Source organism: Uranotaenia lowii, chromosome 2, assembly GCF_029784155.1.
Source record: "Uranotaenia lowii strain MFRU-FL chromosome 2, ASM2978415v1, whole genome shotgun sequence".
NCBI classification, from domain to species: domain Eukaryota; kingdom Metazoa; phylum Arthropoda; class Insecta; order Diptera; family Culicidae; genus Uranotaenia; species Uranotaenia lowii.
Genome location: NC_073692.1, coordinates 50,641,715 through 50,746,996, shown reverse-complemented (window position 1 = coordinate 50,746,996; position 105,282 = coordinate 50,641,715). Strand labels below are relative to the sequence as shown.

Below are 105,282 nucleotides of genomic sequence, written 5' to 3'. Positions count from 1 at the left end.
GGTCAGTGACTCTCAGTCTGATTGAGAGCCTACCTCAAGCTAGCTAGACCGGATCAACAAAACAGGAAGCACGTGCTTTCGATCTCGATTTCAATCAGCAACGATAGGATGAGGAGAGAGAATGCAAAAAGCAAGGAAGCACGAGCGGGATGGAACTATACTCGATTGTGTCGATTGTGTGTCTACCGGTATAAGGTTCTCGACTCACTGTGTGCATTTGGATATAAAACAAGGTATGTGGGCTGCACTTTACGTGACATACGCACATGATAATAATGGAATTGCATTTGAACTTGAATGTTTCTGCTCCATGTAATATCCAGATCCAAATGAAGGACTGAGCAATAGAGAACTGAGTCAAGGCAAAATATTGTATCAATATTGATGTACTTGCAATAGGAATAGAAAATTTAAATAAACTGGATCAATTAAATATTAAAAAACTGGATTAATAAAATATTTCAGCTTGTTTGTTACAACCAATTGTTGAAGGCTTAATGTGATCTAGAAAAAAAAAATAAAAAAATTGGAACTCACTCGTTTTTTAGACCAGCGTTCCCTCCTCGAAGCACCTCGCTCGATGTGTGTCCTAGATCATAAGCCTCCAGCTTGTCATATGTCATCTTCTAACCGGCGACATGAAGTGTGATGCTCTGATAATAATGGGCAAAAGAAAGAGGGGAAGAAAAATCGTGACATTTTTAATTTGAAAGACATTATTAATTTAATTTAACAATTCACAGTTGTATAAAAAAATGTTCTTAAATCTGGTTTGTACATCGCATACCGCGAATCTGGGTGAACAGGTATTTTTTTCAGTCAGCTCTACTTTAATTGGCCCAAATGATACATTCTAAACTTCTTCCTAACTTTTAGAACATTTTTTATTCACTTGCCACGATCGGAACTTTTATGGGAATGTTAAAATAAGTTGTTAAGTGCCCTATTTTTGGCAAGTTAAACCAACATACACAAAATTACTTGCAAAAGCGTTCTATAATTGCTTAGCCCCCCTAATCATTTCCAGAAACTCGTTCGCCGGGAAACAAACGATGCACATCTTGGCGACTCACATCGATACCAGCGATTGCTTAAAAGAGCCTCTCCAATTAAAAGCCTTGATTCCGGTTTACAGTTTTTGTCTGTTCACTACTGTGCCATGTTATCAATTCAGTCACCGAAAATCGTCCTTGATTTGTTCTAATTAATAACGATAACGTTTATACATTTTCTTGAACTTAATGTTTCTTTTTCACAGTTCTGTCACCAAACAATGCTGTCATCAAAATTTCACAACGCCTGAGGTATTTCTGTTTTCAAGAAGTTTTTATTTCATCACTTCTTCTGTTTCAAAAGATAAACAAATAAAAAACGAAAAATAGCAATTATAATTAGATAAAGGAGTTTTCCATTGTTGTTGTTTTTTTTTTTTTTTTTGATTAAATGTAGAATAGTGTGTTGTTTTTTTTTTATCTCTTTCCCGTTCTGCTTTCGTTCTTCTATTTTTATTTGCTTGTAGCAGCTGCTGTTTGCGCTAGTGTTACTTCTCCCCGATATCGCCACTTGTTAAACAACATTATTTTTAATTTTGTTATTTTTCCTATTCCATCTGATACAAGTTCTTTGAGGATTAGTACTGTTTTCCCCCCAGTTCAACATAATCCTTTCTTTTATTGCGCTTTGTTGTTTTTGTTTCTGATACGCCTGCATTACGGTATGTTTGCCCTCGCTTTGTGAGTGTATTCAATGGTGTATTTTGTTTGTGTTTAAATGGTAAATGTAGCAATAGTAGCGAATTAGCCCTAAAGTAAATACAATTTTCTGTGTTTTTTTTGTTTATAATTTCCGATTTTCTTTCCTCCTCCTCTCCTGGTAATCGTCTCCGCCGCATTCATACGCTATTTAACGAATCTCTCTTCTAGCAACTTCTGGTCAAACCATCGAGCGCCGAACTTAGTTATTCTTTTTATCAATTTTAACTTCACATGCTTACGATTTTTTTTCTTTTTACGGCTCAATCGTGTCAACACCTTAAATTCATGCATACGTGGTTCGCAATAGTCAACAGTTGCGCATGCAATCGATTCGGAAACGAAACGTAATCAAGTAAAACTTTTTAATGACCTCTCTTTTAGGCGTATTCCACTTTGCAAGCGAAATTTTCCACTCCCCCCGAGGTCGGTATTGGTTTGTTGGTTGAGAACATTTTGGTAAAGTCCTTCAAAGATTTGATTTATGCTTGGTTTATCCTTCTTTTTTCGTGTAGTTGCGAGTACGCTTTCAGTATTTAATACAAATCGAATTCAAAAAAGTTCAGAACTTTGTCGTCATAAGCAGTTTTATGGAGAAAAAAGAACCCAAATTTAATAACCGGTTAAATTTTACTTTTCACGAAGACTTTTAGCTAATCATCAAAAATAATATACGCCAGAGAGAAGGGGTGGTGGCTGATAAAATTGTGTCGTGTATGCATGCTAGTCTTTTGTTTCGCCAGCAGCACGATCAGCCTGCTGAATAACTTATCACACTTGCGAGAAACCATCCACCCCCCGTGGCCACCTCTCTAATTCTGTCTCTATCTTCTAATGGTACACTTACGGTCTTTTTCAACGGTATAAGGACGACGCCCAACGGGTTCAATGTTTTGTTTCTTCCTTTTATACAATATCGCGTTATCATTAAGTTTATTGTTCCTGATGCGCATGTTTTTTTTTTTGTTTCATCTCGTTTATCATCGTTTGTTTTTTGTTGTGTTTACTGTGTAGTTTTCCTTATTGTATATAAGTTCAGTCCTCCGCTTCCGCGATTTGTTTTTAATAAATTTTTGTTTAAATTAGATTTTCCTTTACAAATGATTGTTATCATAAGCATTTGTCCAATTACAACTGCATCAAGTGTCGTGAGCCTATTTGCACGTAGGTGTAATCCGAGAAGCGAAAAATGCAAACGAAATGAAAACTACTGTTGTATTCATACTTGAAGAAATTGTAGGTGAAATTTTCCCGTGGTTTTAATCCTTTCCTTCCATAAAATTAAAACCGATAATCTCAGATCATCGGCCGATTCCTCGTCGGCTTCTCAAGCACTTTCAATAGAATTAGGAAAACAAACAAACATAACAAAGATGGGGACGTGTACCGTAACCCATGCTTCTTCTTAGAGTTCATACATTTTTTTTCTTCTGCTGCTGCACACATCCGAGAGCTGTTGTCTGTCGTCTGAATGGGATTTTATATCATTGTTCCTCACATGCTCATGCTGCTGCTGCTACTACTTTACCTACTAACATACTGCTACTTCTCCGGTGTAGTTTTTGTTCCGACGGGGACCCCGTTTCTTACGGCAGAGGATGAGATATAGCGTTGTTGATGATGTTACTTGCTGCTAATGGTTGTTGTTTCTGATTTTTGTGGATTTGCGTTACGGCATCACTGGTCGACCACTTCCATCAACTTACTCAATAACCTTTAGAACCTTACCGATGGCAATAGTTTTGTCTAAAAAAAATTAAACAGAAGAAGAATGTGATTAAACAATCGATAGGTTGAGAGTTTTTTTTTCCATTAATAACTCACTTTCATCTCGCAACGTGAAACGTCCCATCTGGGGGAATAGTTTAAATTGCTCGAGACAGATCATGCCGGAGCACTCAATTCGCATAATGGCTACCTGATCCTGTTTCACGAAACGTGGTCGAGTTTTTGACTTTTCGCCCGTTTTCTTATCGACTAAACATATGAGTGCCTGTGGGAAAGGGGAAGAGAGAGAAAAAATTCAGCTGATTAAAAATATTAGAAACACTGGTTTAATTTTGTTTATAGAGGATTTTAACCATCTTGGCCATTCTTCCACTTTTGAAAAAAGGATAGTTTTTTTTTTAAATTTAAATCTTACTGAGAAGGTTCACACTTTTTATGAACTTGTTCAGTTTATCCTCATTTGCTGTGTTCAATGCTGTTGCGATTTTATGGCTTATGCCACTGCTTTGCCACAGGAAGACTACTAGTAAATGGAAGGAAAAGCGTTCTACAAAGCTGGACGTAACAAGAGTCCTATCGAAGACGCTCGACAAAACACCACCAAGTGGGGGTTTGGGACAGAATACAGCAAATGTTCAGTTTTATATTTACTTGACGAACAGTTAAACAAGGAACAACATTTTTGTTGTTCGATATTTAGATGTATTATTTTTAGTGTAAGAATGCTTTAATGAAAATAAGTTCCACTATTCTAGAAACATTCAATAGAACAAAAACTGTTAGTTTACATTCTGTTTCATACGAGGTAATTAAAGCATTTCAACAAATTTCAACAAAACCTTTTAATCTCAATTTTTTGTATAGAACTCAAATTGAGGTGTGATAAAATTTAAAAATTGCTGATAGCAGTGCTATTCATCATTGGTGTTTAAGATTATCGATTAAGAAGAATTTCCACTCTTACCTTAACCGTCACTTCCTCCGCCGCACAGTGTATGTGCATCACCGCCGAGTAGCCCGCGCAGATGATGGATTTGTGTTCTAGGATAACTACTTGCGCATCGAATACCTTGCCGGTCTTGATCGGATTGGAAGCGTCGCACAGCACGAAACCGGGGGAAACATCTTCCTCTTCAATACCCTGTGAATTAGAAATGTCCAATGTTAGACAAATGCTAGGATGAAAATTGAATTGTGTACTTACTTTCACTTTGATTTTAACATTTTCGCCAGGCCCCACAGCGGTAACTTCCTCGTCGTCCGACCACAGCTGATCAACAGAAACTTGTGTCTGAGGTGAAATAAGAAAAATAAGGTTCCCTGTTTTCAACCGAATTCCAAGTCGAACTTACTCTATTAGGCATCACGAGGAGATTTGTGCCCTTCTTCGCAAGACCGGACTCCACCTTGCCCATCAACACCGTGCCCATGTCCTTGTACTTGTCCACGATTGGCATGATGAACGGACCGTCGGTCTTTCGGTTCAGCGAAGGCAGCTCGTCAATGAAGGGAATAAAGGCCGACCCTCGGTACCAGGGGCAGATCGATTCGTCAATTTGTTCCCGCAGTCCCATGCCGGTGAGACCCGATACAGGCATGAACGTCAGATCCTTGGCCGGATTGAAGCTGCAAGATATGAATAGGTTGAGTATGATTGCATTGTGTTAACATTTTATTCCATAGAACTTACCCCAGCTTTTTGAGGTATGGTAGAATTTTGTCTTTGCATTCGTTGTACCGATCCAGGTCCCAGTTCACCGTTGGATCATCCATTTTGTTGACAAGTACCACCAAATGCTTGACACCGGCCGTCTTTGCTAACATGGCGTGTTCCCGCGTTTGTCCTCCCCGGTCGAAGCCGGTTTCGAATTCGCCCTTTCGCGCCGAAATGACAAGCACTGCCAAATCGGCCTGCGCCGCGCCACCGATCATGTTCGGTACGAAGCTCTTGTGCCCCGGTGCATCTAGGATGGTGAAATGTTTCTTTTCAGTCTCAAAATAGGCGCGGCCCACTTCCACCGTTTTGCCTTTGTCTCGTTCTGCGTGCGGGAAGAAGAGTAGTAATGACAGCTTAGAAGTTGTGGTTCAACATCGAAAACACACGGATTACAACAAACCTTCCTGATTTGTGTCCAGCGCCCACGACAAGTACCAGCTTTCTCGGGACTTTTCACGTGCCTCTCGTTCGTACTTTTCCAACGTTCGCTTGTCCACCATGCCTGTGAGTGACATAATCTGACCACCAATCGTGGATTTGCCGGCATCTACGGAGAAAGTAGAGGATGTGTTAAATTATTCAAGATATGAAAGATTTGGGAGAAAGTTTAGGCTCGTATTGTAGATAAGTAACTAATTTTAATCAACGATGGCAGTATGTAAGAAGCTTGTTGGAAACTAATCTTTTCTATTTTTCTACCGTAAGGAACAAATCATACTTGTTTACAAATGACTCCCTGTCAAAGGGTAGTTGGAAAAGTGTACTAAAGAACGAACAAAGAGAAAACTAAATCTAACATACAAGTTAAGCCTTTTGCGGGTACTCACCTACGTGTCCAATAAATACTACATTCACATGCTCTTTCTTGCTCTTGTTTTCCTCTACCTTTGGGGGTTTCTTTTTGGATACCTTTGGAACACTTTCGCCGTCCCCCTCACCGTCGTCCAATTCCATTTCCTCATCCTCGGGCGTCAGTATCGAATCGTCCTCGGCGTCCCAACTGTCCAGTGGTTCACTTTCTGCAATCGAGAGAAAAACAAAGGAAAACAGATTAGATTTTTTTTTTGTTCTTTAATAAAATACATGTAAAATAGGACAACAATCTTGGAACTTGTTCCCTCGGAATCCCGAATCGAAAACAGCGTCATAAACAAAGGAGATACATGGACAGATATGTATTACGTAACGCAAACATTGTGCCAACTTTTGGCCCCACAGCGAGTGTCCTACTTTGAAAGGCATTAAATTTGCATCGGATTCTCTTCGAAAGCACCGTTCGTTGTTGCAGTGAAAAAGTCCAACGATGGACAAAGTTGTTGTCTTCATGGTACGTTGAAAAAAACATCTAATAATTTGAGTTCAACCGACGATTGTACGAAAGAAAAATTGATAGAAACAATTTAGAAATACCAAAAAAAAGTTAAAGAAAGTCCTGGAGCCAAATTTCGATGCACAATAACAATATATTTCAGAAGAGCCTAGAGGGCACATCAGCACCAGACAAGTTTCCCTGACCCGTTCGTTCGTTGTTCCAATCAAGGCTGGTTATCCTGGCCACGTGAGATTCCTTCAATGTGTTTTCCTCTATTCCAATCAGGGAAGAAAAAAAGTTCAAACACGTGTTATTCTACTCTTGCATGTTGCCCACACTTCTGCCGCCCACACTCTGGCACAAATATTTTAACGGAAAACTATCCAGGAAAAAAGACTGGTTGGTTGTTGCAAACAGCAGTGAAAAAAATCGAGACGAGAAATTGATTTTTTATCAATCAGCCTCAACCGAAAATGATTACGGTGCTTGTGTGAGGGATGATGGCGCCGCCACTGGAGGCCGTCTGTTTTTTTGCCGAAAACCATGCGGAGCGTCTCCTTGTTATGTTGTTGCCAACATATATGTATGGTGGATTGTACTTGGTTCCTGGTTTTGGAATGGAAACAATTTCTTGTTCTTCTCGATAGGGTCAACCGTTCATTGAGGAAATCCTAGCTAGCATAATAGACGGGATAAATGAAGCAATGCCGCTAGGATATATGGACTCACGTCGTGCGGGAGATTGCAAAACGGTTCGTTATGCAAATTTTTTCTTTTGGGTGAGACAGAAGATAGTGGATGTTTTTAAAGATTTTTTTTGTCTAAGACTACACGAGAACATACACCGATATTCGGCATTCTGTATCTCGGAAGTCTGAATTTCAGAAATTTGAGTATCTTTGAGTTACCGAAACTTTTGTGTTCAATTTTGTTGAAAATAGTTTCCTGAATAAATTTGTAACATTCGAGTTATACTTCTGGGTGTAGAATATTCGCGGCAAGCAAAAAAATCTCGTATTTGATCCGCAATGTGTTAAAAAGTTTAATTTGTCTGTATTTTTTTATCTGTAGATTATCCGAGTACTAAAAAACCGACCATGGTTTAGTGAAAGAGTATCCCCAATTCGTGCATGAAGAAGTACCTACATACTTATTCAACTTGTTCATGAGTCTTCTAACTGCTCCCGGCGGCTCTTCCTAAAGATGGGGGCTACTCCTCGTCAATGCGCGCATCGGATCTCAATCGTCGCCTTAATTTGCACGACGCACTCGCCCTTGTTGAAGCTTGATGCTTTTTCTTCTGGCTTCCGGCTCGACGATCTTCCAGTGGATCTGGCCCATCGAACTTCCGGCGAGCCTGTATCATGGAAGGTTTTCAAGTCAGGAACCAACTGGTGCTTCTTACTACAACATGTTATGGGCCCAATACTAGTAGTAAGAAGGGGCAGTTTGAAGGCTGCGTTATGCATGTGTTGAGGAAGAGTGTTGAGACACAGGATTCCAGCTAAGTAGAATACTAATCCGTTTAAGGAGCTTTTAGTAACCTGGAAAGTTACATTGGAAAATTGGCTGTGAAAATTTTGTTCTGTTCGAGTAGGCCGATCTCAGGTGAAACTAATCATAGCAGTCGAGATACTCCAATGTCATTTAGCTCTTAAATTTTTTCAATCATTCGCAAAATCAACTTCAATTTTCCAAAACGTGTCTTCTTGAACTCTGTTGAAACCCCATACTTTAAGAGGTTATGGGCTTAGTCAGGAAGATTTGAAGAACCGAAGATGTTTTCTGCAGTTGGAAGTTTTGGTGGCGATAATGGTCCGAGAGCTTCAATCTCTAGTCTACCCGGAAACCAAAGGCTGCTTCAAGAATGCAAGGATCGTTCTGCACTCGTTACCAAGAACTACCGAAAGGTCCAACACAATTCTCAAACTCAACCGAGAAGTTATCATGAATCGAAGTCCCACAATGAAGAGCCGAGGGGTCCGAGATGCCATGTGTGTTCAAACGTCGGACACATTGCCAGAAATTGCCCGAAGAGGAACCGGAAAGAAGTCAGAAAGAACAACGCGTTTTGCACGGTGCTGTCGACGGTCGGTGGATCAAGCCCGAAATGGTGAGTGGTACTTCGACTCAGCGGCCACATTTAACCAACGACGAAAATCTTCTCGAGAATCGGCGCCAAGGCTGTGGTACAATGGTTGCTGCCAATCAAGAAGCGATGGATGATGTGTCCATCGGAGAAGCTGAAGTCACGAGTCAACCACAGGGAAGCAAATCGAGCTGATCTGATAATGATAACTGGTTTATCCCTTGTTTAATACTTAGCGATAAATATGAGAACGCGATAACTTCTCATCCCTTTCCAATGCCGATCAAGATAACTCGTCCGAAATTATTTTCTCTGGGTCAGTTCTAGTTCTGAGAATATTCTCCGACAAACTTCAAGCGGTCGAAAGAACAAACGCACAGAGAGGGCTTTTTCTAGCTATTTACGTCCATTCTGACTCTCCGCGCCCTTAACTCCATCCAAAATAGTGAGAAATTTTCTCTCATCTGGTAGTGAGAACTTATCCTTAACGTTACAAGAGACGATAAATTTGAATCGGAATGCACAACTTATCAAGAGCAAAATTGGAGTTGATAAGCGCTAGTATAGTGTTCTTGCGGATGAAAATCTCTCTCACAGGTGTTTTGATCGGCAAATTCTATCGGAGGATAACGATTTTTGGATTCCCTGCTCTTGTAACGTTAAGGATAAGTTCTCACTACCAGATGAGAGAAAATTTCTCACTATTTTGGATGGAGTGAAGGGCGCGGAGAGTCAGAATGGACGTAAATAGCTAGAAAAAGCCCTCTCTGTGCGTTTGTTCTTTCGACCGCTTGAAGTTTGTCGGAGAATATTCTCAGAACTAGAACTGACCCAGAGAAAATAATTTCGGACGAGTTATCTTGATCGGCATTGGAAAGGGATGAGAAGTTATCGCGTTCTCATATTTATCGCTAAGTATTAAACAAGTGATAAACCAGTTATCATTATCAGATCAGCTCGATTTGCTTCCCTGTACAAGAGACGATAAATTTGAATCGGAATGCACAACTTATCAAGAGCAAAATTGGAGTTGATAAGCGCTAGTATAGTGTTCTTGCGGATGAAAATCTCTCTCACAGGTGTTTTGATCGGCAAATTCTATCGGAGGATAACGATTTTTGGATTCCCTGGTCAACCAAGATGAAATCAAAGTTCGAAATGTCCAATTCAAACTTACTATCCGTTAGCCAAATTGTCGAGAACGGAAACAAGGTCGGGTGCGCTGTTGTCAATTCCGACGGAGAGGTTTTCGCAACCGGAACGAAGGTGAATGGATTATTTAAATTAGTTTGATGGTCAGAAGTCCCATCAATCCTTGGCTTGCTTGTCCGGTGGAACTAAATTGATTTGGCACATCAGAACGGATCACCTATGGATCACCTACACATAAGTAGTCTGAAGCAACTCCTAAATGGCCTGGTATCCGGAGTCCAATTTCAGGATGATGATGGTGATACGTATAAGATTTGTCCCCTTGGTCCAGACGTTTACGGGCCGATGGAGTAACCTTCGATTGGGAAGAATCAATATTACCATCACGTTTGTGGACGACAAGGAAGATTTTCGTCTATTTTTTGGCGACGAAATCCGAGTCCGAGGTTCTGCAAGCGTTCAATTCCTTCCACAGTATGGCCGAAAGACAACAGGGTTGCAAGATCAAGACCATTCGAACGGACAATGGGAAGGAGTACTCAAATCGAGGTTTCCAAAGCTTTTTGGAACGACTTGGCATCAAACACAAAACAACCACCGATTACACCCCGAAGCAAACAGCTTGGCGGAGCGAGTCAACAGGTTTATCGTCGAACGAGCCCGGTGCTGGTCTTCCAAAGCGCTTATGGGCAGAAGCGGTGTCCACATCCGTTTAACCTGTTGAATCGGTCACCAACCAAGGGTCACGCTAAGACGCCTGAGGAAATCTGGTCAGGAAGAAAGACGGATTCACCGCATCTGAGAATTTCCGGAACTACGGTAAGGGCTCACGTTCCGGCTCAGACTCTAAGGCGTATAGAGTGTACAACATCAAGACCCGCTCTGTGACGAGGGTCCGGGATGTTACGTTTCTGGATGAAGGAAGACCAAAGTCACAATCCACAATCAGTATCGAGTGTCATCAGGGTTAAACATCCTCAGCCGGTGTACATACAGCTTGACTTTGAGGTGATCTAGCATCCTGCACGAAACGTTCCAGTTACCCCTGTGAGGATGGTTCCAACAACTTCACGAAAAGTTCCGGGATCCGAGGGTGCCAAATCGATAAAAGACATCCTTACCGATGACGAATCAGACGAAGAAGACCGACAACTACATCCTTTACGTGACGTGACTATTCCCACTGCGCTCCCCCGCACTCTACTTCAAATCCACCCGTGTCACAGGTGTTGAGGCAGTGAACGGGAGCGCGCAGTTCCAGGCAAGTTGCATGACTATTTGATTGGTTTCAAAGGTAGTACGCCTGCTCGTGATATTTCAGCTTCATCACACGAGTCAAGCAGACCTGGTCGCCACAAGCCAAGTGGGGGTAACGCTCAGGCATCCGAGTCCAGGGACTGGTGGTGACGTGTCGCAGTTCCATGAAATCCAAACGGTCAACAGGTGATCCCCAAACATCCCGAGAGGCCCTTGGCGGTGATGACGGCGATCGTTGATCGGCTGCAATGCAGGAAGAGTACGACGCGCTGATGAAAAACGGAACTTGGGATTTGGTCGATCCACCGAAAAGTCGAAAGGTCGTTGGCTGTAAGTGGACGTACAAGACGAAACAGGACGAACGAGGAACCATCATTCGCTACAAAGCAGTGATTGAATTTTGCTGAGCATGAGTTGATCAACCATCTCTCGCTCAACGCTTTACTCGGAAGCAAAGGTTGCTTTGAGGCAGCGAAAACGGCAAAACCGATGATGTATACGCTCTCAACATGGCCGCCTTCATGAAGCAATATACATTCGAGGCAGCGAATCCAAAAAACCAAACGAATGGCTCTCACTCATCTCCTGTCACAACCTTGAGGGAACCGAATTCAAAAGGCAGAGGAAACCCGAGTCTCCTCGTTTGTGCCTGGATCGAATGCGTGAGGTTTTTCTGCTATTGCTATTATTGCACAGCAACCGCACGCAGGCAGCTAGTTTTTTCATTTCTTTTTCTTCCCCCCTCTTTCACCATACGTTGCGGGCCGTGCAACGCAATAAGTTCGGTTGTTCTTGTTGTTGCCTCAACCTTTGCGGTCGGCTCGAGTTATTCAAATTCAACAACGTAAATGAGTATGTGTGCCTCGTCTTCTTCATGCATCATGTAGCAACCGAACGTTGAGAGAGTTCGTTCGGGGCAGCAAACGGATAGTGTCTCTCAGAGCAGATCCTCCTCATGGGGGGAGGTTTGAATGAATGTATATGTCGTCTCCTGTATAGCTATGCGAGGCCTCAAAGTGTGTATTTTGAATGCCTCTGATGAGAAAATTGGTGAGGATTTCAATCACTGCTACAAAGCCCGCCTGGTAGCCCAAGGATTCACACAAAAGTTTGGATGCGACTACGACGAATTATTCGCCCCGGTGGTGCGCCAGACTACCTTCCGCACGTTGTTGGCCGTCACTGCTAAGCGGAAAATGGAGGTTAAGCAGTACGATATCAAGACCGCATTTCTCCACGGCGATCTTGATGAGGAGATATACATGCGGCAACCACCCGGTTTCATCGCAGAAGGAGTAGAACACAAGGTGTGCAGATTAAGGAAGAGCCTCTACGGTCTGAAACAAGCTGCCAGTGCATGGAATTCCAAGCTGCATTCCGCGCTTTTCAAGCAGGGTTTCCAGCGCTACAAAGCGGATCCATGTTTCTTTCGGAAGGTGAAGGACGGAAAAACCTGTTACGTGCTAGTGCACGTTGACGACTTGGTAGTAGAAAGCGAGAAAATTGAGCTTTGCGAAACTTTGATTGCTGCTTTGAAGAAGCAATTCGAACTAAGTAAACTCGGAGACATCCACTACTATCTCGGAATGGAGGTTCAGCGAGACGAGAAAAGCCATTTTTTTGGTGAACCAGCAGCAGTACACCGATCAAATCATTCGAGATTCGAGCATGGCGGACTCAAAACTTCCGTTGGATCCGGGATATATCAAGCAGGAAAGGAAACAGGCCAGTGAAACAGGGAGTGTACCAGAAGGTAAATGGTCAACTTCTCTACCTTACAGTCAACACCCGACCGGACATATCAGCATCGGTGTCCATTCTGAGTCGCCGCTACCTGAAGGGAACCAGCCTCTATCGTCTTCGACTGAGCAGAGCTGGAGATAGGTCCGGACTGATAGGATATGCTGACTCGGATTGAGCGGAGAACATTGAAGACCGGAAATCCAACAGTGGCCGCAAGTCTTCAAGTACCATAAGTTGGAGCTGCAGGAAGCAAATGTGCGTTTCCGTATCCACAGCGGAGGCCAAATTTATCGCATTATCCGAGACGTCACAGGAAGCAATCTGGCTGACCCGCTTGTTGGCCGACATGGATGAGAATGGAGACGTTACAATCAATGAGGACAATCAGAGTTGTCTCAATATGCTGGATACCGAAAAGTTCCGCAATCGGACGAAGCACATCGTCACAAAATATCACTTTGTTCGAGACTTCAAACAGAAGAAGGAGATCGACGTCGTCTATTGTTCGACATGGTAGCCGATCTATTGATGGAACCCCTTGCTATGCGGATTCTTAAGATTGTTTACCGATTGGTATAACAAATCTGTAGAACCTCGCAAAGCCTAACATAAATTTGGAGATATCTTTTTTCTAGGAACACAAATGCATCACCAAAATCTTGTAAATACGCTATGCTCATGGCACAATAATCTTATCTCATTAAACACGAACGAGCTGATAGCATGTCATGTTATCAACACCCATGAAACGAGTTTCGGAAGTGAATTAGCATGATTATGCTTTCTTACCCATTATGCAATATAGAAGAGAAATAGATTTTTTCTAGGATTTTAACTTTTTCTAGTTATTTATCCTCGCAAAGAAGAGAAACAGAACTAACAGAACAACGATCTTGGGAAATTATATGGAATCGGGATTCTCAAAGCAAGGAGGGATTGATGGTGATAAAAAAGTATTAAGGGATTTGATTTTTCGAAATTCCTGGGAAAACCTTCAGAGGTTAAAATAACCAATATAATTCGAGGAAACTTCTTGGATTCTCTTAATCATAAAGATCCAGATGAAATCCTCTATTTATGAGCTGCCGGGAAATCTCGAATACCTACCTAAGAATTTGTTTGAATTTAAATTTTTTTTATCCGTTCTTGAATCGTTGACTTTAAGAAGTATGTAGTATATTTTATGTATTTGTTTAGTTCGTATCAGGGTCAATTTTAGTTTTAGCTAATTTTGAAAGGTGAGAGAAAGTTGTAAAGAGTGTATCGAAAATTAATTATAAACTAATTTGGGCCTTCTACTTACTAACGCGTGAACGCGCACAACTGTGCTCACCTGTATGTAGCATCTTGATCTGTCAAGATTGAACTAGCGCTTTGTTTACGTTTGAAACATTCGTTTCTCCCAAAATGTCACGAATTAAAAAAGAAGTTAAAATTCGTGTGTAGGACACTTGGATGCGAGAGAAGGGCATCTCGATGCATGAAGTGGCGAAACGTTTCGGAGTTCATCCGGCGAGCGTAAAATCCATCATCCACAAGTTCGAGAACGCTATACGTTCGATGATTTGCCAGAAAGAGGCAGAAAACCAGGACCATCTGACCCAAATCTGAACCGTAAGGTAATCAACCTCATCAACCGGAATCGGTCGATGTCCATACGAGATTTGGCGAAAAAAGTTGGGACATCGATCGGAATGGTACAGCGGATCAAGAAGCGTAACACCCTGTGTTCAAACAAACATACATGGCAAATATCACGAGCCAAAACCAGAGCCCGAAAGCTGTATCATCGGATTTTGCAGAAGCCAGATGCGTGCATTCCTATGGACGATAAAACTTATGTAAAAGAGGATTCCAGTACTCTTCCGGGACCACAATTCTACACTGCAACTATTGGGGAGGATGTGAGTGACCACGAGAAGTCGATTGAGGTGGAAAAATTTGGCCAGAAAGTTTCTTTACAAAAGGAACTATAAATGCCGATATCTACCAAAAGTAGTGTTTGCAGAAAAGGTTGCTGCCACTATATAAGAAACATACGACTCCAACATTGTCCTGGCCGGATTCGGCGTCAGCCCACTGCGCTAAATCCACTCTTAGATGGCTTGAGTATAACGATGTAGATTTCGATGAGAAAGATATTAACCCACCAAACTGGCCCCAGCTTCGTCCCATAGAACGATATCGGGCTATCGTCAAGAGAGTTTTCAAGAAGGATGGTAAGGCCAACAGGACCATGGCGGTTTCCAAGAAAAATTAATAGAGAATATTACCAATAATTACTTTTTCACTTGTATTTCTTTATAAACTGTAAGAATAAGCTTTTTAAAACACTTCCGAAGTGTTTTTTTGGTTTGAATTATCGATAAAATCAATACAATGAAAAAAATGTGTTGAAAACTTATTTTCGACACACTCCTTAAAACATATGATAAAAAGTCATGCATCTTCGATGCATTGACAAATCTTCAATCCAATTTTCAAACTCATGTTGCTACTGCTTATAATAACAACACTTTGTCTGAAAAAAAAATGATCAGCCCACGTTGGCCCAACAGCTTGATTTCTTACGCAAAACTGCGATTATTTTTAGAACACAAAAACATGATGATTGAAAAAGATCATAAAGATTAATCACGTCTGAAAACTATTCCTTTTCACTTCTGATTTGAATATCTTGCCTAGCGGCCAGATGGAACAAGCTTTCAAATTGCGACATTCACACAAAGGACACCAAAGAGCTAACCCCTCTAATCACGAGTCAAAGAAAGGGAAAAAAGCAAGACAAAAATTCCCCATTATCCTTTCCACATAACTGAACAATGACCCACCACCGCTTCTATTGATCCAATCCTTCAAGCAGTTTTCCGTTGCCTCGCACATTTCGCTCTCTTCATATTGCTTGGGTGCTTACAAACGGAACTATAGTAGTTTAATGGCCATCCATACACACAAACTAACTGACGACTGCAAGCCAGACAGTGCCCTAGTAGGTAGCAATGAACTAATTTTGCACCTCCGAGAGAGCATCCACCACCACTTGCGTCTAGCGTTCCTTCCACGTATTTAGCAGCATAAACATAAAACTTTGTTGCGTCAGCAGGATTCCCCTCACTCGGTTCTTCGAACGAAACGTGGCGCTTTTCCGAGGGAGCAACCCACTCAATACTCGACCGACCACCGCCCGACGACTATCCAATCCAACTGCTGCTTGGCTGAGCTTAAACGCGCGACTGGCGACAATTTTGTACTAGATTTTTAACCAGCATGTCGAGGAGCCACCACCAAGCCAAGCTATTGATACTAAACTGTGTCTTCTTAGGGTACGAACACAGTGAGCGCGAAGCGAACTGCGAAGCGGAAATTCATTCACCGGATGAATTTCGCAAGTTCGCTTTTGAAGGCCGGCCACAGTGCACGCGAATCGCGAAGCGGTTCAACACTGAAAAAAACCTTCGGTGTTGCAAAAATTAATCACACGTGAAAAAATCTTTGCAAATTAACAAAACTGTGAGCGAGGGATACGCACCGCGCAAAAAAAACTAATCCGCGTTAATTCCGAAAAACTCAATCAATTAGTAACAGTCGAATTTTGCAGTCTGACGCTATGAAACGCCATCTTAAAATCCAATACGGCGGCTTCCGTTCAACTTTAAAATAATTTAAATGACTGAAAATCGCAAAAAAAATCTACTAAAACTATGACATAAATATAACAAAATTTTGAAAAAAAAAAACAATATAATAATAACAAATATTACGAAACGCTGACAAAACTTTAATAAAAATATGTCAATGGTGATAAAAATATTACAAAAATATTAGAAAAATACACCAAATCTATGATAAATTTGACATTGAAATGGCAAAGCCATGACCAAATTTAAAAAAAAAAATTGACAAAAATTAATAAAAGTTGACTAAATAATAACAACAAATTAGTAATAATGCCAAAACTCGAAATTAAAAATTTTGACAAATATTTGACAACATTATGGAAAATTTGAAAAATGAAATAAAAATATGACAAATATAATAACTCATCAAAAATTACAAATACAGACCCCGTTCGTTTTGGCAACACGCCCGAAAATTTTATGTTGCCAAAATCGAATGTTGCCAAAATCGAACGATTTTTTTTTGTCACTTTTTTATTTTTGATTTTTAATTCAAATTAGTCAAAATTTATGTAAAACCTTATATTAGTACAATTTTTCAATTTGACTCAATTATATTAGTTATGTGCAATAAACATGGAAAAATTCATGTTTTTACTGTTTAAAACTATCATAATTAAGCCGAATGAAAAAATTTCATGCTAATATTACGTTTTACATTAATTTTTATTTGTTTGAAATGAAAATAAAAAAATAAAAAAAAGACAAAAAAAACGTCATTTTTGGATGTTGCCAAAAACGAACGGTTTTTGCTCGGATGTTGCCAAAATCAAGCGGGGTCTGTATGACAAAATTTTGAAATAAAATAACATAAATCTGGCAATACTATGACCAAAATCTTACAAATGTGATAAAAATATATGCAACAAAAGTATGAAAAAATGATACAAAACTATGATAAAACAAAACTATGACAATTGACAAAGGTTGTCATAGTACTGTAAGATTTTTGTCATTTTATTTTAATTTTTGTCATTTTTGTCATGTTTTCGTTTGTCATATTTTTGTCTATAGTTCTGTCAGATTTTTTGTTCATTTGATTGTAAGTTTTTTTTTATAGTTTTGTCTTTTTTCGTTCGATTATATTCGTTTTACCACCTTCTCTTCATACTGAAAGTCTTTTCCAGTACAAATGCGTTCGATGATTACTCTTGTATTTGAACTCACGGACATTGGCTTAGGAGGGAAATAACATGCCAACTGAGTAACACATATCACAAGCCCATAGATTTGTATAGATTGTGTCATTTTTTCGTCGTATTTGCGATATATTTTTTACATATTCATCATTAATAAATTATTATTATTATTATTATTATTATTATTATTATTATTATTATTATTATTATTATTATTATTATTATTATTATTATTATTATATGTTTGGATTTGTCTTTTTTTTTAAATGTTGTGATTTTTATGTCGTATTTGTCATCATTTTGTCACTTTTCTTACATATATTTGAAAGTATTTTGTTATATTTTTATCTCATTTTTCATAATTTTGTTAGATTATTGTCATTATTTTTGACAAATTTTTGTCATATTTTTTTCAGAACTTTGTCATATTCTAGCCATTTTGCCTTATTTTTTGTCAGATTTTTGTGATTTCATTGTAAATTTGTTGTTATTATTTTGTCATTTTTGTAAATTTATTGTCAAATATTGGTCCTTATATTAGTTGTGTCAGGTAATTTTATTATCAAATTTTGATTATAATTTTATCATAAATTTTTTTTCTCATTTGTCATAGTTTTGCCATTTCTGTGATTTTTTCTTATATTTTTGTCTAATTTTGTAATATTTGTCATATTTTTCGGCTTAATTATTTAACCACATTTGGCGTGTTTTATTCAAAGTTTTGTCATTTGTCACTATTTTTTTAGTCATATTTTTTAATTTTAGTAATAGTTATTCATATTTTCCCACAGTGTTGTATTATTTTTGTCAATATTACTTTAGTTTTATAACACTTGTTATATTTTTGTTTATTCTTTTCAGTACTTTTTTGCAGTTCTCTCAAAATTTTTGTTAAATTTTTGTCAGTAATTTTTCATCTACTTTTTTATCCCTTTTACTCATTTCTTATATTGTGGATGGACCTTACGATTTTCAGTTATTTATTGCATTTTGAATTAAGTGGAAACCGCCATCTTTTATTTCAAAATGGCGTCGGACAGCCAAATTCGACTTCGACTTATTGAGTACTTTCATCCAATACCCATATTGTGGGAGTTTCATGTGCTTTTCAGTCACTTCCAGCATTTTAAAGTTGAGTGAAAGGGGCCATATTGGATTTCAAGGTGGCGTCGGATAACAAATTCCAAATTCTATCCGTTCAGCCCCTTCACCCTATACACATATTGTGGGGCTTTCATGCCACCGGTCGTTTATTGCCAGTTATAATTTGTTTCAATAGAAAAAGACTGAAACCGCGTTTGTTTCGAAAATCCGCGCTAAAAAACCGTGCATTTTTCATTACCAAAACAGAAACGGCAATGATAATTAAATAAATAAACTTTTGAAAAATTTTTTTTTGATAAATCATTTTACGATAAAAAATATCCGAGAGAATATTTTCAGTGTATGTCCGGATGAACAGGATGAATTCGCGCGATCCAGCCGGGTCTTCGCACGAAAATTCGCTTGCACTGTGGCCGGTCCATGTTTTTTTCAACGTGTTTCAATGAGAAGCGGTTTTTCGCGCGAATTGGAAATTCGCTTCGCACTTCGCACCGCGCTCACTGTGAATTCGACCTTAGTCCTCCGTTTGCTGCTGCGCCGTTATGGAACAACATTATGCCAAAACGATCCCACTCGGATTACAAACCCCATACACACTTGGCATAAAGTGACACTAACTACTATCCCACTACTATGTGGCGATTGCTTCAACTATGCGACAATGTCCTTATTTTTCCGGACACAATAAGGACACCCATCCTCCTGTATAGGCAGGCAATGACGCCATCGAAAGTTGATTCCAATTACGTCGCAATTATAGTGTTTTCTTTTTTTTTACAGATTCTCATCATCCGAAAGAAATCGACCTTGCCTATCAATTTCTTTTGCCATATCGCAAGTGGATAATAATTTACAACAATGGCTCCTGAATATTTGATTTTGCATGTTTTATGCTGTTTCATGTTTGACCTCGGCCACTTTTCAAAATCCCTCAGATCCAGCGGCAGCGGCAGTGGCATCAAAATCTAACGAACGAATGAGTGACTGAAAAAAAAACACGGAAAATGTGGGCCATAAAGAAAATCGAGACACATCGAGAGGAGGCCGAAGCATAAAATTGGCACCATATCCACCACCGGGCACATATTCGATACGACAAAAGCGAATGCGGAACAGCAGACGCGGTGACAGAACGGAACCGAACCATCGACTCCCTTCTGGCTTCTGCCTGGTCTACGTTTCCTCGTTCCTCTTTTAAGCTCTGCTGCTTCTGTTACAGCTTAGTATCATCGACTAGCTGTAGTAGTTTTGTGCCCACTGCAGCAGTGGTGTCCATTCGGTTTCCGATTCGGTTCGGATTACATCCTACGCTATTGGCAATGGGCGCGCTCGCAATCCTGGTATACGATTTCCCATGTGTTAAACAGAGAAAGCAATAGCCTTCACTCCAATTTCACTCCGATTAGCTGTCATTCTTATGGGAATCTGTGTAAGAGTAAAGAGCAAGCTTTATTCTTTTAAGCAGGCCCAAGCCCAATTATAGGGCAGATTTTGCGCTACTTTCATCCAGTGTTCTGAAAATCAATCAAAACAAACACTCATGCGTTTCCTGTTGGAAACATTCTGATTGTATAATGGGATAGCGCCTCTCGCAACTGCTTCGCCTGGCTGGTATGCAATCTCGATCAGCGCTCCTATCAGCTATGCAAACCGAGTCGCATCATTCAGAATTATCGGTTTAGCAAACATCGCATATCGGAGATGATTGAGATACAAACTGATCCATTCTGGATGTAGCTCACTCAGTATCTGCCTGAATTATATGAAATTCAAAATTATTTTTTGCAGGACGAGAAAAATCAAACAGTTGTGCGGGACACCATAAATTATCAGTAGTTTTAATGTGACGGACGACAGTTTAATAAGAAACTTGTAAAAATTGAAAAACACGGCGAAAGTGAACATCTTTCCCTCACAAACACAACTACAATTTGATTTTGATCATATTGATGTTAAAAAACGTTATAACAACAAATAAATTTATTAATTTGCTATATATCAAATCAAACAAAATACACTAATGATCGGCTTCATGTATCACTCACTCACTGCCTGATCCATTCACTCCTGATCGAAGACCAACAAGATTCGCCATATGCATTGCGCATTGATGAGATTCCAATTTGATGATGGTGCTGTACTGTTTTGACAGCAAACATCGTGCGAGGTGATCTGCATTTTAGCGATGAATTGAACGATCGATGATCGGGTAGGTCCAGTAGCAATCAATAACGAAACCCGACCGCTGCACAGTGGTCCAAAATGCGAAAAACGTGATCGTTGCTTATAACTTTTTTAGGTCACATTTTAGCATATCAGTGTCTTCGGAGAAGTTTGTCAGTATAATCAGCTCTATAATAAAAAACTATTATTTTTCTGATTAATCCCCCTACAAGTGAGATAAAATTTCTAACTTCTCTGTTATAGGTTTTAGCTCTTTGATGTCTTCGACAAACTTGTTTAAAATCGAATTTTCCACAACTTTGTCTCAGATGCCAAGTTTCTGAAATAATTATTATCCGAGATATCGGCCAAATAAGAAACTTAACCTCTAAAAATCAGTTTTTTAATAATAACTTTTTTCAGTAAATTTTAAGTTTAATAAAATGTTCCACAAAGTTGTTTGTCTTATCAAAATACACCACTTTGTTGAACATTTTAAGTTTGTAAAATGTGATACTGCAGAGCTATGTTAAAAAGATTACCGAAAATAGGGCTTTTTCACGCTTTATTTTACAAACACCGGGCAACATCGGGCAGCCCGCTTTAGATGCAAAATAAAGTCGAAGATTTCGTCTACAAGATGCAGGTACAATCGTCAGTATCCACTTGTATCCAAGCGAGATACATCAATTTTACTTTTCCATGTTTGCATTAAAAACAACGATTTCTATGAAAGCACATACAGCGCATTCTTCTAGGTACGTGTGTTTTCTTCTAGCTTTTCCCTGCGCAATGTCCGGAGCAAAGGTTTGGAAGCGCATTTATATTATTAGTACAGGTTATTGTGTGTTCAATTGAAATATCCTCTACAAACTGGAGATGCTAATAATACAAATGCGCTTCCAAACCTTTGCTCCGGACATCGCGCAAGGAAAAGCTAGAAGAAAACACACGTACCTAGTAGAATGCGCTGTATGTGCTTTCATAGAAATTGTTGTTTTTAATGCAAACATGGAAAAGTAAAATTGATGTATCTCGCTTGGATACAAGTGGATACTGACGATTGTACCTGCATCTTGTAGACGAAATCTTTGACTTTATTTTGCATCTAAAGCGGGCTGCCCGATGTTGCCCGGTGTTTGTAAAATAAGGCGTGAAAAAGCCCTATTTTCGGTAATCTTTTTGACATAGCTCTGCAGTATCACATTTTACAAACTTGAAATGTTCAACAAAGTGGTGTATTTTAGTAAGACAAACAACTTTGTGGAACATTTTATTAAACTTAAAATTTACTGAAAAAAGTTATTATTAAAAAACTGATTTTTGGAGGTTAAGTTTCTTATTTGGCCGATATCTCGGATAATAATTACATTAGAAACTTGGCATCTGAGACAAAGTTGTGGAAAATTCGATTTTAAACAAGTTTGTCGAAGACATCAAAGAGCTAAAACCTATAACAGAGAAGTTAGAAATTTTATCTCACTTGTAGGGAGATTAATCAGAAAAATAATAGTTTTTTATTATAGAGCTGATTTTACTGACAAACTTCACCGAAGACACCGATATGCTAAAATGTGACCTAAAAAAGTTATAAGCAACGATCACGTTTTTCGCATTTTGGACCACTGTGCGCTGTACGTTCAGGTGCGAAGGGCAATCAGAAACATTCATTGAAAACGAGTGATATTCAGAACACTGCTTTCATCTTCTGTTTGCTAGAAAGGAAATTCAAGGTGATTTATTAAATGAAGGAATTAATTTTTTGAACAATTTCTCCAAAAAATCTTAAAACCCAATTGGGAAACTACCTAGTACAATAAATTATTTTCACATTTTAATTCACTTTCAAAAATTTGAAATTTTAAAAATTCCTACAACAACAACACCCAGAGTTGAATGCTCCAACCATTGTCGTATCCACACATAGTATATGTAGGTACAATCCAAATACAAACCCTGCAGGCTGCAGGAAATAGTAAACAGGCGCGACAAGATGTTGGGAATAGTTCTACATATACCGTTTAGTTGTTGGCGGGGAGCTCCCCGAAAGATATATGAGTGTCAGGCATTACGGTATGGCGCGGAGGAACGTTTTTTTTGTGTTTTCATTGTAATATTTTCATTGGGTGTGAGCCAGGTCATTTATGATACACTACAATGAAATATAATATGCAAATCACCATAGAAAGGGATTAGACGTACAGGGATAACATAATAAAAAGACCATGTATCGAGGATTGTGTAAACACTAGAAAATCAACTTCGAGTATGTCGTTTTCAGAATTTACTCAGCCGTATAATATACAGGGTGACAATTAAGTTCCCGTAATTTTAAAAATGCTTCAAGAACGTAACCCTGTTAAAAATTAATCTAATTGAACCACCAACAAGCAAGTATTTGTAAATCGCTGCCTGCGGAGTATCATCCGCGCTTGGTGGCCTTGCAACTGGATCTCAAATGAGGAACTTCATCGCCGGTGTTTTCAAAGGGCGCTAGAAATCGAAATTCTGAAACGTAAGTGGAGATGGATTGGACACACGCTGCGAAAAGTTGAGAACGAGATTTGCAGAGAGGCGCTTGAATGGAATCCAGAAGGACATCGAAGAAGAGGCAGACCCAAAAACTCGTTGCGGCTAAGCCTAGCCGCCGAAATCCGAATTGTCGACGAGAGTCTTAACTGGGACCAAGTGAAGAAGCTGGCTCCGGATCGTCAACAGTGGAGGTCTTTTACCACGACCCTATGCGCCGGAGAATCGAAACGGGACCATTAAGTAAGTAAGTAAGCATACAGAAGTACTCCACATCCAACAAGAAGCATTTTTATATCATTGCAGAACAGCGTAAACAGCAATGGGCCTAAATTACTGCCTTGTGGTCAGGCTTCGGACGCATCTCAGAGCACAACAAGAGCTGTGTAACTTTCTGCTCCGCTCATTATATGTTATTGTGAGTGGAGCAAAAGTGGTTTGGAGTGACGAGACGATACACACAGGGAGCTTTTTTCGTCACTCACAAAACACTAAAAAATTTGAATGAGTATAAGGGCATCTCCCAAAGAGCACTCTGGAAGTGTACATAAAGTGCGTCCAAGTAATTCATTGATGGTGTTGTTTGCTTTGGTTCGTTTTTTTTTTGCTGTATTTCCGAAGATGAATCAAAAAGATTCTAACATCAAATCGGATTGATTGGAAACGATACAATCTAATACACTTTGGTTAAAAAATTGACTTTAAATAACATGTTTATAATCCATTGAAATTCTTATTAACTATGCAGTCAAGGGGTAATCTCTTCACGATTAGGTCCAAATTTGCAACTTTGGAAAACGACAAATTGCGAAATTTGTCATTTTGAGATAACGTTCATTGCGTGATAACCTGCTTCGATTTTAAATTTTTTTATATGTATTCGTTGCAACACATCCAACTATGAAATCCATTCAAATCAAGTGTTGAAGAACGTCTGCCTAGATTTTTCAGCTCGCTAGCTCTTGTTCCTGCTACGACGTCGTCGCTTTCACGGAAACATGGATGAACGACCGTACCATCTCGAGTCAGATATTTGAACTAGATTACGTTGTGACCGCAGACCTCGTAAAAGCAAGAAGAACACTGGAGGTAGAGTTTTAATTGCTGTTAAATCCAATTCCGTGCACTGCTCATTGACGATTACTCCTGGCACGACTTGGAACTTGTGTGGACCCGCATCGATCTTGGCAACCGAAAACTCTACGTATGCGTGCTGTACCTGCCCCCTGATCGCAGGCGAGATATCGCCCTGGCGGAGTCTTTTTCTCGCTGCATATCTAAAGTGAGTTTTCTCTGCGCCCCCCAAGACGATATTCTCGTCGTTGGTGACTTCAATATGCCCGGTTTGAACTGGTGTTCCAACCATGGTAGCCTTTTGTACCCGAACCCCGTGCGCTCTACATTCTCGGCGCCTTCAAACATCATACTAGACTCCCTGAATACGGAACCTTGCGTCGAATTAACAGAGTTACTACGAAAACGGGCGTATGGTGGATCTCTGCTTTGCTAGCGAAGGGTCTCGTGTTCTAACCAGACTTGTAAACCATCGATTTTCTTTGACAGTCGCACAGCCTGCTTCCATCAGTTTCACTGTTCTTGCCATCAAACGAATGCGACCCAAAACTAACGCAACAGCCGACTACTATAAGTCGAAATGGCCGGGATTCGACCAGACCGAACTGAACGCCAATTTGAAATAAATTGAGTTATCTAATGCAGCGGATGCGAAACATGATAAACTACCTGTCCAATAAAAATCAGAACATTTTTCCTATTAATTCTGATTTTATTAGAAAATTTCAATGTTGCTGACAGTGGAAATAGCAAAAATGCGTTGCGCCAGAGTGGACTGAGAGCCACCTTAGAGGTAAAGACAAAAAGTCTGTTTCGGTCATGAAAACTGATTTTGTGCAAAATAATCTTATGTGTGTTGGTTTTTTCGATTCAAAACAGTTCTTCGGCTCGTCACGAACTTATATCTGATAAATTAACTGATTAAAAACGTTCCCGTGGCTAAAAACTTTGTATTTCGGATTATACGCATTTGTTAAAATTTCGCTCCGCCAGACTGAACCGAATCCCTTGAGTTTTGTTTTCCAATTTACTCAAGAGGATATTAGAATTTTTAAGATTTAACGATAAAAGATACTTTATTTTATTGCTTACTGTCGTTCAGAACGCTACCGGTAAGTAACAATCAAAGATATTCCGGACTTCAAAAGTGCGAAATTTGTATGGCTCGGTTCACTCTGGCTCAACGAATAAAAACATTTTCCTAGCATCATCCATACTCGTTGGGTGCTGCTCGTAAAGCGCCTACAAGTAGGCTCCTACTTTAAGAACAAATTGCCCAGTCAAATGATAGCGCATGGCAATGTTTTAAACATTTTGGTTCGACCAGAGTGAACTGGGTGCAAACATACTGCTATTAAACTTCAGTTTTCGGCTTATTGCGTAATTAGAAATCGACCAGAATAGCCTCGACGGCTTTATAAGAGTCTAAATGTGATAGTAACATGATTAAATGAGATATCTAATAAAATGGTATCAATTGGTAGGGCTGTGAACTTTGAACTCGATTTTCTCGAAATCAAGTTTATGGCGTTCAGTTCGGTCTGGTCGAATCCCGACCAAATGTCATGCATTATCCTATGTGTGATTGTCGAACAAAATTTCGTGTCATGGTACAGTTAACGACGTCGCTTGTCCATTTCACGCTCAGGCTCAATAAACAAAGGTAATGTGCCCTTAGAAATCACCATAAGTTTCGAGGGATTGTTTCCGAGATATCGTTATTAAGCTGTAAATTTTGGGTAACTTTAACTTTAACACGTTCATCGCCACGCTCATTTCGGTAGTTTTACTAGCCGGGCACAAAGAAATTTTCAGAGAGAGAAAACAAAGAGGGAGAACTCCCATATTTGAAACGTGTGGCGAAGATGAGCGGTAAACTCAAGTAAGAGAACGTCACACGCTTTTTGATGTGACGGGGCCTCCCAGGAAATACACCCGTCACCCGAATATGGGTGCCGCGGCGACCAACGTGTTAAGTCATTTGGACCTATACTTGGTCTGTTGATTGAATAAACATATAGGTATGAACTAAAAATTATCGCGTGTCCTTTATTTTTGAAAATTTAACACTTAAATATCCTGAATTGTCCTGATTTTCGTAAAAACATTTCAAATATAATAGTATGTATAGTCAAACTTTAAGAAAATCGAATGAATCTATAACAGATGGTTATCTTCGGTTCAGATAATATTTAAATGGTGTTTTTCTTAAAGAACTACCAGTCCAGCCAAGAAGGGGCTTACTGCTATTGCATAATTCAAGGCGTTTACAGCACCTATATTTCGCCTTTATTTATGCAATCTAAGCAGATCTGTTTGTGATTTCCATGATTCAAGAGGTGTCTAGAAAAATCCTCATTTCTTGCTTTGCATTCAGCGGGAGCTACTAAACAGTCGTAGGAATTTCGATCGAAGCTGTTTCAGCCGTTTTAGGCGACTATCTGTCCAAGGAGGTCGGAGAGGAGGTCTTACCAGCGGTACAGAATTATCGAAAGCTTCACTCATAATGAAGCAGAATGTATTCACAGTCATATCTACAGATATGTCATAGATGGGACATTTGACAGTGTTTTCGACAGTTTTTGACGGTTCGTGGAAGCTTTGCGCAGAATAATCGCAAAATCTCCCTGCAGGTTTTCGTTGTTATTAGTTCTGAACGCGACAATCTGCACCAGAAGATTCTGTCCACAACAGTGGAAGCTGCGGAGGTTTTGGAGCTCGATTAAAATCCTTCTTTAGTATTGACAGATTTTAAGAAGACCCTTACCAACGCCTGTAAATTCAGCTTCGCTCAGGTGATGCACAAAAGCTGCTATTTTCATGTGTCCCAAAACTAGTGAAAGTACCTATATGCAGACGGCCTAAAAACTTACAATTTTGGAGATTCTATTTTAAACAAGAACGTAGAACGTTATTCAATTTGTTACCCATGTGGACACTTATAGGTAGTTTCTGACTAGCTTCCAGATAGTCACAATGCAGGGACCAGAATAAATTCGAGATATAAGTCACATTATAATTGAATGTTACACTTATTGAAACTGTACTAACTCGTTGCGTTGAAATTTTTTTTTTAAAAAAAGCAATTAGAATCATGCCATATGACGCGTATGCTAGCTATGCTATAATATTAGGTCTGTAGAATGACTAATCACGATTGCACAAATCGTCCACGACGAGATAGATAGAATAGGTAGGTAGCGCGACGAGACGATTCCGCGAAGCTGTGACGTAAGGAGTTCAATGCCGGTGGGATTTTGACGGGGAGGCAGAAAATAATTGATTAGCTGAACCTATTTTGACGTTTTCTCCGAATTGCCAACTGGTGTACAACTGAAATTGCTACAATATGTTTTCGGACTTACCATTGTTTTCGGGGGTTTTGGCTTCCTCATCCCCTTTGGTGTCCATCGGAACCGGTGCAGCACTGCTGGACGGAGGCGTTGGCGTGGCTGCTGCCGATGTAGGCGTCCCAGCACCCCCGGAGGATCCCTGTCCGGTCGATGTGGCGGTTCCACCGGGTGAAGTGGTTCCCGGTGAGCTGCTAGTGGCTGCGGCATTGGTTGTCGAATTTGGCCCAACTACAGCCGCAGCTGCTGCTGAGACAGCCGAAACGGCGCTAGCATAGGCTGGCACAAATTCCAATGCATTCACGTTCAATGTGGAGAACTTGGTCGCAACCTCGTTGGAGTCGCTTTCTTGAGCCATTTTTGCCGTTTCTTGGCGCCCGTTTGATTCTTTTACACACGCAACAATAAAATCAAAAAGAAAAATTCACTGCAGATCTAGGGCGGCGCTGAGACAACCCTGTGTCGATTTCCGTTCGTCTCAAAATTTGGAACCGGAGAAAATCACCAAATTCCAAACGCAAATCAAGATTCTACTCTATCCAACTAGGAAGTCACGGAACTGGTCGACTGAAACCACTTCCGTTGGGGACAATTGCTTGCAGAGGGTCCCCAAAAAATCCGATAAATCTGACTGAAGACTCGATGAGGAACGGAGGAACAAAAGAACCTAAAAGAAGACGAAGGGACGGGTCTGCACAAAAAAAAAATCCTCCAATATATCCAACCAATATTCTGCTCGAACCACAAATCAGTTCTCAACTAAAAAACCACCCGCGGGTCCGGAATCGGCTACACCACCTTGTTCGACACTTATCCGGAGTGGCCGCGACGGGAAACCTGTGAAAATTCAGCGATTTTCAAAGCACACACGCGTTTTCGCCACACTTGTTTCGAACACCATTCGTCAAAGATGGCCACATAGACGAATTTCTGCTGCTCACCGAAATCTCGCTCTCGCGATTTCAGAGTTTCCATTCATCATCACGCGGAACTCTCACCATGCACCGCGATCTCACTGTCGCATGCACGCGCTTTCTCTCACTGTCGCGAACTGTCACCGATGAAAATGACAGTTGGCCAAGACGCGAACCAGCACCTTGAAGAGGAATGTCAAAACTGATCTAGATAAGATGTTTCTTAAGGGGGTTTCGAAGAAACCGGATTTTAAAAAAATTAATGAATATGCATGTGAAAAAGCTGAAAAATCTGGTTTCCATGGATATTACGTATTTTTGAAAGGTTATTGACGAAAGAATAAAAATAGGATTTGAAAAATACTCTTTTAAAACTTGTTTAAGGTGTTAGGATCACAAAACATAATGTTTATAACTGTCATGCATATGATAATATGCATATGGGCCCTTATTCTGCGCCGCGCATGAGGTGACGATTGTCACCTCACCTCGAGTCACCGTGAGATTTGTCACCTTATTCCCGGAGTCGTTGTGGGTAAAGTGACAGAGGTTCACTCTAGGTGAGTGACCGAATGAACACATCTGTCAAAATGGTAGAATTTTGCTGGTGTTGTTTGGATTTTGCTCTCGCTTCGGATTTTCCGAAGTAAGTTTTTAGAATTTCGGGTTAGAATTTCGGTTCGAAAATGGCCATCATCGGATGGTACGGTTACAGCAAGCTGCTTCAGGAAGAAAAACGGACGATTTGTGCGACGTAAGTGGAAATTTCGTTCATCAAAGCTAAGTTCGGATCTGGGTCATATTGCCGGGGAAAAAAAATCAGATGCCGACGGCTGCTGCTCCAAAAACCCAGCGCACAAAAAGGCGGTGTTTGTTAAACATTTCCAAAGGTTTATCAGGTATGTAAAATAATTTGTGTTTTGTACCTGAAACTGTTCGATCATCCAAGAGAAGTTAAGTTTTTTTTTTCGTTTTCAGTAATGGCGAATGCTGCCGGTTTATATATTTTCCTCAACTGAAGTTACCCCCGTGGCGTGCCGGAAGTTGTTTCGCTTGCCAGGTAGGAGATCATGGAATGCCGAGCATTTATCGAAACCAACGAAATAGCAGCAGCAGCATCAGATTCAAACGACAAATTTCGGTCACATAAACCTAAATCCGGTTTCTTTGCATAGCATATTATTAAAAAGTGAAAATAAAATTAAAAGTACTATAATATTTGAATTCCAAAGTTTTCGTCATTTCATCGTTTTAACGGTTCGAAAAACAAACTTCAATTAAATCTGAATTTTAGATTTCATTAGAAGATCATACTTTCCATTCAGTATTCCAATCCAAATTACATATTTGAGATAGCAATGAAAAAGTTTCAATACATTTAAAAATCATATTTGCTAATAAATTTGCTTAATATTATTTCCAAAACTATCATTCATTAGTATAATTAACCATTTAGAGCCTAACATTGTGATTTACATAAATTCTCGATTAAATTTCTATCTCGTCACCACCTGAAAAGGTACCGACAATTGTCACCTAAAATCGTCACCCGAATGCGACGATTCTCACCCACGGTGACTACGAGAATAGGGTAAGAACTCCCAAAGTTCATCCGAAGTGACGTTCCTCACCTAAACCGACTGCTGGAATAGAGTGACTTGGGTGACTCTACTATCGTCACGTCACTCGAGGCGCAGAATAAGGGCCATGTTCTCTGTGATGCATATTACCACTGATATTACTTAAAGCGAGCCACAGACATCACATTTGTACAAATGCGATGAAATTCTGTCGCTGTGAATACGATTGGCATCGTGTATTGCTTAAATGACCGCACAAACCGTTTGAGTGAAATCGGTCGGGGTTGAAATTTTTTGTTCAAGCGACCCTCTGTGGCATGGTGTATGGTACTGCTTGTACAAAACTCAGGCCAATTACTCAGCCCCAGCCGGGGTGGAGAGGGTTTTTGTTGTTGCTGTAGGGATCTGAACTCTCGGATGGTAATGCACTTCACTCGGATCACTATAATTTACGTTTTATTTATTAATCTTTAGCTCGCTACGGAAAACGCAACCGGTCGTCAACACGCTAACTTATATCTCCCCGTTCCCGGTCCTTGCGTAACATATCACATGGGTGCATATTTTAATAGCAAGAATCACGTCACTACATCCCTCTTAACCTTTCTTGATGAAGTGTGGCACGTAATCACTAAACCACGAGGGCTCCGCACGCTTCCGACCTTTTGATGGCCCTGCCTGTTCGTCTTCTGGTTGTGGATCTGTAGCTTGCTCATTTGTTGTGTTTAACGGATACGTAAGACATTCCGGTGTATTCAGAGATTCTTGTTCCTGATTACTGTTATTCAAATTGACTTGGTCGTTGTTATCCTCGACCTTTTTTAAATGGGCTGCGTTTCTACGAAATGTTTTACCCGTTTCCATGGATTCAATGCAAGTATCTGCACCCACTTTGCTTCTAACGATGAAGGGTTCATTGACGTATTCAGTACTCAATTTGTTCTCTTTTTTCATTCGTTTTGTAAGTACTATATCGCCCTTTTTGATGCCACTTTCCTGAGCCCCTCTTCTTTGATCGCTGTACTGTCTACCTTTCTCCTTATTGATTCTGTCAAAATCACGCATGGCTTCATCTTCAAGTATGGATCTGGAAATTTGAGGAAGCTTCGTTCGTATTTTATGCCCGAACATCAACTCAGCTGGGGAACGACCCGTTGTAGTATGATTTGAGGCTCGGTATGATAACAAAAACTTTTGCAGCTCTTTCCGCCAGTCTTGTCCCAGCTCCTGAGCAATTCTCAGTCTTTTGAGAATTGTTCGGTTCTGCCGTTCTACTTCCCCGTTCATTTGGGGCCAATATGGAATCGTATTGATTAGCTTGATACCGTAATTAGAACAAAATTGAGAAAACTCTTCGCAATCTTTAGTTAATTGAGGAGCATTATCTGCTGTCAAAGTCAAAGGAACACCAAATCGGCTGAACATTGCTGTAAGCTCTCGTATTGTGCTTTCTGCTGTAATTGTTTCCATTTCGCAAACCTCAAAATATCTGCTGTACAAATCCACAACGACAAACAGAAACTGTCCTTCCGGCAGGGGGCCAAGAAAATCAATGGCTAGATCTTCCCAAGGCCCAGACGGTAATTCACGGCGATGCATGGGTTCAGGTGGGTTTGGAGCAGCAACTAAAGCACAACCTCTGCAACGTTTAACATAGTTATCCACATCCTGATCCAATTTAGGCCACCAAACGGAAAGTGTCCCTTAAGTGGCTTTTCATCATTCTAGCTCCTGGGTGTCCCTCATGAGCTAGATTTAAAACTCTTTGGCGCAAGCTTCTCGGTACAACAAGACGATCTCCTCGCATGAGGACATGTCCAATTTGACATAATTCACGAGATATCAATCTGAGCGAAATTGGAAGTTCTTGTATTTTATCGTTCGCCAGAGATTCCAAGATTTGCTGTAACTCCTCATCCTGTTTTGATGCTTCAACGACCTCTTCCCATGTGAGGGCTACATTTGTGACCGCAGCCGAAGCAATTTCACACACAAACAGTTCTTCTGAGTGATCAAAAGGTTTTGATTCCAAGGTTGATAACCGTGATAGAACGTCAGCGATATTTTTCGGTCCAGCTATATGTTTAACGCGGTACGTGAAACCCTGTAATCGCAGTACCCAACGTTCGATTCGAGCACAAGGTCTAGAACGTGGTATAAAAAGATACTGTAGTGCTTTGCAGTCCGTTACTAAGTCGAAATTGGAGCCAAATAAATACATCTGGAACTTCTCAACGGCCCAAACTGCAGCCAATGCCTCTTTTTCTGTCTGACAGTAGCGTTTTTCGGTGTCAGTTAAGAATTTAGAAGCATAACACACTATTCTGTTTTCGCTATTATTCGTCTGGACCAAAACTGCGCCCAATGCTGTGGGACTGGCGTCTACTATTACAGATGTTTGGTGATTGACATTAAAATAACCCAACTGAGGAGTATTTGCAAGAGCTTTCTTGATGTTTTCGAATGCTGTTTGCTGTTTTTCCTTCCACTCGAATTTTACATCGGCTTGCGTGAGTCGTCCAAGAGGTTCATCTAGGGTTGCCAGATTATGAATATATTTATTCATATAATTGGCCAAACCCAAAAAACTTTTAACTTCGTTCACATTAACAGGTGCACGGAAGGAAAGGAGGGCTTCTACTTTTGAAGGAGATGGACGAATACCGTTAGCGGAAATAACATGTCCTAAAAACAGGACCTCAGATTGACCTATAACGCACTTCTCCTTATTGAGAGCCACACCCCGTTCATTTAACCTATCTACAACAACTTTCAAACGCTGGTTATGCTCTTCACGGTTATTCCCTTCAATGTAAATATCGTCTAGATATACCACAGTTCCTTCACACCCAGCCAAAATTTCCTCCATCACACGTTGGAATATTTCTGGGGCCGAAACCTAGAATCGTTTATATATTTTAGTCATTTGTAATCTAGCCGATAAATTTTGATTGTATTACCAATCCAAACGGGAGTCTTTTGAATCTAAACAGTCCCCGGGTAGTGATAAATGTCGTTATATCCCGAGTGTTGCGGGGCGGATGAAAAGAAAACACGCTGAATCTTGGCAGCGGTAGTAAACAGCTTCAAGAAATTCAGTATTCGATCCCTAAATTCTGCGCCCGAACAATATCTTTATTAGATGACGCGGTTGGCGAATCTTCAATTTCCGTACTAACGGCTATCGCACTTTCGCCTAGCGTACTTTAAGCTAGTGTAGTTTTATTGGTACAAGATATTTGTACTATACTAGATAGCGATATAATTTCCCTAGTTCTGGTGTAATTCGCTATTGCTTTCGCGTTTCTTTCACCTGGCTTCTACACGCGGAACAGGACTATATATCAAATTTATACACGCAGAACTATGGGCACTTTAAATATAAACTTCAACTAACTGGCTATTAATTATAATTCGCAGAAAAATCACGGACTCTCGTACCAACGCTCGTTGTCGAAGAAAGAAGAATGACGCGATGAAAACGTTGACCAGCAGCCACTGAACTGAAGTTGTCAGTGCCTGTCGGAAAGCGATTAGGCAGGGATGCCAGTTTCCAACATCCCCCCTCCCGTAACACTGGTATCTGGAGTGTTAGACCCAGGGTTTCCTCTTTGTGTGACCTCTAAGACCGCCAGCTTTGACACAGATTGACGAGTGAGTCCTTTATTTGTCTGCACGACTGCCCGTCTGATACGCCCATCTGACCCCGGAACCAGTTCCAACACCCGCCCTCGAGCCCAGCCATTTCTCCTTGCTTCATTCACCACAACAACCAAGTCTCCCAAACGAACCGGCTTCGCCTCACCGAACCATTTGGACCGTTGCGTCAAGGTCGGGAGGTATTCGCGCACCCAGCGACACCAAAAACGATCTAGCTGTAGATTTATCTGACTCCACGCGTTTCTCAACCCAGTGGCCTCGCTGATCGGTCCCGACTCCGGTTGTTTGACACCATTGCTGCTTCCCAACAAAAAATGGTTGGGTGTTAGTGCTTCTGCTTCTTCTGACTCGATAGGTAAGTAGGTCAACGGTCGACTGTTGACGATTCCTTCAGCGTCTACCAGCAGTGTGTAGAAGGCCTCGTCGTCCAACTTTCTTCCCGGAATCATGCTCCCCTCTAGCGCTGTTTTCACAGAGCGTACCAGGCGCTCCCACGAACCGCCCATGTGAGGAGTGCCTGGTGGAATGAATACCCATTTTGTATCCACGTTGGTGAACGTTACTGCCATGTTCTCGTGGAACTGCCGGACTTGTTGTTGCAGGATATTATCAGCGCCACGGAAATTCGTCCCGTTGTCTGAATGGATCTCGATTGGAGCTCCTCGCCTTCCGATGAAACGACGTATGCTCATAATGCACGACTCGGTGCTCAAACTGTAAACGACCTCTACGTGCACAGCTCTGATGGTCAAGCACGTGAAGAGGGCGACCCATCTTTTCAGCGCTTGTCTCCCAGACTTCACTAGTATTGGTCCAAATAAGTCCAGCCCGGTGTAACTGAAGGGACGAGTATATGCGGCAAGTCTTGCTTCCGGTAAAGGTGCCATCCGAGGAACCTGGGGTTTGGATTTATAGATTTTGCACCACTGGCATTGTCGAAGGACACGCTTCACTGTTTGGCGAATACGGGGAATGTAGAATCGCTGGCGCAACTCATTGACGACGGTTTCGAAGTTGCAGTGGATGTATTTTCGATGGTAGAAATCTATGATCAGGTCGGTTAGTCGATGGTATTGAGGAAGAATCACTGGATACTTGGTGCACGTTGACACACGTTTTGCAGCACCGATACGGCTGTCGACGCGAAGAACGCCGTTTTCATCCAAGTACGGTGACATTTGACGAAGAATGCTTTGTTTCGGTAGATCATTTCGTTGTTCTGTCGATTTCCCTCGATTGTGAACCGCAACGCTCATTTCGGCAGGATATGAACACCATTGGGCATTCCCAAACAGTGAATTTTCGGCATCACGGAGTTCCTGTTGACCAAGATGTTCTGGAAAACTTTTCACTCGGTTTGTCTTGAGGGCAATGTACCGGTTCACATAGGCAGTGGTTCTTAAGACTCTTTCCCATTTAGAAAATCTGGTGAAATCGACAGTTGTTTGAGTTTCAAAAGGTTGATGGACGAGACAGGGTACCTTGAGTTCTTCAGTAGTAGTCGTAGACGATCTAGGTTGAGGCCAGTTTCCTTCGGACTCTTTCAGGAATTCGGGTCCGCTAAACCATGCCGAATCTTGTTCGATCTCAATCTCGTGGAACCACTTTGTAGCATGATCTGCAATGTTGAGTTTCGAAGGGACCCAACGCCATTCGGAGATTTCACTGTTCGAGAGTATTTCGCCTACACGACACGCAACAAATTGGGTGTAACGCCGGTGGTCCGAACGAATCCATGCGAGGACAGTGCTTGAGTCAGACCAGAAAACGGTGCGTCGAATGTTCAGTGAATGTCCGTCTACGATAAACTTCCGCAATCTAACTCCTATCACGGCTGCCTGTAGCTCCAGACGAGGTATGGACCAGTGTTTTAAAGGGGCTACCTTGGTTTTAGCGGATACTAGAGAGCAGATAAATCCTTCAGGAGTGGAGACGCGAAAATACGCTACAGCGGCGTAAGCTTCTTCGCTTGCGTCAACGAAAATATGGAGTTCAAGATCTTGATAAAGTTCCCGGGATGCTTCTTGGAAGTAACAGCGAGGAATGGAAATTTCGGCAATCTTCGGGAAACATTTCGTCCACCGTAACCATTTTTCGAAGGCATTGTTGTCTATTGGCTCATCCCATTGCGTTCCTGCTCTCCAGACATCTTGGAGGAGAATCTTCCCATGGAGAATGATAGCTGCGAGGAGCCCGAGAGGATCAAAGAAGCTCATAAGGCATCGTAGCAGTTGTCGTTTTGTCGGACGGTTACCGGTGGCTAGCAGTTCGTTGATATCTGGAGGTAGAATGGTCGAGAACCCCAGGCTATCTTCTTTCGACGTCCAGTGCATACCTAAGATGCGTTCATAACCCCTTGGGTTCTCCAAGTTTAGCGATTTCGGCTGTGAGGTTTCGGCTTCTCCGAGGCTTTCGAGGACCTTAGAACTGTTAGACATCCAGCCTCTTATGTTGAATCCACCCTTGGCATGAATCAATTTGACTTCACCCGCTATTCGTGACGCTTGTTCCTCATCCTCAAAACTATCTGCGTAATCATCAACGTAGGTTCTTTTAACTATTCCTTCTACTGCCCTGGGATATTGTTTTTCGTTTTGCTTGGCGTTCAGAGTCATAACGTAATGCGCAGATGCGGGAGAACAGGTGGAACCGAAGGTAGCTACGTTCATGGTATAAACTTCTGGTTGACCTTGTGGATCAGGGTTCCAGAGGAAGCGCTGAGCTTGCCTGTCTTTTTCGATGATTCTAATCTGGTGGAACATTTCCGCAATATCCGCTGAAATGGCCACGGGAAATTGCCGGAAACGAAACAGGACCCAAGGTAGAGGATTGAGTTCGTCAGGGCCTTTCAATAGCATTGTGTTCAGGGAAATTCCGTCTACGGTGGCGGAAGCGTCCCATATCATGCGCACCTTCTCTGGCTTTTTAGGATTGATGACCGCTCCAAGCGGAAGAAACCAAGTGCGTCTCGGGTCGGAATCAATCAGCTCCTCTTCAGTTGCACGGTGGGCATAGCCCTTTTCGATGTAGCTCTTTATTTGCAGTTCAAGATTGAGTCGCAACTGAGGCTGACGGTTCATTCTACGTTGCAAGCATTCCCAGCGTTTGTATGCCATCGGGCGACTGTCCGGAAGTTCAAATTCGTCGAATCGCCAGAGTAGACCCGTTTGAAATCGATCACCACATCGTGACGTAGTTGTCTGCAGAATACGCCGTGCTCTTGTGTCAGCATCTGACTCTATCTGTATCGCAGGTGATACACCTACGTCCTCTCTTCTGAAATAATCCCGAACTAGATCGTGCAAAGAATTGTCGGCCGTACATGAACAGGTGTGGTAGTTGACCATGGATAATGAACTATTCTCCGCTACTCCGCCATACAAGCACCAACCAAGCCTTGTTTTTGCTGCTGTAGGCGCTCCTGGCTGGCCTTCTTTAATGCGCAATGGGACAGTTAAGTTGAGATTGTTCAAACCAATGAGCAAACGAGGAGTTATATTGGTATACGAAGCGACAGGAAGCCCTTTCAGGTGCGGAAATTGTTCGGAAAGATGCGAAAAATCGAGAGATTGCTTGCTCAGGGATAAGTTCTTGACAGTACGTGAATCTTTCAAACAAACTTTCATGTTGTTCTGGCCGGAGATAGTCAAGTCTAAAACCTCCGATTCTCTATCAGTTCGAGATATTTTGCCTGTCCATGTCAAACATAAAACTCGTGGAGTTCCCTTCGCACCTAATTCTTTAACAAGAGATTGCTCGACAAGTGTGAGAGAGGATCCTTCATCAACAAAGGCATGTGTATCAATTGACTTTCCTGCACCATGAACTGTTATCGGAAGTATACGGAAGAGGAACTTGTGTTCTGGGCTACGATGTGTTAGACATTCACCGGATACTGGTGCTTTCTGCACCGGAGCTGATGGAGTAGGATTTGATCGATTATTGGATGTTGATGCGGATGACTTGTTTTGGAAGGAGCGGTTTGAATGGAGCAGAGGATGATGACGAGTTGTGCAGCCTTCGATTCCACACCGACTGTTGCTGCGACACGACCTTCGACCATGGTAGTTTAAACAATTGCGACAAATACCTTCCCTTTGTACCGTATGCCAACGACCATCGACATCCAATGACTTAAATTTCGGACAATCTTTGAGAGGATGATTTTGAGTACAAAGCGAACACTTTTTCGGAACAGCGACCTCCTTCGATGTAGTTGGTGTTTCTGAATGTGTGTGTAGAGCGCCACGCTTGGCCCTAGGCTTGTCTTCCTTCACTAACGCCCCACGATACTTTGTCACCTTACCGACATGCTTGACCAAATCCGACATGAAATCACCAAATTCTCGTAGACTGACACTCGCCAAACCACTGCTGTAGACTGCCCACTGATATGCAGCAAACGCCGGTAATTTTTCAACAAGTTCCGATAAGAGAGAGGGATTGTTCATATGTGCTTGTTGATTCGCTGCTTCAATGTGGTCACAAAGATTCTGCACCTCCATTCCAAAGTCGGCCAGTGACCCCAGGTTCTCGGGTTTTGGAGCTGGTAAGACGCGGATCTTTTCCAAGAGGGAATTGATAAGTGATTCGGGACGACCGTAGAAAGCGCGAAGGGTCTTCATGATGAGCGGAACAGCATCAGGGAGCATGAGCTTGCTGCGAACAGCTGCTAAGGCAGCACCTTTCAAAGAGCGCTGTAGGCGGTTTAAGTTTTCCACGGGAGAGTAACCGCAGGCGAGGGTGGTGTTGGTGAAAGTACTCACAAATATTGGCCAATCAGATGGATTGCCATCGAAGATGGGGAGATCGCGGGCCATTAATTGACGTGCCGCAAGTTGTGATTGAGATGGTTGGTAGGTATTTATAAATGGGGTATATTGTGGGCGTTTATTTGGCTCAAGGCCTAATTGGTTCATTAAAGGCTCGAGGGGGTCATATTCAGGGGCAGACATTTCATTTTCAATTGGGGCATACATTGGAGCAGTCTTACCTTGTTCGTTGATGTGGTTCCTGGAGGGTGGAAGTGGTACCGTACTTGTTGCTGGCTGTTGTCTGTTGTTGATCGGCTGCCACGGTTGCTGGGCGAAACGTTGTTGATGGCTGGACTGATTTGGCACACGATGCCCGAAGTCGGTCGGTGCCCCTGGATTCGTCGACGGATGCGACGGGTTTCTTCTCGGCGTTTCCGGCTCGAATTGATCCGAGGGATTAGCTGCTGGTGTGATCCGAGGGGCTGAATGACAACCGGGTCTCGTAAAAGTTGGAATTTGTCCTGAGGTACCAGTGGTAATCCCCGCATCGACCTGGGAGGCAAGCTGAATTGGTGCGGCAAGAGGTGGGGCCAACGGAACTAGTGATGGGAAAGTAGGTCTGGATTTTGCTGCCCGGCTGACCGGATTTGGCTGGTTCGACGGCTGATATTCAAGACCAAGGTGCTCCTGACTCGACCTAGCACCTACGTTGGCACTTCCTGTTGAATGTTGTTGAATACCAAACGATTTGGTTTTGGGACCCTCCATTTGTAAACGGCCTTTTTGTAGCAGGACGGATTCCCACTGATGAACACCCATGACGGACCAGGAATTCCATTCCTGGTTATCTGGCCAAGGTTTGACATTTTGGTTGAGAAATGCGGATGGATTTCTTCCTGCGCTGTTTTTCGGATACGCGCCAGTGCTTCGACCTTGCTGCTGGATCCTCGTGAGGACTTCCCTCGGTTGTTGCTCGGTGATCGCGCTGCTCATCGGCGGCTGCGGCTGACCACTTGGAGTTTGCGTTTTGTTGAGCCAGTTTTCCACTCGCAGGCGGTTGCCCCTGCGACTGCCTTGGCTCCTAATGCTTTCTTGATCTTCTTCTTGACCGTTGTCTTCCTGGAGCAGATTGAATCGGTCTTGAACATATTGCTGTTCCGCAGCAATATCGTCCAGTTCCGCCTGAAGCTTCGCTTTACTAGCCTGGCGTTCCAGTGCGCGCTGTGCATCGAGCTGCTGCAACTGGAGAGCGGTCTGGCGCGCGCGAGATGTTACAGAATGCACGCTACCATCCGGAATGCAGTTCCGACAGCTCCAGGGGACCTTCTCAATAGAACTCGTCACGCCGGCACAGAGTTGGTGCCACCACTGATCGCAGGTGTCGCACTGCACCATGTCACACATGGAATCCGGTTTATTGCAAGCGACGCAATTGTACTGCTCCACTGTTGGCACTGGAGTGCTGGTCCGGACGGTGTCGGTGAATTCGGCCATTGAATTTCTTGAAGAAATTGTTGCGGGGCGGATGAAAAGAAAACACGCTGAATCTTGGCAGCGGTAGTAAACAGCTTCAAGAAATTCAGTATTCGATCCCTAAATTCTGCGCCCGAACAATATCTTTATTAGATGACGCGGTTGGCGAATCTTCAATTTCCGTACTAACGGCTATCGCACTTTCGCCTAGCGTACTTTAAGCTAGTGTAGTTTTATTGGTACAAGATATTTGTACTATACTAGATAGCGATATAATTTCCCTAGTTCTGGTGTAATTCGCTATTGCTTTCGCGTTTCTTTCACCTGGCTTCTACACGCGGAACAGGACTATATATCAAATTTATACACGCAGAACTATGGGCACTTTAAATATAAACTTCAACTAACTGGCTATTAATTATAATTCGCAGAAAAATCACGGACTCTCGTACCAACGCTCGTTGTCGAAGAAAGAAGAATGACGCGATGAAAACGTTGACCAGCAGCCACTGAACTGAAGTTGTCAGTGCCTGTCGGAAAGCGATTAGGCAGGGATGCCAGTTTCCAACACCGAGAATCTGGGGCTAGTTCCGTTTGGAGGAAAGCTTCACGTATGTCCAAACGACTTCGAACAGTACCTTTACCGATTCGGGCCAATATCTCATCGACCATCGGCATAGGATATCTTTCCCGCATGACTGCTTCGTTTACCCGTCTCAAATCTAAGCAAACCCGCGGTTCACCGTTGGCTTTGCCAACAACGACTAACGGTGAAACCCATGAAGCTGGACCTTTTTTCACCTAAAATTACATGATGTCGTCGGAAAAGACGGATGAATTAGTTAGCATTGATAAAAAATAATATCAGTTTAGATTTCTGTGTTATTTATTTCGTCGATCAAAGTTAGTATATTTATTTGAAACATTTTCTCTTTTAGTTTAAAAAACGATAAAAATCCAATTAAAATTAATCAGTTATTCACCTCAATAATATCCTGTTCTAGCAGCTGGTTCAATTTTCGATGCACGGCCTCTTCATATGGGATCGGAATCCGTCGGACTGGTTGAAAGACAGGCTTCATTGAGGGATCCATGTGTATGTTGACTTGAACATCCTTAATCTTGGCAAATACTTCTTTCGAATCCACTTGGTTGACATTCATGCCAACTTTCAGAACACCAAGCTGCTTGGCGGTTGTGTCACCAAGAAGGCTACGTTGGCCACCTTCAACCACGAAAAACAGAGCCTGCGAAGATCGTGTTCCGATTTCGATAAACCCTTTGAAAGTGCCCAAAATTGGTAATGGCTTATCGCTGCCATACGCCTTAATTACTTCCTTACATCCTTTTGTCATTTCACGCACTTGAACGTTCTGTGTTTTCATGTAATCCCATGTTTGTTGATCGATGATATTAATGTCGGATCCCGAATCCACTAACATCTTCAAGACAACGCCGCCTAGGTTGCACTCAAGAACGTTGCTGTTGTTTCCCAAATGAAAACAATAATACAGTTTATTTGTTTCTTCGTTAGGCTTCATCCCTGTTTGCTCAGTATTGTCTTCCTCCGGTAATGATGACCGTTCCATATAGTTGACAATCTTGTTATCATTTGGTTCCGAACACGATTGTTCCAAAAAACGAACTCGCTTCACCTTGTTTGGTTTCCAATTTGGATTGTTGCGTTTTCGATCTGGACAAACAGATTCATAATGCCCAACTACATTACAACGACGACATTTCTTGTTACGAGCTCTACATTCTGTTGAGGAACTAATGTGTCCTTGTATACCGCAATTGAAACACCTAGCTCCACGTTGCCAATTAGTGTTTCCCGAGTTGAAAACGCTTGGTTTAGAGTGTTTGTTCTGTTTAACATCGACTTGAAAAACTTTCTCTGGCTGCTTTTCTGTATTGCATTGCCCAAAATCTTTAACTTGTTGTTCTACACTTTCGATCATGCCTCCGATTTCTTCGATCTCAGCCAGGCCTCGATCTTTTTGCAATATTCTCTTACGCAGTTCGTCAGAGGAACATCCTTCGATTATAGCATCGATCAACAATATTTCGGACAAAACCTCTTGCGTCTCAACCGAATATTGATCTAATCCGCAATCTGGCAGCTGCTGTCTCAGTCGTAACATAAAATGTGCAAAACGTTCATTTTTTTCCTGTGAAATCGATCGCAGTCGACGTCTGCCAAGTACGCATTGCCGGCCTGGTTCGAAATACTCATTGAGTTTGTTAACAGCAGTGTCATAATAATTGGATTTTACGGCTATCAGTGACACTTTATCAACATCAGGCAAACCATTGTAAACGCGCTGCAGCTGGCTTCCACCAAGATGTAACAGATTGGCTCTCATCTTGTTTTGATCCGTAATATCATAGGCTTCAAAATACACTTCTAGAGATGAGCGCCAGCTCCTCCACTCTCTAGCCAGCTGATTGCGCTCAATTTCCTCACAACGGAATGGCGGCAACGGCCTCGAGTGATCAATCTGAAAGAAACCCATTGAAAATTTTGTAATGAACGTTTGTTCCTCAGTACCAATTCAATATTAATAAAAGGTTCCTCAGAACATACTAGTTCTTGCTATACCACAAAACTAAAGCTAAATATATTATAATTGAAATACTGTTCTTCAGAACAATAACCATCATCTGTTCCTCAGAACAAATTACAAATTGTTCCTCAGAACAAATTATCAACAGTTTCTTTGAACGAATCACAAATTGTTCCTCAGAACAAATCATCAGCAGTTCCTCATAACGGATCACGAATTGTTCCTCAGAACGAATCATACATTGTTCCTCAGAACAAATCACAAATTGTTCCTCAGAACAAATTATCAACAGTTCCTCAGAACGAATCACAAATTGTTCCTCAGAACAAATTCTCAATTATTCCTCAGAACAAACCACTAATTGTTCCTCAGAACAAATCATCAAATTGTTCCTCAGAACAAATCATCACATTGTTCCTCAGAACAAATCATCAAATTGTTCCTCAGAACAAATCATCAAATTGTTCCTCAGAACAAATCATCAAATTGTTCCTCAGAACAAATCCTCAGCTGTTCCTCAGAACGAATCATAAATTGTTCCTCAGAACAAATCATCAAATTGTTCCTCAGAACAAATCATCAACAGTTCCTCAGAACGGGTCATAGAATTTTCCCAGGGAACCAACACAAACTATTCCTCGGAGAAGCAAAATGGATCATTAACATAACGGTACTCTATCTCTCGATCTCCATGAATCGCTGAACACACCTAATAAAAGAGAACGAAATTTCCTTCTTTCCAGCTGCTACCACTGCATTGTATAAAGCGTTTGGGTGTTACGCCCCAGCAAAACGGTTGCAATTTTCTCTACAATTTCTTTTTGCTGCAAGAACGGTTTATGGTATTACTTACCGCACGATCCATCCCATCCTCGTCGCCAGGTGTAGGGATCTGAACTCTCGGATGGTAATGCACTTCACTCGGATCACTATAATTTACGTTTTATTTATTAATCTTTAGCTCGCTACGGAAAACGCAACCGGTCGTCAACACGCTAACTTATATCTCCCCGTTCCCGGTCCTTGCGTAACATATCACATGGGTGCATATTTTAATAGCAAGAATCACGTCACTACAGTTGCTGTTTCCGCCAGCAATCGTTTGTTCTCGCGTGAAATATGTTTGTATCATGTGTGGGCGAGTGTTAGAATCAAACAATCGTCGTGGAATCATCGAATTTGCTCAAGCCATTTGTGTAGTCTATGGCCCGCTTTAGAAAAACCCTTCAAGTTGATCAGCGAAATATGCAAATCAACAAAGAATACAGCTAAAAATCAACAAAACCAACCAGTATCCATTATTATCCAAAAAAGCACTAAAGTTGGCTTAAAGCCGATTTTGAAATTGAAAATAACCATTCAATATTAATTGCATATATTTTTATTCTTCATTTTGCGAAGTAGATCATTTTTACTCACTGGAACCATGGTTAGCCCAAGGTTCCCTGTATATATACACACCTTGGGTTAACCATCAATAATGAGTTGTTTCTGGAGGGAAGAAAGCACATCTAGCGTAACATTTAAAAAGGGCGAAACTAGCAGTTAGCTCGAAACGAGAAAAACGCGTTTGAAAATTCGGAACACCTATTCAAATCCTATTTATAAAATCGACCACTTTTTGTTCAACAAAATCAAAAAATGTGCATAATATTCACTTATTGTTCGATGGTTATCAAGAACTTCAACTTTTTTCGCGTAATTTCAGAGATTTTCGAGTTTCGCCCTATTATTGTTTTCGATTTCAGTTACGTCTGCAAGTTTCGCCCAATTGATCGGCCGTTTTTGTTTTGGTTTTGAAGTTACGCCCAATCATCCTACACGCATTGGCTCTACACGAATAGAAAAATTCACTCCATTTTGAATAGGCGTAACTTCACGTTCCAACAAAAATGCATCAACAGGAAGTTTCGCCCAATTGAATTTTATCAATTTTTTGAAAGTTTTAAGTAATTTTAAGATGAAACCGCGTTTGATAGGTAAAGTGCAACCGCGTGCATCCGGAATGACCGTTAACTCGATTTGTTTACATTTGGCAGTTTCGCCCTTTTTAAATGTTACGCTAGACATGTTCCAAAATGCAGAATCCAACAACCAAATCCAAATGTTTTCTTCTTCATTTCGAATCTCGCTGAAAACCCCTGTTGTTTACGTTTAGCTTTTCTCGCCCACTTCCACCCATCGGATAAAAATCCTTAACCTGAGCCGCCTTACATCCCAGTTATGCATAAAAGCAGGAATTTTAAGAAGAAAAATCACCGCCAGAATGTTAAGGGGGGCCACCAATCGGGTAGACTAGCTGAAAAGCTGTCGGATCTGTCCGTTAAAGATTCTTCCGAAGATGAACCGGAAGGTAGCGGAAGTGATAGTAGCGGCACCGAATCGCAAGATGGGTCCGGCTCCGAAGAAGGAAGCAGTGGGAATAAATTCGATTTAGGTAAACCGCCCAAATTCCCGGTTAGCATGTGGGACCTGAACCATTGCGACCCTAAGAAATGTTCCGGGCGTAAGTTGGCCCGCCACGGTCTGATTGACAATCTCCGTTTGGGACAGAAGTTGGTATTGGTTTAAATTTGTCAGATTTCCAAATAATTATTTTTTCTTTTTTTTCAGGTTTCCAGGACTGGTTTTAACGCCAGTTGGCGTAAATTGCGTAAGTCCACAGGATAGGGACATAATCGCTAATTCCGGGGTGGCCGTTGTCGATTGTTCCTGGGCACGTTTGGATGAAACACCCTTCAATAAGATGAAATCTCCGAACCCACGATTGCTTCCGTTTTTGGTGGCCGCTAATCCTAGTAATATTACGAATAATTAAATTATTTTAAAGAATTTTCTTAATTGGTAACTATTTTTACAGTTAACTACGGCAAACCCTGTAAACTCTCCTGTGTGGAAGCGATCGCAGCTTCTATGTACATAACAGGCTTCAAAGATGAGGCTCTTTGGTATTTAAACAAGTTCTCCTGGGGCCATTCGTTTGTTGAGTTGAACAACGAATTACTGGAAGCTTACGCCGGTTGTGAAAATAGTAAAGCGATTTTAGAAGTTCAGAAACAGTACTTGGAAAAAGCTGAACAAGAACAGCTTGATCGGAAAAATGAAATCGATTTGCCTCCCAGTGATAGCGAAGATGATTGAAGGTGAAAAAATATTTCGAGCTTTAAGTACCTACCTTATTAAAAAAAACGTTATTTCTCAAAACTACAAAAAGTTCTTTTTTACATGTATCAATCCTATATTACCCGAGAAACAAAACAGCAAACCTTTACAATGTGGGTGCCCGTCGATCGGACTTGGTTTGCGAGCGTTGCCGTTTGACCATCAAACGTTCCCGAACAGCTTTCTCGTGACGACGTCGCAGCTTTTCTAGTGTTTCCGGGGCGAGCTCTTTCGTAACAGGTTCTTCTGCCTCCCGGATGAATGTTCGCAACTTTTCCAGGGCATCAGCCATGTTCATCTGCTGTGATCGGGTCAGTTCACTTTTGATCACCAGATAGCCTTCCTTGGTAATACGATTCTTTTGCTGAAACGTAAAATACGAAATTGAAACCAAATCGTTTCGAACGAAAATCGTTTGCAAATACCATTTCAGCTAATCGTTTCTTGGTATCTTCCGGGAGCCAATTGGCCGATTCCAGATGAAATCGGAGATCAACCTTAGTGCTCACTGTGTTTACATTTTGACCTCCTGGACCGGTACTTCGGCTGTATGTGACGTCCAGCTTGTCCAATGGAATGTATCCGCTAAATTTGCCATCCTTTGAAGTCTTTAGGAATAGAAGTAATAGTTATATGAATTTCTATTCAAATGTTTCAAATGAATTCAAGAACTTACCGGAGGTGCCGGTGTGTAGAGCCGTAGATTGCTGGTAGGGTAGATTTTGTCTAGTGAAAGATCGCTTTTGAAACTACAGTTTCTCTTTAGGATATGATACGATTGTTGCGGCAATCGAATACTAGAACTTGTTAGCAGCAACCGGAAGGCAATTCGATTCATTTTGCCTAAAAGAAGCCTTATATTTGAAATAAATTCGATATTTTGATTTGGTAATCACTCTTTTTCACGAAAACAGTACTTCAACGATTCACCTAAAGGGGTACTGTAAGCTTTTCTAGCTAAATTAAATTTCTACTCGCTTTATAGTATTAATTTCAGCGCCGTTAAGCGAGCAACCAGAGTTCTTCTTCTACTCCTTTTTGTCCTCATCTAATTTGTCAAAGCAGCAAGAATTAACCAAACAATGAATATATTTTAAATATGTACTATATAGAACCTTTCAATTTTATCTAAATAATCTTAAAATAATCGATCGTTAGAAGTAACTTTTGAGGTTATTTCTCTTACGCACACTCGCTCACTTGAGAAAAATGAAATCAAAAATAACATAATTTTGAAGATGGTAAGAACATAGCTTTAAATATAATAATACCGTATTTGTTTATGCCGAGTGTTGCACTAGTGTTGCACTGGTGCACCACTAGGTGCTGTCAAACTGTTTGTTTATTCGGACGGTGTTGCACTGGTTTTGACCTGGTGTTGCACTGCCATCGGGCGGTGTTGCCCCGAAAATTTTGTCAGTGTTGCGAGAGAGCGTGTGAGTGAGCGAGGTAGCAATACACTGGCGACGATTTGTGTTTGTTTTTATCGGGTACGGTGGAACACTCCACGAGTGGAGAAAACAAATACAGTATAAAATAATCAAAAAAGGTATAATGGTTTGCCAACGGTAAAAAATAACCTCAATAACGAGCTGGCAGCAAACAGAAAACATGCTCGTTACTCGAGGTTTATGCTGTATTGAAATGTTGTAATTTTCTCTGTTTGACTAAACGAAAGTGAAAAATGTAAAAAAAACTCAGTAAATCACTGTAAATTTAGATCTGAAAAAATTAGTAAATTAATTTTAAACGATGATTATAAAACTTTTCTGCAAGAAGAGAAATCAGACTTGACAGAATCCATCTCCTCGAAAATTTGTCAACAAAAGCACGCGGAAGTTTTTTGCGCCTCGACACCGTCTATCAGTGTCAGTAACCCACGGCAAAATTGGTCCACTTTCCCAACGAAAAAACCAGCTAAAATGAGCGAAACGAATACGGTGGTGGAACCGGTCAAGCTCAAAACCATATCGGAGGGTAGCGCCAAACTGCTGGTTGGGGAACGCGTTTTCTACAATCCGGTGCAGGAATTCAACCGGGATTTGAGTATATGTGTGTTGGCCACTTTTTCGCGGATTTACCAGAAGGAAAAGCTCCAGCTAGCGCAGAAGAGGGCCCGGAATGGAGATCCTCCGGTTGAAGTGGTTCCACTGGTTGCCGGAGAGAAGTGTGAGGTAAATAAAAATGTTTTGATAAAGTGTCAATTCATGGGTAAAAGTGAAAATTTAAATTCCGGGCTTTTATAGAAAGGTCTACGAATTCTTGAAGCGCTGGCAGCCACTGGGCTGCGAAGTGTACGGTACGCTAATGAGATTCCCGGTGTCAAGGAAATCGTTGCCAACGATTACTCAAAGTCCGCAGTGGAATCCATCGAGGAAAATGTTCAACACAACAAGCTAGAACACCTCATTACACCCAGTTTCAACAATGCTATGTAAGAATAAGCTTAACTCTTATTTGAATCAAAAATTAAATCTAAATAATATTAAAGGACGCTGATGTACACATCAACCCAACCAGAGCAACGGTTCACAGCCATCGATCTGGATCCGTATGGCACTCCGGCGCGTTTCTTGGACGGCGCTGTGCAGGCAGTCGAAGATGGAGGATTGCTTCTGATAACGGCTACCGATATGGCGGTTTTGGCTGGTAAATCACCGGAAGCGTGCTACGTTAAGTATGGCTCGATGTCGGTGAAGACTAAAGCCTGTCACGAGATGGCACTACGAATTTTGCTGCGAAGTATCGAGTCAACGGCCACACGGTACGGCCGTTATATAGTCCCCTTGTTGAGTATTTCGGTGGACTTTTACGTTCGAGTATTCGTGCGAATCTACACGAGCCAGCAGGCTTGTAAGAAAAGCAGCAGTAAGCACTCAATGGTCTTCCAATGTACGGGCTGTGAATCGTTCACATTGCAGCCTTTGGGAAGTTTGAAACCCAATCCAACTCCAACGCAACCGGAACAGGTTAAGTTCGGAATACCAACGGGGCCGTTCGTGTCCACCAAATGTGAACACTGTTATCATCAACACCACATGGGAGGTCCGATGTGGTCTGAACCATTGTACGACTCCTACTTCTTGGAAGAACTTTTAAGCACCATCGAAATGGAACCGTTCAAAAATCTAGGAACCATCAATCGTATTCAGGGGATGCTTTGCATGATATCGGAGGAGCTTCCGGACGTGCCGCTCTACTACACACTGGATCGTATGTGCAGCATTCTCCGGCTGGAAACGATTCCTATGCTGAATTTACGCTCGGCGCTGATACAAGCTGGGTATCGGGTATCGTATTCCCACGCCAATAGGCTTTCGGTGAAAACCGACGCTCCGGTTAGCGTCCTTTGGGACATTCTACGCTGCTGGGCCAAAACCCACCCGGTCAAAAAAGAACGTTTCGTCAAAGGAACACCGACCGAAGTGTTGCACTCCAAGGAACCTGCCCAAGAGTACGACGTCATTACCATCGTTAAGGACGCCCAACCTGTGAGCAAGAAAAAGTCGATGACTAGATTCCAGCAAAATCCGACGCCACACTGGGGACCCGGAACGAGGGATACACTGATGTAGGTTGATTACTAAAATTAGGAAAATGTGATTTTACATTATTTTTCTTTACAGGGTAAACAACTCTCCGATGATCAAAAGTGTGCAAAATCAAAACACCAAGAAAAAGCGAAGGAAGTTGGAAAAGCAACAACAAAACGAATCGGAAAACTCCAAGGAAACCACCGATTCGCCCGAAAGAAAACACCAGAAAACCACCGATGTGACGGAGGACAGTACTGCGGAGGAAAGAAAAGAGTAGAGACCGCACATGTGCAAAAAAGTGCACCAAAATAATCCGCAGGGGGAAATCGATCAAGCAACCCTGGAGACTTTTGTGTCAAGAAATTTTGCTGTGCGTGCTAGAAAAGTTTACATTTCCTAAATTCTGTTACTGTATACTCCACGAGTCGAGTACTGAACCAATCTAATAAAATACATTCTTACTGTTTAGAACGCTGTTCTTTAAATTTGAACCAAAAAGAAAAACTTCCAGAAACTTGGAATAATGCATTGGAAATGTTTGTCGTCTCCCATAAACCGGGAACGGAACGATGATTACCTTCCGAACATCGACGGAGAAGGTTGTTACGTGAAGTCCCTGCCAGCGCCCCCTCCAACCCATCCCAGCATCCGCTGGTCCGATGTGCTATGTCCGAACGAACGAGTTTTCTATCACCAAACGCTGAGTTCAGCTCGCAAGGCAGCCAAATTCCTAGTTCAAGCGTAAGATTATAAACCCTCAACATTTTTGTACATGTTTTAATTCCTGTCCCAACTACCCAGCCCCATCCCGCGAGACTCGCTAGACATCCACCTGGCAGCGGAATACGACCAAACGGAGCAACTTTTTAAGGGCCGCAATCAGGTCGTACTGCAGAAGGAAACCTGCAATGTACCAACGTTCCGAAGGTTGCGAAACACTCGAGATCTTAGCCCGGAAAAAATAATCCCCTTAAAACACCCTCTTCAAATTGGAGGCCTGGTGGAGAAAGCCTCGCCGAATAGTGTGAAGCTGATGAATACCGGACCGCATACTCCACTCACCAATCCAGGTTATTCGCGCCAAACCGGCGATGGAAACTTCTTTAACTATTAGGTGCGATTAATCGATTGTTCGGATGAAATAAAATTTAAACCTTGCATACTCGCGTAGAGTGGAAAAGCTTTTCAGCCTAATTGTACGTTTTATTTTTTCTGGTTCTTTGTCATTGCTCAATACAATCAGTATTAGTGGTTGTCTCAATGATACTTAAAGGTATTTTTATAATATTCATTAATTGAATGTAAGAAAAAATAATTTTAAAACATCAACTTACCCTTTCTTCGAGTATGGTGATGAGTTGTGTGTATTATCCGGGAACTTGCACCAGGGTTATCGTGTTAAGATTTGTTTGGAAAGTATCGTCGAGAGTCGTGGCAAATTTGGCTTATCTGAAAATAAAAAACTAACCCATGTTGGAATATGTTCGGAGACAGAAGAATCCTTAACAGTATGCTATAGGTAACCTAGAGGAAAATAAATCAGCTTTAGATGTTCATAATCGGAACCGGATAGGTTACGGTTCTGGATCGATTCGTAATTCAGCTATCTCTGCGCACCACACACCGTTCTTAGTATAATGCTCTCGAAAACAAAGCTGCAAACAGCCACCCGCAGACTCCCCAACTATCGGCAACAGTCTAATTTGCTCCGGCCTTCTCAAATAATTCTCCTTTTCTGGATTTCCACTGCGCTGTGCCAAATTGAACTGTACCACGTTCTCAGGTTCAAAAATCTCTAAGGTGCTCACGGGTTGTTCTCGTACACTTTCTATAGGTTGTGCAGCATCCTTTCCCATCGGAACAGACATGCAAAAAAGCTTGGTAATATGTTATCAAAAAACATAAAAACCAAAAAAACACATGAGCACTACTGAAACAAAAACAGAAAGAGAAAGAAAAAGAGAATAGCCAGCCGTTATTCCGGAAATCGTCCGCACAAGCTAGTCGTGTCCCGGATAGAAAATCAAACAGCTACACACACTGGTACTCAGCATAGCGGAAAACAGCAAGTCGATGTTCCAGGAACAATCGGCAACTTGTGTCCCCCGGGAGGCAGCTTTTAACAGCCGAAACTCGATGCGCAGTCTGTTAATCTGCTTAATCGCACCCCCAAACCGGGTGCACACTTTGCTTTCTCTCTGAACGGATCGGACAGCTGACACGTTACAGGAAATCAGTCCCTCCTTAAAGAAACCCCGACTACTGCTGATACAGAAATTTTGTGGCCGTTCGACCAAAAACTTCCTAGTAACTTCTCCACGCTTAGTAAGTTTTGGGCTAATCTTGCACGCGCTCTCGCCGTTCGCGCCGAGGCTCAGATGAATCAGTTTCTGTTTCTCTCCGCCCGCTTTCACAGCTTAACTGGATACACTCTGACAAACAGGCAACAGCAGCAGCAGCACGCGACCGCAAATTTGCCCTGTGATTGGAATACGACAAACTGTTTAATGACTATTTTACTGACAAGAGGTTTTTTTGTTGGATGATTGTGTATGCTGCCCTTTTTCATAGGAAAAAATAACGTTTCCCCATAATTGGAAGTTTTCTTAATGGTGATTCTTATTTTTGTACGTTGAGAAATTTAGATTGTTTCTCACTTTGATTAAACATAAATTTGTGAATAAATCTGATCTTAATATGTTTCGATACGATGATTTTGTGAATTAAATTTTACCTTTACTTCAACTGATTTTTTTAATAAAATATATCGAAAATTTAACTGAAAGAACGTTAAAACTATTTTGTTTAACATAATTCAGAACTTTGCAATAGGTACAGGAAAAAGATTTGCAATTAATTGATATACTGATGTATTGCACACATCCATATAAGCGAAACTTTTTATTAAAAAAAACAATCTCAAAAACGAACTTTCTGCTTATAGAGAACATTGATGTAAATTATTGAGAAATAAAATAGAAATAACCCGAATTTGATCGAGCGCATCGTTTGTGTTTATTTAATTAGGGACCTTTTACCATGAATATGACATTCGTTTCCGAAAATTAGACTGAGTTTTTCTTTTCACTTTTGATGAGCATTTGACAATAATTTGAATTTACAGTCCTCAAAATTAAATAAACATTTACCGAAACTACTTAAAACTACAGATGATTTGGCAACGAATGATGGGTTTTTATTTACCAAAAAAAAAACAACAAAGAAAATTCTAAGATATACATTTCATTTGGCAATTTGATTGTAGTGAAATTATACTTAATAGTAGTAGAAAAAATGTACTTTGAGTTCGTTTCGACAAATATGGAAACCACAGTAAGTTATAAGCTTAGAGTTTTACACAATCGCCGAGTTAACGCACAGAAGTTTGAAAATAACTTAACATCGTCAATGTTGTTGATGCGACTGAGAGAAGAGTTTAAAGTTCAGTTAGAGCTTCTACCTCTTGATGGAATATAATTAAGAAGGTAATCGGACCTCCTTTCAGTTCAACCACTGAATATTTTATTTGTATCTTTCAAACACTGGTACTTCTTCTGTGAGTCTCGTGACGTGACTTAAAAAATCTTCTTGTTATACTGAGTGTAATAGCCGCTCTTGCATTTGGAAGTATCGAAAAAAATTCAGTGGTTGAATAGAGGAAATCGTCGTTCAACTTTTTAAAAGTTTAACGTTTTTAGCAATAAGTTGACTTATTTTTAGAGTCCGAAAATAGAAAATAACAGGCCACTTATTTGGACTGTATCGGAATATATAACAGCGGGTTTATAGTTTTTTATGGGTGATTTGAAAATCTCTACCCTTTCGCTTGTTTAGAGTATAAACAAACTGTCCTATCAACAAGCGTCGTTAAAATTTGTTTACTCTTAGCCCAAGCATTAAGTATTTGCTTACCACTTCAAGAGTAGGTTTACTTTTCTGTGGAAACAACTAAAACGGAACAAAAAGCAATGCATGCGAACAATTAAATTACCTTCATCGACGACCTCCTAGTCAGCGCTACTGTTAATGAGAGGGTCGCTCGGGTGCTGCGCTGGTTTCCCGTTGTTGAATGTTTATACTTTTAATGCAAACGCAAACGTGTGTGTCATTTTTTCTTCTTGAAAAATATTTATGTTGCTGTGAAATTTGGCTGGATCGTTAACGTCTGTGGACAAAAGTGGAAAAAGATTGTTGATAGCGTTTAAATTTTTCGAAGGTTACAACTCTTTTACACCAAATCGTCCATTACGTAGGGATGAGATTTTAAACGTCAAAATTACCTTACAAGAGTAGAATTCGCCCTTGTTCCTAATAATGCGATCCCCGTTCCACGGGGCTGCGGGATCTGGAGTCGCGTCCTCGGGATGATTTACTTCCTGTTCGAGAACGTGAACGGGACCGCGATCGAGAACGACGACCTCCACGAGGTCTCTCCGCAGAACGGGAACGACGTCGGTATCGGTCCCGGGAACGGCCTCTTTCCCGACCATTGAAACGACGGCCTCCGCCACCACCTCCATTACGCTGTGGGGAAGTTGGACGTCCATAACGGGCCATCTGTACCCGCAACTCCCTACCATCTAACATGCGCCCATCCATGGCATCGAGAGCCTCCTGGGCGTCACGCTTGTCATAGAATCTGTTAAGAGAAACTTATTTCAATCAAGGATTCTATTACAAATTCAAACCAAATTTTACCTGACGAAAGCAAAACCACGACTCTCCCGGGTGTTCCGATCGCGTGGAATATAAATGTCGCCCACTTCGCCACAACGCTCGAAAACACGTCGCAGATCGTCCGGGGTCGTACGATAGGTCAAATTATCGACCTGTTAACAATAAAATAAAACATATTTTTAAAGCATATTAGAATTGAAAGTTTGTTATTGATGGAAAATCAGAAAAAAAAAAAGTTGTATTATGGTTAGTCCACACGGGAGTACGACGGTTGGCATATTGTCATCCTTCTTCCTTTATGTTGCGGCAACGCCACAAAATTTCAAAGAGATTATGACAAACGGACGTTATGCCAAACGTATAATGCCACGTTTGTCATAGCTAAAAAAAAATGGCATAATGCCAAATGGCCAAACGTCATACTCCCGTCCACACTCAGAATCAAAACAACCCAAAATTGACTTTGCCGAGGCAGCAAAATCAAGTTCAGCTTGCTTTCTTAATTTTGGGGTGTTGTCAATGCACCAAAACAAAAGTTCGTTGCTGGAACTGACCACCCCAAAAAAATTTCCCTTTGTTTTCAGAAAGGTTGCTTCTTTTTCCCAGCGAGTCAGTCGATCGTTCTGGAAAAAAAAGTTTGGTAAGTAGATCTAAAAGCAATGTTCTCGGGCGTTCTTTTTTTCTTATTTAAAGTTTTTTAGGCAGATTTGTATCGGATGTAATCATTCTTCTGGAGCGGTACCTTTGAATGCGCTGTACTCCGGCGATGCAAAGGAAGGAAGAAGAAACCATTGAAAACCCGAAAGAAGCGGATGGCGATCTGGGGCAAAAGTCGGATTTGCCATTCACTACTTACTGAAGACGGGAACTCCGGAAGGTCCGAAAATTGTGACGACTCTTGCTTTATTTTAAATGGTGCCAATCTCCGGAAATTTCCCATTAACATTTATCAAAACATGAATACGGATGTTCCTATTTCCTTTCTGATTGGTGTGGAGGTCACTCACAGATGGTGTATCGTAAAGGTAAGATGTTCTTTTACAACGAATCAGATTCGGGTTTCATGTAATGATTTTTAAATTACTGCCGAGATCAGTACCTATGCAATTGTGTAAAGTTTATTTTTTAATAAAATTAATTTTATTTAATGAAAAACAAATTGTTATTTCTCAAATATTTATGATCCCTTTTGATAAGTGGGCCAACAAACAAAAATACCCCAAAAAAAATCCCTACCGTATGACATGCCCCAAAATTAAGTTGCGAGAATGACGTCTATTCTCAAGTTTGGGAAAACCCCCTCAAACTCATTTTCGTCGGGAGCCAAAATCATCCGATTTTGCGGCATTCCAACTTGCTTTTGGGTTATAATGGCTTAGAGTGCATGGTATGCTATGCTCGTATCTTTTCGATGAAAAGGAACGCTTAACGAAAAAAAAAAACCCAGAGAAATTATTTAAGCCGGGTGAAAAATGTTCCCTAAAAGCATTTTGATTTGCCAGTTATCAAATAAAGCAGAGAAATTAAAATTTTGACCTAGCAGACGAAATTCACGGTCAGCGAAAAAGAAACATGGCAGCCATTGATCCGCAGCAAGGTAACACGCACGCAATTTCGGTCGCTTGCTTACCTTCAAGGAAACCATTCCTTCGATTTTCGGCGGAGCCCGTCCGTAACTCATCCTGATGGAGCTGCTCTGTAGTTCTCGCTCAAGACACAAATAATTGCTTTTGCAAAAACTTTCACCGGAGTGATTGGATTTAAGAAATTAACTTTTTGGAAAACAGACTGAACGAAACCCACTTCCACGCGTAGCAGCAGTCGGTTCACGTCTGGCAAAAAGTGTGAAAAGGAAGACGGCGCGCCGCATTTTCGAGGCGAGATGGACCAAATTGGATGCTAGCCGTCAAAAAATCAATGCAGGACAGGGGTGTCAGGAGTCCCGATTTTTCAAGATTTGTCCCGATTTTCGAGAGGCCGTCCTGATTTTTCAAAAACGCTTAAAATTTAATTGTCCTGATTTTTTCAAAATGGCACTTAAAATGCCCTGATTTTTGAAAAATATCTAAATAATAACTTAATTTATTGTAAAAAGCTGAGAACATCAAAAAAATCTTTAATAAACTATAGTTTAACGAGTTTAACCAGTGATAATCTTCGGTTCAAATGATATTTTATTTTTTATTTTATTTATTTACAACATAACAAATACATTACATACATGAGATTTGTTTTAAAACTCCAATGGCATTGCCCTTTAAGGAGTTGTATGGTGAATATAAAGCAAACTGCGTATATTTAGGAAACTAAACTAATAACTGACGAGTGATAATAAAATAAAAAATATAATCAAATTGATAGATTCAACGATAAAAAAAAAAAAAAAATAACAAGAATAACAATAAAAATAACTTATCACGATAAATTTATGAACATGTTTTTTTTTTTAAATTAAGTTAAAGTGAAAAAATATTGTATGACTTTAAAAGTGTTGATGACACTTCTGGATTCAGTAAGAATTGTTTGACAGATTTTCTAAAATGAGTATAATTATTAAAAGGCCCACATGTCTCTTCAAGAAAATTAAACAACTTTACACCTCTGAAGGCTAAGGAACGTTCTCCAATTGAAGAACTGATTGAAGGGCGATCTAACATATTTCTGTTACGCGTTGAATATTGATGACTAGTACGATTGAATGATATATTGCAGTGAGTACTATTTGTAATGCTTAAATAAATGAAACTACATATATGCAAAATATACAGGCCTCTAACAGGAATAATGTTGTTTTTGATATTGTACAGTTCGGCAGAATGACTACGGTATGGCAGATTATTAATAATGCGTAGTATTTTGTTTTGAGCAACTTGAAGTTTATCGAGTCGAGAATTACAAGCATTACCCCAAGACGAAATAAGATAGGTTAGTAGAGAATGGAAAAGAGAGAAGTAAATAGTTTGAAGAATATAAGGCGAAATTTTATGTTTGACTTTACAAACTATACCTATTGTTTTATTTAGTTTATGTAGAAGGCTGTCTATATGCGAATTCCAATTTAGAAGATTATCTAAGATAACTCCTAAATACTTACATTCTGTCACAACTCTAAGACTAGGAAAATTAGTTTTGGTGATTTCTAAGGAATTTGGAGTGCATCTTTGAGACGTTTTGAAAATTAATATATTTGATTTCTCTATGTTCAAAGTCAACTTATTTATGCGATAATAGTCTTTCAATAATGTGAGGTCAGAACAAAGATTATTATCGTTTTCTTCAGGGCTAGTGTTATTGTAAAAGAACGCAGAATCGTCAGCAAATAATCGAAGAACACCTTTAAGAGGTAGAGCAGCAATATCATTTAAATAAATAGTAAAAAATAGAGGTCCGAGAACAGATCCCTGGGGAACGCCAATATCGATTGATGTTAAATAACTACGGTAGCCATCGAGTTTCACAAATTGAGACCTTTCTGAAAAATAGCTTTTGATCAAGTCTAAAGGAGCACCACGTATTCCAGCAAAATTCATTTTTTTAAGAAGTATTTCCCTATCTACCGTGTCAAATGCTTTAGAAAGATCTAGGAATAAACCGAGGACATCCTCTTTTTTATCCAGATTCAGTTGAATACTATTTATAAGCTCAATAACTGCATTATTTGTGGAAGATTTTTCTCTGAAGCCGTATTGCATAGGATAAAAATAAGAATTATTATTTAGAAACGAAACTATTCTTTTCGCTATTATTTTTTCTAGTATTTTATTAATAATAGGTAGAACTGAAATGGGTCGATAATTGTTGCATAGAGAAGAATCGCCAGATTTAAAAATGGGCGTGACCTTAGCCATTTTTAGACTATTGGGATAAATGCTGCGTTCAAAACAAAGATTAAAAATATCGGATAAAATTGGACAAACGATATCACTTACAGCTTTGAGGACATATACAGTAATGTTATCATGACCGGGACTTGTGTGATTACTAAAGGATTTGATTAATGAAGATATTTCTATTTCATCCGTTGGTGTGAGAAAAAAGGTGCTATTGGAAAAGGTTAAACTATTGTACTTATTAATCGAGTCATTAAGATTTGTTGTAATTTTAGATGCCATATTTTTACCTATCGTTGAAAAGTAGTCGTTGAATTTGTTAACTATGGATTGCTTGTCTGTAATAATTTGAGAACTAATAGTATCTCGAATATCAGATACTGATGAAGTAGGTTTAGAGCGACCTAAAACTTCATTAATTGTGTTCCACGTTTCTTTAGAATTTTTAGAGTTAGTGAATTTAGTTTCATAATATGCATTTTTCAATGTCTGAGAATAAATTTTAATTCTATTATCTAGGTCACGTATTTTAGTATCAATTACATTAACCAATCTTCCTATTCTCAGTAATTTTCTTCTTTTATTTCTCAAGTTCCGATTGGTTTTTATTAACGAAACGAGTTGGTCATTCATCCATGGATTAATACTATCATAAGAAGTTTTGATTCTAATAAGTTCTGTACACTCGTCTAAAGATTTTGTGAATGTACCAACGAAGTAATTATAAAAACTATTGGGATCATGTAAAGTACCCATATACGCTGGTGAGAAACGCATTGTGAGAAGTTGTTTGAGTTTCGTAAAGTTCGTTTTTTGCTTATATTTCGGTTCACTGCGATGTCTATTGATAGAGTATGGAAAGTGGGTGAAAATAAAATTGTGATCGCTTTCAGAATTGAATATGGTATCATTAAAAATGGGGTATTTATGGAAATAGTTAAAAAGGACATGATCTAGGAGTGAGTTGCTAGCAGGACGTGTCGTATGAAGGTTAGTAACAAAAAAGCCAAAAGATGAAATTGCATTATAGTAGTCTTGTGCTTTACCTGATATACTTGTAATGTCAACATTCATATCTCCAACAACAATATGAGGGGTACTATTGGATATATGCAAATTATTTTCTAAATGTTCTAAAAATTTTCCAAAGTTTTGTGAATCATGAGGAGGCCTGTAGTAAGTTGAAAGGATTAGCGATTGAGAATTATCAAGGGATATTTTGATTTGAATGAAATTAAAACTGGAATTATTACAAATATGCTCACTGCAATCTATGAGTTTATAGTTTAAATCGTTCAAAACATATACTGCTAATCCCCCTCCAGAGCCAGAACTCCGACAGGAGAATATTCCTTCATATCCAATTATATTATAAAGCTGTTTCAAATCTTCATTGATCCAGGTTTCGCAAATTACTATTATATCCGGTTTACAATGAAGTTTGGCAATTGAAAACTTAAGGGAATCGAAACGATCTATGTTGGAAATACTTCGCGCGTTGATTTGCAAAATTGATAAATAAAGAGATTTGTCTATTTTAAGAAAGTGATCATCAACACTTTTAAAGTAAGTATTGTTTCTCAAAACAGAGTTAAATTCCAAATCGTTATATACATCAAAATAATGTTCTAAGATATCCATGAATTGACTTCTAATTGAAGTATTTATATACAAAAAAAAAAAAAGGAAAAACTAACTGAATTTAAAAACGAATGAAATACTGAATAAAAAGCGAAAAAAGAGAAAAAAAAAAAAAAAAAAAAAAACTCTTACAAACTATTCGATGTTCTCCTGGGTGGTGGCCTCCGGTTTCTGCTGTTTGGTTACAAGTAAGAATTCCAGTTCTTCAATATCCGGACGTCACGAACTCGGAACCGTTTTTTCGTTTCGGGATGAGTTATCCAAGTAGACCCCTGTGTAGTGAATGTAGGTATAATCATGTATAAAAATAAAATATGTAGGAAATGTCAAGTAATGTATAAAGAAAATATTCTAACATATAACTAATTGAATAAATATATAAAAAGTACTAGATGATTTCTATCTAGGATGGAGATCTCCACATTCTTTAGAATGTGTGTAGAATATAGAAGTGAGAATACAGATTTGAATGTGGCAACGCTGAAGAGAGTTTCACATGCCTGGAAAAGAGAAAACGAAAATCAGTTTGAACAAGAATGAAATGGAGAAAGGAGGTCTTCCGTTGTTTGATGGCGATCAAACTGAAAAGTGGAAGAATTCCGGTTGAATTAATTCAATCGGTTACGACAATTGGCGCAGTCGGCAGAATTTCCTACTGACCGCGATAAAAAAATCCCAAGAAATTTCCAAAAAAAGAAACGTGAAATTTTAGTTTTAAACTGGTGCGTAAAACAAAATGGACGTCTGCGTACGGACGCAGGTGAGTATTTGAGAATGTGATGGAAAGGTGGAGTTCAAAATCGTAATTCGTAAGTGATTATTTCCGAGAATAATTTTTAAGAAATTCCTTGTGAGGACCATTTTTGAAGATCCCGGTGAGGACATATTGATTCAAAGTTTTGAGTGCAGACGGTTAAAAACAGAGATTCCTGTGTGAGCATTAAATTTCTGAATTTACAACTCGCTGTGAGGACATTTTCAAAGAATAACTTCCCTAAGAGGTTTATTTCAACAAATTTTTCCTGTGAGGACCACTTTCGAAAATCCCTGAGAGGAGATGTTCCTGTACAGACATTTCATTAAAAGTTTCCTGTGAGGTCAAAAAAAAAAACCATTTAAAATCTGAACAAGCATGTCCCTGTGAGGACCTTTTCCAGTTATATCCATGTGAGGACATTTAAAAAAAAGATTCCTCGGGAGGATATTTTTTAAGATAATTTCTCTGCAATACCCTGTTTGGACCATCTTCGACGATCCATGGGAGGACATGTTCCTGTTAGGAAATTTGATTTAATTTCTCTGTGAGGACAATTAGTAAAAAAAAAAAAAAAAACAATGATTTAATTTGAAGTTTTCCAGTGTTTCAATATACATCTTTCTGTGTGGACCTTTTCCGGTATTTCCCTGTGAGGACGTTTTCGAAAGAGGATATGAGGATAATTGGAGGATAATTTCTGCCAAACTCCCTGTGAGGAGCATCGTGGACGATCCCAGAGAGGACATTTGATTGAAAGTTCCCTGTGAGGACAATCTTGAAAGACAAAATATTTAATTTGAAGTTTCTTGTTTCTGAAGGTACAGAGCGCCGATGTGGTCTAGTGGATAGGCTGGCGCGAGTCTGGTATTAGTACGCCAGGCGTACTGGGTTCGATTCCCGGTATCGGCAAGAAAAACTTTTGGGTTCGAATCCCATAAGCGAGCCGACAGGTAAGATGTGTTTCATTATATAACTGACTATATAATTGGAATGTTCAATCAGTTGCCAGCTGGCCAGGTATATACACGGATGCCGGAATACCTGTAAGTAAACTAGCCCACCTGATTGATTCGTTCTTCCAAAATATACCTACATCAACACACGCAATACATTCACCACATAACAGTTCATACGAAGCCATGGGGTCCGGGTATGGAGCGCGCTGCATTGGAGATTTGTCGAACCTAATAATCTAAGGAATGCATGTGAACCCATACTTTGGCAGAAACTGCGGTGAATCCGTGCACCCATGGTGGATTACCAACATACATACATACATACAGTTTCTTGTTTCTGAAGGTACATGTCCCTCTGAGGACCCTTTCCAGTGCTATCCCTGTGAGGACATTTCGATAAAAAAAAAGAGTTCCCTGAGAGGATTAATTCTGCCAAACTCCCTGTGAGGAGCATCTTGAACGATCCCAGAGAGGACATTTGATTGAAAGTTCCCTGTGAGGACAATCTTGAAAGACAAAGAATTTAATTGGAAGTTTCTTGTTTCTGAAGATACAGGTCCCTGTGAGGACCTTTTCCAGTGCTATCCCTGTGAGGACATCTTAAAAAAAAAAAGAGTTCCCTGAGAGGTTAATGTCTGCCAAACTCCCTGTGAGGAGCATCTTGGACGATCCCAGAGAAGACATTTGATTGAAAGTTCCCTGTGAGGACAATCTTAAAAGACAAAGGATTTAATTTGAAGTTTCTTGTTTCTGAAGTTACATGTCCCTGTGAGGACCTTTTCCAGTACTATCCCTGTGAGGACATTTCGAAAAAAGAGTTCCCTGAGAGGATTATTTCTGGCAAACTCCCTGTGAGGAGCATCTAGGACGATCCCAGAGAGGACCTGTTCCTGTGAGAACATTTGATTTTAAGTTGCCTGTAAGGACAATTAAGAAAAAAAAAAGGATTTAATTCGAAATTTTACTGTGTCTCTGTGAGGACCTTTTCCAGTGTTATCCATGCGAGAACAAAAAAATTGCTTAGAGAATATTTTTTGTAAAATTCCCTGTGAGGATCGCCTTTAATAATCGCTGAGAGGACATGTTCCTGCGAGTACATTTGATTTAAAATTCCCTATGAGGACATAAATTTAATTTAAACATTTAAACCAAAATTTTACTGTTTCTGTCCCTGTGAGGACCTTTTCCAGTGGAATCCAGGCGAGAACATTACAAAAAAAAAAGAAATTACTGAGAGGAAAATTTTTGAAAAATTTCCTGTGAGGATCATCTATGATAATTGCTGAGAGGACATGTTTCTGTGAGGACATTTGATTTATAGGGCCCTATGAGGACATTAAAAAAAACATTCAATTGAAGTTGAAGGGAGGACATGTTCCCATGAGATTTAAATTGATTTTTTTTTAGTTTCTAAAAATACATGTCCCTTTGAGGACCTTTCATGTGCTATCCCTGCGAGGGCAGCAAAAAAAAAAAAAGAGTTTCTTAAAAAGAAAATTACTGCGAATACCCTATGAGTTGTGAGGACCATCTTCGACGTTCCCAAAGAGGACATGTTCCAGTGAGAACATTAGACTTAAATTCTCTACGAGGACAATTTGAAGAAAAAAAACGGATTAAATTTCAAGCTTTCTAATTTCTGAACATACATGTCCCTGTGAAGACATTCCGGTGTTTCACCTGTCACGACATTTTCGAAAAAGAGTTCCATGGAAGGATAATTTCTAAAATAATTTCTGCGAAATTCCTTGTTAGGACCATTTTGGACGATTCCAGAGAGGACATGTTCCTGTAAGGACATTTCATTTAAAGTTGAGTGCTAAAAAAAAAATATTAATTTGAAATTTTTCAGTTTTTGAAGTCCCTGTGAGGATGTTTTCCAGTGTTATCCATGCAAGAACATTAAAAAAAAAGAGTTCACTGAAGGGATAATTTCCCTTGAAATTTCCTGTGAGGGTTTTCTTGGACATTTCCTGAGGTGTGAGAATATTTGATTCAAAGTTCCCTGTGAGGACAGTAAAAAACGAATTGAATTTTAAGTTTTCCAGTTTCTAAACCTCTGTTACGATCTTTTTGGTGATATCGCTACGAGGACAATGTAAAAACCTCTGAGAGAATAATTTCTATCAATTCGATGATCCCTGTTGGGATATTAACTGTTCCCTGTGGGGGCAACTTATTAAAAAAAAAGAGTTTCCTGCTTAAGCATTTTATATGAAAAACTTCATGAGGATCTTGACCGTTGTTACAGTTCCATTAGAGGCATTGTGAGTGCATATGAAATGAAGTTCCTTTGAAGAAAATTTCTAAAAAGAGGCCTCTGTAATCATTTTTTTAAGTTCACTAAAAAGATCTTCTCCTTTTTTTTTTATAGTTCCTAAAAAAACATTTAATAGGAATGAGTTCCCTGAAAATTCAGGGAAATCCTCTGTGAAGATCATCTCCGTCAGTCCATGTGAGGACTATTGATTTCAAATTCTTCGTGAGAATTTTTGATGAACAATATAGCAATCCCTGGAAAGATAATTGATATAAGTTATAGAAAGGGCATTTTGTAAGAAGTACTATCCGGCACGATTCCTAGAAAGAAATAGCTATTTTCTGTGAGAAAATTAAAAAAAAGTTCCTTCTTAAGTTCATTTGTTCTTTGAGGAAGAAGTTTCCTGAGCAGATTTTCAAAAAAAAAAAAAAAAGAAAACTGTGAAGACCTGGTCCATCATTATCTGTAAATATACCTTCATTGAACAATTTTCCAGTAAAAAATTTTGGTGAAATATTCTAAGAGATTATATTTCTTGAAGGATTCCGGTGGAGACGTTATAAAAAAAGTGGCAATCATGAGCTTCTTTGAGATATTTAATATTCAATGTAAGGTAATTTTTGAAAGTATATTTTACTTCCCCTATTTTCGAAGAAATTTCTTTTGAAAACTATCCCTGTCGAGGGCAGAGCTTTCTGACTGTGAGGATATTGCCTAAGAGAATTAGTTTCGAGAGGACACTTTGAGGACATTTCTTGAAAAATGTCATATCAGGACATTAGAAAAACAGGAATATTTTCCAATAAGAACAGTCACGTCTAAAAAATTCAAATTGAAAACTGCATCTGAAGTTAAAGTTATGGATCTATTCAAAATTTGGAATAGGAATTGGTAGGAATGACAGGCTGATTCTATATTACAAATATTAACAGTCAAAACAGAAACCTGAAATTGGTATTAAATTTTAATTCTGTACCCTCGTCTAAACTTCTATCTGCAATTAAATATTGTATCGCAGCTCTGAGCACGAAAATCTGAATTCTGAGGTGAGACGAGGTAAATTCTTATGTGAATTCATTATGAGAATCTAGGATAAGCACTTATTCTGACACCGTGACCTAACATAATCTGAGATTAAAATAGAGCTTTTATTTATATGCGCTTAGCTGAATTTCATGTATATAAATAACGGTTATTACTGCTCTAAATGTCGACTACGAAATCGAAGCCAGGATTGTAAATATACATTTTACTTGAAATGAGATCAGTATCAAAACTCAGAAAATAACTTATTCAACCATATTTGATTCGGACTCTAATTTGAAACCTTCTTTGAATTTTAAAAATTTGTACACTAAATTTCATGAGAACTAATAATGTATACTTAATGAAGCATAAATTAATCTGTGATTTGTTTTGAGATTAACGGGCGTATCAATATAAACGTATGCTGAGTCCAAAATCTGTATTTCTAATGTAAAATAATTGATTTGATTTGATTGATTGAATTTTTGAAGATTAGTTTCGATATTAGACAGGGCATCATAATTTGGAATTCTGAAATCCAGTTTTTTTTTAGAGTCATTAGTAACAGAAGTCCTTGGTTAGCGTAGGTATGTTTAGCTAAATTTGAGCTGTCGTTTAGAAGAGTAGAATATGAATACAATATGAAAATATTAAAAACTTAAGCTTGAATCTGATTTTATCTCAACGCAACGCTGAACTAATTTTCTATATCTAAACCTGTTGATTTTTTAGTTCAAAAACTGTTAACGAGCATCAAGTCTGATTTGTATACACATTCAACTTATTACTTATCTTACACTAGTCTTCAAAAGTGGTTCGTGATCAATAATTAAGGACTATCGGGATCTGACCAAGGATAAATTTTTTTTTAGAGTGCCTTCAGTATCGTTCGAAATGCCCACTGTCGAGGGCGGAGTTTCCTAGCATTCGAAATATGTCCTGTGATCCATAAAAATATTTAGACCAAACATTCGAGTCGAGTGTAGGTTCGAAGCGTGGTCTTGAACGATAAATGCTACTATTTTTTGTGCTGGTTCGGGCCAGGATAGAACAGTTAGAGCCTTGGTGCTTCGCGAGACAGAGCTAAACCTGAAATGTAAAAGAGGAAAGGAATCAGGGTGATTTTAAATTGGCTAGCATGATGCTGATTCGGTGAACGGCGAAATCGGTGGATTTTCGGTACAGTGCAGCGGTCTATTTGGTGGTTCAGTTGATGACCATGCGGGGGACCATACGAAGGGCTTCAGGCCTGGAACGTTTGAGCGGATGCGCAACCAGATGCAGGTGGTTGGGGGTTCGATTGTCGGCTATATTTTTGATCCAAGTTCAATTTACTGGGTTCTGTTTTTTTCTCGTTGTTTTTGTTTTTCTTGACGGGAAGGCAAGGCGTTACTCGCGTTACGATTCAATGTCAGTGGGAACACGGTACCGCGAATTTACTCTAAAATTGGTAGTTGTAACTCAGTGTAACTGAGCATGCACCGCAGAGTCTGCAGTAAAAAGCTGTACTAAAAGACTCGAAAATGAGTTCATCAATCAAATAAGTGATCCCTCAAAAAAAAACAGATTTTTTCCGTAATTGTTTCATTGGTGATGTGTTTTTACACTCAATACAAAGTATTCTAATTCAATGTATGGATTTTTTTGTGTTGTTTTATTGATCTTTCAAAAAGGCGAAGCGTTGCTTGCGTTACGATTCAGTGTTAACGGGAACACGGTACTCCGGAATTACTAGAAATTCTGTAGCTTGAACTCAGTGTGTAACTGAGCGCACAATGTAGCTCAAATTTATACCAGGAGACTCACAAATGAGTTTAGCAATCAAATGAATGGTCATGTATAAATCAGATTTTTTGTTTCTCAAAATTGTTCTATTGGAGAAGTTTTTACACTAAGTACACAATACGACTTAGTAAAATAGCAAAATATTAAGCCTTTTATTGGAAAATTACCTAAATAATTCGATGACAATTCGAATGCGTTTATTAAATAAAAACATAGAGCATTTAAAGCGTAAATTAAAAACAAGGAAAGTTAAAATGATTTATTTAAGTGTAGACGAGAAGGCGAATGTAGTGAATGTAGGTATAATCATGTATAAAAATAAAATATGTAGGAAATGTCAAGTAATGTATAAAGAAAATATTCTAACATATAACTAATTGAATAAATATATAAAAAGTACTAGATGATTTCTATCTAGGATGGAGATCTCCACATTCTTTAGAATGTGTGTAGAATATAGAAGTGAGAATACAGATTTGAATGTGGCAACGCTGAAGAGAGTTTCACATGCCTGGAAAAGAGAAAACGAAAATCAGTTTGAACAAGAATGAAATGGAGAAAGGAGGTCTTCCGTTGTTTGATGGCGATCAAACTGAAAAGTGGAAGAATTCCGGTTGAATTAATTCAATCGGTTACGACACCCTGGTAGATCCACGGTTTCTGCAGACCGAGCTTAATAAGCTCCCTCGTTTTGGAGTGTATCTTGCGCCTGTCACTTGTCAAATTGTCTTGCACAAGGATTGCTTTGTTCTTCGATACGAATCCAAGCTGCTGGGGGGTCAACTGTTTGCCTCTGACTCCCTTCATAAATAGCACTTTTTCAGTTAAGTTATTGAACTTTAATAACACTATGTCTGTTTGGTCCGACTTCAAGACTATTGGTCGAATCACTTTAGCACTTTGTTGTAGGTCAATTCCAATGTTTTCACCAATTTTTTTACACAGATCCAGATGGTGCTTCGGATGCTGCAGTTTAACACCTTTAATTATCACTTCCTTTCTCAACTTTTCCTGCTTCAGATCCTGGATCTCCTGTTTAAGTAGTCGGTTCTCCGCTGCAATCTCGTCCACTTTGTGTGACAATTTAAGGACAGATTTTAGGAGATCCTTATTGAGTTTCTCCAGCGCATCGAGTTTTTCCAGCTTCTGGGAAATTTCCGTCAGTTGTGCACTAAAGTTCGTAGTTCCTGTGCCTTTGTTGTCGGTAGATTTCCTTTTTGCCGGTTGGTCAGTTTTGCCAGCCTTACCACTGTTCGTTCCGGTGGAATTACTCGTACCAGCCATGACGTCAACACCGTTACACTGGTTCCTCACTACTTGAAACGTTGCAGGAACCGGAACGCGCACGCAAGAACCATATACAGCTTGTCTAGCTGCTGATTGTTTTTGAAAAGCGATTTCCGGCGTCAATCAAATACGGATGTTTAATCGCAGAATCTTCAGCACACACTGGTTCTTTATTACTTAATAAGCATCTAGAACCGGGAAACACACATAATAACTATATATTTCTCGGTTTTTTCCAAATTTATTCGAGTTTGAAAAAACAAACGTGCGTACTACAAGCCAGCCAAGGTTATTCTCGCTTCAGTTGCATAATTCGAGGCGTCTTCAGCACCTATATTCCGCCTTAAGTTATGCAATTTTAGCAGAACTGCATGTTATTTTCATCAATCTAGTGGTGACCTGAAAAATCCTGATTTTTTTTCTCGAGATGTCCTGATTTGCTTCTCGATGTAAACAAATTGTATGAAAGCGAAAACAAATATCAGCTTGATGATTTCATTTGGCACTATATCGATTTTATGGACACCTATACTATAAATGAGGGCAAAAGCAAATTCTTGAGGAGAGCATTGGGCTACCTCACCAGCACGGGATCGTGGATTGAGGACGGGTCCGTCTCCCCACCCAGCTGAGCGCTTTGCGTTGTAGCAGCTCGACTCAGACGCTCGATAAGTTTGATGTGATCTTTCGATGGAGACAATTCAATCCTAACCCTATTTAGACATGTAGGTGCCTCTGCTTGCATTTCTTTTCCCTTGAAACAGTCCATTCAAAGGCATTTTGAACTTTTCAAGCTGATGAATCTTGATCAAGCTACAAAGTAAAAGTTGCTCGCTGCTACCGGCTGTGCCTTGCTACACGGAAAAATTGAGTTATACATAAAATGTGTTGAGAATACACTTTCGTTTAGACTAATCGATTGATGCTCAAAATTTGTATATTCCCAATTCAATTCTGAGTATATTTGGGTTGCCAATATTCAAATAGAAACTAAAACTCGATTACGCAGCTCTGTATAAAAAGTAGTTGTTGTTGCAATGCTTTTGGCAGGGGATGTCATAGCAAAAAAGCTCATCCGTACGGTATTTGACTGGTGGTTTGAGAAATTATAATTCCAATGAAAAATGGTTTTATGAGTATCTCAAATACTTAAATCGTTAATAAACGTCTTTAAATTAAGCAGAAGGACATTATTCGTTTGTTGCTTCGGGATCCCATTTGAAAGGGAACAGGAAATGTACAGAAATCGCGTAAGTACTTTGATTTTTTTAAATTTTCACTCACGCCATTTTGCCTCATAAGAAATGATTGGTTGAAACATTTGAAACAATTTTATTCATATTTGTAGGTTGCGAGGAACACAGGGAGATATAAAAAAAATGTTCCGACACGATTTATACTAAGTGGTGGAGGACGGACAGCAACCGAAACTCAACGGATCGGAATACAAAGAAGAAAAACTAGACGTTAACCTACATGAAGGTTCACTAATAATTGCTAAAAGAAGTTAACGTTCCAAAAATGGTTCAAAGAAAACAGGAATGAAATGAGCCTGATAGATCGGAAAAGATAAAAGCCGGAAGAATTCTCGTGCATTGCAATGAAGGTATGTGTTTTTATTTTAGTTAATTGTGCCAATTGAATATTATTGCTGTCAGAAAAGTAATTTTCCGTTGATTGTTAGCAGGATGCTAACTACTTGGCTGAGAACCCTCTGTGGAAAGTCTACTTTCGGTGTTCTTCGAAGCGCACCCAAAGGATAAGGGCATCGTATAGTGCGTGGGCTATCAGAAATATATGCAGAAATATATTCGGTGCTGCGAGACGCCGGCGGCCAACTTTTAATTGGTACGTATTTTCAATTCCATTTCGATGAACAACTTATAAAAATTTGTTTTGATTCTAGTGGCCCCTTAACTACGGAACATGCCCGGAATTTGCTGCCGTAATCGCCCAGTACACCATCTGTAATCTACAAAATACAGATCCAGTGCCATCTAAAGCAAAAGGATTGCTCGAGCGGAAGTCTTACTTTTCGAGATAACCAGAATATCACTGGAATGCTTTGGCTGCAAAATACTATTCGATACACCGATACTATTTCATGTAATATATTGTTTATGTTTGTAAAATGATTCTAAAGACAATAAAAACTGATAGCTTGTTGTTTAGAAAATTATTTAATTTATTTTTTTATTTAAAAACAATTACTTTTTGGAAGAATTTCAAAAATGGATGGGCATCCCCATGTCAAAATATACAGAATTGACTAACTGGTTGTTAGCTTTCGAATGTGTAAAAGCTTTTTGCTCACGCTCTGTGTAAAGCGCCCAAACATAAAACTAAGTGGAGACACTTTTCTCGAATCTGTATGGATTTTTATACAGAACAGAGTAACTTTGTTTACCGTGTACCTGGGTGGTAGAAATACATACTTACCTACTATAAATGAGGGCAAAACTTGATTTTATGCTCGTTTTTATCCGGGATGGTGCAACACTCTTCCAATGATAAAAATGAACGGTATTAAAAAAGTAAACGGTAAATTTCATCAGTGCAGAAGACGGCTCACATCTTTGTTTTGTTTGTAAACAAACTTTTGTCACCAAAAAATTCCCAAAAACTCGTCTGCTCGCTCGCGTGCACGCATGCTGCTGCTTCCAGTTTTGATGACCCGGCATATCGTGTTCTGGTTGGATGATCTAATAACGTGAAATAGTGGTGAAAATTACGCCTTATATGCATAAATTACATTTTGTGGCAGCAATAGATGTAGCGACGAAGAGTGCACTTCGATTTTTCTCGGCAAAAGCTAAGAACCGCCCCAAAACGATGCCTCTCGATCCGAAGCACATTGCCGAAGCCCAGAAGCAGCGCCTGAAGCTGAAACAAAAAATCATTAAAACGGCACCGGGTATCGTTAATCTGCAGATTGTTGGATCCGGAGCTCAGGGAGCACCGGCTTCGGTTTATCTGTTCTCGGATCAGACGCGTTACCTATTCAACTGCGGCGAGGGAACTCAACGGTTAGCCTACGAGCACAAAACCCGGCTATCATGTTTGGAGAACATCTTCATGACCCGTACCAGTTGGGACCGCATTGGAGGGCTGCCCGGGATTTGTTTGACCATGCAGGATGTCGGAGTGCCTAGCGTACGACTGCACGGGCCTCCCGGTTTGGAGGAACTGTTCCGAGCTATGCGTCGCTTCGTTATCCTCAAAGATATGAAAGTGGAAGCGGCCGAGTGTCGACCGGAAGACGTTTTCGAGGACCACGTTATGACTTTGCGTTATATTCCTATCAATAGGTAAATTAAAGTTTTCATTTAAATCTGTCGATGGTAATAAATGCTTTTATTATTTTAAGGGAACCGGAATCTCCAACTCAGTCCGATACCGAAGAAAAATCTGAAGAAGTTGCCGTAGATGATACTGATTACTACGCCCACGAGCGTAACAAAAAATCCGAACCGAAAGCCAAAGTGGACTTGTCGAGAGCCTCGAAGTCTGCCGGCGGTAAGAAACAAGATTGGACCAAACGCCACGAATCCTCCGTGATGGCGTACATTTGTAAGCTGAAGCTGCGCTTCGGACAGCTGCTGTTGGAAAAATGTGTGGACCAAGGCATTCCCCCGGGTCCGCTTTTGGGTCAGCTAAAGAATGGCAAAGATGTAACGCTGCCTGATGGAAGAGTTGTCAAGTCAAGCGAAGTACGAGGACCTGACGATCCGGGGCCCGTTTTTATATTTTTAGACATTCCTGATGTAGCTTATCTAGAAGATTTGGAATTGAAAAATGATCGATTTGCTCCGTATCAGAGTACGGCTACGGAAGACTCCGATCAGGCCATGTTTGTATTGCATTTTAGTCCATTAGAGATTATGCAGACTGATGGTTACAGAAAGTTTATGGATAGGTTCTCACCCAGCACCAGACATATAGCGCTAAATGAAATCAATAGTTTTTCTGGGTATATTGCGTCCCATAGGATTCAACACCATTTGAACCAGTTGGATAGTCAAATTTTTCCCCTTCTGAGCGAACAAAATAACGAGTATGAGAAATCTATCAACGAACCATCAATTGCAGACTTGGTTAGGGTATCATCTCTAAGTTACCTACACATACGTCCCCGGAAGGGAATCGATAGAACACAGGAAGCTGTATTGAACCCTTCAGAATATCTCCAGGAACTGGAAGAGCTTCCCGATTTCAAAGCTGCTCTGGCCGAGCTTCATCAAACGATGAATAAGACTTCTTCACCAAATCAGCTGACCAGTCGGTCAGAGTGCTTTCCACGAGTGGTTTTTCTCGGGACAGGCTCATCGATTCCGAACAAAACCAGAAATGTGAGCGCCATCCTCGTTCATACCGGTCAAAACAGTTCGATTCTGCTGGACTGTGGCGAGGGAACAGCCGGACAGATTGTTCGATTTTACGGACGTGAACAGGCTGAAAAGGTGTTCCGATCGATTCGAGCAGTTTATATTTCCCATTTGCATGCCGACCATCACCTGGGTCTTTTCGGTTTGCTTCAAACCCGGAAGAAGTTGTTGGGCGCCAACTGTGATAAACTCCTGTTGCTCGCACCGGAACAGATGTCCTACTGGTTGCGGTTGTACGACTGCCGTTTTGAATCGTTACATAAGGAGTACACCTTGGTGAAAAACGCGGATTTGGTAAGCTTGGATTGTATAAATCATTTTTTTTTATTTAACTTTTGACCATTTTTCTTTTTTTCCAGATCGAAGAACCTCTAAAAGACGAACGTACTTTGGATCTTGGACTTCGAGAGATCGAGACTTGCAGAGTGCGTCATTGCCCACATTCCTTCGGAGTATCGTTGAAAATGGTTTCGATACAAAAAGGAGAACCGGGTGAAGAGGTGAAAATAACGTACAGCGGAGATACCATGCCCTGTGAGGACCTCGTTGAGTTGGGCCGTGATTCAACCATTCTGATTCACGAAGCGACCATGGAAGATGAACTGGAAACGGAAGCCCGTTTCAAAATGCACAGTACCCTATCGCAAGCCATCGAACAGGGTCGGCGGATGAATGCTCGCTACACTCTGTTGACGCATTTCAGCCAACGGTACGCCAAGATACCGCGTATCGAATCAAACTTGGAGCGCAATCTAGGGATTGCCTTCGACAACATGGAAGTGACGCTGGACGATTTGCCTCAGCTGTGTTTGTTCTATCCGACGCTGAAGGCCATGTTCATCAGCCATTTCGAGGAAATGGAACAGAAAGCTATCAAACGGGGGAACAAAAAGATGCGACTTGAAAACGGTGCTGAAGCAGCGAGCAGCAAGGAGTCCTCACCCGTTTTTAGCTAGTTCTAATACCGAAGAAGGTAGGCTTTTATGAAATAATAACATTTGTTTTCTTTTTCTATAAACGATAGTGTTCAAGTTAAAAAGTGTCGTAAAATTGTTAAAATAATTTATTGGATGACACATCCTTTTTTAGTTCACTTCCACAAAGTTCCTTCGACTTATGGAAATTCGTGGAACAATATGGTGATTAAGTTAAAAAAAGGGTTACTACTTCTTCTGAAAAGGCTATTGTCAATGAAGAACTGCATTGACAATAGGCTTTTTGGAAGATGTAGTAACCCCATTTCTTCGTTTTAGGTTATTTTGGCCATAGAATGAAATGAAACCACTTTTCATAAACCCCATACCTTTTCTGGTAAAAGAAAAAGAGAATCTCACAGCTATATTTTCCTTTTTAACATAAATTGGATTAGTTTGTATCATCATTTATGTTTTATTTATTTTTTTTACACTTGTTTTATTTATTATTCATTTTTGTATTACAATTACCTACATTTAAAAGCTTTAAGATTTCTGGTTTATCAACTGTTGCAGCCACTGTTTCGCTGCTTCAGTGTTGAACATCTCTTGCAGTTCCGGATTTTTCAGTTGAGCCAAGAACACCTTCAACAGCTCCATCAAATCAGTCTCCTGTTGATCTTCGGATTTAGGCTTCAGTTCCGCAATAGCGGCTGTTGCTTCCACAGGTTCTTCACTCGTGGTCAACAGTTTCTCGGCCAATCGATTAGCAACCTCGACATCACCGACTTTAGTGAGCAGCGCCACTAGGACGTTGACAATGTTGGCATCGATCTTGGTGTCCACTGAGGCGTTTAGGTTCACTCCCACGGTTATGATGTCCCCAACGGTGTTGCCGCTAATGGTTATTGGATTACCTTGGGTTCTTCCAACGAAAGCGACGGCAATGAGGAGCACACTGGTTAATACTGCTGTGGTCTTCATTTTGCTGGATAGAGTGCTCAGGTACTAGTGTTTCGTTAAAGTTTTTAGGACAAACTGATTACTCCCATCTTAGGTTGACGAATATTTAAAGGGAATGGTGATATCTTTCCAATTCAAATCTTAAACGGGGAATGCCATTTGCTTATCAGTGGAATAGGCAAATTTGGTTGGGAAGAAAGATCCAATTATGCACCTTGATTGCCCGTTCAATTGGTAATTTTAGGAAACTGATAAGCTGACTCTTCTATTTAGAAGACGACTTAAATAGTTGTCACTCTGATGATAACGTGTTGTCATCCATCGATCTAATTACGATTCAGGGTCTTGAGAAAAACAAAAATTCATTGTCATTAGTCATTGATGGACTTCTAAGATTCCCACTTCTTTTATTGGTAAAATATCGTTTTGAGAGATTTTTGTGTTCAATTTAACAACCGAAATTTAAAACCCTTTGCAGCATCAGATAACACGTGGTAACATTAAAGCCACAAAGTGAATAAATGATTGAATAGAACAAGCGGAACAATATTATGTAAACGATAATGGGAACACATATAATACTTCCTGGTAGGGATAAATAACTTCCGGTCCTGACATTTTTTTCAATTAAGCCTCTGCTTCGTGATACACCTTAAACGAGCGAGCGAGACCATGGCGTTTGTCCGAATCAATTTGGCCGTTTATGCAGTAACATGGTTTGAATTGGGACATGTGTATTATTGGTCGGTACGTGCCGAACGTAATTCTCTATACGAGGATCAAATTACTGCATATCAAGCACAAATGATTTTTCGCATAATTAAATTCATGGTATAATAGCCTTGGAGTTTTTTTCCTAGCTTATAGAAAACTGTTCTATTGTCTACTTCTTTCTACAATCAGGGTTGTGTCCGTATATGTAGGTAGCTTCATTGACATTTTTCAAATTTATATTGATGTTTGTTAAAGTTGTGCATTGATAAAAGAACTCCGTTTTTCTTTGATAACCGGTTGTACGTACGCCTCGAGTCTAGCCAGATCCCCGGAAAATGGTGTTTATCTCTGCTCAAAATTTTAAGCAAACTCCTCAAAATTTGTTGTTTAAAAATTTCCTTCGAGTAAGCGTTACCCCTTTTGAGGGGGTTGGGTTGATTTTTTTGTGCGTCTTGTATTTTTGATTTGCAATTTCCCGCCAAGCTTTCCTCAACTTTCAGTAAATCGTCTCCACGGGCGAGGAGTTAAACCTTCATCCAGGTATTTATTTTCCACTTTATTATTATATCCTGACGCGGTGAAAATGCCCATATAAGTAAAGCAGACGACAATCCACGAGCGAACCAGGTTGAGGCAAACATTTTTCTGCCAGCTTTCCCACGAATTATGATCTTAAGGTTGGTTCATAATGGAAACTTGTAAATCATCTATTTGAATATCTGAATGGAAATTAAGAAAGCATCTTTGACTTCTGAAGATCATGAATCCATAATTCGCAACTTCTTATTTTATAGACATGAAAGACTTGTATTAAAACCACCCTAATGTTTACGCCAGCTGTAAAGCACCGTTCGCAGGTGTTAAATCTTCAATTATATTAAAATCGCGCTCGTCTCCATCGCTTGTCGGTGTTGCTGTCGCTGTCGCTGAAAGCTTCGTCGTCTTCGTCGGCGGAATCCTTAAAGTGTGACTTCAGATGTATGGCTTAGTCGTAATGTAGGATTCCCCGGGTTTTCTTCATGGCATTCGGTGAAAGACTCACCAATCAAAGACGTATCAACGGAAACACGCCATTTGGCGGTTTGGTCGTCCTGTTTTGGAAGGTTAGTAAACATGCTACTGGCCGTCTAGTTTGGTCGTGCCGGTTTTCGTGTGGTCTTCATTTGTTTGACTTTATTTCCTGCCCTACTAGGTTCAGTTTTCGCACTGGGGCTTTCCTAGACTGGCGATTGGGGCATTCACCATGAGTATTAAGGAGTAATTCGCCCGATTGAGCACATTTATGTTGAAATAGACAGATACCATGTGTCGAAAGTCCTCCAAATTTTAGTAGTTATTGATATTCAAATTTCGGAATGATTGTAGAACAAGTTCAAATGAAAATAGATGGAATTTTTTTTTTTTAAATCTTTACTCAACTTATACGGAACTTTGAAAGTACGCTTGAAATTATGAACGGAACTTTGAGCTGCTTTAGACCACCAGGATATTCTACTCCAAAGTACCCTCCCGGGTGCATTAAGAAGAAAAACCAGGATGCTGTTGCCGTGATGGGGATGATGATGGGGATGTTTCCATTTCCTCCGCGGGTCACGCGCACGTGTACCGAATATAAAAATGCCGTATCTGGTTACCTATCATCGGAAGGAAGGTCGTCGTTGGCTTCCGCTTACTGCTGCTTGCACAACGGGTGGTCCACGGTTATTGGCCATATCCCTGCTTATACCGGGGGAAAGAGATTTATGCCCCCATAACTAACTAACCAACGAATGGTATTCGATGTGGAATGGACATATCCAATGTGTTTCAACGCGCGTTGTTGACGAGGTGGAAAATTTCAGCGTGCCTGTCGTCTGCCCGTATGTATGTAGGTATTTGTGGAACGTGCCTGTCTGGGGAGTTCGGAGGACTACTAGCTACGGCTTCGGGGTCAGCATGCGGTTAATAATTGATGGCGGGAACATTGTTTTCACTCCAAGCAATTGATCAGGATGTAGGTGCGTGAAATGGAAAATTTGTTGATAACGAATGGGAAATCAGGTGTATGGATTTTTGACAACTTATTTGGTTGAAACATTGATATCCTGTTGGTATATGATCAATGAACGAATTTATATCATGCACAGTAGAGGGCATTTTTAAGTTTTATGTAATACCTACCAGTTTTAATTTGTACACCTTTCGGTCGCAGCAGGCTTTTCGTTCACTGTTTGAATTGTTATGTATGTTGTAAGTCCGATTATAAAAAAAATCAACTTTATTAAAGTAAGAGACTCAACTGGAATGAGTGCACAAAATCAAAAATATCCTACGAGCATTTTGAGTAAAAAACGGCTCTGGGGTAGCCTTGAATGTTACTTAATTACCTAACTAAAATCCTTCCATTCTGCAAAAAGAGCATTTACATACTAAATTAGTTGGAACATTCCCACAAAAAATCCAATATTTTCTCAATTTCCCTTTAAGCTTGTATAGTGGTCTTCTATCTATATTTATGAATGAGGGAGGGCCTTCTTACTTCGTAGGAACAATTCCCTGCCCATAAACTTCTCAACGTCATTCTGTTCAGTAGTTTCGGAGTCCATGCGTAACATGCAAACATAACAAGCCTTTCATATATTAGACGAAACTGCGAAAATATACCAAACCAGCTGACGAAAGTGTCGAACATGTGTTGGACAAAATTGTTGGTGGCTCCAGAGAGTACAATCTGAAGTTGCCATAATTTTCGCCGCAAAGCAGTTGTTTGCAGTAGCATTTTAAGCAGAATCAATCTGAAGAAAAGGTTGATGCATGCCTTTTTTTTTTAATTCCAAACATTGCAATTTATCAAGTGGAGATACCTATAACGTCTTCACTATAATTTATATTTTGTTATATTTTCTCAAACAAACATTCTTTGTAATACATTTTTTAGAATTGTTGTTAGATTAGCCTTTATTTTTTGCTATGGCACCATTTAACTTTTTCGGTTTTTTTTAAATTCAATATGGTATATAACGTTATTTTGAATCCGCGTCTTGGAGATGGAGATGGAGAGAGATTTTCAATTCAGAAAGGCCTATCGGCCGAGAGAGTGTCGCGCTCGCAATTATCGGCTACACATCTCCCCCATACACAAAAATACCAACAACAACAAAACAGAAACAAAATGTTTTGGACGCAAAATTTCCCACCGAGATTATGCTCACATACCTATGCATGTTTGATTTTTTTCTTCTTCAAACCATTCTTGTGAGTGACTTTACATCTTCTTTTGTGCTTATTTCTGTCAATAATATTTTTAATCTACGATTTCCTAAATTCAGGAAGAATATTCAAGCGTTCCGCTTCTCATTTCTAACGGTTCCCTTACCTATCGATAGACAGCCCAGTATCAGACTATCAACCCAAGTATCAAGAATAACTCACTTCGACTAGCCCGCAGGTGATGGTAAAAGGAATGGCTTTTTATAAATCGAACCGTTATCGATGAATCTGGAGCTTGGGTAGCAACATGCTATCTTTTAGTTCGATCTTATGTCTTATGATTTTTATGAACTCTCGTTTAAGTAGGGTTTTGAATTACATTTTTTTTTTATTCTCTCGATCGTTCTCAGTTGAATAATCTACAAGAACTGGAACGAATCGAACCTTCTTCCACCTCTCGTTCCAACGCTTGTTTTGTGAGGGACTTTCATGGTATATCCAACTACACCTGTGAATCGTGTCTAAAATTAGATACTGCGTCATAAACCATTGAAAGCTTAAGCGTGCTTAAGCCTTGGATGGAGCTTCCATCGTAGTCAAACTTCAGTCGGAACTCCCATCACGACTGGAAACTCAAACTTTTGATTGGAACTCCCATCGCAATCAAACTTCAGTCGGAAAACCCATCTCAACTGGGAACTCAAGCTTTTGATTGCAACTTTCACCGCAAGCAAACTTCAGTCGGAACTCTCATCACGACTGGAAAACTTGAGCTTTTGATTGTATTGTAACTTCCATCGCAATAAAACTTCAATTCGAAATCCCATCACGACTCAACCCAGCCAACATGAAATCGTAAAAGAAATCATCGTCGAACTCGTATATGGATGCAACTCAAATCGGAATCATAAATATGTACGCTTACCATTCGACTATATCGTATATTCATCGTAGAAGATACAATATCTCAATGAAATACGACTTAGTTACGATTTTTTTTTCAAGGAATTTAACAGCAAGCTGTCATTCTTCCCACACCCAATTAGTTACGATATGTTGGATGAAGTCGTATTTAGTTCCACCGATGTCAAATGAAATCTTATAACGATCACATAAGATTTCTTAAGACGCACATCATTGGTACACAAATTACTTTCGAATCGAAATCGTAAATGACTTCAAATAAGTTCGTAAAGAATACTACGTAAGCATATCGTCTTTCGTATCACTTTGTATGTTTACTAGAATGTCACATTAGTAGGCAAATTAACACCGTGTCTTTCCGATATAGCTACAAGTATAATTATAATCGTATAATCGGTCACTTTACCCACGATATAATGTATTTAATGCGATCGAATCAGATTCGTATTAACAGATACTTAGCGTTCGCCCACATCTCATCATGATATTAAAACTTCATCGTGTTAAGTGGATGTGCAATTTTGCGATCGTGCTTGCAATTTTGTATCAGCATTTGAATTTTGTGTGAATTGACGACTAAGGCAAATGGATAAAATAAAATAATTACGGTAGGTTTTGGAAAAACAACGTTGGACAGAAACCTCACACATTTTCTTTTGTAAAATAACAGGTTTACTCTCCCCTACTAGGCTCAGATAAAAAAAACCCACCTGGCGATTGATGAGCAACCCAACCTAAAAAAAAGCTGAAAAGGTGTCGTGAATTGACGATATGGGTGGAATGAAACGCGCACTTTCCGGATAAATTCGTCATCCATAGCTGTCAAAAGTAATTTCTGCAAGTGGCCCCAAGAGAAAGCCGAAAGAAGGAGGCGTCAAAGATCCGGAGGGAGGGAAGGATGCGGTAACAGTTAGGAAAGTAGCGAGCCCGGTTGCGATACCTGCGAAAATATATTGGTTTAAAAAGTTGAAGATAATATAAGTGCAAGTTTTTTACTGTGCCTTATTGTGCAGTGCATTTCAAAGATTGTTATAATAAAAATCAGTTAACATCATCAATCAATTGCTACATGCTACATAAAGTGGTCCGCCAAATCGTTTAATGGTACAAATCGTACATGAGTACATCCCAACTCACATAAAGTATCGTCAAATAAAGTATCAAATGTCAAAATCCATCATATCGTACAAGCTTACAACACACATTATAAAAAATGTGACTAAAGTTGTCAATCGATGTTAAAATCTCTGGACATCATATAAGACTGCAACACATCTCTCATAAAGGGTGACATAAATCGACATTCCATCGTCAGATTGCTTCGAGTCATATAAGAGCACAAAACATCTCACAAAAAGGGTGACTTAAATCGCCAATTCATCGATAGATTGCTTCAAGTCGTACAAGAGTTCGGCACACCTCGCATAAAGAGTGACTAAGATCGCCAATTCATCGTCAGATTGCTTCAAGTCGTACAAGAGTTCGGCACACCTCGCATTGAGGGTGACTTAAATTGCCAATTTATCATCATATCGCTTCAAATCGTAAAAGGGTAAACACACATCGCATAAAGTGTGGTTGGAACTGTCAATCCTCCATCATCGTAAATACGCATGAATGGAATTCTTTAATGTAATGTACAAAATGACGCCAATGCGACATAAACTACCAAAGTATTTCTAACATCGTAAATGACATCACATATGATGTTGTCGTGTTGTTGATGTTCATGAATTGAACCTTCAGAACACTCCTCGTGTTAGTCCTCCCAATCCAACGTAAATTCGTCAAGTGAATCTTCAGAACACTTCTCATGTTGATCCTCTCGATCCAAGGTAAAATCGTGAAGTGAACCTTCAGAACACGTCTTTTGTTGGTCCTCCTGATCCAAGCTAAATTCGTGAAGTGAATCTTCAGAACACTCCTCATGTTGGTCTTCTCGATCCAACGAAAATTCGTGAAGTGAACCTTCAGATGCTCCTCATGTTGGTCCTCCTGATCCAAGCTAAATTCGTGAAGTGAATCTTCAGAACACTCCTCAAGTTGGTCCTCTCGATCCAACGAAAATTCGTGAAGTGAACCTTCAGATGCTCCTCATGTTGGTCCTCCTGATCCAAGCTAAATTCGTGAAATGAACCTTCAGAACGCTCCTCATATTGGTCTTCCCGATCCAACGTAAATTCGTGAAGTGAACCTTCAGAACACTCCTCATGTTGGTTCTCTCGATCCAAGCTGAATTCGTGAAGCCAATCTTCAGAATACTCCTCATGTTGGTCCTCCTGATTCAAGCTCAATACGTGAAGTAAACCTTCAGAACACTCCTCAAGTTGGTCCTCTCGATCCAAGCTAAATTCGAAAAGTGAACCTTCAGAACATCCCTCGTGTTGGTCCCCTCGATCCAAGCTAAATTCGTGAAGTGAACCTTCAGGACACTCCTCATGTTGGTTCTCCTGATCCAACGTAAATCAGCCTTCGGCACACTTTTCAAATTGTTTGATGGTATTTTTCATTACGTAACTGGAAGTTCATTTACCACAAAGGCAAAGTTATATTATCTCTGTTGGATGCAGATCATTTTTTAGATGGGAAATAAAAATCACTTCTGATAGTGTCAACGAATGAAACTGGAGGAGAAATATTATTGTGCCATCTTTAAACATTACAACTTTTCGCGCCCAAAATTACATTTAATAACGAACAGTACGAAAACTGGCAACATTATGGTTCAATATAAAACGGTAAACCACGGTACCTCTGGGCGTTTTTCTTTTTGATGAGATTCATCAATCTCTATTTAAATTGTTCATAGATAGCAATTTTTTGAAAATGAAACGAAATTAAATAAAAAAGTCCACAAAAAGTCTCTAAACTTATGAAGGCAAATACTTCAAGTCTTTTAGAGCTATAAAATGTAAACATTTTATAGGTACACCCAAAATTCAGCCTCTGTGCCAATGGCGTGTAGTCAATTACATAGCATCATTGGTACAAGAAGATAACGCGATCGGTGCTGATTCGATTTGCTCCCACCGGCATTAATCTCCCAAGTTAACCGAATTGCGTATGTCTGAAAGAAACAGAATAAAAACGCTTTCACGTCCCTCCCTATCGCATCACAAGACGAAGAAGGATGGAAATAAATACTGGCCAACACCAGGCAGCCAGCGAACCGAGCACTGTGCGTGTGAATGTAGCAAAAGCAACAACAAAAACATCCTTCTAATTCAATCCCTTCAATCCACCGGCAAACAACCACGGCCGAGCTGTGCGTGTGTATGCAGTAAAAGCAACAAAACAAAAACATTCCTTCAATTCAATTTGCCGGCAAACAACCACGGCTAAGCTGTGCGTGTGTATGTAGCAAAAGCAACAAGAATATATTCCTTCAATTCACCGGCAAACAAGCAACGGCCTAGCTGCCCGGCTTTAGCAGCTGTGTATATGTAGCGTGTGTATGTAATAGCAGGCAGTAAGCAAAGCACAGTTCTCATTCAATGGGTTTCCCGTTTCCTCCACTCCCGTTTCCTCCACTCCCGTTCCCTTTCCCGTTTCCATCATAAGACAAATGAATACCTTGAAAGGAGGCCAAACGCCGGGAAGCCACTGTCGTGCGTTTCTTTTGTGATTGATCGGTGGCAGAATGCCTATGACAAATATCCCACTTCCTGCATGAAGCTCAAATAGTACACTGGTTAAGATATCGGTTTGGCAAGACCATATGGTTGGTGATTTGAGTTCGATTCTCCCTACGGGCGCTGTGGTTTGTATTTTTATTTTCTTGTTTCTGGGATGAATTATCCAACAGGAACGAAATCCCATTAAGTGTTTTTCTTGTTTTGCTTGAATGTAGTGGTCATGCATCATTTTAGTTGGGAGCCGAGTCCTTATGCCAGTTACGGTTTTTCAAACATATCATCTTCGGCACAGTGCACATTTCAGCGCATTATCGGCACAGAGATGTGCTAAATAGGCATTGGATTTTTGCAACCTCTTCTATGGGTGTACACATAAATCTAATTGATTGCTTCAAAGATATCAACCTTTGGGTATCTTTTTCGATTTTTTAAACTATTCAATGTTTTTTTTGCACTGAGTTTTATCACGAATGTTTGTCATGACATCAATACCTAGTTTTTTTCTACTCTCAGATTAACATCCTTCCCTGTTATTGAGAAATGTGAGCAATTCGTGTAAATAAGTTAAATAAAATAAATTCCAATCAACATTTGTCTCTGGAGCCACCTTCATTTTTTATATTATGAACTTAGCGAGCTCTCGTCCAGGCTGAGCCGTGCGACAAAGTTGAGAAAGTTGAGGCACAGTATGTGTCAACAAATCAAAAATCTGTACCGACATTTGTGATCGGGATCATGACCCCAGAGCACAGTAGTCCAAAAGAACAAAAAGTGGAACATTTTTCCTAGCGTCTTAGTCTTTCGTTTTAGCTCTTAAAATCTTCAGAACATTTGCTCCTTTAAACATGCTTCATGACTAGTAAGTCAAATATAAATGAAGGAGCAAATGTTCTAATAATTTTAGAGCCAAAATGAAAGACAAATACACTTGGAAAAAAGTTCCATTTTTTGCCCTTTCGGATCACTGTGAGAGACCGGAGATAAAAATCAATTACCGAGAGTGTTTGCCCAAACAGGTGAAAAATAATCAACTTTTTTTTTTAAGTCGAAGAAATATATTGCAGAACTGGCATTAAGAAACTTTACTTTGTTTTGAAAATAAAAACTTTTCTTTACATTCGTCAAAGAAGTTGGGATGATTTTTACTGTCAAAGTGAAGACAGTGATCCGGTTTGATGGAAAAAAGGTGGAAAACGAAGGTTGATGAAGCACATTCCAAGAATTCAATCGTCATTTTGTGACGGCTCGTAGGTTGTCCTCTGGAAAGAAATGGCAAAGTTTTTTTTCTTTCCTTCACGTTTTCTTTCGTCAGCATTACAAAGTGTTGCTTTTGTTTGTCTTGCTTTTGATTGCCTAAGTCTAAGTGTTCCTGTTTGCTGCCACGAAACCACGAGTGGGCAATAAAAGTAATTACCCGGATGTCATGACATCAGTTTTCTCTCTGGATAATTAATTCATCTTATTTTGTAGATGATTCGCTTCGAATTTTTTCTTCTCTAACAGATGAGTGAAGTTTTCGAGCCTAAGTTATGGGGTTTGTGATATCTGAAGGAAAAAACGAGTTCAACAAACGTGGTTTGTATGGAAGATTTTTTAAATTTTATTTCAATATGTCAATCTGAGCGGGCGAAAAGATTTGCACAGCACAGCGAATATAGATTTCCGAATGCTCTAGATTTTTCTGGTGTTGATTTTTTTTTCTTACTCTCCTCCTCTCTCTTTCTCTGTCTCGGTCTGACATATGCAAAAAAGAGTTTGCTGTCTTGAAGTTGTGTTTTTCTTCTGTTTGGTTGTCATATATTCGGTGTTATGTAGCTTTGCCTAACGTTTACATTTTGCGCTATTAACGACAATTATTTGATTTAATAAAAGTTTTATCTAGATTTTTTTTTATGTAGAGTTTTCTTCAATGTTTTTTTGTTGTTGTTATTCACTGTTTTTTGTTTGTTTGTTTTAAATAGCTCTGAAATATGTGAATAAGTATCGTTTCAACGTGTGATCAAATCATCTGTCTTTTCTCTATAATACGATATCTGGTCACAAACATCAAAAATTTCAAATCAAATACATTTACCTACTGGGAAGTTTTTTTTGTTTGCCCTTTCCCATATATCAGCGTTATGATTTTTGCCGTTATTTAATTTTCTTCGCCCAGTAGCAGAGCGTCTGCCTGCAATCATCAATTTCGGCGTTTCCTTGTTTTTTTTGTTTTGTGTGTTGACTTTTTGGTATGTTTTCAAACAGTTTATTTAAAAAATATCTTACAATTCAATAATATGGTTTTGAGTATAATACACAGTAATGTTGTCATGAATTTAAGTCGACGTTAGTTGGCAAGCGTAATTAGTAGACAGTTTTGGTTTAAACGAAAATCGTTTCGTGACCGATTGAATGTTTCAGCTATAAAGTGTTTTTTTTGTTGTTGTTTTACTCGTGGGTATTGTGCTTTTATCGTAAAATGTTTCTTTTTTTTCATTTGCTTCTCTGTTTAACATTATTGATGTTTTTTTATTTAATTTTCGTGACATTTCTTATGATTATGTTTCATTATGTTTATTCAGCGTTTGCATGTGATTGAGAGATTGAGTGACAGCTGAAGTGTGTATGGAATATGCAATTAACAATTCAGTTGCAATGAAAAGCGTAAGCTTACAGTTGTTGAATTTTGTTATAAACCAAACTCACTAAATGAGCGAAAGATTTCTATCTTATCGGTGACAAGTTTTATGACCGTTGTGATATAATTAAAGATATATTATATTTTATAAAAATGTGTCAAATAAGAACTTGAATTGACAATTGTGAGAATTATAAAAGTTTTTTAAAATTTGGAACATTGTTAAAAAATTATGTTAATTTTGTCAATTTTGTTGAATCAAAGCAATCGCAATATTCCTTTTAATTCAATTTAATTGAATTGCTTTAATTCAGCAGAATTATTCAACCAAGTAGGCTCACAGCACATTATAGAGTCAATTATGTACAATTTTGGCATTTTTGACAATTTTGGGATTTTATATAATTTAAACAAACCATTTACAAAATTTTCAATCTTTTGACAATTCTGGAAATTTTGGCAACTTGACCAATGTTAACTCTTTTTTTTAAATTACGACCATTCTGACAATTTCGAAAGTGTTGAAATTTTTTTTAATTTGACAGTATTGAGAATTAAGATAATCTTGGACAATTTTGACCATTTTGAAAATTCTAACAATTTTGACGATTTCAACAATTTTGAAAAAAAAAATGTTTTGATAAAAATTTATCACGTTTTGCAATTTGACAATGTTTAATATTTTGATAAATTTGACAATTTTCATAATATTGTTAAATTTATCAATTTTGGAAAACTTACACGATTTAGATTTTTTTTTTTCAAATTTTGACAAACTGGACAATGTTAACAATGTGGTCATTTTTTGCAAATCAGACAATTTTGACAATATTTTCATTTTTTCAATTTTTTATGATTTTGACTATCATGGGATTTTTTCACATTTTTATGATAACTTAGACAACACTGGCAATTTGAAAACTGAGTCAATTTTAATTTTTTAAATTTAAAATATTTTGACAAATTTTGAATGTTTTGATAACTCTAAATTTATGTAGTTTGAAAATCGTAAATTTTAAAATTTATGTTTTATGAACCGAAATGGATAAGCTATATTAAATAAAATTGTAACCTTATAAACAACATGACAAAAGTTAGACACTATAGGTGGGAACGAATTTCTCATTATGTTTAAAAATAATTATCTTTTACTTTTTATTTTTCGATATTTCGGAGGACAATTTTTTTTTTTTCGATGGTTTTCCATTAAACACTGAAAGCTGCTGTAACGAATATCAGTTTCAAACTTGTCACCTTCACCTATAAGATAACTAATTAAAGAAATCCTGGAAAGTGAAAAGTCTTGTTGTGTTCTATTTTTTTTTTGTTGTTGTTCTGGCTACGACTGCGGCGGGGGAATTCAGTTGTTGTATCCAATTTAAAATATATGTAAACCGTATAAAAAAGACTAAAAACTGTAAAACCCCATCGCTGATCGTTCTGGTGAATTAACTGACAGCAACTTGCCAGCAGCTTTGAAAGTCCAGTCGGCTTATGTTTAATCTTTTCTTCAGCAGTTCGTACAATTCGTGTCACTGGGAGATTTTGTGCAATGTTCTATATGGTATTGTGTGATTTTTCTTCTTCTTTTGGTTTGGTTCAATATAGTCGATTCGGGTTTGATCTTAAATCTAGGTTTTTTTTCTCTACATTGTAATTATTCATATAAAGATGTTTTATTTCAATGTTGCTGCAATTTTTTCAATACCTACGCACTTTAAAGTATATAGAAAAAATAAATTTTATTTTCTAGGCAATTTGGAGAGCTGGTGATTGCTAGCATTGCGAAGCGATGAATGTGATGATTTTCAAGGGTGGTCCAGAAATAAAATATAGAAAAGAATCAATTTTTCGAGCACAATTAAATGAAAATTCCAGTAAAAGAGAAATAGATCACAACTAGTGGAATATGTCGTACTTTCGATGAACATATAGAAAAAAACATAATACATAAATTTCTTCGGTATTCTTAAGTTTTATATTACAAAAGAGTTTCTTTTTACTCTTTTTTGTCCTCATTATTTGTAAGTCTGTAAGTTTGTGTAAGTTTGTAAGTATTTGTAGTACAGAATTTGACTTTAGCTAGTTGAATCTTTGTTTTTATATTAAGTCATTCTCTCTATACTAAATTTCTGGAATTCCGTGCACCGGTCGATCAAATACGAACTTCGAAAAACAAATACTCAGATCGATTCTAAAGAATTTAACAGATTTCAAATTTTAAAAAAATCTTACTTTCAACAAATTTTACAATTTGAAACATCCTTTCAGTATTGATTGTTAAACTAAATGAAAACCTGAGAATGTCGATCAACCGAAAACACATTGAATTTAAAGATTTGACATTGTTTTAGGATCTTTTCAAAATAAAGACACAAATTGAAGAATTCGAAACAATTTTTTTCCTTAATTCACAACATAAAATTGCTAATCTTTCATGAGATAAAAATCTCGGCAACGGTTCTCGCTAACTGAACTTATGACTGAGATAATTTTGAGTAGTGTCTTCTTTCACTTTTCTATGGCTATCCCAAAATCCACAAACCTAGATTATTTTTTCCCCTCGGAAATTTGATACTCGAAATCATAGGAAAATATCTCAAATTACACGAGATTTGTGAAGATTCCTGAGTTACTGGAAGATATCTATTCGAATCATGTGGCAATCGCTTAGTTCTGAAATTTTTTCAGAAAGTCGATCAAATTCCGGGTTCTTTGTGAAAATTAAATTAAGACTTTTAAAACTTTATACGAGTTAAAATGATTCAAATTTGTTCCCATTCGTAGGTACAACAAATTGAAGCCTGTGTGCAGAGGGTGCTGCTGAAGGTCGCGCGAGAGTAACAGCTGTTGGCGAAGGATCCACCTGCGGAGGTAGAATTGGGGCAACCCAGGGTGGCCAGATTTCTCAGATTTATCAGGGTTTGCCCGGATATTTAATACAAAAGTTAGGAAAAGTCCGGTCCTACCCGGTTGCCCGGATTTCATTGAAAAAAGAACGGACTCTGTCCGGATTCACTCACTCCATTTGCCAAGTAATACAAAAGAAAAACAAATTTTGTTCTAAAAAGTTTTATCTATGCGTCCAAAACGGAATTTTTGGAGCGAGTTTTATAAAAATAATCATAAAGGTTTTTTGGAAGCCTACAATACGATTTAAATTACGCTGATAAATGTTCACGAAAAAAAATTCTACAATTTTTTTTTTTCTTAATTTTAGTTGAGTAATTCTTGGATTTTGACTAAAATTTGCCCGGATATTGTTCGGGAGTTGGGACGACAATTTCGAAATCAAATGCCCGGATTTTGCCCAACCAAACAGATAAAATAGCCTGGATTTGTTTGGCCCAGATAGATGCTGAATATATTCTGGCAACCTTAGGGCAACCATCTGTCTGGTGGGATCGTGATCTTAAACATGTGGTTCAGTTCATGTACCGTGCCGAAAAAGCAGTATGAGGGTGGAAGGTTTTTGGAGAAATTTCATGATTCACTTAAAATTCACATTTATAATAAAAATCGGAATTTTCATGTAAATTTCGTAGGCAGTCTCGGGCCTACAGAAAAATATTAAAAATATTACCTGTACTACACAGGAAAAATCGTCTCCGAATGTACAGGCAATTGGACACTTGTTTTTTGGGTTGTTTTCTGTTCTTAAATCGAGTTGTAATTCCAGCTGTTGAATATGTTACAACGAAATATATTTTTGAGCTCAGGATTGTTTTGAAAATGATCTACTTAAAGACCAAAGGTGAAAATTGTGTTTTCGCCCATAAGATTTTTTTCACGGAAGTCGAATCCCGCTACAGTTTAGGATGTGGATTACATTGAAACAAGTTGTGCCATTTTGTTGATGGTGGTTTACTGTACCCAAAGTAATTCTTCTCATTTGATGGTTATGGATCAACACTCAGTATGAGAAACACTGTTCTAACTGACGTTTTTGGTTTCCTCGATAGTTTTCCTATTCATCTGAAGTCTGATGGTCACTCAGTTCAGTTCAAGGGTTCACATTCACACATTCTATCGAATATTTTCAACGGAGGGTAGTAAAAACCTCACACGTTATCAGAGCAAAAATGATAGTAAAAACTCTGGGCCAAAACTAGTAGTGTTTCGTTTTCTCCGCTGGCACAGGGGCAAACTTTTTCGTAATAAACAAACAAAGTTGTCACCCGGCTCGATGCATATGGTTGCTACACTCACCCTCATGCTTACTCCCAACACTGACAACTTTTACGGGGGTCAGAACGATCACTCAATCGAGGTGTTTTAAGTATCTTGGGGTTTGGTTTGATTCCAAATGTACCTGGAGAGCCCACATTGAGTATCTGAAAGGAAAATGCCAACAAAGAATCAATTTTCTCCGATCAATCACTGGCACTTGGTGGGGAGCTCACCCAGAAGATCTTTTAAAATTGTATCGAACAACAATTCTCTCAGTTATGGAATATGGTAGCTTCTGTTTCCAGTCAGCTGCTAAAACTCATCTCATCAAACTCGAGCGTATCCAATATCGTTGTCTCCGCATCGCTTTGGGCTGTATGCCTTCTACGCATAATATGAGTCTTGAAGTTTTGGCAGGCATACTCCCACTAAAAGATCGATTCAATTTGTTATCACTCCGGTTCCTCATCAGGTGTGAGGTCATGAACCCATTGGTGACCGCAAATTTTGAAAGGCTTCTTGAGCAAAATCTTCAAACCAGATTTATGTCTATATACCATGTCTTCATGTCCATGCAGGTTAATCCTTCTTCATATTCTCCAACTCGTGTTTACATCCCAGACTACGACAACTCTTCTGTCCAGTTTGATTTGTCTATGCAGCAAGAAATTCGTGGAATCCCTGATTCGCATCGTCCACTTCTGATTCCAAGAATTTTCGATGCTAAATATAGACACGTCGATGCTGACAAAATGTACTTTACAGATGGGTCGCTTATAGAGGAATCAACGGGATTTGGAGTTTTTAACGAAATAGCTACTGCCTCATATAACCTCCATCCACCATGCTCGGTATACATCGCAGAATTAGGAGCCATTTACTGGGCGTTGGACAGCGTCGTTTCAAGGCCAGTAGGACACTACTATATTATAACGGACAGCCTCAGTTCTGTTGAAGCAATCCGTTCAATAAGACCAGGAAAGCACTCACCGTATTTCCTCGGGAAGATACGGGAGACTCTGAGTGCTTTATCAAGACGTTGCTTTGCCATCACCTTCGTTTGGGTCCCTTCACATTGCTCGATATTGGGTAATGAGAGGGCGGACTCTCTGGCAAAGACACATATCACCGTGAAATCGTCTTCAACGAATTTTACTTCATAGTTCGAAGGAACTCTCTTGTCAACTGGCAGCGCAAATGGGACGAGGATGAGTTGGGTCGATGGCTCCACTCGATTATCCCAAAGGTAAGCCTCAAACCCTGGTTTAATAGATTGGACCTGAGTCGAGATTTTATTCGTATATTTTCCCGTCTCATGTCCAATCATTATTCCTTAGACGCGGTACTCTATCGTTTGAATATTGCTAGCAGCAATTTGTGTAGTTGCGGCCAAGGTTACCACGACATCGAGCATATTGTTTGGTCGTGCGAGGTCCATCTTGTCGCTAGAACGAATTTGATAGACTCCCTTCGGGCCCGAGGAAAACCACCCTATGTTCCAGTGAGAGATGTGCTGGGTGTGAGAGACTTGGACTACATGTTCGAAATATATCTTTTCCTAAAAGCTATTGATCTTCGTCTATAATTTCTTCTTATTTTCATATTTCCCTATCTATCTTCTTTTTTCTTTAAAAGTGAACTAGATATAAGCACACAATTGTTATCAAACAAAACGAGTTTGGCTCCTTAAAGCCTAAAGGTATGAGCCGTTTCAAATAAAGAATTTACAAAAAAAAACTTTTACGGGGAGCAACCGCCTGCTTGAGGTTTAAAAGTTTGGGCAAAACTGGTGGACTTCTGTATGGATAAGAGCAAGTTCACTGGTGTTGGGAAAAAGTGGTAGAAATTTTGACATTTTGAAAATTTTACAATGCAAAAACGTTTTCAAGATCTTTGGGCGTTGTATTTTTTTACTGCACTGTTTCTATTTCAGCCGTATATGATAGAAATATTGTTATTTTTGCATCACAGCATGCGAAAATACAACACGTGTTGTTAGAAAAAACTTGCAGGCCACAGATTTTGAAAATGTTTTCGCATGGCAAAATTTTCAGAATGTGCGAAAAGAGACAAAATTTCTATCACTTTTTCCCAACACCAGTGAACTTGCTCTTAGAGCAAAACTCGTGGAGAACTAGGTTGCCTCTGCTAACAAACGAAAACGCTATAGGAATGTGCGATCTTCAGGAAAAGATCAATCCCCAATATCATTGCAACAAAATATGTAGTTCCATTTCAAAAATCGGACCCAAAAAATCGATCTCTACTCGGTCAATACCTACTTCGAGCGTTTCGGCTCTTGAAACATGGTGTTCATCGACTCAACGATGGGTCATGTGAGTGTTCAACAACATGAACTGTGCATTTTTGTGAAGAAGTTGTATAAGATTGGTTACACGACTCAAAGGACTGTACTAGGACAGTGGTCGGCAACCTTTTGAGTCGGAAGAGCCAAAAACTTCAAATTTTCAAAATTTCAGAGTTTGAAAGAGCCACTTAAATGATATATTGATTTTTTTAATTAGAAAAATATACATTTGAGTGATCAATGAATTGGATTTACGAAAATAACTGTCAAGCCATTTTTTTTCTATCCTGGAAACTTCTTTTAAATCTGTTTCTAATTATGACTAAGTACATGGATTCTCTTCTGGATCGACAACTATTCTCATATGGTTTGATTTTATATCAATTTTTATGCGATTGCAAATATCGCGTCTAGAGAATTTAAAATCCATATTAAGCTTAACTTGCATGATGTTTAAATGAAAGATTTGAACATACTTATATAATCAACATTCTTTTATTATTTTTTCGGCAAAGCTTTTAAAATAACAGAGTAAAAGAAAAAAATATATATTTTTTAAATATCAATCTTTCCCCAGATCTAGCTAATCCTTTCAAAAATCCAAAACATAGGGTTATATTCAAATGAAATCTATGTAGCCGATAATTTTAATCTTCAAACCTTATTCTCCTGACAACTGGTAGGATTTTCAAAATTCATTACATCAAGCGAACGTGTCTTGAGAATTTTATGCATCTGTAAAATTCAAAAATTCCTCTGCGTCCAATTGAATAAAGAATAGAATTCTATGCATTGTAGATTTATTATCAATGTTTGCTAAAGATTATTGGAATGAAAAATCTGTGGATTGACCAGTGTAAATCTGAAAAAATGTGATTTTGTAGCCTTCATTGAAAATTCGTGACAAATAATTAAGAAACAGTACATTTTAATTGTCAAAATCAGTTCAAGGATACTTTTGAAGTTTCAAAACAAAAAATAATAAAAATAAATCAACGGTGATTAACTTTTAATAAAACATGAAATAAAAATATGTTCGTTACTGAAACTTCGTTCAAAATTTGTGTGCTTTTGGTAAATATTGGTTGCAGCCATCACACTTGAAATTTTAAGTGTGTTCAAAGCAAGGTTGCCGAAAATATTTCTGTGTTTTCACGAGAAAAAGCTGACTTTCTGTGATTTTGACCAGAAATTTTGGGATGGTTTTCTGTAATAGGAACAGCATAAATTTCTTTGAAAAGTCATGAAGAAATGAGTCTTTTAACTTTTCACTTCAGAAAAATCAGTTGATAAATGAAATTAAAATTTGCTCAAAATTCTTTGGAATTACAAAGCTAAGGGCTAAAGCTCAAAATAAACATACACAAAATTCAAATCTTTTCCCACAATTCCAAAAAATTCATGCGATTTTATTTCGCTTAAACAAGTCGAAAATAGCTAAATTCGTCAAAATCGCGAATAAAACCGGAAAAACTCCGGGTCTTTTTCCTCGATATCCGGGCAATGATCTTTTTGAATTCAAATAATTAGGATAGGATTGAGGTGGAATTTTCAACATTGAAATTGTTAAACGTCATAGTTTGAAATATTTATCGAAATGGTTGATTAATTATAATACGATTTTGGGAATCGCAACTGATCAATTTTCATAGAGGGCAAAACAAGTGATTGTGAGTGTTTAAATATAAAATTTGTAAATTATAAATTAAATCTTGATCGCTGATGCTTCAAAAAGAGAGACAAGCAAAAAAAAAAATAAGGCTTTCAAAAACGCTATTTTGCCATTTGGTCCTTTCCGTTGCTACCTACAGAGGATACAATTATAAAATTTTCTTCTGGACCCATTAAAATCTGTGTGCCAGGTCACAAGACTCTTATATCGGTTTATCAAAAATATAAATAATATTTGCGCTGTGAGCTAAAGATCCGCAGCTTTATATAGAAGGAGCCGCATGCGGCTCGCGAGCCGCAGGTTGCCGACCTATGTACTAGGGAAATAGCAACACTTGAACTTACATTGGAAATGGAAATAGAAATTTTCCGTGAAATAACCTAGTAGTATAATGTTTACATGTGCCCAAATTTTGTAACGATCAATCAAGTGGTTTTAGAGAAAACGTCCAATTGTCTTATGTGCCGCTTATGGTGTTTGTGATATAATACTGGCTATTTCATAAACACTTTTCAATTTTGGGAAAAAAAACCTCAAAATGAGCATGTTTGTCGGTAGGATTCAAAACAAGGTTCTGAAAATGATTTTGCGGCTTCCAGCTTGGCACAGCACCTAAGATCCTCATCGACTTGCAGATATTGAAACGATCGAAAAGATGGTCAACAACATCATCTCCAACTACATAGGCAAATCGATGCAGTCTTCCATCGCAAAGATTCGTTCTTTTAACAATGAAGTTAGTTTTAGAATAAAGTTTAGACTTGAGTTTGTAAATTTTTTTGCTTTTTTGCAGGCTTTGGAATCGGAGGAAATTCACAGAGCCCGGGACATCCTAGAATTGACAACCGTTCATGTGAAGCGAACGCTTCGAAACGGGGTTCATCTGGAAACAAGAACCCTTTTTTGCCTGATAGCTATTCAATGGCGTCGAATAGGCTGAGGAGCTTCGAACGACGGTTCAATCAAGAACCACACCTGCAAATATTAACCAACAAATCGAACAGTATCTGGCCAAAGGTTACTGCCACAAGGCCACGAAAGAGGAAGGGTTGAATACCAATCCTTCTTCCTTGTGGTATCTTCTGCTAAATGAAGTACTGAATCCGAAGAAACCACATAAGGTGGTGTGGGATGCAGCGGCAAAGTCCCAAGGCCGTTTCCCTCAATTCATACCTGCTCAAAGGCCCTGATCTACTGGCATCTCTTCCGGCAGTCATCAGCAAATTTCGAGAGCGCCGAGTTGCCGTGGAAAGTGATATAAAAGAAATGAACCACCAGCTTACCCTGAGCTGCAGATAAGCAGGCGCAAAGATTTCTTTTCCGTTTCATCCAACTGTGTTCATCATGGATGTGGCCTCCTTCGACGCTACTAGTTCTCTGTACTCGGTGCAATACATCAAAACCTCAACGCCCAGCAGTTCTCTACTAATTTTCCAGCAGCAGCAGCAGCCTACTGCTATGACTACTATCTGGCATGGAAGCTTTCGCGCGGGCTAAAAAGATACGTTTCATTCACTCGAATGGTAGATTCGAGATCACTAACTGGACATCTAATTCCACTAAAGTTCTTCGAAGCCTGGGTGTTGACGGTGGCTCCAGAGAGCCCATCCATTTGGAGCGAGACAAAGCGACACACTATGAACGGGTTCTCGGCATCATGTGGGATTCACAGAACGATGAATTTTCTTTTGCAGTACCTAAAAACGCAGTGGCTACTGATCCAGTACCACTGAAGAAAGGTGAAGTCCTAAGCACGGTCTGTTGGCTCCTTTTATGGTGCTTGGGAAGATGCTCATGAAGGACCTGTGACGAGCGGGTTGTGAATGGGCCCAGAAAATTGGCGGCGAGTGTTTAGAAAAAGTGACAGTGGGTCGCAATGTTTCATCTGGTCTAGGGTGTTCGGACCCAACTTTGAGTCGACGCCTTCTGATCGATTTGGCCAAATTCATTTTCACATCTTTACAGACGCTGGGGGGAAATGCCTATGGATGCGTCGCATACCTGAGTGGCACCGATAAATTTTTTTTAATTCCACTGCTCGAATTGAAGGCAGCAGATTTGGGAGAGAACCTGAGTCACGCTGTCAGGAACAATCATTCTCTTTCTATAGGCAAAACTTAGTTCTGGAGCGATTCTCAAATCGTTCTCTCCTGCAACCAATCCGATCAACGTGAATCGGTGCAATTCTGAGTCTCTTTAAGTTGACGGACTGGCGCTACTTTCCGTCCAAGTTGAGTGTAGCAGATTCACTCACCAAAAGGGGTTCTTGGTTTCGTGGCATGGAGTTCCTGTTCTTTCTCGATGCAAATACAAAAACGGAAATCAAAGCAATACACCTTTTCCACAGCGTTGAGCTTCCGAGTTGCCTTATCGACGCGACCAGATTTTTGAAATGGAATATTGTGGCGTGCGTCTTCCGGGTTATATCCAACTGTCGGCGTAAGGTTGCTGGCAAAAACATCGATACTGTCCTGACGACTCCGAAGCTTAAAAGGGTCATCAATATCGAAATTCCGTATGCAGTGGTTCCGTTGCAGCAAGACGAGCATCTTCGAGCTGAAAATGTTCGCTTCAGGATGGCCCAAAGTGAGATCTACGAAATCAAAAGACTGAAGCGGAATGCAGATTTACCTTTCCTAAATTGGTTGCCGTTCGAAAAATCGAGTCCTCTCTTCAAGCTAGTTCCTTTGATTGACGCAGATGGTGTGTTGAGGTTGTAAGATAGTTCCCGATTATTTTTCCAAAATCCCTCTGTGTTATGGATTTTTTTTGTTCTACAATACCACGAGAGATTTGGCCCCGGATATCGAGGAACGGTGAAGAACGAAAGCAAGCAACGTTTTGTGATAAGCGGTCTCACCAACTCGATAAGACGATCCGAGAGAGGCTGCGTGTGGTGTTAGATCCGAAAATGCCGAAGAATCCCAAAATGGCTGCACTACCCGTGCAAAGAATAACACCTTTCAAACGGCCTTTTACTTTCGTTGGTCTTGACTATAAATATGTTTCCAGTTGAAGTCGTCGTTGATTGCCACAGAGAAAAACGCTGGATCGTGGTGTTCACATGTATGGTTGTTTGGGCGAAGCTACCCACAGTCTTACCGCGTAATCATGCATAATAGCGATGCGCCGTTTCATCAGCCGTCGAGGTCTCGCCTCTTAATACTTCTCAGACAACGGTATGAACTTGCGAGGAGCGAGTAAGGAGATAATCCAACAAGTGCGAGAGATTGACAATGTATGGCGCCGACAAATTTACGACTGCTATCACTAGTTGGCACTCCATCTCCAAGTGGGATGAGTCATGACATCCTTAGACGACGGACGTCGATTGATAGATGAAATCCTGCGGACTACGTTAGCTAAAACTGAAGACATGATCAACAGCCGGCCCCTTACTCTTGTATCTACGGATCCAGTCGTAGGTGCATTTTGTCCTAATGTCTTCCTGCGTGGTTCAGATCTCAACGAGCCGTATGAAGTGATCAAACCTACCAACCCTACAGAGGTGCTTCGGGATGTTTTCAAGAGATCGCAGCAGCCGGCCGACAAGTTATGGAAGCGGTGCACAAAAGAGTACGTGCCGACTGCCAACCAGCGTTCCAAGTGGTTATACGAAGCAGATCCTCTTAAGAAAGGAGATCTCGTGTATGTAGTAGACGGAAATCGACGCAAGGTCTGGGCATGAGGAACCATCGTACAGCCCATCAGTATGTCAAGCACTGGTGGTCAAGCACTGGTGGTCAAGCATCAGGTGAGATCGTTAGAGATCGATGGTGTACGGAAAGTGTTCAAACTGTGGGTCCAGAGAGTGCCGCTCATCATGCAACATTCAAAACTAACGATAACTCTGATCCGGTGGCTCCAGAGAGTGGTTCCGAACCAGGTTTACGGGTGGGGGACTGTTGAGCGTGTAATAATTGTGTGATTCGGCAACCCTGTCGGAAAGTGAGCCGGAGGTCGGCGATTGGTGATGGAGAGTAGTATAAACAAAAAATATAAGGAACAATCATCGTAAAAATCGTAAAAATGGTTTCAATCATTTTTACGTTCATTCAAATTTTAGCTCACCGTTTGATCATCTAGGTCTCCTTGAACGATGTTACCATATAAACTTTTGTCGAACAGTTGATTTTCAGCTGTTTTGAGGGTCTCCGAAGGGGACTTTCCTGTTTCACAATCGCGTCCACAAATGTTGGTCGATGGATATTCTTCACTGGACGCTATGTCTCTAGCCACTAAACAGATTGTCACAAAATGCACGTATAAATAATGCACGTAATTACATTACTAGGTAATTGCACTTAAAATTTCATCAATTTTCATCTATGCATTTAAACGCTACTCATAAAAACGTTGCATTTTTTTTTTTTTGAGTGAAATCCTTATTATCCAGAAGATGCCACAAAAACCTTTTCCTAAGATGCGAAAGAGGTTTCGCTTGCTTCAAAATTCAAAGAGTAAACAAAGTTGTTTTTAATTTTAGATGTCCCGAGAAATATGCAGAACGACTATAAACCTTCAGCTTGTCATCAGAGATCCATGCCAAAAATTCGGTAGTTCATTGCTGAAAGTAGGCTTTGATAAACCAGAACTTCGAGCACTTAAAAACAAAACAAAACAACAAATAATTGGTATTGGTCGGTGTAGGGATGAGATGAAGAATATACAGAAAATAAATCAAATTTAATTAGGAGTAAAATAAAATAATAGTTGTATTCGGCAACACTGTAGATGAATAAAATAAAATAAATTTCTATGAGAACATTTGCTATTTTGGCAGCACTTGACAAACAAACAAAACAAAGTCAGTCATTGATCTATTCTTGCGAGCGACAGACGTGTTCAAGTGAATCTCTGAATTGAGATTCGTAAAATCACGACAGTCGGTAGTTTTTCACACGAAGAGTATTTTCAGGCTTTAAAGCAGTGATTGTGAAGCCATTTTGCCAATGACTGGGTAAACATATTTAGAGTTCGATCAATTGCAAATCATACTGAGTAGTGTGGTAAGGTGGTGTGGGTCCTATCGCTTTCGATGGATTGAAGTTACTCAAAATTTTGAGAACCCTTAGACTATGGTAAGTCGTATGTCGTAGTTCGACATTGCTTTAAAAAAGTAATCAGCACAGTTTGACGATTGTAAACTGTTCACTTACACACTGCGAAAAAGGTCGGCATAGGGCATATACTTCAGCAGACTCTTAGACGCATCCTGTCTCGCGATCTTGATTCGGTGCAGATGATCGAACGGTATTGAACTTTCATATCTTTATTATCACCAAAAAAATGCTCCAGTTGAAAATTTTGCATGCCTGTTTTTCTTCAACTTTTGGTTGTTGAAATTGAACACAACTCCAAGTAAATAAAATAACATACAATTTGTTACTAGTGCAGCTTATTTTGCCCAGTAGAATGGTAAAATTCTCTCTAATTAAATCAATATTTTTGAAAACTCCCACCAATGAAACTGAAATTGGCAAGATATTTGATCGACCGGATTGATTTAAACAGATTTCGTCATAAATCTTAAACGATGAATGCGCCATTTTCTTTTTGCACTTCCTAGAGAATGTTTATGAGTGAATATAGAAAAATGAATTTCGGATGCTAGGTATAGTAGCTTGGGGATTATTGATGAGCACCGAAACATCATCCTCGTCGTCTCCTATCTATGGGGCGGGTGCTGCTTGCATGTTGTTACTCCTCTGCACTGCTTTTACTTAAATGTCCGTCATGTGGATGGCTCCGGTGTGGCCATTGCCCAGCAGCAGCCGCTTATCGTTATCGACACCCGGAGGAGATTGGCCAGCATTCCGGGAGTAGTAATCTGCTGGATCGCCGTAACTGCTATCCTCTTCGAGGATTTTCTCCAACAAAATCTCACCGGAAGCTCCCAGCACTGAGGGATTGTCGTTGTCGTTGGCATGCAACAGAGGAAGAAAAGAGAAGGATTAGTTATTGATGACAGTGACAAACGATGAATGGGGGCGTGCTTACAGCAACAACAAAGACAACGGTTTGAAAACGAATCAATTTTGAGATCTGCACACATCGATACAATCAATTCGAAGTTTAAGTTTCAATAACGGAAATACTGAGAACAATGACAGTGCAGTGCAAACTATAAAACGAACAATTCTACCTATTAAAATCTTAAAACCCAAAACCTAGAAATACCAACCGCCGCCAAACATGATTTAATTTACATTTTATTTTACAGGTTATCATAACTTTTCGAAAACGCTCTGCATGGAAGGAACAGCTCCGTCAAAAGCAAAAACGAAAATGAACACAAACAAACCGCCAAATAAGAACTGCCTGAATAAGCCAAACTAAATAAAAATACAAATCCAAAAAAAAATACAAGTACAAAATAAAACACAAAATTTGAAGCCAGTATTCAAGGAGAGTTAAAGTTTCAAGAACTGAACGGTGGAGAGGAAGATAGTAAAAATGACATCGATAAGGTAAATACAGAGAAAAAGTTTGTAACACGGACAGGAATGGAACATACCGAAATTAGCGTACAGTATTTGTTTCGTGTTATTGTTTTCATTCAAGGGTAGGATGAGATTTCATTCATAGTTTACAGACTAGATAGCTAGTGAGTGGGTTAGAATTTTTGACCCGTTTAAGATTCGTTTTAGGTTCTTTTTTTTTTTGTTAATTTTCGTCCGGATACTGTTGATGTGTGTGAGTTTGAGTGACTTTGACTATCCTAAGAACATCGTTTAACATTGATCCGAATCCACTAACATCGATAGGTTTGGTTCAGATTTCGATATTACATTGAAACATGTCGCCGGGTAGATGCTCACACTTTTTTCCGTTGTTAAAACGACCTTATGCTTAGTTTGTACTCTTTGGTAGTGATTGCTTTTTCATTATGTCGATTATTTATTTGGTAGGAGTAGAAGCGCTATTCAAGTTTTCGTTAGTTGTTAGTACGTTGTAGGGTTATCTGTAGTTTAGGTTAGTAGCTGTTCGTTTGATGGGTTGTTTTCGTTTAGGATTAAAACTTAACATATCGAATTTAGTAGTTGCCAAGAATTACAACAACTATTTAGGTGGCGTTCGGACGCGGTTTGGTGGACACACCTTTTTTTGCGTTTATTCGTTTAGCAGAAAAATGGAACGGTACAACGGACAACGACGACGTGGTGGTAAAAATATCACATCAATATCTCAAGTTGTGGTTTATAGTTCACGAGGGGTATGACAGATACCGTAGACACTGGGGAATAGAGAGAAAGAGAGAAAAGGCAGAACGTTGGAGGGAGAGAAGAAAGATATGAGAGGGGGCGGTAGAAAGAAGGGAACACCGGTTCAGAAAAAAAAGATTCAGTGGGTTTGGAAACTAAATAAAATAAATAAAAACATTTAACTGAACTGAAAAATTGCAAATAATAGAATATGGCTTTTCTTGTCGATATGAGATGATTTATTCTTGTAAGAAGTCGGTTTAGAGCGGTCGGATGTTGGCAAATAATAAATATACATTAAGAAAAGTACTTCCAAACAAATCAATTTTTCACACTACCGTGTTCTATTTTATTTTCGGAAAATATTCGTATACGAATAAGGCGCCCTATACACAGTTTTTAAATGAATCGTTAATTACAAGATCATTCCCATCGCTTTGGCTAATATCGCGAGTCACTCCGGTTATAAAACTAGCTTTCGAAAGAAGAAAACTACAGAGAAGTGGCCATACTCTCAGCTGTGCCATAATCTTTAGAAATTAATGATCCAATGTTTATTTCCAATCGTAGAAAAGAGTGAGCTGGTAATTATGGGGCAAAACATTCGTCTTATAATATTAGTAGCCAAGTTGAATTTCACCGGTGGCTCCAGAGAGTTGAAGATGATCGTGTTTCAATTAACCCTCATCCGTCCTAAAAAAAATTACCCGATCCAGTCCCTGGAGTGTCAATTTGGCACTCCTGACTAAAACCAATATATTTATCTCTCTTGTTTGCCAATAGTTTTTTACAATCTGTAGTTTTGAAAACGTCGTAATGAATTGATATGAAATTGACTGTATAGCTTTTTTTACGAAAATCTTGCGTGAATATACTCAAAATCCAGTGTAAAGTTGATTTGAAGTGCAAGAAAATCTAACAGAGTTCAAATGGAAAAAAGTTAGTAAAACTGCTACCTTTGTGAATTCTTCAAAATGTCTGTGTTTCATATTTTGACAATCTTAAAATGCAAAAACGTGCCAAATTATGTCAACTTCCCAATCCTCTTTTCAAAATTTATCTGGTGTGACTTAAACGATTTTGATTTAGTGAAAGGTACGGGTTTTATACCACTTTTTTAAAAAAAAAATTTGTGGTCATGACCTTAAAAAATTTTTAAAAAAATATATCCGTATGTGCAACGTATATCTTCTAACTTAAGCTAACTCGGATACTAAGTGATTTTTTTTTTCTTGAGCATTCCGTAGCTGATCTACAGTGTTATTTCCGAAGCATGTATTTTTCTTCAATTTTGAATAACGGTAAACTGCAGTATTGTAGATTAATAATATCTGAGAAATATATTTGAGTTACATTACGTTATTTTGTAAAAATCGGTTGAGAAACAAGAGAGATGTAGTGGTTTTAAGCCCAGATTGTCAAATTGACACTTAAGGTCTGATTAGAAAGTTTTTTTTTGACTTCCAGGGTGCGTCCATAAAAAAGTTATGATGCAAAATTAAAAATTTAAAGAATTCATTGAGGGCCCTCGAAGATTTTTTTTTATTTGGATGCACCCGAATAAAGTTTCAAGCCACCAAAGTGTCATATTGACACTCAAGAGTGGATTAAGGTTAATACACTTCACAGTAGCACAAGGGTGACCAAGTTTTCCAACGGAAAAAATATCTTTGATTTTTTTCCCATGATTGATCTGCCGATGGGTAGTTTGTGTTAAATAAAAGAAAAAAAAATATTTGCATGCATTCGGGGGTCTTAAAAATTCAAAGTTTCATAAAAAAAATACATTTCCTTCTGGTCACAACTTTCAAAATAAGGATCGTTTTCTAAAAATCTTGATCACCCATCTGTAGCCTTGTAAAGCATTGTAAACTTGGTATGAGCTTTGAAATTTGATTTCCGTTCCGATTTCCGGCGAATCTACCAATCAAGCCTCTCTAATAAAATAAATTAAATTAATTTAAGATTCCCGTGTGGCTCCAGAGAGTGGAAATATTTTTTTTAAATAATTTATACTTGATTTTGTACCGATTCCATGAATTATAAGTAGCATTCAGTGTATACAACAAACCGACGTTTTTTTTTATTACGATTATAATATTTCTATGGCATTTAGAAGAGATTAATTCTTAGTAGAAATTGAATAAAATAATTGAAACGAAAAGTTGGATAGATAAAGCAAGTTTTCTTTTTTTAAAAACGAGCTTATAATTCAACTTATAGTTCATGTTAAATCGACACAAATCAGATTTCGATTATTGAAATAAATTATTTTCAATCTCTGGAGCCACTAAGTGAATCAAAATTTGAAGCTCATCGCTCAAAAATTAAAATGCTACAGTGAAGTATACTGACTTAAACACGCTCAACTTCACTCTGTGGAGCCACCGTCAAATTGAACTTCAACGCTAACTTCACAGATATAATTTGTTGAGTATAAAACTTAGTTCTATTCAAGAATTTTTACAAAATTCAAAACAAGTGTTTAAATGAGCACATGTTCGGAAACTACAGTTATAGATCATCACGGAAATCAAGGCTTAAATCAGCGTTTGAATTTATAAAAAAGCGAAAAACTAAGTACCGATCACTGAAATTTTCAACAGATTTGTCTCTGAGAGGCGAAAAGTGTTGCCCAGCAATCAGCCATGTAAACTAAACGTCAAACAATACATTCTTGCTAGTTCCAGAGCTCGTAAACTTTATAGCCGGTGTCGAGCCAATGCGAGAAAAAAAAGTTTGATTGATGACACAACTTTTGAAAAAAACTATGATCGTGGCAATATCCCTAGCAGAATAAAGTTTATACTTGCTGGTTGTTTTACGTAAAATTTCATGATTTTGCAAATTTCTGTACCTGTGAAAAAACTAAATTAGAAAACAAAATTACGAAAACTTTAGTTTCAGATGTTTTCAAAAAGAGTAGGGGAGGAGCGGGCTATATGCGCCTATTAAGCGGAATACTGATTTAATCAAATATTACATCGAATATGTTTACAAAAACTATATACACATGAGCAGACATCTGTTTTCTATACATTGGAGTAATTTTTTTGTTGAAATCTGCTTCCGTTTTCGAGAAATTGATTTTATTAAAACTGTTGTCAAAATTGCCGAACCTCAAACAGTGCGGGCTAAACGCGCCTATTTTTGTTTTAGGTAAAATTTTTGTTTTTTGGCAAAACTTCCGTATAATATTATTGGAAATGCTAGAAACTGATAACTTCCACACGACAAAGCTGAAGCTTTATAAAAATCTATGTCTTTTATAACTTTATGGAATAAACAAAATTTAGGGTTGCCATCCTATGGAGGAATTTCATTCCTACGATAAATTTTATCAAATCTGTTTTGAGATCTTCGATTTGCTGTTAGGATCTTAATTAGAGCTTAGATTTTAAGTTTTAATGATTAAAATCATATATTTATTCTATTTAACCTGTTATTTTAGGGTAGCGGCATTTTACAAACATGATGGGGGCATACAAAAACACTCTCTTATTCCACTTTCCCATCATTATGAAACCATCAAAAAAGCTTAAATTTGTTTTACTTATAAGGTTCATTTGAATAAGAAACAAAAACCACCCAACTTTTTGTTTTGAGCTTCTTTACGTATAATTTTCAAAAGTCAAAATATTACATCATAAGGTATCAAAACCTTGTATGAATTTTTAAATTTTTTTGAGTTGGTTTATTCATAAAATTCTACCTGGCCTTATGTTCAAAGCGTATTGGCTGATTAGATATGATGTCTTGTCAGCCATTTCGTCAAACGGCCGTAGGGTCATTTTACCCGATAGACCCATTTAGGAAACCTTTCCCCTAGTCTTGTTTCAAAACTAGGCATATTACGATCTGCACTAATCGAGGTAACTTTTAACTGAATCTTCTGGTGATTCTTCTACGGGGTTGTTAGGTTTTGCCAGCTCAAATTACAGAAAAAACATGTTTTAGTGGCACAAAAATCACCAAGTCTTGTTAAATTTGAAACAGCGAGATCCACCATTTTCTGCAAACAAGAAGTTTTGGTAAAAAAAATGCGGAAATTGAAGAAGATGGATGTAGTCACCTAAAATACAGATTGGACAAAGATTTATTGGAAAAAAATGAACAATATCATTGATTGAAATCAGTGCTGATTTTTAAGAGTTTTGTTGTCTTATTTCGGCTTCAACTTTAGAAGGAAAACGAGATGTTACAACCAAGGTTGCCGAAAAAAAATTCTGTGTTTTTACGATAAATAATTCTGACTTTCTGTGATTTTACCCAAAAATTCTGTGATGGGTTTCTGTGATGCTATTTTCTTGAATTTCATAGAAAAATCATGGTAAATTGGGTCTTTTTCACGTTTTAGTTGGGCAAAATTAATTACCATTAGTAATCTTATCATACTTTTCTAATTCAGAGTAAGAAATCTAAATTTGATACTGTCCAAAAACATTATAATTTCGGAAATCCATTCGAAATTTAAAAATTCTGTGAAATCTGTGAAAACTTCAAAATTCTGTGTTCTGTGACACATATTCTGTGATGAAAATTTGCTAAAAATTCTGTGGAAATACAGATTTTTATGTGATTTCGGCAACCTTGGTTACAACTTGTTGTCTAGTATTTTACCCCTGAATGTATGCAGCACCCTTATGCTTTTTTAAAAACATTTTGGACAGAAAAAGTGGAAAATTTAATTCGAACAAAATAAAAAATTACCGCCATTGGTGCTTTATGCGTTATGACCTCAAAAGTATATCAAAAAATATAAATTTTCAAACGTTTTCATTTGAACTATTATTCAAAAAAAAAATGGTTGCAATGCAACTTACCCCTTTTTCTTAGTAGAGTGAAAATCGCTTGTTTTTGTAAATTTAAAAATAACTGGTGAAACTGCTAATGTTCCATCATTCTTAAAACTTTTGATGTACAAACGGTATGATTA

The 105,282-nt window shown here is 39.2% G+C and overlaps 9 protein-coding genes across 11 annotated transcripts; 4 read left to right on the top strand and 5 right to left on the bottom strand.

Moving 5' to 3' along the window:
* Positions 1 to 1,411: 1,411 nt before the first annotated feature.
* Positions 1,412 to 28,714, bottom strand: LOC129746162 (eukaryotic peptide chain release factor GTP-binding subunit ERF3A). Of its 2 annotated transcripts, none has more exons than XM_055739676.1 (9): positions 27,801 to 28,714; positions 6,024 to 6,215; positions 5,597 to 5,743; positions 5,170 to 5,518; positions 4,832 to 5,105; positions 4,684 to 4,770; positions 4,444 to 4,620; positions 3,576 to 3,744; positions 1,412 to 3,497 (listed from the first exon to the last, which is right to left on the bottom strand). In XM_055739676.1, the coding sequence occupies exons 1-9, from the start codon at positions 28,141 to 28,143 to the stop codon at positions 3,454 to 3,456; spliced, it is 1,782 nt and encodes a 593-aa protein (XP_055595651.1). In that variant the 5' UTR covers positions 28,144 to 28,714; the 3' UTR covers positions 1,412 to 3,453. The 2 variants fall into 2 exon arrangements, with proteins under 2 accessions (XP_055595651.1, XP_055595652.1); XM_055739677.1 differs by lacking the exon at positions 27,801 to 28,714 and adding an exon at positions 15,581 to 15,962.
* Positions 28,715 to 30,876: 2,162 nt separating this feature from the next.
* On the bottom strand, positions 30,877 to 31,878 carry LOC129741378 (uncharacterized). Its single transcript, XM_055733102.1, has one exon. It carries the CDS (start codon positions 31,876 to 31,878, stop codon positions 30,877 to 30,879), a length of 1,002 nt encoding a protein of 333 aa, XP_055589077.1.
* A 1,934-nt stretch (positions 31,879 to 33,812) lies between these two features.
* On the bottom strand, positions 33,813 to 40,187 carry LOC129741377 (uncharacterized). Its single transcript, XM_055733101.1, has one exon. It carries the CDS (start codon positions 40,185 to 40,187, stop codon positions 33,813 to 33,815), a length of 6,375 nt encoding a protein of 2,124 aa, XP_055589076.1.
* A 4,672-nt stretch (positions 40,188 to 44,859) lies between these two features.
* On the top strand, positions 44,860 to 45,918 carry LOC129747924 (18S rRNA aminocarboxypropyltransferase-like). The gene is made up of 3 exons (XM_055742348.1): positions 44,860 to 45,288; positions 45,347 to 45,531; positions 45,594 to 45,918. The coding sequence occupies exons 1-3, from the start codon at positions 44,957 to 44,959 to the stop codon at positions 45,872 to 45,874; spliced, it is 798 nt and encodes a 265-aa protein (XP_055598323.1). The 5' UTR covers positions 44,860 to 44,956; the 3' UTR covers positions 45,875 to 45,918.
* A 44-nt stretch (positions 45,919 to 45,962) lies between these two features.
* On the bottom strand, positions 45,963 to 46,844 carry LOC129745846 (peptidyl-tRNA hydrolase ICT1, mitochondrial-like). The gene is made up of 3 exons (XM_055739206.1): positions 46,572 to 46,844; positions 46,321 to 46,503; positions 45,963 to 46,259 (listed from the first exon to the last, which is right to left on the bottom strand). Exons 1-3 carry the CDS (start codon positions 46,731 to 46,733, stop codon positions 46,002 to 46,004), a joined length of 603 nt encoding a protein of 200 aa, XP_055595181.1. The 5' UTR covers positions 46,734 to 46,844; the 3' UTR covers positions 45,963 to 46,001.
* Positions 46,845 to 47,687: 843 nt separating this feature from the next.
* On the top strand, positions 47,688 to 49,902 carry LOC129745845 (tRNA (guanine(26)-N(2))-dimethyltransferase). Its single transcript, XM_055739205.1, has 4 exons — positions 47,688 to 48,069; positions 48,142 to 48,329; positions 48,387 to 49,466; positions 49,522 to 49,902. The coding sequence occupies exons 1-4, from the start codon at positions 47,818 to 47,820 to the stop codon at positions 49,706 to 49,708; spliced, it is 1,707 nt and encodes a 568-aa protein (XP_055595180.1). The 5' UTR covers positions 47,688 to 47,817; the 3' UTR covers positions 49,709 to 49,902.
* Positions 49,903 to 49,954: 52 nt separating this feature from the next.
* On the top strand, positions 49,955 to 50,625 carry LOC129745847 (protein CFAP276). The gene is made up of 2 exons (XM_055739207.1): positions 49,955 to 50,172; positions 50,233 to 50,625. Exons 1-2 carry the CDS (start codon positions 49,955 to 49,957, stop codon positions 50,543 to 50,545), a joined length of 531 nt encoding a protein of 176 aa, XP_055595182.1. The 3' UTR covers positions 50,546 to 50,625.
* LOC129745848 (serine/arginine-rich splicing factor 2) lies at positions 50,600 to 55,937 on the bottom strand. 2 transcript variants are annotated; one of them, XM_055739208.1, is made up of 5 exons: positions 55,739 to 55,937; positions 54,130 to 54,260; positions 53,712 to 54,070; positions 53,423 to 53,596; positions 50,600 to 51,910 (listed from the first exon to the last, which is right to left on the bottom strand). In XM_055739208.1, exons 1-3 carry the CDS (start codon positions 55,787 to 55,789, stop codon positions 53,740 to 53,742), a joined length of 513 nt encoding a protein of 170 aa, XP_055595183.1. In that variant the 5' UTR covers positions 55,790 to 55,937; the 3' UTR covers positions 50,600 to 51,910; positions 53,423 to 53,596; positions 53,712 to 53,739. The 2 variants fall into 2 exon arrangements, with proteins under 2 accessions (XP_055595183.1, XP_055595184.1); XM_055739209.1 differs by having other exon boundaries at positions 50,600 to 50,880.
* A 14,334-nt stretch (positions 55,938 to 70,271) lies between these two features.
* On the top strand, positions 70,272 to 99,505 carry LOC129740951 (ribonuclease Z, mitochondrial-like). The gene is made up of 4 exons (XM_055732612.1): positions 70,272 to 70,958; positions 71,018 to 72,329; positions 72,395 to 73,008; positions 99,365 to 99,505. The coding sequence occupies exons 1-3, from the start codon at positions 70,390 to 70,392 to the stop codon at positions 72,989 to 72,991; spliced, it is 2,478 nt and encodes an 825-aa protein (XP_055588587.1). The 5' UTR covers positions 70,272 to 70,389; the 3' UTR covers positions 72,992 to 73,008; positions 99,365 to 99,505.
* The last annotated feature ends 5,777 nt before the right edge of the window (positions 99,506 to 105,282 follow it).

What these genes read in the sequence shown, in the direction of transcription:
- LOC129746162 (XM_055739676.1), bottom strand. Translation starts at nt 28,143, where the DNA reads ATGGCTCAAGAAAGCGACTCCAACGAGGTTGCGACCAAGTTCTCCACA. An exon ending in TCCTCGTGATGCCTAATAGA is followed by an intron (nt 4,771 to 4,831) that starts GTAAGTTCGACT and finishes ATTTCACCTCAG; the next exon opens with ACACAAGTTTCTGTTGATCA. An exon ending in ATGTTAAAATCAAAGTGAAA is followed by an intron (nt 4,621 to 4,683) that starts GTAAGTACACAA and finishes TCTAATTCACAG; the next exon opens with GGTATTGAAGAGGAAGATGT.
- LOC129741378 (XM_055733102.1), bottom strand. Translation starts at nt 31,878, where the DNA reads ATGCATCGCCGTGAATTACCGTCTGGGCCTTGGGAAGATCTAGCCATT.
- LOC129741377 (XM_055733101.1), bottom strand. Translation starts at nt 40,187, where the DNA reads ATGGCCGAATTCACCGACACCGTCCGGACCAGCACTCCAGTGCCAACA.
- LOC129747924 (XM_055742348.1), top strand. Translation starts at nt 44,957, where the DNA reads ATGCATAAAAGCAGGAATTTTAAGAAGAAAAATCACCGCCAGAATGTT. An exon ending in AATCTCCGTTTGGGACAGAA is followed by an intron (nt 45,289 to 45,346) that starts GTTGGTATTGGT and finishes CTTTTTTTTCAG; the next exon opens with GTTTCCAGGACTGGTTTTAA. An exon ending in TTTGGTGGCCGCTAATCCTA is followed by an intron (nt 45,532 to 45,593) that starts GTAATATTACGA and finishes CTATTTTTACAG; the next exon opens with TTAACTACGGCAAACCCTGT.
- LOC129745846 (XM_055739206.1), bottom strand. Translation starts at nt 46,733, where the DNA reads ATGAATCGAATTGCCTTCCGGTTGCTGCTAACAAGTTCTAGTATTCGA. An exon ending in TCTACACACCGGCACCTCCG is followed by an intron (nt 46,504 to 46,571) that starts GTAAGTTCTTGA and finishes CTATTCCTAAAG; the next exon opens with ACTTCAAAGGATGGCAAATT. An exon ending in AGAAACGATTAGCTGAAATG is followed by an intron (nt 46,260 to 46,320) that starts GTATTTGCAAAC and finishes TTTACGTTTCAG; the next exon opens with CAAAAGAATCGTATTACCAA.
- LOC129745845 (XM_055739205.1), top strand. Translation starts at nt 47,818, where the DNA reads ATGAGCGAAACGAATACGGTGGTGGAACCGGTCAAGCTCAAAACCATA. An exon ending in TTGCCGGAGAGAAGTGTGAG is followed by an intron (nt 48,070 to 48,141) that starts GTAAATAAAAAT and finishes GGGCTTTTATAG; the next exon opens with AAAGGTCTACGAATTCTTGA. An exon ending in CCCAGTTTCAACAATGCTAT is followed by an intron (nt 48,330 to 48,386) that starts GTAAGAATAAGC and finishes ATAATATTAAAG; the next exon opens with GACGCTGATGTACACATCAA.
- LOC129745847 (XM_055739207.1), top strand. Translation starts at nt 49,955, where the DNA reads ATGCATTGGAAATGTTTGTCGTCTCCCATAAACCGGGAACGGAACGAT. An exon ending in GCCAAATTCCTAGTTCAAGC is followed by an intron (nt 50,173 to 50,232) that starts GTAAGATTATAA and finishes CCAACTACCCAG; the next exon opens with CCCCATCCCGCGAGACTCGC.
- LOC129745848 (XM_055739208.1), bottom strand. Translation starts at nt 55,789, where the DNA reads ATGAGTTACGGACGGGCTCCGCCGAAAATCGAAGGAATGGTTTCCTTG. An exon ending in AAGGAATGGTTTCCTTGAAG is followed by an intron (nt 54,261 to 55,738) that starts GTAAGCAAGCGA and finishes TATTGTTAACAG; the next exon opens with GTCGATAATTTGACCTATCG. An exon ending in CGTGGTTTTGCTTTCGTCAG is followed by an intron (nt 54,071 to 54,129) that starts GTAAAATTTGGT and finishes TTCTCTTAACAG; the next exon opens with ATTCTATGACAAGCGTGACG.
- LOC129740951 (XM_055732612.1), top strand. Translation starts at nt 70,390, where the DNA reads ATGCATAAATTACATTTTGTGGCAGCAATAGATGTAGCGACGAAGAGT. An exon ending in CGTTATATTCCTATCAATAG is followed by an intron (nt 70,959 to 71,017) that starts GTAAATTAAAGT and finishes TATTATTTTAAG; the next exon opens with GGAACCGGAATCTCCAACTC. An exon ending in TGGTGAAAAACGCGGATTTG is followed by an intron (nt 72,330 to 72,394) that starts GTAAGCTTGGAT and finishes CTTTTTTTCCAG; the next exon opens with ATCGAAGAACCTCTAAAAGA.